This window comes from Sesamum indicum, linkage group LG6 (genome assembly GCF_026168435.1).
Source record: "Sesamum indicum cultivar Baizhima isolate 11 linkage group LG6, ASM2616843v1, whole genome shotgun sequence".
Lineage (NCBI taxonomy): Eukaryota > Viridiplantae > Streptophyta > Magnoliopsida > Lamiales > Pedaliaceae > Sesamum > Sesamum indicum.
Window position 1 is genome coordinate 25167530 of NC_142662.1, and position 135425 is coordinate 25302954.

The 135425-nt window shown below is 35.4% G+C and overlaps 22 protein-coding genes and 1 long non-coding RNA gene across 48 annotated transcripts; 13 read left to right on the forward strand and 10 right to left on the reverse strand.

Moving 5' to 3' along the window:
• Positions 1-3076: 3076 nt before the first annotated feature.
• On the forward strand, positions 3077-5396 carry SDD1 (Subtilase family protein). The gene has a single exon (XM_011081820.3). It carries the CDS (start codon positions 3077-3079, stop codon positions 5384-5386), a length of 2310 nt encoding a protein of 769 aa, XP_011080122.1. The 3' UTR covers positions 5387-5396.
• A 243-nt stretch (positions 5397-5639) lies between these two features.
• On the reverse strand, positions 5640-7391 carry PSB28 (photosystem II reaction center PSB28 protein). Its single transcript, XM_011081819.3, has 2 exons — positions 7228-7391; positions 5640-6269 (listed from the first exon to the last, which is right to left on the reverse strand). The coding sequence occupies exons 1-2, from the start codon at positions 7307-7309 to the stop codon at positions 5800-5802; spliced, it is 552 nt and encodes a 183-aa protein (XP_011080121.1). The 5' UTR covers positions 7310-7391; the 3' UTR covers positions 5640-5799.
• Positions 7392-12319: 4928 nt separating this feature from the next.
• Positions 12320-16383, forward strand: LOC105163466 (Leucine-rich repeat transmembrane protein kinase family protein). Its single transcript, XM_011081817.3, has 2 exons — positions 12320-15441; positions 15734-16383. The coding sequence occupies exons 1-2, from the start codon at positions 12786-12788 to the stop codon at positions 16144-16146; spliced, it is 3069 nt and encodes a 1022-aa protein (XP_011080119.1). The 5' UTR covers positions 12320-12785; the 3' UTR covers positions 16147-16383.
• Positions 16384-16601: 218 nt separating this feature from the next.
• On the reverse strand, positions 16602-20205 carry LOC105163465 (auxin-responsive protein IAA12). 2 transcript variants are annotated; one of them, XM_011081816.3, is made up of 5 exons: positions 19616-20205; positions 18207-18535; positions 17572-17707; positions 17094-17155; positions 16602-17011 (listed from the first exon to the last, which is right to left on the reverse strand). In XM_011081816.3, the coding sequence occupies exons 1-5, from the start codon at positions 20011-20013 to the stop codon at positions 16962-16964; spliced, it is 975 nt and encodes a 324-aa protein (XP_011080118.1). In that variant the 5' UTR covers positions 20014-20205; the 3' UTR covers positions 16602-16961. The 2 variants fall into 2 exon arrangements, with proteins under 2 accessions (XP_011080118.1, XP_088737940.1); XM_088881814.1 differs by having other exon boundaries at positions 18207-18538; positions 19616-20203.
• Positions 20206-23331: 3126 nt separating this feature from the next.
• Positions 23332-26975, reverse strand: LOC105163463 (hypothetical protein At1g04090). The gene is made up of 2 exons (XM_011081815.3): positions 26680-26975; positions 23332-25457 (listed from the first exon to the last, which is right to left on the reverse strand). Exons 1-2 carry the CDS (start codon positions 26891-26893, stop codon positions 23857-23859), a joined length of 1815 nt encoding a protein of 604 aa, XP_011080117.1. The 5' UTR covers positions 26894-26975; the 3' UTR covers positions 23332-23856.
• Positions 26976-27898: 923 nt separating this feature from the next.
• On the forward strand, positions 27899-30100 carry LOC105163461 (uncharacterized). 2 transcript variants are annotated; one of them, XM_011081813.3, is made up of 4 exons: positions 27899-28054; positions 28549-29389; positions 29484-29656; positions 29790-30100. In XM_011081813.3, the coding sequence occupies exons 2-4, from the start codon at positions 28595-28597 to the stop codon at positions 29914-29916; spliced, it is 1095 nt and encodes a 364-aa protein (XP_011080115.1). In that variant the 5' UTR covers positions 27899-28054; positions 28549-28594; the 3' UTR covers positions 29917-30100. The 2 variants fall into 2 exon arrangements, with proteins under 2 accessions (XP_011080115.1, XP_011080114.1); XM_011081812.3 differs by lacking the exon at positions 27899-28054 and adding an exon at positions 28061-28207.
• A 437-nt stretch (positions 30101-30537) lies between these two features.
• On the forward strand, positions 30538-31841 carry LOC148787954 (uncharacterized). Its single transcript, XR_016066021.1, has 3 exons — positions 30538-30689; positions 30995-31077; positions 31457-31841. It is a non-coding gene; the product is annotated as an uncharacterized LOC148787954 (long non-coding RNA).
• LOC105163462 (nuclear transport factor 2) lies at positions 30648-37467 on the reverse strand. Of its 3 annotated transcripts, none has more exons than XM_020694761.2 (9): positions 37070-37467; positions 36798-36932; positions 34414-34717; positions 33367-33665; positions 32628-32802; positions 32251-32372; positions 32108-32173; positions 31484-31562; positions 30648-31036 (listed from the first exon to the last, which is right to left on the reverse strand). In XM_020694761.2, the coding sequence occupies exons 1-9, from the start codon at positions 37106-37108 to the stop codon at positions 30939-30941; spliced, it is 1317 nt and encodes a 438-aa protein (XP_020550420.1). In that variant the 5' UTR covers positions 37109-37467; the 3' UTR covers positions 30648-30938. The 3 variants fall into 3 exon arrangements, with proteins under 3 accessions (XP_020550420.1, XP_088738071.1, XP_011080116.1); XM_088881945.1 differs by having other exon boundaries at positions 31433-31562; positions 33367-33668; XM_011081814.3 differs by having other exon boundaries at positions 33367-33668; positions 37070-37466.
• Positions 37468-38177: 710 nt separating this feature from the next.
• On the reverse strand, positions 38178-48052 carry PRP39 (Tetratricopeptide repeat (TPR)-like superfamily protein). 3 transcript variants are annotated; one of them, XM_088881589.1, is made up of 15 exons: positions 47843-48052; positions 46322-46810; positions 45613-45716; positions 45102-45331; positions 44332-44499; positions 43484-43847; positions 42849-42992; positions 41701-41853; positions 41500-41616; positions 40944-41024; positions 40632-40781; positions 39864-40160; positions 39475-39591; positions 39007-39162; positions 38178-38536 (listed from the first exon to the last, which is right to left on the reverse strand). In XM_088881589.1, exons 2-14 carry the CDS (start codon positions 46782-46784, stop codon positions 39055-39057), a joined length of 2496 nt encoding a protein of 831 aa, XP_088737715.1. In that variant the 5' UTR covers positions 46785-46810; positions 47843-48052; the 3' UTR covers positions 38178-38536; positions 39007-39054. The 3 variants fall into 3 exon arrangements, with proteins under 3 accessions (XP_088737715.1, XP_011080112.1, XP_020550231.1); XM_011081810.3 differs by lacking the exon at positions 38178-38536 and having other exon boundaries at positions 38804-39162; XM_020694572.2 differs by lacking the exons at positions 38178-38536; positions 47843-48052 and having other exon boundaries at positions 38804-39162; positions 46322-46612; positions 46683-46810.
• A 2682-nt stretch (positions 48053-50734) lies between these two features.
• Positions 50735-51352, forward strand: LOC105163459 (mitochondrial import receptor subunit TOM9-2). The gene has a single exon (XM_011081809.3). It carries the CDS (start codon positions 50878-50880, stop codon positions 51154-51156), a length of 279 nt encoding a protein of 92 aa, XP_011080111.2. The 5' UTR covers positions 50735-50877; the 3' UTR covers positions 51157-51352.
• Positions 51353-52341: 989 nt separating this feature from the next.
• Positions 52342-54261, reverse strand: LOC105163458 (plasmodesmata-located protein 2). The gene is made up of 3 exons (XM_011081808.3): positions 53245-54261; positions 52784-52922; positions 52342-52656 (listed from the first exon to the last, which is right to left on the reverse strand). The coding sequence occupies exons 1-2, from the start codon at positions 54008-54010 to the stop codon at positions 52786-52788; spliced, it is 903 nt and encodes a 300-aa protein (XP_011080110.1). The 5' UTR covers positions 54011-54261; the 3' UTR covers positions 52342-52656; positions 52784-52785.
• A 3083-nt stretch (positions 54262-57344) lies between these two features.
• Positions 57345-66794, forward strand: LOC105163457 (putative inactive histone-lysine N-methyltransferase SUVR2). 9 transcript variants are annotated; one of them, XM_020694658.2, is made up of 12 exons: positions 57345-57500; positions 59481-59646; positions 60185-60406; positions 60604-60639; positions 60787-60825; positions 60970-61630; positions 62220-63451; positions 63563-63828; positions 64110-64176; positions 65091-65141; positions 66285-66378; positions 66458-66794. In XM_020694658.2, the coding sequence occupies exons 3-12, from the start codon at positions 60215-60217 to the stop codon at positions 66475-66477; spliced, it is 2658 nt and encodes an 885-aa protein (XP_020550317.1). In that variant the 5' UTR covers positions 57345-57500; positions 59481-59646; positions 60185-60214; the 3' UTR covers positions 66478-66794. The 9 variants fall into 9 exon arrangements, with proteins under 9 accessions (XP_020550317.1, XP_020550318.1, XP_020550319.1 ...); XM_020694659.2 differs by having other exon boundaries at positions 60193-60406; XM_020694660.2 differs by having other exon boundaries at positions 59560-59646.
• A 1560-nt stretch (positions 66795-68354) lies between these two features.
• On the forward strand, positions 68355-69940 carry LOC105163456 (large ribosomal subunit protein uL14x/uL14z/uL14y). The gene is made up of 4 exons (XM_011081805.3): positions 68355-68514; positions 68631-68915; positions 69570-69611; positions 69712-69940. Exons 1-4 carry the CDS (start codon positions 68502-68504, stop codon positions 69792-69794), a joined length of 423 nt encoding a protein of 140 aa, XP_011080107.1. The 5' UTR covers positions 68355-68501; the 3' UTR covers positions 69795-69940.
• A 1433-nt stretch (positions 69941-71373) lies between these two features.
• LOC105163454 (fanconi anemia group F protein (FANCF)) lies at positions 71374-78624 on the forward strand. 8 transcript variants are annotated; one of them, XM_088881540.1, is made up of 14 exons: positions 71376-71679; positions 71883-71981; positions 72071-72546; positions 73417-73612; positions 73944-74114; positions 74244-74344; positions 74505-74573; positions 74647-74687; positions 74787-74891; positions 75091-75148; positions 75285-75536; positions 75720-75805; positions 76518-76556; positions 77175-78624. In XM_088881540.1, the coding sequence occupies exons 1-9, from the start codon at positions 71512-71514 to the stop codon at positions 74864-74866; spliced, it is 1401 nt and encodes a 466-aa protein (XP_088737666.1). In that variant the 5' UTR covers positions 71376-71511; the 3' UTR covers positions 74867-74891; positions 75091-75148; positions 75285-75536; positions 75720-75805; positions 76518-76556; positions 77175-78624. The 8 variants fall into 8 exon arrangements, with proteins under 8 accessions (XP_011080106.1, XP_088737666.1, XP_088737665.1 ...); XM_088881539.1 differs by having other exon boundaries at positions 75729-75805; XM_011081802.3 differs by lacking the exon at positions 76518-76556.
• A 143-nt stretch (positions 78625-78767) lies between these two features.
• LOC105163453 (acid phosphatase 1) lies at positions 78768-80835 on the forward strand. The gene is made up of 3 exons (XM_011081799.3): positions 78768-79505; positions 79987-80196; positions 80357-80835. The coding sequence occupies exons 1-3, from the start codon at positions 79093-79095 to the stop codon at positions 80532-80534; spliced, it is 801 nt and encodes a 266-aa protein (XP_011080101.1). The 5' UTR covers positions 78768-79092; the 3' UTR covers positions 80535-80835.
• Positions 80836-82904: 2069 nt separating this feature from the next.
• On the forward strand, positions 82905-88504 carry LOC105163452 (protein PHOSPHATE STARVATION RESPONSE 1). Of its 3 annotated transcripts, none has more exons than XM_088882073.1 (8): positions 82905-83185; positions 84691-85417; positions 85520-85730; positions 85823-85899; positions 85990-86029; positions 86886-86943; positions 87464-87533; positions 87817-88038. In XM_088882073.1, exons 2-8 carry the CDS (start codon positions 84761-84763, stop codon positions 87892-87894), a joined length of 1191 nt encoding a protein of 396 aa, XP_088738199.1. In that variant the 5' UTR covers positions 82905-83185; positions 84691-84760; the 3' UTR covers positions 87895-88038. The 3 variants fall into 3 exon arrangements, with proteins under 3 accessions (XP_088738199.1, XP_011080098.1, XP_088738200.1); XM_011081796.3 differs by having other exon boundaries at positions 82908-83185; positions 87833-88504; XM_088882074.1 differs by lacking the exon at positions 82905-83185 and having other exon boundaries at positions 84966-85105; positions 85197-85417; positions 87833-88504.
• Positions 88505-89602: 1098 nt separating this feature from the next.
• On the forward strand, positions 89603-95259 carry CESA4 (cellulose synthase A4). The gene is made up of 12 exons (XM_011081795.3): positions 89603-89763; positions 89880-90078; positions 90297-90406; positions 91164-91233; positions 91315-91465; positions 91561-92173; positions 92264-92401; positions 92524-92649; positions 92751-92963; positions 93166-93684; positions 93832-94182; positions 94416-95259. Exons 1-12 carry the CDS (start codon positions 89698-89700, stop codon positions 94995-94997), a joined length of 3138 nt encoding a protein of 1045 aa, XP_011080097.1. The 5' UTR covers positions 89603-89697; the 3' UTR covers positions 94998-95259.
• A 152-nt stretch (positions 95260-95411) lies between these two features.
• Positions 95412-98026, reverse strand: LOC105163450 (uncharacterized). Its single transcript, XM_011081793.3, has 4 exons — positions 97742-98026; positions 97112-97206; positions 95775-96873; positions 95412-95697 (listed from the first exon to the last, which is right to left on the reverse strand). Exons 1-4 carry the CDS (start codon positions 97826-97828, stop codon positions 95617-95619), a joined length of 1362 nt encoding a protein of 453 aa, XP_011080095.1. The 5' UTR covers positions 97829-98026; the 3' UTR covers positions 95412-95616.
• Positions 98027-99602: 1576 nt separating this feature from the next.
• Positions 99603-104772, reverse strand: BARD1 (breast cancer associated RING 1). Its single transcript, XM_011081792.3, has 13 exons — positions 104511-104772; positions 104336-104389; positions 104196-104254; positions 103962-104057; positions 103642-103871; positions 102813-103136; positions 102585-102685; positions 101940-102126; positions 101738-101847; positions 101102-101192; positions 100779-100944; positions 100526-100644; positions 99603-100166 (listed from the first exon to the last, which is right to left on the reverse strand). Exons 1-13 carry the CDS (start codon positions 104597-104599, stop codon positions 99825-99827), a joined length of 1968 nt encoding a protein of 655 aa, XP_011080094.1. The 5' UTR covers positions 104600-104772; the 3' UTR covers positions 99603-99824.
• Positions 104773-106237: 1465 nt separating this feature from the next.
• Positions 106238-108759, forward strand: LOC105163448 (multiple organellar RNA editing factor 2, chloroplastic). Its single transcript, XM_011081791.3, has 4 exons — positions 106238-106795; positions 107097-107194; positions 107311-107376; positions 108277-108759. Exons 1-4 carry the CDS (start codon positions 106371-106373, stop codon positions 108417-108419), a joined length of 732 nt encoding a protein of 243 aa, XP_011080093.1. The 5' UTR covers positions 106238-106370; the 3' UTR covers positions 108420-108759.
• Positions 108760-110145: 1386 nt separating this feature from the next.
• LOC105163446 (exocyst complex component EXO84B) lies at positions 110146-113748 on the reverse strand. The gene is made up of 7 exons (XM_011081789.3): positions 113490-113748; positions 113289-113386; positions 112167-113214; positions 111606-112058; positions 111218-111400; positions 110915-111051; positions 110146-110825 (listed from the first exon to the last, which is right to left on the reverse strand). Exons 1-7 carry the CDS (start codon positions 113643-113645, stop codon positions 110477-110479), a joined length of 2424 nt encoding a protein of 807 aa, XP_011080091.1. The 5' UTR covers positions 113646-113748; the 3' UTR covers positions 110146-110476.
• Positions 113749-115328: 1580 nt separating this feature from the next.
• PSAT1 (phospholipid sterol acyl transferase 1) lies at positions 115329-123333 on the forward strand. 2 transcript variants are annotated; one of them, XM_011081787.3, is made up of 17 exons: positions 115339-115633; positions 116233-116368; positions 116663-116807; positions 117284-117453; positions 117543-117619; positions 118135-118348; positions 118455-118629; positions 119099-119198; positions 119314-119408; positions 119975-120026; positions 120122-120193; positions 120581-120749; positions 121983-122087; positions 122173-122257; positions 122383-122486; positions 122722-122772; positions 123006-123333. In XM_011081787.3, the coding sequence occupies exons 1-15, from the start codon at positions 115403-115405 to the stop codon at positions 122462-122464; spliced, it is 1908 nt and encodes a 635-aa protein (XP_011080089.1). In that variant the 5' UTR covers positions 115339-115402; the 3' UTR covers positions 122465-122486; positions 122722-122772; positions 123006-123333. The 2 variants fall into 2 exon arrangements, with proteins under 2 accessions (XP_011080090.1, XP_011080089.1); XM_011081788.3 differs by lacking the exons at positions 122383-122486; positions 122722-122772; positions 123006-123333 and adding an exon at positions 121163-121235 and having other exon boundaries at positions 115329-115633; positions 122173-122216.
• Positions 123334-123826: 493 nt separating this feature from the next.
• NPGR2 (no pollen germination related 2) lies at positions 123827-129912 on the reverse strand. Of its 2 annotated transcripts, none has more exons than XM_088881572.1 (6): positions 129451-129912; positions 128742-129013; positions 128263-128515; positions 126360-127573; positions 124528-124681; positions 123827-124244 (listed from the first exon to the last, which is right to left on the reverse strand). In XM_088881572.1, exons 2-6 carry the CDS (start codon positions 128997-128999, stop codon positions 123928-123930), a joined length of 2196 nt encoding a protein of 731 aa, XP_088737698.1. In that variant the 5' UTR covers positions 129000-129013; positions 129451-129912; the 3' UTR covers positions 123827-123927. The 2 variants fall into 2 exon arrangements, with proteins under 2 accessions (XP_088737698.1, XP_011080086.1); XM_011081784.3 differs by having other exon boundaries at positions 129523-129911.
• Positions 129913-135425: the final 5513 nt, after the last annotated feature.

Below are 135425 nucleotides of genomic sequence, written 5' to 3' on the forward strand. Positions count from 1 at the left end.
ATTGTGGTTAATTTTCCACAAAAGAGTAAATTCAAATAAGACCATCATTGAAACATTCAGAAAATACAACTGAGTCTGAATATTAGAGGGATCCAAATCAAAAGATATTCGAGAATGGTATGATTTTGGAGCTTTGGCTTCAATTCATATTATGTCACCAATTTTTTGGAAATCTCAAAGCTTTCAGAATAGATTAGGGGGTAGTTTACGACTCTTGGTAAAACAACACCCACTTGAAAGAGGAGATATCTGGAATTAAAATTCGTATCAGTAGCTCCAGGGGTCTTATCCAGCCTTTCGTTTCATCACGTTGCAGAGATCAGATATGGTAGCCTTTAACAACATTAAAGCTGCCTCAGAAGAAGCTCCCTTGGTATCAGCTATTAGTGAAGTCGATATCTCTACTAGAAGAGCTTAAGGATTATGGGTTTGTCTCACTAAGATGGACAAAGTCAAGTATTCATTTAAAAAAATTTCAAATAAAGTGAATGGATCATTCCTGTTAAACTCCATGATGGGAAAAAATACTGAGTTCGCAAAAAACTTATTTGCAAAGAAGAGGATGTTGATATGAGAAAATAAGCTACCAACGACTGAAGCAACAAGGATGAAGACGTGCAACATGTTGCGTGTTGGATTATGCCATAACCATATATGTCCTTACTGCGAGAAACAAGAGAAACCTCTGTTTGGAATAAATATTCGGGTTACCCAATAGAAATCCAAACCAAATCAGGATAAGGGTAAAAGAAAGAAATTTTATAAAACGAAGTAAAAATTATAGAATATAAAAAGAATAAGACTGTTGGCAAAAAACAACAAAGACTAATAGTCAGCAAAATAGGAAAGTCAGCTAGCAATCACATGGCCGACAAAACATTATGACCAAAAGCTGAAAATGACGCGATGATGACGAATGTAGTGACATCATCCGAAAGAGACAAGATGATGACGAACGCAATGACGTCATCAAAAAAAGTTTGGAGTCCGAGTTTGAAGTTCGCAGACACCTATAAATAAGGAAGCAATGAAGCAGATGGAGATCATAAAATTTTTTTCTAGTCTTCAAAGTATAATATTTGAGTGTCCAAATCTTTGTAAATTTTTGAATTCTTAGTTTATGGAGGTTTACCCAACAAGTTAAGTTCACTATCATATGAGAGCCTAAATAGTTGTATCCTCCAACGGAGGTAATAATATCTGTGTAATATTCCATATATCTCTTCAATAAAAGCTTAGTTTTTGTCTGATTTATTGTTCAAATTTCTACTAAGTCTCTATATTGAAGTGTCTTTTACGCCCTAAGGTAGGAAATGAAATAAGTTGTGTTTGTTGCTGAAGGAACCAAGTACCTGCAAACCATCTGTTGCGGTAGTGTGGTTGGAGGAAGTCCGTAAAATCGAGGACTTAGAATACCCAAAAATAAGGTGGTTGAAAAAAAGTACGCATTTATGAGGACTTAATTTATTTCGAAAGCATGTTAAGCCTAACTTGAAGCCTATAGTGGACTATGGTTAATTTTTAGCTAATGGCAAAATGTTCATAAAATGGGCTGAATGACCAAAATCGCGAACATTTAAAAGTTATATGACCAAAATTACCAACTCCAAAGTTAGAGGATAAAATTGCCAACCCCTTATAAATAATGGACGAAAATTGCAATAACACCCATCAAAATGTGATCAAAGATTTATACTAATATCAGATGCAATGAAAGTGAAGCAAGAGAGGGAGGTGAAAGAAGCTAAAGATAACATCTTTTCAAACAAATATAAAGGAATTACAAGTCAAATATTTAACCAGATTTTGAATTTGAAGACATGAAACTGACAAGGTCATAGAGCACAAGCAGCACGTGGTAATGGTCTGAGGAGCCACTGCAAGAGCCTGCTCATAAATCTGAACTCATTTATTATTATTATTATTATTACTATTATTGTTATTTCCTATGTTTTTAATTTTACTACTGTAATATAAAGAATGAAGCAATTGGGTTCAAGACAATTTCTTACATCTAACCACAACATGGTCACGTTATTACACTTCGTTCCCTTCTCTTGAATTATACATCCTATAATAGCGTATTATTCATTTTTTTTATATAATTTATTCGAAATGTGAACTTTAATTTGTTTTTAAGTAATTATTTTAAATTTTTATTAGAGGGCTATATAAGTCCTTTTGCATTTTTTCTGGTACTTTCTCGATTGATATGAATGATTTATGTAATTATGAATGTAATGTTGATTTCTATAATGACACCCAACGTGAGGAACGGTAAATCTAATGAAACCAACTATATAATTCATTTTTCATATAGTTTATTTGAATGTGATTAATGCAACTCAAATTAGAACTTTTAGCAATTTTCAACATTATAAGTGAGTTCTTTAGGTAGCAACATGGGCTAAGGAATTTTCTTGTGAACAGAAAGAATTTGTTGTTGTAAATCTTATTTTAATTTTTATTCAATTTAAGTTGTACATATCACATATATAAAATTATTCTCTAAATAAAGTATATAATACTAATTTAATACACATAACATGTATATATTAAAAAGAATAAAAAATAAAACAAAATTTGTAATGAAAAATCCAATTCGCCTTACGAACGGGGGCAACTTAGGGTATCCTATTTCCATGGACAAAACATTATGGGGATCATAGTACCCTTTGTTTTCAGCTACTCAAGATTCGAAAATCCCCATGTACTAGACAAAGATTTGTGGGGAATATTTTTTGACTTCAGCACTGCAATAATGATTTGAAAAAACAAACCTACGTACCCCCACAACATAGTATTAAAATTCAGCCAAAACTTCTCGTGAAAATCCACACACACTAAAAGCTCCCCAATACACATCAAACCACAAACCGTCTACTCCCTCTCTCTCTCTCTCACCCTCAAGGAAACTCGTGAGGAAGAGCTCTTAAATTTCACGAGCTTCTTCACCTTCTGTCTCAGACATCTCAATGCCCCGTCTCCACTGCTCTCCCACCCCTTCAAATACCCTTTCATTCCGTCTCAGAAACATGCACCAATCACACAACAGACTTGTATATTTTCTTGATCAATGGGAGAAGCAAAAATTCCACTCTTTTTCTCCATCTTTTTGCTCTACTTGCTTTCTTTACATGCAGAGAGTTTGCAGACCTACATTGTGCAGCTCCACCCTGACGGGCCATCGCGTTCTTGGTTCGGTTCTAGGCTTCACTGGCACCTTTCTTTCATTGATAAGTCCATTTCAACTGAAGAAGATTCTTCTTCACGGCTTCTGTATTCTTACAGCTCTGCCATGGAAGGTTTTGCAGCTCAACTCTCTGCATTTGAGGTTGAGATGTTGAAGAAGTCACATGAAGTTGTAGCAGTGAGGCCTGACAGGAGGTTTGACATTCACACTACTTACTCTTACAAGTTCTTGGGGCTAAGTCCCACAAGAGAAGGTGGTGCCTGGATGGAATCTGGATTCGGTCGGGGATCGATCATTGGTTTGCTCGACACTGGAGTTTGGCCTGAGAGCCCGAGCTTCGATGATCGAGGGATGCCTCCAGTTCCTCGGAAATGGAAAGGGATATGCCAAGAAGGACAGGACTTCAATGCTTCAAGTTGTAACAGGAAACTCATTGGTGCCAGATACTTCAGCAAAGGTCATCGTGTGGCGTCGTTGATGTCTTCACCTGATACTGTGGTGGAATACGTGTCGCCTCGCGATTCCCATGGACATGGCACCCACACAGCTTCCACTGCCGGAGGAGCTCCTGTTCCAATGGCGGGCGTGCTCGGATATGGAGACGGTGAGGCTCGAGGAATGGCCCCTGGTGCGCATATTGCCATATATAAAGTCTGCTGGTTCAGTGGTTGCTATAGTTCAGACATTCTAGCAGCAATGGACGTAGCAATCAGAGATGGAGTTGACGTTCTTTCACTCTCACTAGGTGGATTCCCGGTGCCCCTTTACGAGGACACTATCGCCATTGGCAGTTTCCGAGCCATGGAGCATGGAATATCAGTGATCTGTGCTGCAGGAAACAATGGTCCAATCCAAAACTCAGTTGCAAATGAGGCTCCTTGGATTGCTACCATTGGTGCAAGCACACTTGACAGAAGGTTCCCAACAATAGTTCGACTGAGGAACGGGAAATTTCTATACGGAGAGTCCATGTACCCTGGAAAGGGACATGCAGCTGCTGAGAAAGAGCTTGAGCTGGTTTATATCACAGGTGGCAATAAGGGAAGTGAATTTTGCTTGCGAGGGTCTCTTCCAAAAGCTAAAGTTAGGGGCAAGATGGTGGTTTGTGACCGCGGTGTAAACGGGAGGGCTGAGAAGGGCCAGATAGTGAAGGAAGCTGGGGGTGCTGCAATGATCCTAGCCAACACAGAGATAAACTTGGAGGAAGATTCAGTGGATGTCCATGTCCTGCCAGCAACACTGATAGGTTCCGACGAATCAAATCGGCTGAAGATTTACATCAACTCAACGACAAGACCTAAAGCACAAATCATCTTTGGAGGAACTGTCATTGGAAAATCAAGAGCACCTGCAGTAGCGCAGTTTTCATCGAGAGGGCCAAGTTTCACTGACCCTTCAATTCTCAAGCCGGACATGATCGCTCCAGGGGTGAACATCATCGCTGCATGGCCGCAAAATCTTGGCCCCAGCGCCCTCCCGGAGGACTCTAGAAGAGTAAACTTCACAGTGATGTCGGGGACTTCCATGGCATGTCCACACGTCAGCGGTCTGGCGGCTCTGATCCACTCGGCTCATCCAAAATGGAGCCCCGCAGCCATCAAATCCGCACTTATGACAACTGCAGAAATGACTGATCATCTAGGAAAGCCGATATTGGATGGAGACAAACCTGCTGGGCTCTTTGCAATTGGAGCTGGGCATGTAAATCCTGAAAGAGCCATAAATCCAGGATTGATATATGACATCCAACCAGATGATCATATTACTCATCTATGCACTCTTGGATACAGCAGACCAGACATATTTAGCATTACTCACAGGAATGTGAGTTGTCATGCGATTTTGCAGAAGAACAGGGGATTCAGCCTCAATTACCCCTCATTTTCTGTGATTTTCAAGAAAGGAGAGACAAGAAAGATGGTAAGAAGACGCTTAACGAATGTGGGGAAGCCTAATTCCATTTACTCGCTGGAAATGAAGGCACCCGAGGGAGTCAGCATGAGAGTTAGACCACGCCGCCTTATATTCAAACATATAAATCAAACTTTGAGTTATAGAGTTTGGTTTATATCCAAGAAAAGAATGGATATCAAGAATTCTGGGTTTGGACAAGGGCGTTTGACTTGGGTGAGTATGAGCGGTTCTTACAGGGTTCAGAGTCCAATTTCAGTGACATGGTCATCAACAAAGTGAGAGTATAGTATTGTTCTAGTGGCGCAATTAATAGCATCAGCTCTGATTTCACCTTGGAATTTGAGATTTAAGATTGAATGTAAGAAATATGTCCAGCCTTGCACTCTGAAACTAAAAGCTTCTTTTTCTATTATGACATGAGAAAGTTCCTGATTCATTGGCTTTCCCTGCTACACAAATTTGCTGAAACAGCTTAGTCAATCACAGTTCACCTGCAACTCTATTTTAAAGCAACTGTTTGAGATGCCAGACAGAAAATCAAGGCAGTCAAATCTTCATATGTGTAGGATCAAGAATCAAATTGAATCACCATCCAATTATCTTTTTAAGTTATTGCATTCCACCTAATTGTAGCAACATGAATTGCATCACGATAAAAAAGGAAAAATGCACGAGCAAAAAGGATATGTGCCTCATTTTTTAACAAATGATAATCCGTTGGCATTGGCATATCGCTCCATAAATCTCATGAACCTATCCCAGTCTCGTGGTGTTCGCATGACATATTTGGCCTCGACTCCTGCAGGTTTCCCATTCACAAACTTTGCATTCACGTCAACTGACTGGAGCACCCCTTCCTCGTCAATCATGTAGAAACCAGTAATGTCACCAACTACGCTGGAAGAGTCAAAAACAGATGGTTCAGTAAATGTGAATATGGCCATTCCATTAGTTCCATCCCTCGATTTGGTTAGCTTCACATCCGGGATCGTCCGTTCATCAATCCCCTGGATGAACTGAATTGTCGGTTTGACCATCATTATACTAAGCCTAGAGAGGTTCTGCATCTGGCTTTTTCTAGGCATACTTGAGCGTGGTAGGTGTAAAGATTGGCCATTGAAGGATGAGCTTGCACTAGAGTGAATAGCTCCTATTGACAAGCCTAACACAATGAGAGACGATATCAGCAACTCGATTATTTGAACAAAGATGATCATAAGATTCTGAGAAGATCACATAAGGTTGCAACACGTCACGTGCAATGTAATCCACAAAATAAGATTGTTCTATCTATGATTAGATTCTACCATGAGTTTCATGGTAGGAGTTGGTTTGATTGCAAAATCATGATAAGTTTTTGCCTACTTAAAGCAATTTGTCGTTCTAGAATCATACTTGGGATAAATTCTAACTGTAGGTTTCAACATAAAATCATATGTGAGGCATAGAATGTCAAACCTATTCAATCGTTACAACATCATTGTTGCACCACACGAAAACAAATTGAATTCAGAGTTCATCCGTCTTTCTTGTATGCGAATCGACAAACATCTTCCTATATTTATGAAATGTTCTTGAATCCAAAATGTTGAACCAGATCACTTCTGATATACCACTAAGCACAGAAAATCTCACAAAAACAATAAGGAGCAGGGAGGACAATTAACATCAAATTTAAAGCTTTAGACTAGTCATAAAGCAGGAAAATCAAAGATTACGAATCATACTGATTATCAATTTTCATCAAATGATTGCAAAAGTTCATATACAGTCCATACAAAAAATTGGTGAAAACAGTCCTTCACATAATCTTTTTTGCCCGCTAAATGATCCAAACAACTGTAATTAATTATTTTTATTCTTCTAAACAACATTCCAAATTCCAACTGCCACATACATTTCCAGATTGATACGACTATACACTACTATTACGTATGAAAGCACATCAAATACAGTACATTTCAACTCAATTCACTAAACACCACTCCACACCACATTTACCAAACTAGACAAGTATGCAATTCTTCCAATAGTCAATAAAACAACAAAAATAAGAAATCCTGAAAACAAAAAAAGAACAAAGGGTATAAATTTGGAGTTAAACTGAACGAAAAGAGTACCTGAAAAAGATCGCGGCTGGTGCGAACAACGAGAGATTGGAGAAGAGAAAACCAGGGACTGCACTGCTGCTGCTGCTGCCATCCTGCACGTATCCTAGAGAGAGAGGTGAATAATGTAGTGAGAGAAAGATATATAAGGCAGATGATAATGTGGGTTGAGAGAGCGAAGGTGCGGTGTGTAATAACGACAGCCATTCACTCTGCAAACACTCAAATCAAAGGATTTTTCTGCTATCATCCAAAAGCCCGCCAAACTCCCTTTACATGTTAAGCGCGTGGCCCTTTTTATAGGCTTCTTCCGTATTGGGCCGCATAAGATGGGCTGGGCTGGATGCCTCCTGGATTCAATTTCGGATCGTGGCCGGCCCATCACTCGATTTGTTGGAGAAATTAAATGCACACAATACAATTACAACCACCTCCCATAATATTTGTCATAATTATAAAGATTTAATTAATTTTTAAAAAATTATAAATATTCTTCTTATTTTAACATCTATTTAACAACGAGTCAATTATGTTAGTCTTCGTTATATTTTCATTTATTTTTTATGGTAAACTGACCAAAATACTCTTTAGAATATGAATTATAATTTTATATATTTTTACAAACTAATATAAACACTATGGAGTTTCTCAAATTTCTCAGATTTTTTTATATTTTCTCAAATATTTTTTAATTAAAAAAAAAAAGATTCCAACAAGGGTAAAATAGTAAATTTTACCACACCGTTTAAGGACTATATAATTATTTTCGAACTGAGTGGGGTAATTATAATTTTTTAAATAATAAAAAATTATTTATACTTATATCAAATTTCAAATGAAATAACTGTAATTTATTCTATATATATATATACAAAGAAATGCCCAAGAGAAATAAATAACAAATCGATACGTTACGTTTGAATTGATGAATCCGAAGGTAAGAATTTGGAATCTCTGATACCAATTTGTTAGAAATTATTTGGATAATTTCATATTCCGAATAACTTGAAATCATTTTATACAGTCATTTGAAATTCTCAAATCAAATTTAATTTCTTTAATTAAGATCCAACCCTCGAAGATTAAAGCAGTGGGGCCCGCCACGCATGTGCCACATGTGCAGTCAGGGCATAAATGACTCTCTCTTCATCTTAATTTTACTATTACTATACTAAATCGTAATTAGATAGTATAATACTATTTTTAATTGAATTAATTAAGGTAATAATAATGATTAAAAAATAATTATGGAAATTAAAAACTTTAAATAGTACTGGCCGTGTTATGTATTTGCAGAGTCCCACATGAAGCCACGTCATCTTCCCATTTATCATTTATGCTCCATATTTAGTACCTAAATCCTATTTTTTTAATTTTTTTCGTTTAATTTTGTATAAATATTAATTAATTAGATGATATTTTAAAATGAGAATTAATTAGAAAAAAAAATTGAGATTAGTGTAGTGAGTATATCCACAATTATGTGCACGCATTAATATTTAACTAATAAGAGGAGTAAAATAATAATATTTAACAATAAAGATAATAGATAGAGTATTTAACTTTATTCAGGCAAATATATGGGAAAAATTAAACATTTATTTAATTTTTTTTCAATTTAGTATTGATTAAGTTCATAATAATCGTACCAAAAATTTGGCTGAAAATAAGAAAGACTATGTTAATAAAGCTTACCTTAAGGCCCCGTTTACTTTGATGTATAAATCTATATAAGAATATCAGTGTAGATTAATACAATATTTACTTTATTGTATAGGGGCCGGTATAAAGCCAAAGCCCTGTACTAATTAATGTTCTACCTGAATAATCCAAGGTGATATAAAGTTAGTCCCAAAGGTGCACCAAATGTGAATGACCATTGTACCCTTAAAATTTGACTTAATAATAATAATGATAAATGATATATTATTGATTATTTTTAATAATAATAATATATTATTTATTACTATTTCTTCTTCTTATTATTATTAATTTGTTGCTATTAAATTTTGTAAACAAGGGCTCAAAGGTAATTTTTTTATCAAAAGCATGTGGATACATCAAAGTAAATACTTGATATAATATTTTTTATTTCGGTAATACATATAAGTAAACACCTGACTAATTATATAGAATTTTTTTATCATTCATTTAGTAAAAAATAACCATATCATTCATTTAATACGATTTTCGAAGTAAATCGGGCCTAAGTGATGAAAATGTGGCCCTGTGTCTATAAAATTACAAGTACGGAGCGCATTGATATATGGGTATTAATTTATTTTGAAAGCAGTTGTTAATTAATTATAACGTAAAAAACATTATACCCCTTGAGGTAATCATATATAATTATATAAGCATATTACATTTTTTAAAAAATTACAAACACACCCCTAAAGGTTATAATGGTAATTTTCATCATGCTCTAGGAAAGTTTACATAAATACCCTTTGAGAAAACATTATGCCAACACTCCCTCAAGTGACGTACTTGTAATTTTGCAAAAGACAAAAATATTTGTGGAATTAGATCTAATTTCAAGAATGTAGATATAATTTATCCTTAATTATAAATATTACATATTAAAAAGTAATATATTAACTAATATTTGTAATATTTATATATATAATCAATTCATTAAAAAAAAATATATTGAAAACCACAATAGTTCACTTAAATTCCAAAGAAGTGAAAGAGTTATGAGAATGGTATATAAAATAAATAGACATGCACACCCATACTCTTGTGTATAGGGACACAAAGAAAAGAAAATAATTTTATTTTCTCTCTCAAATAATAGGGGAAGAGAGGAATATTAATTAATTAATTAATTAATTAATAATGAGCATGGAATTAAGATGTGGGCTCACATGCCATCCATCCACTTTAGCACCCCATACATAGTGATGCCCCACTATGCTTCTTATTTAAACACTCCCCTCACATGTTTGCATGTGAACTATTTACACCCCAACCCCAACAAATATTGTTTGCATGTCCATTTTGGAAGGTTATTTTATTTTGGTTGGAATAATTATATTCACACCCCTAATTTATTATTTATTTACACAAGACAATCATATCTTTTGAAAAATCACACGTACACCAACTAAAAATATTAAAATTATTTACACAAATTGTCCTAATTTTCAAAAAAATTACACATATACCTCAGAAGACGTTAATATCATTACACAAACTATCCCTTTTTAGCTACCAAGGATAGTTTCTCTGATTATGTAAACAATAAGTGTAATATGTGTAAATAGACTATAGATCAGAAACATAAATGTAACTATTACTTATTTAAAAAAATAAAAAATTTAAATTAGGATATTTCTGGAGACAAATGGTTGCTTCCATTTCTTTCCAGGCATGTTTTCCTTTGAGCTCACTCATCCTCACATCTAATATATATACCATTTTTTCGTAAGTAATATATAGTATTTATTGATTTGTGAAATAATAAATATTTTTATTGTAGGGTTATAATCATAATACCATATTTCGATATCTGTATTTTTATTATTAATGATGACTTTTAGTATTTTAATTAATATCAGAATTATTTATTAATTTGTGCGAGACGGATTTCAAAATTTTGAATTACACAATATGTAATAATATTTTGACTTTTCATCCTACGTACTATAAGAAAAAATTGAAAAAAAAAAATTAAAAAAGTCAACTGTCCTGAATAATGGCGTATTTTTCTCAAAAAAAAAAATAAAAATAAAAACGAACAGAATCCTAGAAATTAATGGAGTTGTGGACAAAAGGGAAAGTTGGGGGCAATAGGACACAGACACCTTCTTAACATGGAAAGATTCTTTCTTGTTTCCACTCAATAAATCACTTCCTATATAAGTTCTTAATTATCTCAAAATCAATACTTAACCAGCTTCATTAACTTTAAAGGTAAATTGCAACGGGTTCTCTTGAATTTCCCGTAATTACAAATATCTCTTATTTATTTAATGATTGTATACTAAATATCCCTCGTGACAACCTATTGTAAGAAGATATTTGCTTTATAGACGTTAATCCATGAAATATTTATAATTTTTTAAATAATAAAGAAATATTTATAATTATGATAAATTTCAAAAGAACCCTTTATAATATATTCAAATTTTAATTTTTTTTTTCTTTTTTGTTTGGAGGTGAAAAGGGGTGGCTGGATCCCTTAACACACCTTGATGTCACAAATTGTTTCCGATATTGGAAATCAAACAAATCTTCTCATGGACACGAATTAACTCGCATATCACTAAATCAACAATTTATTGGTACATGTTGGTATTACATTAACGTGTTGTTGATATATTTTCTTCTTTTTTTAAAAAAGAAATATATAATTAAATTAAGCTGTAATTTTAAAAGTTGGGACGCATACCATATACATATTGGTGTGATATTATTATTTTGGAAAATTTCTAACTCAAATCGGATTAGATTGAATTTGAACCAATTATGGCAAGTGCAATATATTTGTCCTGTGGTTGGTTTACAGTTCATAAAAAATGACCAATCATATGACAAGTGTATTTTACTTACTTTGTGATTGATTTAATTCAGTCAAATCTAATTTGAGTAAGAATTTTTTAGCAGTGTTGTATTATATTTATTAATGTGGGGCCAATAGTTAAGTAGGGCTCATATGATCTTTGTCATTCTTGGAAGCTGCCTTTCATCATAAGATAACTCAACTAATCCAAATCATTGAGCATTATTATATTATTAATTCCCTTCCCAGTACACCATCAGCACTGCATAAAGCATCTTTCCACACCACAACTCTGTGCAAATCAACTCTTAATTAATATATATATATATATATATATATGAACCAAACATCTGAAATTACACTCACATGATTTCTAGTTTCAAAAGCAGGGGATCAAAACTGCATTTCCGAGAAAAAGTTAGCAAAAAAAGCTACCAAAAGGTCATGATCTCAACTATCATAGAGCAGCAAACACTTTAATTACAAAATTTTCGATACTGACATCTACTAAGTTTATTTTTAACATAAAATCTAACATTTTAAAAGTGGGTGGTACATCTTATAATAAATGCCGACGGAATAAACCAACTCTCCGTAAACTGTACACGAATTACATGGCAAGTGTAATGTGTTGACGGGAATTTCACGGGCAGCATGAGTTTGTCTTGGGCTCAAGTTTGACGGCCAAAGAACAGAAGAGAAGATTAACTGAAGTAACAGCAATGGCAACACATTCTCTCCATGTGTCTTGTCAGATGATATGTAAAAAAAAGCCAAGTTCCGGTCATTTTTATGTGCATTAACAGCTGTTGGAGAGCCCAAGATCTCACGAGTTGTTCTAGTGATGAAACATGAAAAAGGAAAACACTAATCCCCATATGAACTGTTTGGTATTATATAGGTCAGAGACTACCTAATCATTTGATCTTCTTCTAACCTTCAGTTTCATACTGCTCTTACTGTCTTTCGCTCTCCACTGCTACCCCACTGGCCCCATCACTGATCGTGTGAAAAGATGGTGGAGAAGTAAGAAAGATAACAAGCCAGGATAAAGAAAAGCATTATGAAGTTGAAAAATGAATTCTTCCTCCTCTTGTTCTTCTATTGTTCTTCTGTTTTCTGCTACTCTAAGGAGGTTGAGAGCATTGGATTGAGCAGTGAAGTGTCGATCCTGTTGTCGGTAAAGGCAAGCCTGATCGATCCGTTTGATCATCTCAAAGATTGGGAATTGCCGGAGAATGCAGCAAACAGCTCAGCACACTGTGGCTGGACTGGAGTGGTATGCAACTCCAATGGTGCTGTTGAAAAGCTTGATCTTTCCCACATGAATCTCACTGGCAGGGTTGCCGATGAAATCCAGGGATTAAAGAGTCTGAGTTCTCTTAATTTATGCTGCAACGGGTTCTCCTCTCCGTTGCCTAAGTCTTTAACTAATCTTACTGCACTTGAGAGCATTGATCTGAGCCAAAACTTGTTTATCGATCGGTTGCCTGTTGGTTTTGGAACGGCAGCAGGATTGGTAGCATTCAATGCTTCTGGGAATAACTTTTCGGGTTACCTCCCTGAGGATCTTGGCAATGCGACATTGCTGGAGAGCCTGGATCTCAGGGGAAACTTCTTTGGAGGCCCCATTCCAAGAACTTACAAGAATTTGGGGAGATTGAAGTATCTTGGCCTGTCGGGGAATAACCTGACGGGCAGTATACCAGCAGAGCTAGGAGAATTATCAGCACTCGAGACGATGGTTCTTGGATACAATGAGTTTGAAGGTGGGATTCCTGCAGAGTTTGGAAATCTTACAAATCTCAAGTATCTTGACCTTGCCATAGGCAATCTTGGTGGGTCGATTCCAGCTGAACTGGGAAAACTCAAGCAGCTGAGTACAGTCTTCTTGTACCGAAACAATTTTGAGGGCAAGATTCCACCAGAGATTGGCAACGTGACTTCTTTGCAGTTTCTGGACCTTTCTGATAACTTATTATCAGGAGAAATTCCGGCCCCAGTAGCTGATCTCAAGAATCTGCAGCTATTGAATCTAATGTGCAATCAGCTATCTGGTTCAGTTCCTGCTGGCATTGGGAAATTGACTCAACTGCAGGTACTTGAGCTTTGGAACAACACATTGTCAGGCCCTTTGCCGAGTGATCTTGGCCAGAATTCACCTCTTCAACGGTTGGATATCTCATCCAATTCATTCTCTGGCCCAATCCCGACAAGTTTGTGTAATAAAGGTAACCTTACTAAGCTCATCCTGTTCAACAATGCCTTCTCTGGTCCGGTTCCAGCCAGTTTATCGACATGTCAATCGCTAGTTCGAGTTAGGATGCAAAATAATCTCCTTTCCGGCACAATCCCTGTTGGTTTTGGCAAACTTGGCAAACTTCAAAGGCTGGAACTGGCAAATAACAGCCTCACAGGCCAAATCCCAAGTGATCTTTCTGCTTCCACTTCTCTTTCATCCATTGATGTATCAAGAAACCACCTTCAATCTTCTCTTCCGTCCTCTGTTCTTTCCATTCCAAATCTGCAAAACTTCATAGCCTCAGGCAATAACTTGGTGGGAGAAATCCCGGATCAGTTCCAGGATTGTCCTGCTCTTGCTTGGCTGGACCTCTCCTCAAACCATTTCACTGGAAGCATTCCAGCAAGCATTGCTTCATGCGAGAAGCTTGTGATTCTAAATCTTCGCGACAACCAGTTGATCGGGGGGATTCCTAAACCTATTGCGCTGATGCCCGCATTGGCTGTCTTGGATCTGGCAAACAACTCTCTGACTGGAGGGATTCCTGAGAATTTTGGGAACTCTCCAGCCTTAGAGATGCTCAATGTTTCTTATAACAGGCTAGAGGGTCCTGTCCCTTTCAATGGCATGCTCAGGACTATTAATCCTGATGATCTCATTGGCAATGCAGGCCTATGTGATGGCGTGCTTCCACCGTGCTCTCAAAATGCAGCATACGCATCAAGACAGCATGGCTTACACGCAAAACACATTATTGGAGGATGGATAATTGGGATTTTGACTCTGGCTGCTGTTGTTATAGCAGTTCTTGGAGCTCGATCTCTGTACCAGAAATGGCAGGATGGGAATTGCTTCGAGGAAAGATTCGAAGCAGGCAATGGGGAGTGGCCTTGGAGATTGATGGCATTCCAGAGGCTAGTTTTCAATAGTAATGACATTCTTGCTTGCATCAAGGAATCCAATGTGATAGGGATGGGGGCAACTGGGACAGTTTACAAGGCTGAAATACAAAGACTGAACACAACCGTTGCGGTAAAGAAACTATGGAGATCGACAAGTGATCTTGAGATGGGAGGCAGTGATGATCTAGTGGGAGAGGTGAATTTGTTAGGGAGGTTAAGGCACCGGAACATTGTGAGGTTGTTGGGATTTCTTCACAATGACTCTGATGCAATGATTGTCTATGAGTATATGCAGAATGGTAGCCTTGGAGAGGCTTTACATGGCAAAAAAGCAGGAAGTTTGCTGGTGGATTGGGTTTCAAGGTATAACATAGCAGTTGGGGTTGCGCAGGGGCTGGCTTATCTCCATCACGATTGTCATCCACCCGTGATCCATCGAGATGTGAAGTCAAATAACATATTGCTTGATGCCAATCTTGAGGCAAGGATTGCTGATTTCGGGTTGGCAAAAATGATGCTCAAGAAGAATGAGACAGTTTCAATGGTAGCAGGATCTTACGGATATATAGCCCCCGGTGAGTTTCTATCAGCTTCAGTCCTTGTAACTTTTATCATTCCACAGTTATATTGCTTCTAAACTCAGTCAACAGATACATTTCTTGATTAGGGATCTGCCTCCTCAAGATTAGAACTAGTCAAACAGAACCAGCAATGACTAGCAGCAACATAGATTTGTTACATAGTATTAAATTTCTTGACAACATTATCATTCTAGTAGATCAATAGGCAAACAACTTAATAAAGGGTTTCTGTTGAAGTTATAAATATTAACATAACCACTCTGCATCTTTGATAATCGCTTGACAGAGTATGGTTACACGCTGAAAGTTGATGAGAAGAGCGACATCTACAGCTATGGAGTAGTTCTCATGGAATTGCTAACTGGGAAGAGACCATTAGACCCCGATTTTGGAGATTCTGTTGATATTGTAGAATGGATACGCAGAAAGATTCGTGAAAACAGGCCTTTGGAAGAAGCTCTAGACCCTTCTGTAGGGAACACCAAACATGTTCAAGAAGAGATGCTCTTAGTTCTCAGATTCGCGATTCTTTGCACTGCCAAGCTCCCCAAAGACAGACCCTCAATGAGAGACGTTCTGTCGATGCTTGGAGAAGCAAAGCCTCGGAGAAAAAGCAGCAGCAGCAGCAGTGGAGGTAATGCTAATACCAACAAAGACAGGCCATTATTCAACAATTCACCTGTGAATGGCCTTGTGTGAGTATAACATTGCATGCTTCTTCCAGGCCAAGATTATTTTTTGGTTTTCAATATGTACCTAGATTTATATTCATTTTTTTTTTAGTTATTTGTAAGTTTTTATAACTTGTGTCTAGAATTAGAGGGCTATGCCTATGGGAAATGATCATGCAAATGATTTTGTAGCTCTCTTCATGTTACATAGTCAGAAAACTTCAACAGGAGTGCACAGTTTTATTGCACCCAGAATTAAAGGAAACTGCATTTAGTTTTTGACATCAGTACATGATACTGATTTAGTTCAAGTCGAAGATGGAAGAATTGAAAGATTTGTCAGTGAAGTAAAATATTCGACTTCCGCGTAAAATATTCGACTTCCGCTCCAAATTCCACACACCCGTCAAAGAAAACTAAGTACAAGAAGATGAACAAGAGATTCTAAAGCCAAAAAGACAAACAAAAGCATCAACAACCTCATACAAAGACAACAAATACTTTTCTTTCATTAGGAGTTTGCGAGTGCAACAAAACCCAAAACTGAACAATTTGCCACTCTCATACTTACAGTGTATCAAATGGCAACTCTCAGTATGCTTACCTATAAGACAGAAGAAAAGAAAGGGCATTCATCATGTGCAGACATAAGTGCACTGCCCAAGACGGTATATATGATCGTGTCGAAATAGTATTAGTAATAAAATGTAAAAGGTGACCAAAACCTAGCACGCAAAAGGAGGCAGAGCCAGGACGGTGGTTGCTTCAATGGAATTCTTTGGTGATGTATAGCAGTCTACTCTTTTTTCTTTCTAGAAGGATCTTTTTGGGTCAGAAGATTCTCTATATTGGGCCCGTCGACTGTTTCCTGTTCCTTTCATGAGTTCCTGGGCCTGCACGAATAAAGAAAAATGAATATAATGGTGTTTACGCAAAATAAGAGCATACAAAACTGCAATAACAACACGCACATACCTAGTCCATTAACATCAGCTGTCCTCATGATTCGAAGTCTCCGCACAGAATTCAAAAACATTCTGACAAAAGAATGAAATCCATGAGACTGGCAATGTAAACTTAATGAAATTCATTAACACATCAGCTAAACTGGCATACACCTTGGGACCTGTCAAACTTCTGAACTTGGTGCGAACAGAATGAATATCGAAACTAAGCATCATCTATTGTCTGCAGTTGTTGAAAAGTTGCTTAAGACCCGAATTCTTTTATGTTAGATAGAAATAAGATGTTTATTGCAGCCACATTTGGATTCCGCTATAATCTTATGTATTTACTTTACTACATCTTAGGATGTGAGCAGACTCAGAACAAGCAATCAAATGAGAGTTGGAGAATTATAACTATAGCAGTGAAAGTGTTTAGCTATGGGATAGAATAAGAGGAATGCAATTAGAAATCTACTATATAAAAGATGCAATGTGAAAGGACATACTCCCAAGGAACATCCCCAACAAGCATCCAGTCTCCTTCTTTGTCTTCATAGGTGAGCACAAAATCAGATGAACCATCCAATGATTTCAGAGGCTGTCTGGTGGCAGCTACAACAACTTGCTCCTCCACATTTGATCCTAAAACAGCAACATAGCCAGTTAGTGATCAAATTAGCATTGAAGAGCTAATTAAGCTAGTCAAGATTCCGAACTAAGACTTTCATAGAGCTTGTAACTAAGGTAATGCTTTCCACCTCAATTTATTCAGAATGAGGAAAACCAAGAATCTATCATTCCTTATACCAAGATATTAGTATTTAGAATATCACTACAGATATAAGGAGAAAGCAGAGATTTTTACAACCCCTGTCCGAACAATTATATACTTGACATTGGTTGTCATTAACCAACTTCTAGAATTTACTTTTCATTTTTTACTGTCATTGGTTTTCGGTCTGCCAAGTTTCACGGTACTGGAAAATCAGTAGCTAGCAACTAAATACTAAGTTTTGGGTACTATTGGACCACAGGTCTATTAAACACAACATCTTAGAAAGATCTTCACCTACTGAGAGAAATGAAAATGATTGAAGATTTAGTTCTTTAATGAGATTGAATAAGAGGACAGAAAAATTACGTTTTGTCCCAACTGCTGCACAGGGTCTAAACATGTCATCAAGCGCATGAGCTAAGGCCTTGTAGCAGCTATAAGCATTCAGATCTACCTTTCTTCCAATTGGGATCCCGTCCATGTTCACCTTGACAAACAAAGACGCTTTCAGACATCTCTTTTCCTTGGCAACATTATTATTCACATTGCCACCATGGTTGGACTTATCCATGATAATATTCTTGCTTTCACATTTATCAGCAGTAGAGAAAAAGTCTTCAGTGACTGGAGACTTCGCATGGTTTACCAAGCTGTTCATTCTGTAAGTTCTGATTGGAGGCCATCCAACAACCTGACTGCTTCATGAATTGAATAACAAAACATTTAATCCCACTGGATATATATCATGTGAGTCATCATTGAGCATCCATAGTAGTTGCTTAAATTTTTATAAAGAATGTAAGTAAACAAATTGTTCTTCATGATGGAACAGAAAAAACGAACATAATTAAGAAAGAACCATAAAACATTAAAATATGTGGGCACATGGCATGCAAATAACCAGTTCTGGAAAGCAGTCGTCTTTGACTTAAGCAGTATTAAGATCTATGATGTTAGGAATGACTAGTGGTTATCCTGGATGAAGAGGAATATTGAGAGTAAAAGTACTTTAACCAAATAGCTATGTGAGATTCTCAATCACTGTTAGTCGATTGCAACTCCTCATGTTGTTAGCATCAATGATTAAAAATCCATCCGACCTTCTTTTAATTTTATTTGGAATTCCCAATTGGTTGCTTCAATTGAAAGAGTCATTGAAATACACATAGAACAAGTACATATTCTTCAAGAATGTGTACTTTAGTAATTATCCTGAGATGGAGAAAGTCGAAGGTTCTGTGCAGATCTTGCTAATGCGATTGTGATTGACATTTTACAAGGATATGATCAAAAATAAATGCTTTAAAGATGGTAAAAGAAAAACAAAAGAAAGAAAAGACGAAGAATGTCACAGTTTCTCTCAGGTACCGGATGCCCGAGAATCAAACACAAAACCAATAGTGTAAAACCAACTGCAGCTGGATTGACATTAAATATAACCAAATTAGGAAAAGAATAAAGAGCCCAAAATGAAAAATATAAACGGCCTCTAATTCCCAACTTCTTCAAAGTTCATACCAATTCTCAACAACCAAGAAAAATACAAAGAACAGATAACAGCACTGATCAAGACAAGATATGATATGGACTATAATGATCCAATCTTACAAAGCTTAAACTTAACAACTAAGAGGAGATGATTGAAATTTGAATCCCATCAACCACAGGAATATATGCAACTACAAACAAGTTGATTACAAATGTGGTACGAAAGTCACAATATGTAACAAGGAAAATCAAAGGAGCAAGGGTGTGAGACTAGAAATTGATAGTACCTAACCGCAGAACGGCCGGGAGGCGAAGAGGGTGGTTCAGCAGTCCTTTTAGTGCCACAAGAGCCATTGTTGGTGGCTTTGGTGACAGAAGAAGAGGATGATGATGATGATGAAGAAGCCTTAGTAGAAACCACAGATGGAAAGTCCTTGGCAGTCAAGATTCTTGCATACTGATCCCAAGAACCTCCGGTGGCAGCCGGCGGCGGCGGCTGCTTATTCTTGGCCTTTCCACCACCACCACCAAGGCTCAGTCCAAGGCCCAATTCCAAGTCAGACTCATCTGGGTAGGAGGAAGACTCCTCAGATGACATCACCATGTTATTCTCCTCTCTTGACAAAGTTGACATTGACCCACCTGAAATCACACCGCCGCCGCTCCCTCCGCCCCTATTGTGCATCAAGATTAAATTTTTAGAGGAGAAGAAGGAGTAAAATTCTGGTGGCAGAAGGAAGAAGAAGAAGAAGAGAGAAAAGAAAGAAGGGAGTTTGGTTTGGTTTCTTGCTTTCTTTTGGGTTTGGGTAAAGAGAAAGGAAGTGGAAGGCAAAAGTGGGAAGTGGGAAGGGGTTGGTGTTGATGGGGAGGGGGAGGGGCCCTTCTGTCGGCTTTGTGCGCCTCAACAGCATTATAGATTTCTCTCTCAGGTGGGACCCACAAAAAATGTACAACTACTGCCTCTCCCCTGCTTCCTGTTATTGTACCAACCACCCCGGGAACCATCGAACCTCTGCCTTTTGCTTCTGACTGAAACCTGACATGATCGCCCTCTCTCTCTCTCGGGAAATTTATGCAGCACATAAGTGAAAAACACGTTTTTAGTTGGAGCGGAGGCAGAAATGAAGAAATCCAACTTAATTGTCATATTTGATATTTTATTTTCAAGAATTTGTTTTTCAAATAAATTAAGAACTTTATGTGTTAATAATTTATACTGATAACAAAATATCAGGTTATATTTTTTATGTACCAATATAAAATTATTATAAAAAATTACTTCGACAATGTAAGTTATCGTTCGTATTTTATATAGTGACTGCCACATAATATCCTACAATTATTCTAACATTTTAACTTCAATTTAATATTTAAGCAAGAAAAATCGATAGCTAAACGTTTCAAAATTTTAGTTTCTAATTAATTTTTTTTATTGTAATTATAGCCAAAAATATAGTATATTCTTTAAGGATAACTGCGCCGATTTTTTTAAAATATTATATAATTACACGTAAATTCTTATGAGTGGAGAGATTACATCTAATATAACTCTAATGTTTGATCCATTGAACAAATGAATTCGTTTGTTAGTTAAAATACATCAAAAATTATTAATATTAATTAGAAAATTAAATAAAATTAATACTTATTAATAATTGACTATATTTATTAGTTCATTACAGATTAAATAATTTTCTTATAGTAAAAAAATATTTTTATGAATAACACTATTTAATTTTTATGAGTAGTGATAGACAGAAAGTAAAAGTTATATTGCGAGGGTGCAATCCAAAGAGGCGGGTGGCGATAAATTGAAGATGGGGAGAAATTGACGATTCTTTTAATGGCGTCCTAAAATGGGGGGATTTTCCTGGGCAAGTGGGGACAAACACGACTTTACGCCAAAAGACAACCCGACAACATGTGGGGGCCCGAAATTCACACGGCTCAACACCTTACCCCCGAAACGTGGGGACCACTTTTAAAAGCCAAGGTTGTTGCTAACTTCACCCACCACTCCACTCATATTTATTCAACCAACAATATGGCTTCTTTTTTTTTTCACATATATATTTTATTTATAATCAATTTTCTTGAAATTTAATATATTTTTTTTATTATTTAAAAAATTATAATTAACGCTCGTCTAATAAATACACTATAAAATTAACAATCATCTAATGAATAATTCCTCATGACAACTAATGTTAAATGTTCGTTAATCTCCGGACTATTTGTAAGTTTTTAAATAATGATAGAATATTTGTAATTATGATAAATTACAAAATTCATTGTAATTTACTTTTTTTTAAAGTACAAATAAGTAATTGTAAACATATTTTATATAATTCTTTTATATTATTTATAAGATTAAGATATCATTTTTGTTTATATGACAAAATAAACTTATCGAGTATTAATTAATTAAACTCAACTTATTACTCTTTTATAGGCATGAAACTTATAATCAACAAAATATTATTTATTTATTTTCAAGAAATAGAACAAAAAAAAAGAGTTAGTGTTTTAAAATATTACATCATCTAAAAAAGAGAAAAAGGGCTGATTTGTTTGATTATGATTAAAGAAATAGAATGATTGGCATGCTCAAATCATTACTTATACTTAATTAATTGGTGGTGGAATTAATTTTATTCAATTCAAATATGATATGAATATCGTTGATTTCGTTCATTTTTTATTTTTTTTTTTGTGTAAAATGCAGAACTAATCAAAACACGTTCAAAATACTTTAATTTAAGTAATAGATACACGATCGAATCAAGACTTCTTTTATATACTCTATACCAATCATTAAAATGCTATATTTTCTCTTAATATTACTTTGATATTTTTGGTGAACTCAAAAATTAAATTCTAATTTTTTGGAAAAAAAAAATCCCAGAGTAGCATATGATGAATGGATCTGAAGAGTGGAGGGAGCAGCAATGCATGATGTGAAGAGTGGGGGGCGGTGTAATGCGCCGAGGGGTCAGAGTAGCCGTTGGATGTCCCCTTCAATTATTAAAAAGGAAAAAAGAAGAGCAATCAGCAATCAAATCCGTTGGTCTGCTGCTCATCACTCATAATTACTTGACTGATTAATGCATTTTCACGCCAACTATAAAACTGTTCTTTTTGGACTCAGTCACTGACACAACACTTATTAATGTTCCATCTACTCTGTCCCCAAACCAAATTGCACAAAAAAAGGTTCTATTAATTATTTTACTTTTTATTTTTTTAAAAAAATTAAAGATACTATTTATAAGTATCTGATAAGTTATTATTGTGTTAAAAGTATAAATTATTTTATACATATATACATTAAATAAATTAAATATATTAAAAGATATGTTCTGTAGGGGGTCTTGGGAAAGATTGGAGACTCGGACCGGACCGGACCCAACCAGTTCCGTAAAATAAACTTCGTCCATGAACCTGAACTTCATAATTTGGACCCCAACAGGGTGGGGGCTCACAGCTACCACTATCCATTCCATTTGCCATCCCTAATTGAGCATAGTAAGAATTATCCATCGATAGGTCCAATGTGTAATTCATCGGATGTGGCTGGTGGCAGGCACCCCTCCTTGATTCAACAGACAAAGATTCAACAACTACACGTCCTCCCCCGTGGTTGCTGGTTTTTTTGCTATCTTGTCTGTACCATCGCTAAGATTGTGTGGCCGAACAAATGAACTACACATGCACATCATCAAGAAGTAGCTATTTGACAAGATTGTAGTTGGTGATCACCAGTGAAGAAAATAACATCCTTTTCACAAGCAATTTGAAGTATAGTAATAACCATAAAGAACGTCCATTACCTCAAAGAACGATGATGGGAGATGAGTTTTAGTTCCCAACAGCAATGAGATGATGAGGACGTTTTCCCCGCATCAGGCCTCTTGCAGTTGCCCCTGTTATCTACAATCAATGAACAATTATCAAACATCTTGACACGCAAACACAATATCATGTGAAAGAGGAACTGCCGCCATAGACATGTAAGGTTGAGTTCATTTTGTTTTCAGAAATCTTTCTTATATAGACATGCACATACATACAACTTAGGAGCTCAAATTGTTTACAACAAATCCAGCCTTCCATCTCTTCGTCATGGAGGACATCTTCCAACAACCTAAAAGAATCAGAAGATAATTTACAGCTCCATGGTAGAGGAGTTTGAATGCAAGTCTATACTCTAATGTTCTCAAACATTCTACACTTGTTAGCGAGTCCCCGTATCTGGTACAAGAGGCCAAGAATCTCATTCTCATGAACTACACTATGAATTCTATTTACATCAGGGACTATGTTCACATGGAAGCAGTTGTGAATATTGTTTCTCAAGTCTTGTCCTTCCCTGTATCCAGGATATCTTGGCCCCCTGTTGCTCCTGATGGGGGTTTACTCTGTCGGATTTTACACAAGTTACAACACATTCTCGTTTGTTTTCAACTTTTGTTCATGTCGTGAAAAAACAGTTGCAGAAAGAGCAGGAGGTCAAGGAGCTTCATAAGGGCTACCATCTTTCATCCCCAATCCAGTTGTTCTTCTCCTTTGGCCCACTAGGACCTTCTTCTCCATACAACTCCAGTGGCAACTTGTTACAAATATTCTCCATTGAATATTTAACCGGTGGAGGGAAAACTTTTATGATTTTGTCCAACTCCTTCCTTGAATCGTAGATGATTTTCGGGCCCCACTCTCTCATATACTGTAACCAACCGGGTTCTTTGACAACTCCATCTCCAAGGTATTCTGCCGCAACAATTTCATACTGCCTGCTTGAATCAACAATATGATCACTGCGTGCAGCATCATTCCTCACTCCAATCCCAAGCTTTGAAGAACCCTGAATGTAGGTTCCAGGATGAGGAAAGCTAGCATGACCATTCTTTGACGAATAAATTACAGCTTTGTTTCCCTCGATAAACTCCAAATCAAAAGCATCGACCCATTCACCTCCACTGTGCTGCGAAAAGTATATGCTCCAAAGCTCTCCAGTGAAGTTACTTATCCGAAGAGTGAAGTGCTCCCAGTCACCAACATGCTGACCAACCTTGCTAAGAGCAATGTTCATCATCCCGACCTTCAGCGTGCCTGGCCCATTGAAAGGGCAAAAGACCCACATCGCAATATCTGTAAAGGTCCCACCTAAAGCTGGTTTAATATGAAGGTAAAGTTTTGCACTTTCTAAGTTTCCGTGCTTAACATTCTCCCTCGCACTATCACAGGGCAAATCTATCCAATATTCTCTGTCGTTTGTGCCTCCACTGGGGAGATTGGAACCTTCAGCATCAATGGCCTGTCCAACAGAGTTACTTCTACTATACAACAGTGCACCATTTCTAAAGAACCATGAAACAGAAGATGGCAGATAAACCTCATCAGGATGGAAGAAGACAGTAGGTCCATAATGCCTTACAAGTGCATGAATTTGATCCATGTTGGGCATTGCACGTAAATTAAGATCCAAATTCTGCAAGCATGCAATATTGACCTCTTCCCGTGTATTCCAGTAGCTGCTGCAATAAAAAGTACCCACGGAAACACCTCTCCCATAAATGCCACGATGAAGAGGCCTCGTACCCCAAATTAAAAGTGGTATGTTAGACGACTTAGAATGTGTGTCTGCTATCAGTCCACAAGCTTCACATGTACAAGTTAGGTCAGCACGGACACATTTAACCTCCTCCAAATCTGGTTTCTCCGATTTGTTGGTAACCAAAAATCCTAAAGCTTTATAACCCTCTGGTGGTTGGGGTAACCAGAAGTAACCGCATCCATCAAAGCTTTCATCAATGCCGTCATGTGAACTCCACACTAATGAATAATCCACAGGATTCTGGAGAGCAGGCATATTTTCGGACTTGAGGGTGCAGCAGTCTTGTTGCTTAGCAGCTTCACGAGCAACAAGAACAAATCCCCGTAAAGGCTTTTCATTAGATTGACAGTAGTGACCAAGACAGAAAAACCCGTCTGGGATTCCGATTGGCTTATAAAAGCTAACACCTTGTTTCCCATCCTTAGACAGATTGCAACCCCAAATATACTGAAACTTAGTTATTTGGCAAACCTCTAATTCTCCTAATGTAATTCTCGAGGTAGCAAATCCTGAACCTGTATGTGCACAAGCAGAAGTAGAAATAATAAGATATATATTACTGATGCACTTCAAAGACAAAACTATATTTCTACTAAATGAAGCAGCATACACAAAGATTATTACTCAACTCTCTAAACAGAGTCTGTGATCAAGAAAAGAAGCCTCGAACTTCTCCATATCAAACGAAACATGTTATGGTCTCAAAATGGACAAAGTGAAAAGTGCAAATCCTGAGTGATCATACATCATGCATCCGCTAGATGATATCATGAAAAAACATTAAGGAATGGAGTTGTTTGGACACATGAAAGCTCAAAGATCAACGCACAGTACATGAAGATTGAAAGTATAATGAAAAATACTGAACCACATGAAAATCATTTATAGGACATAGGAGTATTGAATCAGATAAACTATACACACTAACTCCTCATAATGAAGCTATAATTTGTCAACAAAAATTTTGAAGATAGGGGGCAAGAACATAAAAGGAAATTATCTTTGATTTCCCATAACGAAAAGGCAGGTTAAGATAGATTCTGATAATCATTGTCTTAAGCACCATCTCCACTACTACATCAAGAAAAGCACGAAATTGTGTCATATTTAATTGAATCTAATTTACTACCGAGGAAGAACTCAATTATTTAAAAGAACGGATAAAGGTCCCACCGGAGTACCTTCAAGCATTCGTATGTAGCTCAGCAAACGAAACAATCTCTTTCCGTGCTCAGAAAGTAAAAAGTTGTGCTTTTAAATAAGTTCAAGGAATGAACAAACATCACTGCCCCAACCCTCAACAGAACTTCTTTCTTTGGGTAAAAAAAAACGGAGCAAGTTCCAACAGTAAAAAACCAATTCAAGGGCAGTTTCACGGATCGACAACAGAGACATGAGAAAATGTCCACAGTACAAGAATCAAACAGATGAGATAGACAGAAGAATAAACAATTGAAATCCACAACCCTTCAGCAAGAACTGAATTTTTTTAACTAAATGATCAAATATCAATCATATAACATCCAACTAAGCTCAAAATTTCCCAGAAAAAGCTCCATTTAAAAAAAACAATCCTCTCAAAATCTTCATGCTTTTAAGTCTATGAAATATAAACGTACGGGATTATTACCAAGACACATAAAAACATTAAAAAAATCTTAAACCACATGCATTAATCATCTCTTCCTATCCAAATGATCAAACCTCAGACGAAAGCAGAAGGGCACCATTGCATACCTGGTGGCCATTGCGGAATTGGATCGGGCAGAGAGAAATATTCGGACTCGGGTTGCATGAGATCGGAGACTCTGCTCCAAGAGAAACATCCACATCCCAACATCTTCTCACCCCGCAAAAAAATTCTCCGCCCAACAATGTAATCGAAAATGAAACGAAAGCCCAGTTGAAAAATCGCCAAGATTTTGATGATTGCGTTTACGGAACTCCGCATAACAAACGAATTCGATGACAATTTGGAATGTCTTACGCGGGTAGTTTAGTGATATTCGTCTCTGTATCTCTATAAAAAACGCCCTCTGTTACTCAAAAGTAAAGGCAGTGTAGTTAATTTTAGGATAAATTACAATAAACTGCCCTCACATCTCATAGAATTATGTCGTTTGGAAAATTATAAATACCTTCTAATATTTAATAAATTTTTTAATCATGATAATAATAATTTTTAAAATAATAAGGGAGTATTTTTAATTATGCCAAATTTCATAAGAGATTGGTTTAATTTACCCTTAATTTTAATATGGTCCAAAATCCGAACCTACTCTCTTTTGATTTTATTATTCGGGTCAGATTAGATTGAATCCCATTTTTAGTATCTTAAAATATTGGAGCGTCGAAGCAAATACATTATTGTCCAAATTTTATTTGAATTATTATTGAATTTGAAGATTTGTGTTCGACTGTTAATTTCATTGAGTTTAAACTATTAGTTTTTAATTTTTTTTTGTGATAAACTGACCAACAAATATTTTTGTGGACTATAAATTATAATATTATTTATTTTTTAAAATTTTTTATTTTTTTTTGGACTAAATGGATAATTTTTTATAACTTTCAAATCATCCATCTTGTCTATTTTTTATCAATTTTGTTATTTTTAGTTTTTTAAAAAAATACAATAAGAGCAAAGCTAATAATTTCAAACCTCTATTTAAGAATTACATAATTTTTTATCAAATATTAAAAAATATTTATAATTTTTTAAATAAAATAAATTATTTATAATTATACCAAACTTTTAAAAAATTTAATGTAATTTATCCTTAAAAAAGAAAACCAAAAAGAGGACACGGTAGACACGTTTACAGCTGTAAGGAAGGAGTAGAAGAAGAATACTAGGGAAACAAGAAGAATATCCTAAAGTAAAGTCCATAAACGTGTTTCAACGTTGGTAGTCTGTATTATTCCTACAATTTGCACCTTCCATATAGAACAAAAACTAAATAGTTTTCCACCTACACAATTTTAAGAGGCCCAACATGAATCACAAGCTCATAAAAATGTTTGTCCCAACAACGAACAGTTGGATTCATCAATCCTCCACCATACAATCTCGTACATGGACACAACTTGTCAAGAATTTCGTATGTTTCAGGTAATTCCTATATTTTATTCTATTTTCTCTTCTTTGTTTTTTTCCTTTATGTATAAAAGGGTATCTCCCATAACATTTTTGAACAACCCTCCACCTGCAAATTGGCTTTCATTTCTTCAACTCGGAGGGTTCTTGAATACAACAAAATTTAAGGTAAGTTTGTTTCTTAAATGCATGGAACTACGTACCTGAGTTGTAATGATTTTAACTTGGATGTTTGTAGAAAACTATAAAGAAAGAAAAAGAATTAGATACTTGCAGGTTCGTAGAGATGTGGTATTAGTGCATGAATTCTCATGTTCATGTCCATGTTATGTTCCTTTCTCAACTCTCCTCATCACAATCTCAACTGCTTTTACAAGTGAAAAGGCAATGAATTATGTCCACTTGCTCAAGCTATTATTTATTGCTATAGATAACCTTTTTTAAGAAGATCAGCGACCCTTTTTTTCTCTTCCACACAATTGTATCTCATCTTATTGATAAACAAACAGGGGATATTGAACATCATATCTGCCAATCAAGAGGGAAAGAGTAGTCATGATGCTAAGAAGCTCCTCTACGCCAGTTCTTGGATCTCTTCTTCCGTCGTTTGCAGAGAGCCCCAACAGCAGCAGCCATCACCTGTGTGAGCTGCATGGCTCCACGCAGAAACATACACCAAACACCATTCATGGCAAGCTTTCTTGTACCAATGGAGGGTCTCAGAATTTGAGCAAATCCCTCTTTCATTCTCCTTCAGTGGCTGAAATCAAGGGCACAAGTAGGAGTTCTGGCAATGAGTTTCGAAGGGCTCAATCTGAAGGGAACTTGCAAGAGCTGGTTGATGCTTCATACAATGTTGATGAGTTCAGTCTTTCCAAAAAATCTGCCAGAAAGAGTAACAGCTGCACTCTGGAGGCAATTCCTTCTTTCTCGGTTCACCATCCGGGAGCTCGTTTCGAAGACGGTGATAGTGATGATGAGGAGGAGGCGATTGAGGAAGAAGGTGAAGTGAATGATGAAGAATTAGAGGTGGAAGATAGTGTCAGTCCATTCAGAATGGAGAACTTGCTTTTGGAACAAATGGGGACTAATGTGAATGGTTATGGTAGTAGTTTGAGACTAGAAGGTGAAGGGAAAATGTATCTTGCAGCAGGGCTTGGTATCTCAGGAATCAGTTTTATTGACGGCGGCGGCAGTAATGGTGGTGGAGGAAGCTATAGGCCGGTCGCTTTCGACCGCGATGGTGGCGACAGCCATGGCCTTAGCATGGAAGAGCATTACAAGAACATGGTGGAGGGAGATCCTGGAAATCCATTGGTCCTGAGAAACTATGCCCAGTTCTTGTATCAGGCAAGTTTCCCTATAGCCCAAAACTTGTCAATTGTGCCAATCATGATTCTGTTCTCTGTTTATAAAAATTTTCGGATGCAATTGTTATGGACAGAAAAAGGGTGATCTTCAGAGGGCTGAAGAATATTACTCCAGGGCAATTCTGGCAGATCCAGAAGATGGTGAAATTCTGTCACAGTATGCTAAACTGATATGGGAGCTCCACCATGACAAAGAGAGGGCTGCTATCTATTTTGAACGAGCACTGCAAGCTTCATCAGATGACAGGTTTGAGAAAACACACACAAACTCTCAGGTCTACATTTGCACACACAAACACAAAGATGTAGGCAACATTTTCCGCTTTCATGTCTAAACTTTCATCATACTTAGACTTACTGACAACTATCTGTCTTACCAGCCACATACATGCTGCCTATGCTAGTTTCCTGTGGGATACAGAAGAGGATGAAGAAAATGCTACAGAAAATTCCCGAGTAGGGCAGCTACTCTTCCACCGTGAACTCATGGCTTCTGCAACTGCTTAGTGTAAATGCAAGTTCAGACAATTTATAGGAAAACAAGATTTATAAAAGCATATAGAAGATTATATGTCCTTGTTTCCATAATATGAAGTTGGGGTAATATATCCACAAGATGCAAATGTTACAGGGTGTATATTCAGGAAGAATACACTGCTACAAATAATAATAGCTAGTTTGGATTCTTAAACATCATCCTTGTCATCAAATACTACTAAGTTTGGACTTTGGTTTTCAGTGAGGAGAGCAAAATGTCTAAAGCTGGAAATGTAAAGTTACCAATTTGAAGCAAGGAAATCGTTTTTCCTTAATGTCTAAAATTCAGGATCCAAACACAGAACAGCGCCACAGTGCCATAAAAGGAACTGTGCAAGAAGCCTAACTAGACAGTACATTGTCATGTGATACAGGCAGCCTTAGTTCCATATTCTGGAAAGAGTTCTCGCCAGCAACGAGGCAACTTGTAAACCTCCAACAGTGCTAAATATGTTCAGGGAAACCGAGTAAAATGTTAATCTTGCCAAGAGATGACATGCACATGTCGAAATGACTAATGACTAACAAAGTGGTAAACAAGGCTAGTATGCATGGATCCAGAACTGTTGCTCACACAATTAGGATGACCAATTCCCAGATGTAATTGGAACAGAATCACAGTAGAGGCACTAGAGAAAGAAGATGGCGTCCGGGATATAACATGAACAGAGAAATATTTCATGTATTCATAAAGCCAGAGATGCAGGCCAAAGGTGTTATCATGTTCACCATTGAATTACTAGGTAAAAATACTTTCACAAGAACCCCTCTCGAACACCAAGATATGCTCCCCTCAAATTGGAAGGTAAAAGCACAAACAAGAAAAAAGCATTACACTTTTAGCAAGAAAAATTGGAATCAAAATTGTTCTTCTATATGAAGTTTCCATTTGAAAAAAACAATAAAACAAGCATCATTTGCTTCTACTTTAAAAACTGAAGTTATGGTAGCATAAGCAGGCCATTCAAAATTTTTTGGTGATGATAATTGCATCAAGTACCACGGAGACTGTTGGATCTGATGCCATTTCTGTCACTTCCCCTTCCAGATGACCTTCCACCACGCCCTCCACTGCCTCTTCCCCCACTTCCTGATCAAGGCAATTCAAATGCAGCAATAAGTCAACAAATGGTAAGACTATATCTAGCATTCATTTTCTGAGAAAGACCAAAAAGATCATAAACGTGTGTAATTTTCTAGCCTGCATTTTATCATTAAAAACTGTCACAATCATGATAAGGCCTTGATTTAATCATTAAAACCATCAAAATCATGATATCTAGGCTGTTCTCAAAGTGCTTTGAAGATTTCAACTACCCATCCTTAAAACTTTGGAAATCCAGAAGGTCCTTCAATTTTTCTTAGAAGATGACACACCCTCATCTAGGAGTAGTATAGATAGATAGCATGAAACAGTGAAGTCCAGTGCAAAAAATGAACTGCTGGAATATCAAATAGCTTAACAGAAAGAATCGCAAAAGCTAACATGGGGCTGGCCCAATTTCTGCAGGAAAGTAGAAGCATTTGAAGCACATACTTCCACCACGAGAAGCAACAGGGTTTGGTTTTCTCTGCTCAATGTAGACTCTCCTTCCAGCGAATTGAATTGGAGAAGCCTACAAAAGAAAAGCAAAATATAACTACATTCAAAACCAGATACACAGTCAACATCAAATCAAGACGAGCATAAAGTACAATTTGATTATTTTCCTACAGCTCTTGATTATTCTTAGGAATTGAGTATAAGGTGGTCACAATACGCAAATAGGAAGACAGAGTACCAAACTAACATGTAATTCAGTAAAAACGGAAGCACGGAGCACGCTCTCCTAGAACAATTAGTATACAAAGATATTCCTAGACCAGACAGATGACCGTATTACTCAAGTCACATATTTAGGCACAACATGGAATATGGATTCCAAAGTTCCTTTGATATGTATGCAGTCTATTACAGACACAATATGGAATAACTTATATATTTGCTGCAAAATATAGCGATAACCAAACAGAGATTCCCTAAACATGGAGAACAGCTGCGATAAAATATCCTGAAAACACAACACAGTGAAACAGCTCGAATCTGGAAACTAGCACTCACTAAAACTTTTGGGAAAACCAAGAAAGGACAGAATAGTGTCCAAATGGAAAGGATTCAAACCTTGATTGCACTCTGAGCAGACAGAACATCTTCAAACTCGATAAACGCAAAGCAAATACCAGTATCCTGTCCACCACAAGCAAATTAGAAATTCCACAGATGCATAAAAGATACTCATAAAGATAGTTAGAAAGGAGTTCGACCACTCGATTCCTCAAGAAGACTCCATCAGAATTGATATTCCCGAAACTCTTAAATTCTTGCAGAACATCAAGACTCGTCACTGTAGAAGGCAAGTTCCTCACATAGACAGATTTCAAGTCCCCTGTGAGAATAAAACAGAATCTTGTCAAAGCAAATTATAATTAGGAGAAAGTAGTAATCCTGAGGTAAGAATCTAAAACTCCATGCAAGATGCAACATTAATTGCAATGTCTTGCTAATCATCAATCATTTTGCCCTTTCATAGAGAACAAGAGCGTGATAACAAACAAAGGTTAACAGCAAAAACAGACATATCCATTGATGATAAACTTACGCACTACAATCTAATCAATTTAAAAAGTAACAAACCCTTTACCTTCCTTTAATGGCAGAGCTCCTTCCCCGGCATACCCACGAGAATTTGGTGAAGTTGGGGCTGACTGCTGCCTTGAAGGCTGTGAAATGTGGTTTCTATCTGCAGCTGGTGGTGCAGTCCGAGTGATAGCTGGTGGAGAAATGAATGATGATGGAGGTTTCCCTTTAGCCCGCAACTTTGAATTTTCAAAGCAACAGGAGAGGAAAATAAAACCAGTTAGAAAATCTAATGAACACATAAGCAGCATATCACAACATTGTGCAAAGAAAAAAGATGAAAAAAACCAATTCCAATAGAACTGCCAGGATATATGTGACAGACTGGAAAACTTAATTCCATAATTGAAATTATACTGCTCAGATACTGAAAGAAGATTCAAAAAAAAAGGACCAGAACCCCACCCTCCTTATATAACCAGGCTACATTACCGTAATAAGTATTCTCTACTTGCACCAAACTTGACCTGTCACCTTCTTTTTTGATTACTCCCCTCACTCCCCCCAAATGTGATTTCCTTTCTTCTGGATTTATGGATTATTGTCTTTTTCTCTTTTGTCTCCCATGGTGATGGATTATATGGGAGGTTTCAAGTCCATAATTTTTTAAGAATTGAGCTGACATAGTTCACGCACTTGACATGCTAATAACAATCTTCTTTCTAACTGAAGTTCATTTGATTGTTATGCAGCAGTCATAAGAACATCTTATTGCACATTTCTGTGCTAGAAATGATGCTTACTATAGAAGCATAAGTCAGTTTTCCAGGCTCTGCAATGGGTTCCTGTGCGGAAGGCTGAGGTCCTTGCGGGGTAGTCACTGCACTTTGAGGAAAGGGGCTTGATTCTTCAATAGGAGTTTCCTCCGTTAATCTGCCGACCACAGCCTCAGGCACGGGCTCAATCTCAGGCTCAGGGTCCAGCTGATCTGTCTCATTCTCAGGCTCAGACTCCTGATAACTATATTCTTGGACTGGGTCACCTCCATCAATATGAAAGGAGTTCACATAATTCCTAGCAGCCTCCTCCAATGGATAGTCAGCTACTGTTGCAGAGAAGGACCAATTTAGCCTAATAATGATGCATAGGTAAAAGCAATTTTCCATATTCCAGTACATTTAAGGCACATGGAACAATAAACTCAACATTCTACACATCTCAGCATGAAAATGATCAGGGTTTTTGAAAATTCAACAGTCCGGTTCCAATAACTGAATTTCACACCTATCTCAGTCTGCGTCATGAAATCTAAATGTTCACCTTAAACAACAGAATGAGCCAGAAATAACAAGCGACCAGACATCGGAGCTTGATAATAATTCATTAAAAGAACTGATACCTGATTTATCCAGACACCTTTGAGATCTAGAATCTAAAATTTCCAGAAATACTCATGCTGTAGGTTAAAATAGGTGGAAAGATGTAAATTTTCTATGACAAATCTGTGATAATTTTCTATGTGATCAGCCACCTGCTTTATTAGAGAAATTGGCCATCTTGAATTCAAAAACGTTATAGGCATCATGCACTTAAAATCGGTCTAAAGATGCAAATGTATTTGTGTGATATCACAATCTGACAATTTCTGATCTACATGATATCCATCAGTCATAAACCTGACCCAATAGAAATTTCCTATTGACACAGTACCACCTAAAACTATGGACGAAGAGATACAGAATAAAGAGCTTTCTGCAAAAGAATGTGCTTACAAGTATTACATTGAGCTCTAGAAGAAAGGTATTGAGTTCAAAATACATGCGAAGTATCACGAGATCAGTCAACTGTACCTGGTGGATCAGGAAGATGACTAGAAATAGTAGGCTGACAATCAACATTCTGTTCTTGAGCTACAGAAGATTGATGTGGTACCTCCTCATCAGCAAAATGAAACATATCATTCAGAACAAAATAGCCTTTCTCTTGGGGAGCAAGGAAAAAGGTCTGAACAAATTTCCTCCCCCCACTGAAATCTATTGACTTGACAGAACCAGAAACAACTACAAGAACACCTCCACTCCAAGACTCAAGGGCATTTATTGTCTTGATCTCGATTCCAGTAAAATCTAGTGACATGATTAGTTGATGGATTTTCTGAAGGAAAACAAATATGTGAAAGCATTAATTGATGATAAAACATGATTTAATACATTCAATCTCCAGACATTTTTTGTGCAGAATCAACAGGTAGAAAGTTGGATAACAAAGTTTAGATATCTGCAATGAGCCAGTGACATTTGTAAAACAACCTGATATATCAGAAGCTAATTGCTGAGGAGAGGAAAACAAAATTTTCATCTGGTTTGCACAAAGAATTCCACTGTTTGCTGCTTAAATGCAGGAGCACACAGATCCATGCTTTTTACTTGTATCTATTTTTTCTGATGTTATCTAACATGTATTTGATCTGATTCATGGAAAGTTGTTCGTATCACAATTTACTACCTAGAGAAAAATGCAAATTCCCTATGGCTAGGCTTCTCTAGATTACCTCAATATTGATTTTCAATTTTCCTCAATGAGACTGCTGGATGTTTCTAATAATGATATACTTCTAGAAATATTTATATGGATAAACATTGTAATTTGGATCCTTTGAAAGACTTTCTCATTGTTTTACAATTAGATTACTACATAGAAATTTTTCATCAATATCAAGGAGGCTATGCAATAAAATTGAGGATTCCTAATTTCTGTTTTCCAAACCAAAATTGCAGATTATCACCAAACTCACACCAAATTGAAGTTTCCTGGCGTTCAATTTTCTTCAATAACTCTCGTTTTCCTTCTGGGGATAATACATTTATTGTATGTAATAAAGCTCAAAAGAAAAGGATTTCCATTAATTGCATGCTAGACCTTTGTATCAGTAATTGCAATGCCCAAGATGCATCGCCCAAAGCACTGTATTTGACCTCACTTCTGTCGGTTAAGAAGGCATTTGCTAAGAAAAAGTATAAAAGGACTATCCTTGACTTCCAATCAAGTGAATGCCCATTTATTGAATTGAATAGGACATGGGAAAATCCATTTTCATCTTAATATGATTGAAGCTAAAGCAGAAAGTCCTTTGAATGACTTCTCACATGCCACTTCGACTTATGAGAAGAGTGGAATAGCTAAAGGGTAAGAAGAAAGACCAGCTCACAAATCGTCTTTCAAAAGGGTGATTGCTCTTGTTGAATCAACTGTGAATTCATGCCTATATTCTAAGGCTAAGGTAGAGGATGTGGATCTAGTTAGGGGTCTTTCACTTATCAACCGTAGACATGAAGTAACAATCATTCAGTAGTTCATCCATACAACACAGTAGCATACTTAAAGAACATTTCTGTTCAATACTCTGACATTCTAGGCACAGGAACTTTATATCAGACCTTATCAAGGACCGTGTATCAATACAGAAAATGAAACTATCACTTTCTTGGCATACAGAATTCTTGAAAAACCATCCTAAAGAGGCCAGATCATCTTCAAACTCTAAGAAAATAAGTCATACAGAGAAAATATTTTTGAAGAGCATGTTTGCCAGTATACTCAGTTTTAATACCAATCACATAACGTAAATGCATGACTTCATGCACTTTAGCTAATTTACTAAAATAACCCTGATGAGGAGAAACACTCTACTCCAGCCAAAACTTGCATCTAAATACTTGATACACAAGGCATAGAACACGAATCATTCGAATGGGCTACTTGGTAGTTTAAGAACTCTAAGTCACATGTACGACATAAACAAAAGAAACATATGAGCAGCAATGAAGGATGTAGCCAAATCATACTAAAATACAAATGTAAGTCATTATCCGAATAAAATAAATATAAAAACAAATCTAAGTCAAACAACTTATCAGAGGCATTAAAACCTGAGATATAAAATCGGAAGGACAATTTTGATGTTCAATTATTTGTTCTTTCTTCATAACTGATCTGGAAACAGCTTATTTATGTGATCCATATAAACATGTTCATAAATATTTAAGGCAAAAGAATTACCCAAATCAAAGAAAGCTAGAAATTAGGTAGGGCTATATCAGAGGTATATCATACATGCAACAATTTTATTCAAATAATCACATTATTTCTTATCATAGAATAATATATAAATCTAATCCCACGTCAAAAATAAAAAATCCAAATGTAATAATGGTGTTGAGAAAAATGCCATTACCACCATATCAGAGGCAGAAGCGCTGATTTCTCCATCAACTCGAATCATAGAGCTGGAATCAGTGTAAAACTGGTGCACATAATCCCGTTGCTGTTGGAACACCTGATAATACTGCTGAACGAAATACGAGCCAACCTAATACCAAACAAAAGTTCACAATTCAATCAATCTCAATAACGTACAGTCTTTCCACTAAAAATACAAAAAACAGAACAAAAGAAACAACAATACAGGCCATGCAGATGCAAGAAACATGAAAAATCATATTATACTTGAGCTGCGGTCACTGGAGCAGCGTGCTGATTCGCCATCTTCCCCGCTAATATCAATCTCTTCACAAACAGTAACAGCAAAAACTTAAAACCCTAGATGATGAATAGCTCTAGGGTTGGAAAAGACATAATAAGTACTCCAGAGTGGAGCTTCCCTCTTATTTCTTTCTCTATGTTCTTGACTAATAAATACATATTACAACGCCATTGAAGCGACAAAACCACTCATCGATCACTCTTCAACGGGTGAAAGACCCGTGTGTCAGCCGATGCGTTTGCGATAGAGAGAGAGGTAGCGAAGTTTCAAAGAGATGGCAAGCAGGAACAGTGAAACGGATCACAGACAGAGAGAGAGTGTGCGTTTTGAAAACTGAGGAGAAACTGGAATTGTATAATGATTGCTTACGTATATTGGGTTTCTTTTATATTTTTTCTGAAAGAACAGGATCTTGACCGTTTACCTGGTAACCAGAGATGTGGGTTTCAAGGGCTAGGATGGACTCCGTTGATTGTACTGTCGGAACGAGTAAACCGCGGGTGAATGTTTGGATACCAAATTTGGTTAACTCTATCTAAACGGGGGAGATGCAGAATTACCATCTCAAAATAGCCATTTCTGTTTAACTAAATCTAACATCACAAAAGCATGCAACTCTATCATGAAATCAACTTAATTATATTCTTACCAGACAATTAATTATACTTACGTTTGTTACATAAAAATTAAGTTTAACTACATTGTAATTCCTCCACTAATTATATTTATTTGACATTTTAATCCTTTACATTATAAGAATCGGCAAAATAGCTTTGTATACTTTTGATTTTTCCAAGTTTAGGACATATTTGGCCAAAAATAACTTCAAATCGACCGCCGACCGTCCACAGACACATGCAAGCCACATAAAACTTTCGAGTGATCTTAGATTTTTTGACCAAATGAGTCATGAATTCACAAAGTTAAAATATGCAGGATTATTTTGAGATTCACTATACTTTGATTCATGCCCTTTCATCTCCTGAAGAGTTAATGCCATCCTTCTGAGTTATTTCTTCTGAATGATTGAATCATTGAACTTGATTCACTGAGGCTGTAATTCTAATAATATGAAGGACTAAAATATCAAATTGACATAATCCAAGGACAAAAATACAGTTAAACCCAAAAAGGATTAAATACAATAGCATCCATCCCCTAAAGTTAGAATTTCTTGAAATCAATTCATAATTTTACCAAATATCTAGCGACAGTGTTTTACAATGTAACTGCTATTCATGTTGTACCTCAAGTCATCACATATCTAACTTTTCAGGTATGAACTGAAAAGTCTTTCACTTGTTTCTCGATGTATTAGAATTGACAGATTTCATGTTCCGACTTCCGTTACTAAATTGTAGAAGGTGGATGGAAGTAACTGTTTGAAGTGGTTGAGCCTGAACTGAAATCATGCATACCCTCTTAAAGTTCTGTAGAGGAAAAGAAAGAAAAAAAATCAACATAACATTGAAGAAGACCAAGAAGACTATTGAAATAAAGTCTTAAAACACAACAGCACCTAGAACGTAGTCCACATTCCCCATTTTAACCCCCCCCCCCCCCCCAATTAACGACACCACAAATCCAAATTAGATTACATCTTCCATGATTCTTTTTTTTATGTCAAGTTGTTAACTAATAACGAACATGACTTTAAAACCAAAACATAATCTAACCCGCCATCACATCCATCCATCTTCTATAAGCCATCTATCCTTGATAAGAAACAGTAAGAAAAATAATTTGGGAACAAAATGATTCGGAAAAATACAATGGGGGCTTGTTAAAATGTAGACCACAACACTACATCTACCATCCTGCCTACTATCCCGAACAACGTGAACCACTTCCATGCACATAAAAACTCATGGTATTGGTCTATATCATACAGCCGACCTACAGATCAGAGTACAGACAGCAAAACTGATTGCAATTAGCCTTCTCCCTCTCAGTAGTAACTGGAGTAATATGTAGCAGGAGGAGCTGCAGCAGGCTGCTGGGCTGGGGTCAAAGTTGCAGCTGCTGTTGGCTGTGCATACGCCTGCTGGGGAAAAGCCTGAATAAGAGGACCAATCAACTTCATGAGAAAACAGAATAGTGTAAATTTGACAGAAATGGGCTAAACTATAACCATAAATAGATTTGATATTGTTGTATGTCTCCAAAATCTTGTATGAAACGATGAAATGGGAGAACTAAGATAGAAACCTCCAGTAGGAGGGAGTAATCACATTTTGTAAGGTCTCAGGAACTGATAAAATTTTCAAACACAGAAAAAAAAGGGAGAATAATGCAATTTCTCAAGCACAAGAAAAGAAAGTAGCTGAAAAATAACTAGAGAATAATAGATCAATAAAGTTTTAGTTACCTGTGCTGGATAAGTCGGAGGATAAGTTCCATATGCAGCAGCAGTTTGGGGCACAGATGTGGGTACTTGTGGATGAGTGTAACCCGTTCCATAACTACCATATGCACCATATGCAGCCTAGAAAAACAAGGCGGCAATCCAAAATCACAATTTCTAGGTTCTAGACACCAACTTCATAACAAAAAAAAATTATTTCAAGTTAACCCCACCTACAACCTTGCTTTAGGTCCTTAGGCAGGTAGCCCAAAATTAATTTAACGTGAGAAAAACTGATCTCTCAGTCAGTAATATTACGTATATGAGTTTCAGAAAAATGTCTATGTTTTTGCTCCCCCCCAACCCCCACACACCAACAAAAAGGAAAAAGAAAAAAGAACAAGAAGAACCACCTGTTGTGCATAGCCTGGGGTCCATTGTTGTGCCTGAGCCTGCGAGGCCTGAGGCCAAGCTTGAGGTTGTACACCATAACCTGCCGCCCACTGATTTTGAGTACTGGGATATGCACCCATCACCGAAGGAGCAGATGTTGAACTAAGTGATTTTGCAAGTTTCGTTCTGTCTGAGACTAAATAATCCTCTGAATGACGCTTCCTTGACTCTGCTGTGCTTTTGTGGTGCAAGAACAGTTTTGCATGTCGATCATCAGCCTTTTTTATGGATTGTGCATTTCCAAAGAGATCCAAGAACTGCAAAATCCATTGTCAAACCATAAGCCAAACATTTTGTTTGCCAGCAAAACAACATAAGTGCTAACAACTACAGTAGCAGATTAGCATCTCATGGGCACAATACCGGTGGAAAAACAGGATAAAACTTAAGTGCTGGAAGTTGCAAAAAGTCAAACTGTCCACAGAGATGATGAAACCAATAAAGCCACTACGCGAACTCAGGTACCAACATTTTCAACAAACACTCCCATTACAAGACAAGGAGCTCAAGAAAAATATATTACAACACAACTCAATTGCAGCACATATTAAGAGATACCATACATATACACAAAAAAATATATAGGACGCTGATTGCAACCATGTAAAAGCGACAAATGAGGACAACCCAGACATAGGCAAGTTAATAATTTTAAAGTTCTGCAAGCACAATATTGTTAGTTCGACTTCAAGTTCAAACAAGTTGTGGATGGCTAGGTGCTTTATTACCTCCAAGAAAATGCTTGATAGTTCCTCTCTTTCTTCAACACTTGCGATACTAGGGTTTTCGGGATTAGGAACGATGAATTTTTCAACCAAGGAATCTAAATATTCTATTTGCTTCGGAAGCGACTGAATTGACTCTAAGTGGATCATTGCCTGCAACATATAAAAATGAAACCAAGTGGAAATGTCATGAGGAAACAGAGGCAAATGTATCTTCCTATACACAAAACTACGAGCCATTTTTCTTTCCAGTTTCCACAGGTTTTTTTATCTTAATTTGGGTGAGGGGAAAAGGAGAAGGAGCGGGTGGACAACCTCCAATAGGGGCTTTGACATTTGCGCACTCTCCGCACCTTGAACAAGAATCTCCCTTGCCTTATCAGCATTGCCAGAAACCTTCCAACAAAAGTTTAAATACATGAGATGTCACACACAACACAGGAAAAAAGCTCCTAACATGTACTTGGAACAACATAAGTCATGAAAGAAATGAGTGCTTTCAGTTGCCACCAAGGTCGCACCTCCACATGCAAATAGGAATATAACAAATTCATATCAACAAGTTCCCATGAGGGTTTCATATTATCAAACAAATAACAGATGCCATAAAACACATGCTAAACCTAGGAGGCAACTCATCCACGTCTATTAGTAGCCATCCAAACGCAAATGTATTGCACCTTTTACAAATTCAAAATCATGTCTGGTATTCCAGAAATTAACTTAATACCTTGAATGCAAGAAACAGGCATAACAGAAAGCAGAGCACAGTGCACAGCTTTATTCATTAAACATAGGCCCTAGACATCAGAAAATGGAATAAACTACCGAGAAACAGCATCAAACGACGGTTAGAAATATAAGAACACACCAAGAACACAAAACGTGAGTATTGAGCGAACAACAAAGGCAAAGTCTGTGACTGCTCCTTTCCTTTTTCAATTGAAATTGCCTGCTCATATAAGGAACATGCATCATCCAGGTTTCCCTGTGAAACAGAAGAGAAACTGCAGTTAGAAATCTGTAGAAACAGTGTTAGCCTGAATCAGAACAGCTTATCGTGCAAACTTACAAGTCGGTTTTCCATGTTCGCATGCTTGATGATTGCTTCGAGAAGACCAGGTGAAATACCAGTGTGCACAAGTTGATAAGCAGCTCGGGCTCCAGAAATGTCACCATGCTGCTCCTTAAATCGAGCAGCAAAAAGATGGATCTCTGGTTGCCTCTGTTCAGACAGATCATAACTTAACCACCAGAAAGCAATGTTTACTCTGACAAGCACATGTGGACTCTCACTCAACAAATACCATTTCATCAATAGCAATTGATTACAGGGGTATAGACACATTAAAAATTCCAAGCTATAAGCAAGTAAATAGCAGAGAATACAGCACTAAAAAAAACAAATCTCTAGAACTGTAATACATTTGAGATCCATAATCACTACGTAAAGCTAATATCTTCCTTGTTTTGCAGGCTACCTTTGGATGAATTCAAAGAAACAATCTCCAGTCAAATTTTGGTTTCTGTTTTAACCCTAAGCAGTATCTTTGCCTCTTCTATCATACATATCCGAAACTAAATTTAACATCAAACAAAACAGAAAAAACTTATTCAATCTCAAGGTTCCTCTCTGCCATTGACAATTTGGGTTTAATTCCACATTTCCAAAAAGCCTCACTGATACTCTCCTATACAAATTTTACTTAATAACAAAAGAATATTGCATGGCATGACTAGTAAACCAAACATGTACATGAAGGAAATAAAAGTGACACATGACAACACCAAATAAATGGTAAAATTAGGAGAAAAGATCCGGAACAGTTTCAATCTGATTAACAAGTCAAATGCAGCTAAAATAAAGTTAAGATTCATAACTAACATATTTAGACCCTAGAGACAAAGGTATATGCAATTAAGGGCACTGATAAATAAATCATTCCAGCATGCCCTAGCATCAATCATATATTCACAATGGAAAAAAGCTAAAATGTTAAATGCATACTTGTCCACGTGCTAAAATCAAAGGTTTGACTTGGGGAAATGTATGGTGACAAAGATCTCTATTATCTTCTTATCTGTTGCCAATAAAACATCTTTCTTTTTCTTGCATAACAAACATGTACTACTAGCAACATATCATATACGAGTTCCCTCAGCCGATGTACTAGGACACTTGGATGATAGATTAAAACACACCATAACAAAACTCCGTACCTTCACAAAGACTTGAGTAGCTCTAGCAAGTGCATTTTCAGCGAGCTCCATGCTGCCACTAGCTTCCATGCACAAAATATATCGTATCCAGTATTCAGGGTAATTGGCGCAAGCTACTAGACATCTTTCATAGACGTTAACAACCTGAGGACACAGATAAAGTTACAGATCAACAATTCCAAATGCAATATTGTGTGAATGGAAGAAATAACATGAAAGGACCAAGGAGAAATGCACAAGAAATACTCCGCTGGCGGAACAGGGAGGCCCCTCAAATACCAGAGGAGGGACCCTCCTTGCCTGACAGATAGATGTTTAGGAAGATAAGAACAACCTGCATGCATAACATTGGAACTTTAAAAACAAATATATTGACATACTGCACTATCATGAACCCAGAATTTCGACTCACAAATGAGAGTTTGAAGTACTTAGCCTTATAGAAAGCAAATGGATGGCCCATGCTTTAGTCCAAGTTCAATATCCCGTTTTAAAAGATGCTTCTCCAACGGTTTAGCCAATAAAGCAAATGACGCGGCAGATATACTTAACTGTAAGTCAATGTATAACAAGGACAACTAAAGCTACATGGCAAGTTAAATTAAAAAATGTCTGAAACCAATGAACTTGGTTACCTTATTGAAGTCACCACCACCTTCAATAAAATCAAGATAGTTATGCCAATTTTCAAGTTCTGCAGCATTGAGGGGCCGCACATGAAAGTATGGCCTCCTAATAGCTGTTTCAAAACCAATGATCTTAGAATCGAAGTCTTTAGCTTTCTTATATATCTCTTCTCTAATGGCGATATACTTCTCCAACTCCTCAGCATCTTTTAAGCTTGCACTTACAGCCTTAGAAGATTGTTCCGGACCAGTAGGAGGAACCTCTCCCTCATTTTCTTGACCAGCAGCTTCAGTATTTGCACCAGCTGCAACAGCAGCTTCTTCAGCTGTTCGCAACTCAGACAGAGGCCTACTAGCAACCAATTCTTTAAATCTGTACAACATGCCAAACCGCTAAAATAATTAACTCATGACAAGAAAACTAGCATGCATATGCGTATAACTTAATACCAATACAAACAAATCGTCAAGAGTCGAGATTAAATGGAATGACAGGTGCTGCTTCTCTCAACCAATGTAAAGGAAGAAAAAATGAAAGCAAAGGAAATACTGAAGGCAAATGGAGACCAGGAAATTTTCTTCATAACAATTGCAAATGGTGTGATGGTCTATAATTTTGTTTGCAACTACTAAACAACTGAAGCAACAGAGAGATTGACATGATCTGATACTGGAATGGAGATACACACTCCTATAGTCCTCAAGCCACCCAGTTATAGATCACTGAACCACAGACAAGGAACCAGGCAAAAGAAGCAGGGGCAGAAGAGTAGGCTATAGATACAGTCAAGAATGAGTTAACTGTAATATCCAAAAAAACTATAGAAGCAGCAAGCCCTAATGTATGAAAAGCTTACCCTTCGAAATAACGATCCAGCTGCTGATTTGGAATTTCCAATACCCTTGTGTAAATTGTGGCAACACGAGGCCAATCTTGTTGCGAAATTTCATACTCAATGTATTTGTCCCAAAGTGGAAAGCATAAGTAATCAGTCCCAACATACGCTAATGCTCTTTCAAATAACCTGGAACAACAGTAAAATACAATTGTAACATTCAGTAAGACGGAAAGTGATTCCACAGTTAACCATAAAAGCCTACAGAGGATTCATGTTGGAAAGGGACAAAATTTCACTCAAAGAGCACTTGTGAATTCTGAACTAACAAATTGCTGCATTTACCTTCCTGAAAAGAATCTTACACAGCTCGTCAAGGGAGGAGGCATACAGGCCATCTTAACCTTACTGTGCGACATCTTCAGGCAGCAATTGTGTATTGAAGCACCTCATGTGCCATGGTAAAAAGCAGCAAAAGTTTCATGAAGAATTAATTACTAACCTAAGGAGAAGTATAACTGAAGGGGTGACTAGGCCGTGTTACAAATGGAACGAAGCAAACTCGGCTACCATATAAAGTAGCCGAGAAAGCAAGGGTTTACACATCAGAGAAAACTTTATCTAATGTGCATTCCCTACAAACCTTTATACCTTATACTTCAGTAATCGCTGTTGCAGATAGCTGAAATCATGTTAGAGAGCAATAAAAGATCACTTCGACACGATAACATCTAGAAATTCATGGAGACCTCAGAGGTTAAAAGTAAGTAAAGTAATACTTAGCAAATTACCTTCTGATGGTGTCAGGATCTCCATATGTTCCAATAGCAAAAACACAATAATGCAACCACATGTCCACAGAGTAGGTAACTCCTTGAACAGCTCGTTCATAAACCTCTGCAACTTTATCCACTGAGCTGAGGCGCGCCTCATGATCAGCATACTTCTTCCAGTAACCATAGCATAGAGGAAATTCGGCTAAAAAGGTATCATAGACTTTTTGAATTTTTGAAATGTTACCCTAGAAATGGAAAAAAAATAAATAAATGAATAAGCAAGCTATTTCAAATTGATAGCCATCAAAGGGACAAAGAATAACTAGGAGAGTCCCCCACAACCAATTCGAAGAAGGCACTTTATAAAAGACAAGTTTTATGTCAATAGAGTAGTTTTTTCACCTCAGTTTTAACTCAAATCGGAAAGCATTGCAACAAGATACAAGCTCCATATTTGTAACATCAGAAACAAAACCAATACGAGTAGAACACCAAGACAAGCCTAATTTGATTCCACCAGGCATACCTCTGACATTCTCTCTGTTTCTTCAATTAATGCAGTCCAGGCATTGAAATCCAAAGAATTAGCCGTCACTATACTCCACAATCTTTCTTCTTCTGCGCTAAGGCCTGTAGAAAAATGCTTTGATACGTGAATTGTTATTCAATGAAACAAGCGTTGGCTTCCATAGTATAGTGCATCAGAAGGAAATTAGTACCAAATTGCATGTAATTTTCTTGTCCATATGTGCATCTTAAAGCTGTGCCATGAAGTAATCACAAAAGTCACAACAAAATGCATTGCAGAGGACCAACATATGACTTAGCACAAAATAGTTGCATACTCTTATAGACGATTTTCAAAGAAACTACATACGCGATAACGCATTCAAATGTAATACCATTTGCAAAAATAAACAAGGTTTTAAATTATTTAATTCTTACTACAGCATTGATGTCCGAGTAGAACAGCACATTTTTCAAACTTTTCAGAGTCATTCCAAATGGTACATAATTTTTTGAGAAGCGTTTTGCTGGATTTCAAAATTGTCCCTTCCATATGAACAAACAACTAATGAGACCTTATTGAAACTGTCAAAAGGCAGGGAAGAGCAAGCTCTAGCACCTTTAACGTGTTCATTCACATTCAACAGCCTGTCCCACATACAATAGAATTATTGAAATGGAAAAAATTACGCTCAACAAAAGATTGTGCGAGCATCACGAATCAATACCAGATCCATCCACAGGTTGATGCAGACCAGATCCAATACCATCAGCTGGAGTGACCCCATTTTCACTAATACCAGCTGTTGCTCCGGCCCCTGCTTCACTAACACCATTACCATTCAATGAAGAATCATAACCAGCAACTTGAGCTGAATCCAGAGAAGAGTTTGCAGGACCAGCAGGATTTTCATTAGCATCATATGCCATTACAATAGGGTTTTCATGCTGGACGGAATTTACTGCTGTGCCGTAGGCATTTCCAGCACCAATATCAGAACCATGAGCCGCCGAATCATCTGTATTCATACTTCCATCAGAAGAAACTACCACTCCTGTACTAGATACAGTGGCAGAAACAGGACCAACCGTATTAGTGGCCTGAGCAGCAGACCCACCAGCATCAGAAGCAGCGGTTACACTCGCATTGCTGTAAGGTGTTTGTTCCATCACGGTCTCACTGTCACCCATATTACCAATCAGGTGTCCACCAAGAACTGCATAAATTGCAAGCAGATTTGGCCAAAGCATCAGTAAAGTTAGCATTAATATACATGCATGACTAAGTAATAAATCAATTCCAAATTTCTCTGTTGATTTCCAACGGCATGAATCAATCTGATACAACTAAACAGTAACTAATTTTATAACTTAAAACATTATGCCACAAGGCTGTTTACTTTGTCAGAGTAAATTCAAGACACCACATGCTAAATTCATATTTCATCACTTAAAATTGAGATATCCATATTCCATACAGCACATGAATGCCCATCATTCAGAGGACTGCCATGAAATAATTGAGCTCTAGATCGTTTTCTTAAGACAGCAGCAGAGAAATGTTTAATCTTAGCAACTTATATGCAAATCAAATGAAAAACATTGCTCTGTTCATCAGAAAATGACAGGTATGACCAACCAAATCCCCAACTCTCAGTATATGTTTCATATAATTGCATAATTTTGCAAGTAATTATAGAAAAAACACAAAGAGTCATAACTAGGCTATGCATTCAGTGATTAACTGCTCACTACTGCTATTACAGTACCGCTCAAGAGATCTCTTACAGTCTTACTGGCAGACCAGGCAACTAAGAAATGCTACACTAAACTTCTATTTTTATACTAGCACCGGTCGAAGAAGCAAATATCCTAATGACACTCATAACTTAACTAATTGCCTGAATCAACAAAACCCCAAGGGAAAGTAGCCGAATAGTCAACTCAATTCATTTGCAAAAAAAACCATGTAGAACCTGACAGAACCAATAATCTACAAACAAGCTACAATTAGGGTTTCGCGGAATAAACCCTAGACCATACCACTGCCACAACGGAAACACAAATGCCCAAGGAAAACAAAGCTGAATTCACAGAACAATTACAATAACTAAAAAGAAAAACATAAAAACGGAAAAAGATAACCGACACTGTTTACCCCCACATAACTGCAGTAAGGAACCACACATAAACGAGTGAATTACGGATAAAAATGAGCAGCGAAGATACGAGAAAAAATTTCATATAACCTGTAAGCGAGAGAGGAGACGACGAGGAAATCGCGAACTTTCCAGAGGCAAACTGTGATGTCTCCCTCTTTTTCTCACTCTCTCTTTCAACGAGAAGAGGTTTTCGTGTTTGAGGTTTTTGGTCGAGGGAAAGGGGAAAAGAGGGAATTTGGAAATTAGGGCTTTATTTTGTAATCGGAAACGGCAACGCGGAGCACCTAAGGTTTGTTATGGACTCGTGGGGAGCACGGTGTACTTGATGGGCTCTATCCACTCATCCGTCCACACGGCCCACTCTAACTCCTTGAATAAACCGCCCCTTTGCACTGTTTTCAAATATTGGAAGCACTACTATGAAATTTGGGGGTATTGGACACTAGTTGATAATACACGCACATTTAAAAAAATTGTCCTCACATAATATTGGATATAGCTGGAACATGCTTCGGACACAATGCCGTGTCCAAAAATTAAAAAAAAAAAAAAAGAGAGAGAGACAGGACACGCCAACACATTTTGGACATATTTTGATTTTTTGTTAATATAATTTCAAAAAAATTAGGTTGTCTTTAAGAAAAAATGAACTTTTAAGCTTAATAAAAAAAATAATAATAATTCACACCTCTTAAACTAAAAACATTATGATGAAATTACTAAAAATTGGAGAGGTGTTGATGATAAACTGATTATGTATATATTTTTGAAGTCATGTTCGATTAATGTAGATTTAACCATATTTATTTTGTATTTTATCTTAATATTTTTTATATTATATATTTTAATTTTAATAAAAAAATAAAAAATATATATAATAAAAATATATTATGTATAGCAGCTTCAATGTCGTGTCCTGTCCTGTCCAAATTTTTTAACATTTTTCGTGTCTCCATATCGTATCGATGTGTCCGTGTCTTCATATCGTGTCGCTGTGTCCGTGTTCATATATCATAGACACTAGTATGTTTTTTAATTAATTATTGTTTTTTTATTGAAATTTGGGCTCAAACTTAGCCTAGATAAACGAACAATTCTTCTTTTTTCAAGTTTTTGTTAAATTATTAGTATAGAATTTTAACTAGTAATTAATACTTAATTGATATATAGTTAATATTTAATACTAATTGATTATTATTTTTAATTTTAAAAATTATAATTTTATAATTATTTATTCAATAATATATTAATTATTTTTAATAAATAAAAAATTATTTTTAATAACCAATAAATATATTTATTAATTAAATATGACCTAGAATATTACTCTGGGTACCAAAATAAATAAATAATATCATAAAATTAGTGATAGTTTTAAATTTTAATAATGAGCATTAGTCCCATATAAGAATTTAATTTAATTTTTGAATAAACTGCACCAAGCTCTCTTAAGGTTTAATGCAACTAAAAATACTCTCTTATTATTTAAAAAATTACTAATAAATAATATTCCTGATGTGTAACATAATTATGTAATAGACGAGCGTTATTATAAAAAAAAACTATAAAAAATTGATGTTGAGAGGACACTATTGTAAAAAAGGTATATAATCTTTTTTAAAAAGTATTTAGAATTATCATTTAAGCTCCAAATACAACACAAAATTTAAATAAAACCCTGATGAACAGATCAATTGTTGGATATGCGTTATTATCAAGAGGGTGACTTTCAAAAATATTCAATGTAATTTATTAAAAAAAATAAATAAATTATTATTTTTTTAAATTTACTATAAAGATTCGTATTGAATTAAAATCTTCTTTTTGGTTTTTATAAGTTTGAAAATTAAAAACTAAAGACTTTTCAATGTACTATATTTTTTCTTATTTTACATTTTTAAAATAATTTTACCATCATTGTCGGATTCTAATACAATTAGGCCACATTTACTTTAATGTATAAGCCTATGTAAAAAAATTAATATAAGTTAATACAGTGTTGTATGGGACTCGGTATAAAATTAAAATTTTGTACTAATGACTGTTACATTTGAATGGGTATTAAATTAGTCCAAAGTTGCACTAAATGTGAACGACCAATGTACTCTTGAAATTTGATTTAATAATAATAATAATAATGATAATACCAATAATAATAATAACAATAATTATGATAATGACAATAAAATAATATTATCAATAACAATACTTACAATAATGACAATAAAATGATATTATCAATAACAATAATTACAATAATGACAATAAAATAATAATAATATATTATTATTATTATTACATTGTCTATTAAATTTCATAATCAATGGCTCAAAAGTAATTTTTATACCAAAAGCATGTAGATTTATCGAAATAAACACTTGATATAATATATCCCATTTTGATAATACACATAAGTAAACGCATGACTAATTATATAGGATTTTTTTTATTATTTATTTAGTAAATGATAATCCTATCTTCATTCAATACGATTATCGAAGTAAACAGGGCCTTAAAACTTAAAGAAGTTGCTCTAGAATTCAATATAATTATAAATGTTTTTTATTATTTAAAAATTATCAATATTTATTAATATAAAAGTCGTCCAACAACTAGTTTAATCCACTAAGTTTTTATCTATTTTTACAATAAACAGACCAAATACTATAAGTTACAATTTTATTTTTTTCTTAATTTTTTTGAAATTTTGTTAAATTAAGTGTATAGTTTTTTATTTTATAGCTTTTCAGAATTTTCCATCCATTTTGATTATTTTACAAGTTTTTATTTAAAAAAGTGTAGTAGGGTAAAATAAACAATTATACGCCTCTATTCAGGGATTGCATTAAATACAAAAAAAAATATTTTAATAATTTTAAATATTAAAAAAAATATTTATAATAATTAAATTTTAAAAAAAAAATTGGATGAGTTTACCTCACAATTTATTATATAATTGTTTGAATATCGGCACAGCTAATTTGGAATGGTAGAATATTCCATCAATTTATTTCCTCTTTTATCTTCTCTTCCTTTTGAGGCTTCCAAAAACTCAAAAACATTATCATCAAAATTAAAACCCTAAAAGCTGCCGTCTTCTCGTGCCGTAGAATTTCACCAGAATGTCTACTAGAGGAGGCGGAGCGTCGTCGGACGACGGAATCCTGTCCCGTGTTTCCACCTCCGTTTCCCAGTCACCCATCGTGTACCGCGGCAAGAAAGCGGCTTTTGATACCGCCTACGTCGCAAAGAAGCTCCTGAAGGGCACCGGAAAAGCCGCGTGGATTGCCGGCACCACCTTCCTCGTGCTCGTCGTGCCTCTGATTATAGAGATGGACCGCGAGCAGCAGCTCAACGAGCTTGAGTTGCAGCAGGCTAGCTTGCTCGGCGCGTCCAAGTAATTCGACGCCCTAAATAATTTGGTTCCGGATTTTCAGGTCAGATGGATTTGATTACAGGAACCGATTGTCTTCTTTCTTTTTTCGGCAAACTCTGAGTATGGATTTCAGTATTTAGGGATTCTTAAACCTCTGTACCGTGGTTGTAATACGGAAGTCATAGTTATCTTCTATAGAATTTGATTGCTATGGTTTTTAAGTTTAATGTTTTTAAATTTGGATTTGAAATCCATGCCGTGAGCTTGTTCTTTTTTTTCTAAGTCGTTTTGATATATCGGGATTAGAATTAACTGGAGGAGTGCTTATACTGTGAATATTAGTGCCTCTCCTTCTCTATGCTTTTTGTGTTCTCTCCCTGGACTATTTTGCTGAAAGTAAATTCGTTTTGTAGACCGATTATAAGTCATAAGGAGTTAATTTGTTTTGGATTGAGTGCGGCTGGTGCCGAAGGCAAAAACAAAATTAACATAAATTTTAAGTTTTTCTCCAATCGGAGTTGCAATGTTAAAGGGGGAATAATCTGTCATTCGCATTGTGTTCGGACACAGACCCAGTTGTAAGAGGTGCTAAAATGACTTTCTGCCACCCTCCTAAGGGATGTTGTTTGCACAATTTTTTTGGTGTAAATTTTTTATGTGGACGCCCCAATCCAGTTTTTGATGAATATAAAAGTTTATAATTGGGTTGTCCGTTCCGGTTATCTCAACTCAACTAGGGAACTTAAAGAGGTCGGTTGATCAACGTACTTTCATTAATACATTAGATATATACGATAACCTCAGTCTTCATTAGATCAAGGATTATGGGTTAACTACCATCGAATCATAAACTAGAACACGGTGTCGTAGATTAATATAAATTGACCTAGCTGATTGGTAGTTTATGAAGGAGATAAGACTGTGATCACTTGGGAGGAAATGTTGTGCTTCCACCAAGACTAGCCGGCATCCATTCTTAACCTTGTTTTGGAGAAAGGAGAATTCAATTGCTGTTGAGTATGCAAAAAGGAGTTGACATGATCTTTTACCTAAAAGGATGAAGGAAACTGGAAAAGTGTAATGCAGCTGGATGGAAGGCAAGACTGGTCAAGTTAGAACAACTTAGCTAAATCTCCCTATGCATGGAGTTAAGCCACATGAGGAGACAAAAGTTACTTGCTTTTCATGGTGTAAAGTGAAATTCAAGTACTTTTAATAAAGCAACTGCACAATGATACATTTCATATATGCATTGTTAAATCGTGGATATACATTCACTTTTTCACTAACATAAAGGAGCAATTTGCAACACTAGTGCCTACTATCTTTCTTCTGAAATAGACAGCTCTTAAGTGTTAAACCCAGAAAAGGAGAAAAGCAAAAAGAACTACTACAATAACAAAACTTGGAGATGAAGATAACTTTACATCTTTTCACAAAGTGAAGCAAATCTTCCCTCTTTACAGCCCCCAATTTAATTTTGTTATACCTTGTTTTAATCTAAAGCAACCTCTGCAGATATGTCCTGGAAAGCAAAAACAATTATCAGTCTATCAAATGCAACAAAATTTTCCCACGTACAATTATACTATAATTCAGAGAAAAACTGCATTTCCAAGATTGAATTCCCATTTAGCTAAGATGGCACTAACCTTTATCCACCATACTTGTAAGTATAAGTCTTTTTCTTGAAAGCTGATCTTGTGAACAATAAACAAGCCATTACCAACCCCACACCCACCACTCCTCCCAGCACAATGGCAACTGTCTTCTGTGTATTCCTCCCTGTCCCTACAACCAATCAAAACACCCCAGTCAGAAAATTAATTTCTTTACAGCAATATCGTGTGCATATTTGGGAAGAGTAAATCACAATGTGTTTCCTAAGATGTCTAACAAATATCCTTAAGATGGACTATCACAACGGGTATTGGTTAGACAATAGTTAATTATAGATAAATGTTTATAATTTTTTAAAAAATAAAAGCGAATTTATAAGAAGAACACGTTGCAATTTATACTATTCGTAAATACAAGCAACCCAAGCCCTTTACATGCACATTTAACTAATGTTTAATTTACATAAATCATATGTATATATATTTGCTTTTACCTGATGGCGAAAATGATTGCTGGTCGGTGGGAACACCACTGGGATAGTATTTGTAGCTGATATAGCATTCTTGAAGATAAATCTGTGCTGAAATTGAGCTGCCACATTCAGACTTAGCTCTATCAACCGCAGTTTTTACACAGTTCACACAGTCCCCACCGCTTAAATCGCCTTCACACTGACCCAACACATACACCGACTCATACGCCCCCGCATAGAACCCACTGTTCCCACTCCCCACACCCTTCACTATTTCCCCCAACGCCATCTCCAATCTGTCACCGAACCCTGCCCCGCTCGCCCGTGTCGACCCGCAAACCTTGTACAGTAACTCAGACCCGCTCACCTGCCTGAACCCCGCGATCTCGTACCTCAAATAACACCCATTTAGCTGAACCCTCGCAGCAATCGCTTCCCCACATAGCTTCTGTGCTAATCCCGGAGTCCTCTTCACACAACTGTTGCACTCGCCGGTTGAGAGATCCCCTCTGCATTGGAACAGCCCGTTAATGGCGGACGACGACGATCCCTCGCCGGAAGTCGTCTTGTAGAACTTAGCGGCGGAAGACTGAGAAACTAAGCCATCGAGCAGACCTCTCAATGCCTGCTTGTAAATCCCGTTGAAATCCTGGAAGTTCTGGTCGGCGCATCCTTTAAACACCAAGTTTGAGTCGTCGGAGGAGGAGGAGCAGCAGCAGAGAATGGAGAAGAGACAAAGAATGAGGAGGAGGAAGAAGAAGAGGGATTGAGATCGAGACGAACCCATTTCCAGATTTGGTGAATATTTTCTTCTTGTTACATGGATGAAAATGAAATCACGCGAAATTGGTGAGGAATTCGTGGAAATCTTGTTGTGGGTGGTTTCTAGAGTTTGGGAGTTTGATTTGGGTAAGAAGGAGATGAAATTTTTGGGTGTGTGAAATTTGTGGGTGGCAGCAGGCTTTTTAAGTGCCTAGTAGCTCTGGCTGTGTCAACTTTCACAGTTGGCTGTGTCCTCTGCGTGTATGTGCGTGTGACACTACAGATTGTAGTAATCATGTTGAAAAATGATTAATGAGATGATAAGCAAGAATTAAGATGAGCATAATTGTACTAATTTTTCTTTCGAAAACGAATGGACATGTTTTTTCTTTTCAAATTTTTTTGGCCCTCAAAGTGAGAAATTATGACAACATGGCTGAGACAAAAGTAGGTATTTGACAGACTTTGTTAACTGAAATAATGTTTGAACAATGTACAAGGTTGGTGCCTGTCGCGTGGCTTTGTCTAGAGTCAATCAACCTATGAATTATTAACTTTTACACTTATTAAAATGGGTTAGTTATATTTAGATTTTTTTAAAAATACAAAATTATATTTTTCTCTAAAAAATTTTGGAATTACATTTACACTCTTTTAAAAATTTTCCATTTACACATGACCCCATTTCATTAAGATTTGGATAAAAAATGCTAATATAAGCAAAAAAATTACATAAATTTTCAATTTGATCCCTCATTTTTAATATTATTATATTATATATATGTTTATATTTATAAAAGAAAAAATATAATAAATAAATAAATTACAACCACATCCCATAAGGTTTGGCATAATTATAAATACATTCTCATTGTTTGAAAAATTACAAATATTCTTATGATTTTAATGTCCATGTAACAACGAACCCAATCCGTTAGATTTTTATTCAATTTTTGTGATAAACTATCCAAAATACACTTTCGAATTATAAATTATAATTTCATATACTTTTTAAAATTTTATAAAATATTCTTATGAATTAATATTCTCAATTGATATTTACTCTATCCACCCTTAATATATTATTTTTCAAATGTTTTCTTGTTTTTTAAGAACTACATAATTGCTTTTTATTTGAGGGAGGTATTTGTGATTTTTCAAATAATGAAAGAGTGTTCGTAATTATACAAAATCTCAAGGGATATAGTTGTAATTTATCATTAAAAGATGGGTAAAATTTACCAAGAGGAATCATTAAAAGATGGGTAAAATTAAAATTTTATGTTTTTTTTTTCCCGCTAACATCATCATTTTTTGTTTAATCATAACGAAACGAGTTTTAGTGTAAACAATGAATTTTTTTAGGAATGTAAGTACAATTTTTGGGTCAAAATAATTAAAAGTTCGGGAAAATCGTTATCCATATCGGATTTGACTGAATTTGAACCAATTATATGAAAATTGCAGTATACTTATGATATGATCGATATATAATCTAAAGAAAAGACTAATCATTTAACAAATATACGTACGGCACTTACTGAGTGATTGATTTAATTCAAATAAATATATTTTAAATAATAATTTACCTAAAAAAATCCTTACATATGTGGAGTTTTGCCCAATTATCAGTCAATAGCCCCAATTGAGTAGCGTTTGGTGAGAATATGCGCGTGATTTTTGACTATTACTTATAATTAATATATAAATATATACATAAAAGTATGAGCTGTATAAATAGAGAATAATAGAATAGAGTATGGTAGTACATATATGCTGGTGCGGGCGGTGGGAGTTGTAGTTTTTTATTTTAAAATTTGATATAATTATAAATATTTTATCATTATTTAAAAAATTATAAATATTTTCTTATTTTAATATCCGTCTTACAACGAACTCATTTCGTTGATTTTTTCATACAAATTTTGTAATGAACTAACAAAAATGTCTTTTTGATTTATAATTATAATTTTATATATATTATATAAATTTTTAAAATATTTTTATTAACTAATATTCCCTATGAATTATTTATTTTACCCATCCGTCAATTTTTTTTTTATTTTATTAAAATACTTTTTTTATTTAAAAAAAAAGATAAAATAGTATATCTACTTCACCATTTATGGACTGTTTAATTATATTTAGCACATTGTCCTCATATAAAAAAAATATTGTAATTTAGAATGCTTGCATCGATATATGTTTATTGTTCACGTTAACATATACATATGCACTGCATCCTAAACAGTCAATCCACGTTTAATTGATTTTATCAATCATTCATTATGTGTTATTTATATTATTAAGTGGTTATTTTCATGAATTAAATAATGTATACAAATATTATGTAAAGCAATGTTGTCACTTTGTATGACAACTTTTTAGATAAATAAGTGCATATTTGACATCAATATTTTTTTAGACTAAGTTATTAATCAAATCCCACAACACAATTTGGTTGACAATCGAGTTTTAAATTAAAATTCATAATAAATTTTGACTCTACATACTTACAAGATAATAAGCTCGCAATAACTCCATATTAAGTTTGAGTCTCGTGTATTTCGATTTGATTGATCGGATGTAAAATCAAGTTATTCTTTTACTTTCGATTAAATAATTGAGTAGATTTGTGCTTAATTTGACCCGATTATTAGTCTACCAAGACACATACGGTGTTCAAGCCAATATAAGTGAGATGCAAACCAAAATCGTAACTCATTCCTCCAAACGCAAGCCTTTGGAGTACAGTATTATATGTAGACTCCTTATAGTTTGAAAACTTACATCAAGATTTGTTTACTTCTAACAAATAAGTTATTTGTTGGTCAAAATTCACCGAATTTAATGATATTGACAAAAAAATCAGATACAAATCAATTCCTACCCCCGTATTAGTGACTTATTACAGGTCAAATAAATATACGCTTGTACGTCTTTACACGTTAATGCATGTGAGGATGTTTATTTTTATTGTTATAAAGTAGTTTTAACAAATTATTTGAGGGTAAATATTGATTTTTATTAATTTTAATAGATTCAGTGAATTTTGACTAATAAAAAAAATTATTTATTAGATGAAAATAAATTTAGAGAATTGATGATAAATATTAATATTTATTTATTTATTAATTATAATAAATTTAGTGAATTTTGAATAATAAAAAAATTTATTATTGGATAAAAATAAAATTTAAAAATACTAAATATAATTTTTTAACTTATATGAGATTATATATAATTATATCGAATTTGAGGGGGGAGATTGTAATTATTCCTTTAGTGTTTTTTGTTAAAATTTTCAGCCCGTACATCGCTAGTCATCAATTGCGCGCCTATATAGACTCCTTTCGCCACGCTCCTTGCCGCACGTGGAGTATACCTCCACTTCCACTCATGTATTCAACACTCCTGACTCAGTGCGAAAAGGTTCCCCCCCCGTTCCCCACTGTAAGCTTCAGTGCCCTATTTCCCTCTCACATACACACCGGAGAAGCGGCTTCCGAATGCTGGTAAGATTTTTTGTCTGTATTATTCTTGTGCATCAATCATCCATGCGCTACAAATTCTTGCAACAGATTCGCAACTTCAATTTTTTGCCTTATTCTTTACTGCACGAATTTTCAGTATTTTTCTTTTCACTTGTTCGAAGGGTTTTTTTACTGCTCCGGTGTGTGCATTCTTGGAACTCTTTACGCCGTACATTTCGCAGAAACAAATTATTTACGTTTTTTTGGGGTTTTTTTAGGGTTATCGTTTCTGAGATGAGTGCTTTTTTTTTTCTTTTTCCCCCTTGGTTTGGAAGACTTTTTCCTCCGTCCTTTCTAGTTAGCGTGAGAATGTTTGTTGACTTTATGTTGTATTGGCGAAGCAATTCGTTTGATTCACCAGTGATTAATTCCACCATTAACCAACCGTTATCTCTCAATGATGAATTAATTCCGTGTACTAGTGCTAGTAGCTGTATTTTTTTTGTTGTACTGATAAAAGTTTGGAATCGCCCCATTGAATTCTATAAAAAAATTGGATGTAAATAAATATAAATGTAATGTGCGTTTGTTATATCTTTTACAGTGTCAAGTTGGGTTCTAGTTCCGTGAAAAGTTTTTAATGTCATAAGTGAAATAGAAGGCTCCTATACGTAAGAAAGGTCTTCCATCCAGAGCTTGAGAAATGCAGTTTAAGTCTTTAAGACATTGAACCTGGGACAAGAAAACCCTGTCAATGAAGTCTTCATGTTTTAATTTACACGGGGACTTAACAACAAGGTTTTATGCTTCTTAAACTTCTGCTCAAGAGAAGCTTTATCTGTCTGTGGGCTTCTTTATTGTTTTTTCCAGTCTATCTATGAGCTTTGCTCAGGCTAAATCCTAGTTGAGCGTCAAAGATAGATTCTAATTGGTGAATTTTGAGTTCAAAGAGTTTTAGTTGGTTCTAGATATCTATATTTTAGTGCTCCAGAAACATGACTTTGAGGCTAACTTGAGGCTTTGCCAGGACAAACTTCACATTTTGTTGTGTGATTTACTGGTGTTTACATAATGATGGTACGAATTTAGTGGCCCAATCTTGTTATCAGAATTTTGTTGCAATCATATTAGTTAACAGAATGGGTTTAAAGGAGTTAAACCTAACCTATCTTTCCAGCCCTACATTTCTAGTTCTTTCCACTCTTGAGTTCTTAGTTGAAGCTAGAGGTTAGAGGTAAGGGCCACTCTTTAGTTCTATAAAATAAGGCGCATCACTTCATGCTCTTTATATGAATATAAAAGGATTCAAGTTTTTCATGTATTTTCTGTCCCTGTTGAGCTATTATATCTGCTGATACAGGTGAGACTTCCTGCTACTGTTATTTCTTATAGGTTAGTTTTCTTTCCCTGGAATGGAATGTAGTAAGTTAAAAAATAAGTGGGGATTCTCAAATCACTACATTATTAACTAATTCTTTCAAGCAGCCTATGATTTTAGCCTTTATCATATTCCATTTAGAGTTTATTTCATCTTTCATTGTGAAGTTTGCTCTAGAGTGATCTTTTCGGATAGGTGCCAACCTATTTTGTCATAAAACTCAGTATTTGATGAGTTTTTTGGGTTGAGTAAATCAAATTCAAATATGAGTGCTAAAAGCTGTTAATTTTTTACTTTGATAGCCAAGAGATCATTTAATTTGGACTGTGAGTAAAAGTGCCTTTTTTTTGGGGGGGGGGGGGGGGAATGTACAGGCTCGAGATGTAGCATTGCTCAATTAATTTGAATCACATTGTGGAAAACATTCGGATGATTTTTCTGCTCTTTCCTGTTTGTGACGAGGCATCGAGGTGTTCTATTAATTAGAGTATTTCATTCAGATTTTTTCTAGCCTGATTATGTAAATTTATATATACTGTATACAAGGAGCTGCATATTATATTTGATTATTGACAAAAATCCATGTGTAGATCTATCTATTCTTTGTCAGTCATTGTAAATATAAGGGATGTATAAATATGCAGGACATTATGATTATGCCATCCTTTCTTGGTGCTGTTTCCTTGCCCATATGATTTTGTTGTTTTGTGGAGCACATGGTAGGTGATTGGTGGTTCCTATCTACTCTTGGCGAGAGACTGAAGCATTGGTTTTGATATTATCACCCCCCAACTTTTGTTTCTTCCTGAGGTGCGTCCTCTTTACTTAAATGTTAAAATTCAGAGTTTTAGTTAATGGATGCTTTACATTATCTATAACTATAGAATTTCAACAACTGTCTACAAGAGTCCGATGGAAGATACATGTTCATTGCACTTTAAGTCTGCAATGTATGTGCCCATCTTTTGAATTAATGATTGAAGTTGGATCAGTATTTAAGTCAGATGCTCTACTTGATAGTTTGGAACAGTTGCTTTTGGTTTTTGATTGCTTGGCAGTCACATTGCATGGTGTCCTTATTATTGTCATAAGGTTTAACCTCATGTTAAATGTTTTTATCAAGCCTTGCGGGGATTGCTGATGGAAAGGTAAGCTTTGTCATCCTGCTTGGAGTACTTATGGTCACCCGTTGTATTTCTCTTGCTTTTGCTCTGCTGTACATTACTAGGGCCATCAATGATTTTTAGATCTGTTCAGAGTCTGCAGATCTATTGTTTTTGGTTTTATTGCTATCAGTATTCACTTTTCTGCTTGCTGACAAAGTTAAGAATTTTTGGTTTACTGGAAGGTTCACAGTCTGCGACATAAAATATTTAAAATGAACAAGAAGGAAACAAAAATGAGGGTTGCAAGTGCCTTTCATGCTATGAAGGCTATTGGGATCTCTGAAGCTAAGGTGAAGCCAGTATTGAAGAGTTTGCTGATACTGTATGATAAAAACTGGGCGCTTATAGAAGAGGAAAATTATAGAGCCCTTGCTGATGCTATATTTGAGAGGGATGAATTAGAAGTAAGTATTGCAGACTGAAAATATGGATGCTCTCTCTTTATTTCCAAGTTTCCTTCTCATTTCACCCCTATATTGTTATCTTTTGCATATTTGGTTCATTCTTGTATTTGTTGGTACCTCTGCTTCTGTTCCTATTTATTACTTTTAAGTAATTTTGATTAAAGTGAGGGGTTGATTCATGGAGTACTATCTTTCAGGCAGAAGACCTTTCAATGAAGAGTGTGAGTAATGAAGTATGTGATCTGCACCATAATTGTTTTTAGTAAACCTTTTAGTACTAGTTGTGGGTTTGTGATCAATCTCCTTTCCCCCTGCACTTATCCAATTATACAGAAAGATGATTTAAGTGCTAACCATTTTGACTAATGTGATATTTTCAGGCAGCAGAGCAGTCAAAAAAGAAGATTGTGAATAGTCAAGTAGGTGATTCATCAAATTGATCATGCTTTATGCAGTGTAGTCGCTATTGGATTATAGATTTAAACTTATATCCAATTATCTTCCTACATTCATATGTGGTTCAATCTTTTGACATTTTGTAATTGCTTAATTCTCCTGAATAGACAGATGACCATCCGGAAGAAGAAGCCCAGGCAACTGAAGAGGCTGAGCGGCCTTTAAAAAGGTTACGCCTTAGATACAGAAATGGTCAGACTTCCTCGTCAATTACACCTGATACCAGTGTGCCTAGAACTCCACTTATCAGGCCTAAAGAAGAACCAGGTGAACTACGTGAAACCCGTCTCCCAGAGGTAAATGGGTCACAGGCCATAGTGGAGTCACCTCAGCCCAATGTGGAAAACATAAAGAGTAAGCCACAGTCTGTCACTCGCCAATCGATTGGTAAGAATAAAGGAAAGCAGCCTGTTTCACCTGAGTCATTGATTGTCCATGAAAGAAGTGATCCCCGCCAGCCTAGTAGCATCAGCAGAAGTCAGGAAAATACCCAGTTAATAATTGAATCCAGATCGCATTCTCATCCAATGAGGCTCAGAGACAGAGGGACCAGAGCAGTCTCCCCTCAAATTCCATCCAGAGAGAAGAGGCCAGTTCCTGATAGTTCTTCCAATGCTTTACGTCTTAAGGAGCCTAAGGTTGAGCCTGGTGTCATTTTGTCACCAAAAAGAAGGAGCAATGCAAGTCAGGCGTTATTAAAGCCTAAAGATGAACCAGTCACTGAGGACATGGCATGTTTGGAGGTTTCTGGTGTTATCACTCATCCAGGTAAGCTTTCCCTTCTCCTGGCCGCACACTGTTGGGATGTCCACACATTTTCTTTGTTGCTTTATTGTACTTCATTAATTATCTTGGTCCGTGATTGTTTTTGCTTTATTATACTTTCAATAATTATCTTGGTCCGTGATTCAAGGATTTGCTCTTAACTGTGTATACTCGATATTATATCCACGTAGTTGATCCCTCTTAGTCAAGACTTGGGTCATGGAGATCTTGTCTTTTATCCTAAGAAGTTCCTGGTTTTTCTTTTATGCCTGAAGTCTCAATGAATTGAAAAGTTTATTTGTGAATTTCAATGAATGAATATTTATTTCTGATCAATGTATAGTGAGTGGGAATAGTTACGGAAAACATGCTGATAAGATTTACTAGTTGCATATTTTAATTTTGATTTACTAGTCAAATGATTGATGTGGTTATTGGTGAATCTCATTCATGCGATGGAGGTCCTAGATTTTGGTCTTTCTTGAGATGTCCAGTTATAATTGTAAAAGTTATTGCCATCAAGCATAATAACGACACATTTCTTCTACAAGTTACAATATTCATTCTCAGACTCATAGTTCAAGATTCACAGATGTATCAAATGGAGGAGACGCGTTGAGTGGGCATGGTATGCTTACAGAAAATTATAATCCTGAACCCCCATCGGCATTGCAATCTGTGACTGAAAAAGAAACACCTCATGGCACTGCTACACTAAATAAACCAAGAAATAATGGTGAGCTGGCAGTGATATCAGTTGAATGCTCTTCCAACCTAGAGATTGCTTCCTCGCCTTCTGGGGAGGTGAAAATCTCTTTGAGTTACAACTTGGGTCCTGGAAGGCCTGATTTCCGTACGCCTAGTCTTGAGGCTGTTCTAAAATCGGTTGAGGATAAATTTCTCAGATCACCTAAAACTTTGGACCTGAATGTTTCAGTGATGACACTTATGACAGAAATGTGCCAATGCTTTCTGAAGTTAGGAACCGGTTCCAATAGTCAGTTGACAGAAACCATGGATGTGATTCCAACCATTGATTCAGTGAGTAAATCTTCTGCAGCAGATACCCTAGGTGCTGCTGGCTTGCACTTTAGTTCTTTGAACGGTTTGGTTGACTCACAGTCAGGTGCTGAGGTACCTCAGCCCAAAACACCAGTAATTCCTCCACCTAGCGACGGTGTAAATGATGGGCCACATCTGAACAAGATAGATGGTGGAAATGAAATATTGACAAATAGAGAAAGCAAAGAGAATTATGCTGAAGAAGGGAACGGACTGAGCTTGGAGGTTGTTCATCAGCCCCAGGTGGCTCCTGAAATTATCAGGACGCTCCATGATGTTGTTGACATTGCCAAGGGGCAAGAAAAAGTTGTAATTACACTGGTGAATGAAGTGAATGATGAGCGTCCTCCATCTTTCTACTACATACCAAAAAATGTAGCATTCCAAAATGCATATGTGAATTTCTCTCTGGCTCGTATTGGAGATAACAATTGCTGTGCCAATTGTTCTGGTGATTGCCTATTGTTATCCACGCCTTGTGCATGTGCGAATGAAACTGGAGGTGAGTTTGCATACACCACAGATGGCCTTGTTAGGGAGGAACTTCTTAAAGAGTGTATTTCCATGAATCGTGATCCAAAGAAACATTGTCAGTTTTTCTGTAAGGAATGTCCTTTGGAAAGATCAAAATGCGAGGATATCATTGAACCTTGCAAAGGGCATTTAGTAAGGAAGTTCATAAAAGAATGTTGGTGGAAATGTGGCTGTAATAAACAGTGTGGCAATCGAGTGGTACAGAGAGGAATAAGTCGCAATTTACAGGTAGAATTAGTTGAGATCTTTAGCTCTTTACCCCCAACCTGTTGCGCATATTTCATGGAGTAAGTGACTTAGTAATATTTGCTCTTTCTTTTCCTTATCATGTGCCATTAGGTCTATATGACTCCTGAAGGAAAAGGTTGGGGTTTACGTACTCTGGAGGACCTCCCAAAAGGTGCGTTTGTTTGTGAGTATGTTGGAGAAGTTTTAACCAACGCGGAGCTATTTGAACGTGTATTGCGGAGTCCTAAGGGGGAGAAACATTCATATCCTGTGCTGCTTGATGCCGATTGGTGTGCGGAAGGAGTGCTGAAAGATGAGGAAGCTCTTTGTTTAGATGCTACATATTATGGGAATGTAGCAAGGTTTATTAATCACAGGTAAGTATATCTGTAATGCGAATTATGCATTTTGCTGAGTTTTTGTTGTTTTTTCTTGAAATTGATAGTTGGATCATCCATATCTTTGTATCTGGTGTGCGTATTTTGTTGTTGATAATCTTGCATTTGCTCAATCACTAAGCTACCTTCTACAATGATTATTGACCATCTTACTCCTCAACCAGTGCAGGAAAATTAACTTTGCAGTTTCAAACTCTTGTAATAACTTCAATTGCACGATTTCGTAATATTCTTTTTCCTCTGTCTGCAAACCTTGTTAGGTGCTATGACTCAAACTTAGTAGAGATACCAGTGGAAGTCGAGACTCCTGATCACCACTATTATCATGTATGAAATTACATGCACTCTTAGGGGTAAATTAAATTTTTGGTCCCATAAGTGGACCTCTTTCCAATTTTTGTCCCATACTCTGGCTAATTCACACATTGAGTCTCATATGTGGCTTTCTGTCAATTTCACAACGGCATTTGCTATCTCCGTCAGTGGTTGTTAAGTGTGGAGGGAAAATGTATACATTTGGAGGGAAAACACAGCAACTTAGTGGGAAAAGCTATTACACCTTCTTCCTACTATTTAAAGTGGATTTCTTCATTTCTCTCTTGCATTTAGTAGGAAAAATGTCACAAAATATGGCTGCTAGTGGAGAAGTTTTTTGTCACTGTGGAAGGCTTGCGATTTTGAGAACCTCATGGACCGACGACAACCCAGGTAGGAGATTTTTTGACTGTACGAAAAAAAGAAGCGGGTGTGATTTTTTTGTTTGGGAAGACCCGTCGATTTTTGTCGGTCCATGAGGTTCTCAGAATCGCCCTTCCACAGTGACAAAACTTCTCTACTAGCAGCCATATTTTGTGACATTTTTCCTGCTAAATGCAAGAGAGAAATGAAGAAATCCACCTTAAATAGTAGGAAGAAGGTGTAATAGCTTTTCCCATCAAGTTGCTTTTTCCCTCCAAATGTCTACATTTTCCCTCCACACTTAACAGCCACTGACGTAGATAGCAGTTGCCATTATGAAATTGACGGAAAGCCCTCGTTGGTCCTCAAATTGGAAAAAAGAAGCCACATATGGGACTCAATGTGCAAATTGACCAGAGTATGGGACCAAAATTGGAAACACGTCCACTTATGGGACCAAAATGTAATTTACCCCACTTTTAGCACACGCTACACCTTGTTTTATTTTCTGAGTTGGTTGGGTTCAAGTTTCTGCACAAGTCTCATTGGATCTTGCTTCTCAGCTCGCCTTCTTCACTACAAGAAAAGTGAAAGCCATGGAAGAACTCACTTGGGTAAGTTTTGGATTAAGTTCAGTGCTATGCTTTAGTATAGATTTGCTTAAAGTGTCATTTGTTATTGAAGAGATCTGGGAATTACAAACACATTGATGATTGTTCCTGAGGAGTAATAGTTTTACCAAAAGCCGCCTAAACATCGAATAGTTCTGATACATGACGATAAAGAAGTTATATTGCTTAGCAACTTATCAACAACAACAAAAAAAAAAAGGTTATATTAATTAGTACTGTTATTTTTTACCAAGTATAAGACACTATAGTAAGTGCAAGTACTATGTTATATACTAGGATACTATTTCAAACAATTGATAGTCAAATAATTGATTGGGAACTGAACCACATCCTTCTGACAGTGTATGACTTTGGTTAAAGATTAATAAATATATAATGGAATCAACAATTAATTGTAAGTTTTATCCAAATATGAAAATATAGGGTTAGTTACATCGACATTCATGAGATTTGACACAATTACAAATACTTCCTCCTTGTTTGAGAAATTATGGATACTTTGATTTGACATAATTATGTAACCCTTGGAAGATAAAATGGAAATGTCAACCTTACCCTTGAAGAATTTTCATTTGTTCAATTTTTGAAAAAAAATGTTAGAAAGTCCGATGGTGTGCAGTGTCCCATTTGCTCCTCTATGTTGATACCTCGTATATTTTTAAAGAGATCATTTAAATATTTTAAATACATTAGGGTTTAAAAGGTAATTTTGGCAGTTCAATACAAAATCCTTTTGTAACCCCAATGGAATGGGTCCATTGTCGGATGGATGTTAGTTTCATTGGATATTGGTAATTTCTCAAACAATGAATGGTATTTACAATTGTATCAAATTTTAGGGGAGCACAATGTAATTTAATCCGAAAATAATGAAGTGTTTTATTGTGTGCTACTGTGCTTGCAGAAAAACAAGTTGTGTGTGTCTATGTGTCTGTGTGGGGGGGTGGGGGTGGTGTTGCTTAAACCTTCTTAATCGTCCCTTGAAGCTGTTCAAGATTTGCTTACGGTTGTTTGTTTTCTTGATGCTGCCACATTCACAAGGTGACCACAATATAATTGTTGTGCGTCCACATGAAGCGCTAGTCAGGAATTCATCTTTTTGGCTGAGAAGTTTATTGCTTGCAGGATTATGGCATCGACTTTGATGACCATGAACACCCGATTAAGGCGTTTCGTTGTCAATGTGGCAGCAAATACTGCCGCAACATAAAGCGTTCCAGTAAGTACAATTACATAGCATGTCAATCTTTATTTTAGAAACCATCAGTGCTCCTGACCAGCCGGTTTCTGTGCTTCAGGATCTAGAGCTAGGAGATGAGCATGCTGCTGCTGATTTTCTCTATTTTCCCCTGTCGGCAAATGCAAATCAGCGAACAATGACATAAGCGGCGGTGTAGCTTTTAAGGACAAGCTCTAATATTTTCCAGTTTGGTCAGGCCAAAGTAGTCATCGTTCAGGCTTTTAATTGTACTTTCGTGTTGTATGTTGTGTATTATATGAGCCATGGATGGCAAACAATGTTTAGAGAACTGATAACATCTGATCCTAGCTATTATTTGTAATCAACACTCATTTTGTTTTAAGGAACTGTTGCTCGGCTGGATCCCTACTTCTGGGGATGTTAAAGTCCTTTTATACATGACTATGCTAGTATTTTTTTTAGGTTGCATTTGGATTTTCAAATTTTTTAATTTGTTTGGATAATTTTAAATATTTTAATTATATTTTGTCGAATATTGATGAATTTTATTTTATTTTTAAATGGAGTAGTTTGAAATTTATTTTTCAATTATTTGTCCAGATTTTGATGTACCGTTAAATTCTTATTGACTGTATACACACCTAATCATTCACACATTTGATTATCATAAACACATTTCAAATTCTTTATTTAATGTATAGTTAATATTTCGAAGTCATAGGGTTAGCCTCTAATTACATTGATAATCTTTTGTTACAATAAGGGCTTTGTTGAAATTCTTGCAACTACATACCTCAATTTTTTCTTGCAGGAGGGAGTGCGAATGGAATTTACTTTACTAGATTAAGTATGACATTTTTCTTTGGTATAATTAATAAAAAAAATAAATATAAAATAGTCTTATTTCTAACAAGATAAATAAAGTTAGAAGGGATTATTTTAGTTTTTTAAAATTTATCGATTTACCCCTTTTATTATTTGTTTTATGTATAATTTATACTATATAAAAAAAACAAATTCATTTTCACTCACAAATGATGGTAATTTATATCGTCACACTAATTTTTTAAATTACTTTAAATTATCAAAAATGTCTTTATGTATTTTCGACCACTCTTACTCAAATGCTTCTTCTCATCTATATAATTTATACCATCTATATATATTAATATGAAAATTTCACTTACACCAGTTTTTTTTTTATGTCAATAATATTTATAAATTAGTTTTATTTTATTTATTTCTTTTGCTTAAAATATGATATGTTGGTTTATATATCTTATTTTGATTTATAATATTTTAAATTAAATAAAATTACTTATTATATGAATGCAAAAACAACTATTATACTAAACAAACAGAGTGTAAGGTTTCGGGTGAATTTGTTTTACTTGGATAGGAGTGTGCACTATTCAGTAACACTGTGAGACTCGAGGTGTGTACTATTCAATTTACAAATCGAATCAAAATTTCAATTGATATTCAGTTATTGTTTTTCAAATTCAATAATTCAGCTGGTTTCGATTTTTTGCTCGATTTATCGAAACAGACTAAGTACCAAACTTCTTTTAAACAGTAAATAAATAGATATATTATATTATAATGTTATATATACAATTATATTATATATGTAAATATAATAAATTTAATTTTATATATACTTAAATTAATTTGAAAATTACTAATTTCATTCAGTTTTAAATTTAATTAATACTACAAATTTAAATTTCATTCATAATTTGTTCAATTTAAGTAGAATTTATTCAATTTTAAACTTATTATTTTTAAAAATTCAATTATCTCAATACAACATTAAATTAAATTAAAATAAATTTAATTTTTACCCAACCAAATTTCGACGAACCAAAATTTGAATTAACCAAACATTTGATTGGATTGGTTAATCAAAATGAACACCTGTAAAAACTTCATATATCATTTCCTCTCTATTTATATTCTGAAATACTAAGCAAAGATAATTGGGCCTATATCCCCAAGGCCCATAGAATATATGTTTTGTGTAAAAACCCTAGCCCACTTCAACATTCACTTTTAACGGCACAAATAAAACCCTAGCGCCTCCTCACCCTTCACTTCGATCAGGGGGAGAGAAGCAGAGCGGAGGAGAAAATCCAGCCAAAATGTCGAAGCGAGGTACGATGGATCAGTGATCCTAACATAGTCCATTCTTTCCTCTTGCTAAGCTGAATTTTCCTTCTCTTGTTCAAATATATATATATAGTTTTTACCATGATTCTGTTTGCGCGCAGGACGCGGTGGAACGGCGGGGAACAAGTTCAGGATGTCGCTGGGTCTGCCTGTTGCGGCGACCGTGAATTGCGCCGACAACACGGGCGCGAAGAACCTCTACATCATATCGGTGAAGGGGATCAAGGGCCGACTTAACAGGCTTCCCTCCGCTTGTGTCGGTGACATGGTCATGGCCACCGTCAAGAAGGGTAAGCCCGATTTGCGTAAGAAGGTCATGCCTGCCGTCATCGTCCGCCAGCGCAAGCCGTGGCGCAGAAAGGACGGAGTCTACATGTACTTCGAAGGTAACATCATTTTACACTGGAACTGACTTGCATTGCTGGTCTTTGTGTGTTTTGTTCATCTCAATGTATACCGATGTTGTAGTATGAGTTATTTTGCTGGATGTTTTCTTTGAGTTGTGTTGACTCGGGCATTCTTAGATTTGATTGTTGTTATGCTTATCTATTTCAATCTTTTATGATGCAATATTTCTTTAATTCAGTTGTTATATAATAGTGTTTTATTCTCTGCATATTATCTTGTTCGTTGAATTTTCCTATTTTTGTAAATTCATGAGCCGGAGCATTAATTCTAATCTACATGTTGCCACTTATTGTTTTTGAATTAGCATTTGGTAGAATTTGAGTCATATAAATGTTTTATTGTTCAATGGAGATATTTGTTTCTCTAGGGTTAAAGCTGCGGTGCTTTTGTTTGTATAAGTAACATGCAAATTGGCTGTTAGGATAATTTAACTCCTGAATAATTGGGTTTACTGCAACTCTTCTTGTCTAATTTATGCTTTGCTTTTCTTTTCCTATGCAATTGTGTTTTTTGTTGCCCCTTTTGAGGATGGTCTGAAATATGCTTCTTGCCATCTAAGAGTGCTGTTTGAATTATTTGAAATAGTGATGTTCACTCGGAAAGTTTCTTTATTCGTGTTTTCTGAAATGCAGATAATGCTGGGGTCATTGTGAATCCAAAGGGTGAAATGAAAGGTATCAATTATCCTCCGTACTTGCATTACGGGAAACTTCTTGGGCAAATTTGTTTAGAATTGAATGTCATCTTATACCTGTGCTGTTTTGGTGTTTGAAGGATCTGCTATCACTGGCCCAATTGGAAAGGAGTGTGCTGACTTATGGCCCAGGATTGCCAGTGCTGCCAATGCCATCGTCTAGATTTTTGTGCTTTTTTCTTCATTCGGACCCTTTAAACTGTTCTTTTTCAGTAAGATGAAAGATGTCATTTTTCCATGGTATTTTTGTAAGAGCTAAAGGTGGATTCATTTAAGTATTGCATATCTAGGATGGTAAGTTTGATATCATATTGGATGATCTTTAAACTGATTGCAACATTTTTTTGGACTTAATTAGCATATCGTATTTCCATCCTGATTGTGTTTGGCAGTCAAGTGGCTATGTTATGTAAATTTTGTAAAAAAATTACCCTGGCAGATTACGTGGGGATTAGGTTGAAGATCTGGTGGCCTTTGTTTCATAAGTTGATGCCTCTGTACACCAGAAGAAAGATGTGATTCCCCTTGTTTTATCACTTCCAAGTGCCCGTTGAGTGTTGGATAGTTTGTTGTCTACGGGGATGTTGGTAAATTATTACTGTCTTGTGGTAATGGCAAAAGGCCAAAATCTAGTGGAAGTTGCATGAACTAATGATGCTCTTTGGGGCTTTACAAAATGAGCATGAATATGGTGTTATGTTGTATTCTAATATAATAGGCGAGGTTGCTTACGATAGTTTAGTGCATGGAAAATATCAAATATTGATCACATGTATAAACATCAGTTTCATACGATATGTGGTCAATTAACAATTACTTTGTGAGAGTATGAAACTGATTTTGATATTGGTGCGCACTATTCTGTTTACCGATACACCCGTCTCAGTTATTTCCTTTTCAAGGATCCACTCATTCTTGTTATTTGTTTCGGTAAATTAGGATCGACTGAATACTGTCTTTTTGGAATAAATAAATAAATTTTATTATTATTTTATAATTGCATAAAAATTATATCATAAATATATAGAAATATATAGATTTAAATTAATTTAGTTGTGAAATTAATTATTTTTTTTTTAATTTTTTGAACTTCATTTTGTAATTTAAATTCTTCACTTATTAAAATAAGTTAATTAGAAAATAATTTGTAGTCCAAAAACGTTAGGGGAACAGGCATAGGAGAAGGAAAGGGCCTTCTCTCCCAAGATGATGTTAAGTGCAAAATAGAATAAAATTGAGAATAATATAATTATTTAATGTATGAGAGGCATTTTTGTCCAATTAATGGGTATTATATTTGTTAATTTAGAGGGACAAATGTATATTAAGATTAATTTAGGGGATAAAGTGTAATTTACCCTAACCTATTTGGTAATTTTTAACGACAAAGAGGACTTTAGTTATATGCCTAACTTAGAAGAGAGAGAAAAAGATGATTTGAAATCCAATTTTAAATAACATGTTTTGATTATTCTAACAACTAAATAATTTTTAACTATTAATTAAGCCGGTTGCTTGTGAAAATTAATGTGTTAATGTTGTCGGAGATGTTCATCAACATTGAAAACTAAGATAAATTTATAATTATAACTATATAATATTGGGAAATAAACAGCCTCTCGAATTATATCTTTTAACGAATTTTGCTCTTATTTCATTCTTTTATTAGAGCATAAATAATGATTTTGGGTTATGGTTTTATAATAGTGTTGTTCATGGGCTTTGTCCTAATAAAATTAATTTGTTCTGGGCCTTCCCATTGTGGCTCGGATACTGGGAGCCTTTCAGCGCGGGAAAATTATAGCTATTCGTCTGAGTTTCATTTATCGAAGAGCCGGCGCGGGGTCGGGTGAAGTTTCTGCTCTTGTACAATCAGAAGGATGGGCTGGTCGTATCCTGAGATATCGCTGCAAGATTTGATGAAATTGATTCAGAATTTCGTCAATATGGTGATTTTGGCTTCTGGGTATCAATTAACAGGCCGTCTGGCGCACTGGGACTCCCACAACATCAAGAAATCTTTTCGGTGGGCGAACTTCCTCGAGAATGTAAGTGGACTGCTCCCGTTATCTTTCTGTCTGACTGTTTCGTGGTATTGGGTTTTTTAGAGTAGTCTGGAGTTCGAGGTTGGGACGCTTTTTGAATTTGAATTGAAAGAAATTGATTGTAATTTGAGCAATAGTTATCTGGATGTCCAATATTAAGCTGGTTATCAAAGTTTGCTTGATTGATGTATCCTCAATCATGTCAGTTGGCCAGGGGCTTGACAAGTTCTGGTGATTATCAAGACTCAGTTAAAGAGCTTGATGCTGCTTTAATTGGATTGACATCCAATCCTCATTTCCCTCAGGTCGGGAGCTTTTAATTCCTTTATTACTTGTAATTTCTTGATTTGTTTGTTCTGTAGTCAGTTAGATGTGGTTTACCTGTTTTAAGCAGGGTCTTGCCCACTTGTCATGCACTACCCTTTGTAGAGCGAGAGAGTTTCTGTTGGAGCACCTGATTCATACGTTACCCCTGAGGGAGTCCCATCTAAAAGCTATAATGACAGCATCCGTTGAGATGGACTTCAGCAACCTTCAGAGGATAGACAATGATTATGTTGATGTCTACTCGGAACAATTACGGCGAATCCCCTCAAAAGGTCTGAATTTAAGTGAGAGCAGAAATTTCATGGAGGGTTCCAAGATTTCATCTCCCAGTGCTGTTCCAAGTGGGAAACAATATAATGTGGTTGACTGTGACTTTACTGTGACCGCTGTTCAGCAACTTGGAAGAAGGCAGCTGGCTGTGTCTTGCTGTTCAGCAGTGGAGACTGGTTTGGAGAATATGTGGAGAACTATAGGACAAAGCATGCATGCTGAGCTTGGGTGTACCTCAAACTCAGAACTAATAGAGCACTCGGCGTGTTCGATGTAAGTGACTCTACTTTCTTGACTATTGAAGTATGTGTTTTGGTTAGTTGAAGTTATTTCCTATTTTTCTGAAACATGCACCCTTTTATCTTAAGAAAAGTGAAGCGAACAACCATACTCTTTTTACACACCACAGGACTTGATGATTCTGTGCTACTGTCTGTACTATCTCTTTCGTTCAGTTTTCTGTTTGTATCTATTAATCACACAAAAAAGAAGATGTGCTTAGAAGGAGAGAGCTCTGTTCATGTTCTCGGCTAGCTAATATATGGTCTGAGAAAATTTTTTTTTAGTTATTTGTTTTGCTTGGTGTTTAAATAGTCTAGTATTCTGTTTCCACAACACTAGAAGTACTGTTTTAGAAACTTCACTGAGGAATTTTCAGCAAAACATACAGATATAGCAGGACCTATTTATTTTTTTGGTAATTCCTTATTGGAATTATAAATCTGTTTTTGAACATTTACGTCCTCCAAAATCAAATTTTTGCATATATATTGGAGCAACCTCTTTCTTTCCCGAGCTTTCCTTAGTGTGCTAATAGGCTAAACTGTGAAAATATCTGAATAGAGGCTAAACTGTGAAAATATCTGAATAGTAGTTGGAAGTGCGTATAGAGCATGTTCAAATTCATGAGGTGGGGTGCTTTTTCAAGGCCCTTGGTAGGTTATGAGCTTGAGCTGCACACTTCTTAGTTTAGAGCCGTAAATTACCATTCAAGCAAACAGCTGCTTATGTTTGTCCCACTGCTACTTGCCACATGCATTTTCTTTTGAATACCTAGGTATCTACAGTTTCTTGCCAACCTAAGATGTGGAAATCCTTCTCTTTAATCTGGTTTTAATGTTTCTTTTTGCTATTGCCCTAAAGCGCAGAGGAACTGCCAGTTGAAGCAATTGTTTGGAATCGCTGGAGATCAAGAAGCCTATCATATATGCTTGACAATCGGACTATAAGGCTGGTATCTGGTGCCAGTTTGATTTTTACTGCGCCTGAAGGCCAATGGACCAAAATATTTGGACAACTAAATATTTTGTCTGACAGTGAGGATTTGTGTGAAACAATTGTAAGCCATACTTTTACTTTAGAAACTGCAAGTTCTGCTCATATCCTATTGCAAGTACAATACCTGTATGAATAATTGGAATATTGGATCAATGCAATGGATACACAAAGGATGCTAACTTGTGAAATTGAAACAGCATGTATTTGTTATACAAAGAACTTCATGAATTGGGTGTCCCTTTCTGGTAAAAATAATGTTAAGAACGTAGTTTATTGTGAGGTACATCAATAAGCATGTTCTTTATACTGAAAACTTCCATCAATTAACACAGGCTAGCATTTACTGTTGGTTTTGTAGATTCTTTCTCAAACCTTATGTCTTTGGCCTGCAGGAGCTCTTGTTATTAGGATGTATTGCAGATAGATGGAGCCCACTCATTGAACATTTGATGTCAGTTTCATACAAGCCCCTTACACTCTCAAGGATTTACCATGAAGTTTTCAAATTGTCACTGGGAAAGTCTCTTCACCTTTTCCTGAAAGAGAGCTTGGTTAATTGTAAGGTATATTTTTATCGTTGCGGGCCTTTCATCTTGATACATGGTGACTAAGAAGTTTGTGGTTATCTACACAATCATCAACGTCATTGCACTTTAACTGTTTTCTACATCTTGATTACCTGATTGAACCAGGAAAAATGTGTTGTAGACTATCTTGAAGTGTTATTTAAGAGTCAACTCAAACAACTGTGGGCACTACCACCAGTCTTGGCAGCAGTTGCAATTCCTTCATGGTACATTTTCATTCTCAACTTATTTCACAGCAGTCAAATGTTTTCTGACCAAATTCATATAAACTCTTACTGTTTCTTGAATCTTTATAGATGCCTAGGCTGTGGAAGCCTTTTACTAAATGAAGTGTATTCTTTCCATGGCACCTGTTTTTTATTATAGGTCACAGTTGTTCAGATCCTATCTCTGTGAGCTAGAGGGTCAGGTCAGAGGAAATTTTTTGGCAACCAGGTTGGTGGTTGCAACCTTCTCTTTGGGTTGTCTATAGATTGATCATAATTGTTAATGTTTAATTCTTGTGCAGGCGCTGCAGTTGCGTTGGTGGTGCTATGGAGCATAGGGAGTGTGAGTCCCTTATTTTTTTATACATCTCTTTTCATCTTTCCTGTTAATCTCTAACTAACTTGCAAGCATGTTTATTCTTCCAATTTTTGGGAATTCTAGGTGAGGTGGCTGAGAGAATTTGGTGCCTTTATATATTTCATATCCACAGATCCCATGCTGCATTGGAAAGCACTGCATGACTATGCTGGCCCCTTGCTATAATTGGTGAGATTTCCATTTGTAGAATGAACTTTTCCTATTCAATTACTGTAATTCTGGGAATAGCTCAGGCATTTAGTTTCCAATTATGAGCTACATGCATGCATTTTTAGTTTGCAGTTTCTTATTTGAAAGGTGTATGTTCTCTGTGTCCATGGGAAACACTAAAGTGTCCTCATTTTTCCTCTGTCTTCATTTTCATCAGTGGGTCACACTCAGAGAAATCAAGAGGGAGAGGAGAGAAGCATCCAAACTGCGAAGAGGTATGATTTTCTGATCCTTTAAATGATACTAAATCTTTTCTTAATTGTGGTTGATTTTAACTTATTTCCACCAACTTTATTCTCCAACCTATGTTTATTCATGATTTTGTAACTCAATTTTGTATACCAAATTCAGAGAAATGGTTGTGAAGGAATCTACGACGTTGCTGCAATTGCTGATGTCTGCAATCATTGGCGAGTGGGAAAAGTACATTGGTAGTATATTTTAAAGGTGACCAATTGATCAACAGGTACTGCCTGCAGCTGCAACATGGCTATGCAATCGTCAAGAAGGGTAATCCAATTCTCAACTATAAGGTCAAACCAGCTATTCTGGTCCATCAGTGAAAGCCCTGGTGCCAAGACAGCTTGGATATGTACTTCAAAGGTATCTCACTTGCATATATATACACACACACACACACACATATATATGGGCCTTTCTGCAGTTTTCTCTTTTGTTCTTATTGGAAGAAAACTCATACTTCTGTTATCTTCATGTTTTGTTATTTGCTTTAAGCTTCCTGGCTTGGTTGCTTAGATTATATTCATTTGCCTCATTGAATTATAGTTGGTGCAGAATTGTTGCTTAAATGAAAGGCATGATGTAATGTGCTTCGGTCAATGTTTGACCACTCTCTCTTCATGTAGTTTCTGGTAAATATATCTCTCTTACATGATACTTTCCAAAATCTTTTCTTTCAAGCATGTGATGCAATTTGATGCGGCGATGTCCCTTCTAGTGCACTGAATAAATAAGCATATCCTGTTATCGGTTGGTTGTGCTGTTTTATGAAATAGGCACATGTTAAGAAAACCTGCTGTCAGGGTTCATTTAACTTTCAATTATTTATGAACTTCATGCAATAAGTGGTACTTTTTTCTGCTGTATGATTGTTTCTTCTCATTCGTCATTTTTTGTGTCTGGAAGCATCGATTAAGAAAACATTGAACAGTTTCTGATATCATAATGCTGGAACTCTTATTGCATGGGTTGTTTGGCAAGCCTGCCGAGCCAGGTGTTGGGTCTGCATTTGCTGAAAAGCACTTTGGCTCTGGTGTCATGATGTTACATTTTTCACATTCAACCTGTTCTTTTTACTCCTCTACAAGCTCATAATAACTTGTACAGGATAGTGGGAGCTCCTTGATGAATACTCTAACAGCATATTTGATTACATATATTTTCCTGTTGCTAGTTGTACAACAAAGGAAAATAAAAGAACAATGATTCATCACAAACTTGTGGTTATAGCTCTCAGGGTCCTTTGGTTCACTACTCTTTTTCTTTAAAAGAATTTATTTCAATTATTTTCTGAATCTGATCTGGAACATTTAAAGGTAATAGTGACTAAACATCTGGATGTAGGTGGTTTCCTGCATGTTCCAAATACATGACCTTTGGCAGGTGAGAATGATAACTAATTGAGCCAGTTAGGTGACTGAATTAAGGTAGAAGTAAGTTCTATTTGGTTATTTCCATCCTTTATTTTTTGAGTAAACGATAGTATAGCAGTCATGACTCACCAATAAACAATGCTCAGCAATGAACTACTAAGAATTATGAGTAGACAAATGCTCACACTTATTTAGATGGAGTTAACCCAAACTTCACAACCTTGGAGCTAACTACCGCAACAAAGGCCTCGTAGGCTTTTTGTCCGTATTGTTGAGTAACTTGAGATTATGACTTGTTTGTCAGTTACTTGTGCACCTAAGAATTGGAAACGAGAGGATAACAAAGGAAAGAAGATAAGAGAAGAATAAGGATTAAAGATGGAGAAATAGAAGATAAAAAGTCCTCTCATTTGACCCTATTTCTCCATAGGATATGAGTATCTAACTATCGTGCAATTCTTTTATTGTTCGGGTAACACCTCAATCTTCTCTTTACAAAAGCTATCTTGTGGACGCCAATATGCTATTAAGAAAACATTAGTAATTTCCACATAAAATTCTGTAAATGGTGAAGGAGTTAAGGCAAGCCAATTGGTGTTATCTCACTACATTTATGTCTTGTTTTCAGATGGGGACCATCAGAACCTACAGGTATCAATGCTAAAGTTGACTGATTCTTCGTGATCAGAACACTTACACCTCCTGCAAATGCGAAAAAGACACCATGCAAGCTTTTCAAGATGCCTCCCAATGGAATATCAACACTTTTTAGCAGGTAACCACGACATCCACCACTATATTACCTTACTGAGTTAATAGTCCCTGAAGCTCAACCTATGAAAATATCAAAATCATGAGCTTGAAAAAGATCCATATGTTGAAACGGGGAAAGGCATTTTTACCCCGTGGCTCCGCAGCCACTCTTGTTAACAGTGTCCAGCGAGAAACAACTGAAACTTGTCGGCATGGATCATATGCTGCATGGCTATTGCTCTGGAGGTTCAGATCGCAATGGAAACGACTTCTAAGCAAGCAAAGCAACAAAACACGGTACAACTATGACGCACAGAGCTACTCCCGGAACTTTGACAACGGTTGCTCAGACGATAACCCCTCACCATTGGCTCCTCGAACATCTTTTGGAATACATATTACTTAACATTTATGTGGTGCTGTATGAGGCATTTCCAGAGTAGTCACACAATACATGGCTTTAAACATTTTGATATCTCCATTTCTCTAATGTGTTTATGGGTATTGCTTCTAGCATGCATACATACAGCTTTCCTCAGTTGTTATCTTGTTATGTGTTTGCATGTATTTTTGTCAAATTACAACAAAACTGATAACTTTCAGCAACTTCTCTTCTCTAGTGAGATGTGAAACTGTCAGCAGCCAATATTTACAGGATTTTTAATTGCCCAATTTCTTTTGTTTTCTTTTCTTGTTCCTTCTCTACTATATATAAATAGTTGTTGAAAATGATAAATGAATATTCAATGATATACATATTTTTATTTATATATATATATATATATATAAACTATGTATAAAGAGAGAACACCTTTTTGGTGTCTCTTCTTTTTTTGGTATGATTCTTTTATTTAATTTATTTTTTTTAAGATTTTCATCTAACTTTCAATCCCTATTATCTTTCGAGAGTTAATTTATTTTAAAAATTTTCTTTCATCTTCTTTTTGTCATAATTTTTTTTATAAATTTAATATTAACTATTATTTTTGTATATATTTTATTAAAATAATAAATATTTTATTTTAAATAATATTTATAAAAATTACACACACATGGAGTGAGCCACAAATTACTAATATATATATATATATATATATATTACTTTTGTGTGTAGTGGAGGCATGGTATGATGATGTCTTGGAATTAGTGGCGTGGAAAAAAAATGCTAATATTTCATCATCACCCTTATTTTTTTGTTAATTAATTATTAAAGAAAAAAACTATACCTAATGTAATCCAGTTGTACCCATTTCCATTTAATTTTTATATAGGTTGTGGAATGTCAACAGATACATAATATGTCAATAAATTATTAATTAATTTTATGATTATTTCTTGTAGTATACTATACACATGATTGTTATTGCCCACACACAATTTTTTTCTGAAATATTTAATTATTCCAGGTTCTCACCCCTATGCCAATAAATTGGCTAACCAAACCTATTAGTTTTGAAATAATTATAAATATTTATTATTGTCTAGGAAATTATCAAAACTTCTTGATTTTAGTGAGTGTTTAATAATTAGTCTAATTTATTAGTAATTTTAAAATTTTTATATATTTTTTTATGATGAACTGATACAATATCGGTGTGTATTATGAATTATAAATCATAGGATAATTACAGTCTAGAATCAAATCATTAGCATAAATTCCAATAATTCCCACCTAAACCATTTTCAAGATAGGACGTGACAACCACACCCCACATCACCATTCCCCCATGTGACAATCAATCAATTAAATCCCCACTCAGTCCCCTCCAAATTCCTCAACAGTAGTGCCGGAAATGGCAAGAAACTGGCTGTTGTTCCTCTGTGGTTTTGCAGTGACGATCATGATGATCTGCCCAGCATCCTCATCAGCCGACTGGAACATTCTGAACCAGTTAAGGAAGAGATCAGAAGGCGCAGTTTCTGCAGGTAGGAGCTTGAAGAACTACTGCGAGAGCTGGAGGTTTAATGTGGAGCTCAACAACGTACGGGGGTTTGAGGTTGTCCCCCAAGAGTGCACTGACTACATTGCCAAGTACATGACTTCTACCCAGTACAAATCTGATTGTCAGAGGGCTGTCGAGGAGTGTCAGCTCTATCTCACCACCTGCTGCTGCGCCCTCAAAGGGGATGGGAAAGATGCATGGATCTTTGATGTGGATGACACCTTGATTTCCACCCTTCCTTACTTCAAGAAACATGGCTTCGGGTGAGTTTATTTATTAAGCTACCTACTTCTTACATCTTAACATGGTCGAATTTGGTAATAATTAGCTGTTAGAGTACAACAGTTGACTGTGTCTTAGATTGGTCTGAAAATTTAAAATTACATTCATGCTCCAGTCAAAAATTGTAAACGAACAATATTCGGAGATGTAAGTGTAATTTCAAAAATTATTTTGTAATTTAAGTGTAATTAACCCTTAAAAGAAATATCTAATTATCATGGCTTAACAGTAAAAAACTCTTGACGAAAACTAACTAAATATGGTTGTGCATTGATTATTAGTCGAGATCAAAACATTATTCAAAACTAAGTATGAGTTACATAAACACCCAAGAATCATAGAGTGTTGGTCAAATAGTGTATAAACGAAAGCATTTGCAAGTCCGAAAGCAATTTGCGGCAATATTCTAGCCGGATGTTAGTGTAATGTTTTTCACAACAACGTAGATTTGTATTATTGTAGAGGAAACAAGCTGAACCTTACATCCCTAGAAGGATGGATGGAGAAGAGCAAAGCACCAGCTCTTGAACATACGCTCCGGCTGTTCCATGAGATCAAGAAAAAGGGCTTTAAGGTCTTTTTTATCTCGACACGGAGGGAGTCTCTGAGAGATGCCACCGTTGACAACCTAATCAAGGAGGGGTACCACGGCTGGTCCGGTCTTGTACTAAGGTAAGCGTATATGTTAGCATATGACATCGATATATTATAAGATTCATCGTCGTTTTTGACATTTATCTTCTCTTACAAATTGTTTGGATGTAATAATTAAAGGATTTTCACATATGTAGAACTATTTCATCCGATTATATCATACGTTTGCTCCATTCAGGGATCTTGAAGACGAAAACAAACACGTGAAGAACTACAAGGCCGAAGCAAGGAAGAGGTTGGTTAACGAGGGGTACCGTATATGGGGCATCGTCGGTGACCAATGGAGCAGCTTCGACGGGACCCCGGGCGCCAAGAGAACATTCAAGCTCCCAAATTCCTTGTACTACATATCCTGAAGCTGCTCAGGCCTCCTGCAAGATGAGCATACGTAACCTAATATCCTTCACATAAAGTGTTGCTTGTGAGTTTCCCTGGCAAAACTGTATCCACCTTTTTGTGATATGTTCTGCGCCAGGGATTGTGATCTCACAGGCACAGGGCATGCCCTGAAATTGTGCAATGACTCCATTCTGCAACTTGTGTTGAGATATTTTGACTCGATGTATTTAAAAGATCTTATAAGCTCATATGTATTATAAGATGTCGAATCTTATTTTAAAATATTTGAATGAAATAAGATGACGTTGTTTGTGATGACGATAGATCTGTTATTGATTTGAAGGAGTTTAATTAAAATAAGTCCGAAACTCCTTCTCTTGCTAAAAGACTTTACAGGCTTATGACAGTTTATTTTTTTGAACTTACGAACTCATTCTCTAAAAAAAAGTACCAAATAGTTTAGAGAATTTTATAAATTCTCAAACATATTATAAAATATTTTGAAAAGCTTATAAACTTATCCAATCACACGTCGACATCTTGTTACCTAACAACTCGAAAAAAGGGTGAGGGGCGACCAAGAGCCCAGTGGTGTCAACCTGTTCTTGTAAAAGATATGCCATGAGTTCAAGTTCAGTGGAAGTTGGTCAATCAATTTTGATCGTTGAATTTAAAAAAAAAAAAAAGAACTGGTGAAATCTAGGGCCTGGATTTGTAGTAGTAGTAGTAATAAAATCATAGTTTTGTGGGATAGTGAGAAAAATTCGACTCAAAATAAAATATATTAAAAACAAAATATAAAATACATCATTTGGCATAAGAATTTTATTTTCTAATTTATTCACTAAAATTGGAGAAACCACATAAATAATAAGACCAAAAAATGGAAAATTAATTTCTGCATTAATAGTTGCAATTTAAATGATGAGAAATTTAATCCTAATTCAAATCCAACTCGATCGAATTTGAAATAGTCATGTAGCAAATATAATATACTTGTTATATAATTAATGTATAATTAAAAATAATAATTAATAACATAATAAATAATAAATTTATTTTATAATTAATTTAATTGGACTAAGATTCCAACAAAAATTTTATACAACCAGAAATTCCAAAAGTTATAAACGGACCACTTTCACTTGTTTGTGTCCCAGACCCACGGGAATCAAATCAAATACAACCAATAAATACGGGTCCATTGAACCACAGCCAATGGCTTCACACTTGCCCTTTACCCCCACTCAAAGAACAACGTCTTGTGTACTATTATTATTATTATAATAATAACAAACCAATTGAAATTGCAAATCATCATCTGCCACCACGCATCTTGCCACGTACCCTCACCGCCCAATCAGAATCCATTATTTAAGACCGTGCAACCCACACATACATTATAGTGCTTTGAGTTCACTTTCCTTTTACTTTTATTAGTTTAATTATATTTATATTCCTAAAAAAATTCACTATTTACACATAATTTTATTTTGATAAATCTGAATAAAAAATATTAATATTATAAAAAAAATTACATAAATTTACAAGTTCACTATTTATTTTTTATTTATAAAAAATAAAACTCAAAATTAAAAATTAATTTTAAAATACCTAAAATTTACTACTGACGTGATTAAAAAATGAGACGTGAGATAGAATAAGCCGTATTTTCCACACAATCAGTAGTTCAGTGTTGAATTAATTTTAAATATAATTAAAAGTGAATAATATTAGTATTTTTTTTGTTCAATTTATATATATATATATTTCTGTCTTCATTTATTTTACTATAATTAATAAATCGAGTAATAAAAAATGTAAAAAATTTTTTATTTATGAATAGTTGATTCTAAATGCGTTTGAAAAATTCTATGGCGAAAGTTAATAAATATTAAAGCAGATTGGGGACTAAATCGTAAAATATGATAATTTTAAGGGTGAATTACAACAGACTCTTCTGAAATTTGCTGTAATTATAAATACTCTTATTGTTTAAAAAATTATAAATACTCTCTAAATTAATGATTGTCTATCAAATATTTTCTCGTGAGCTCATTTTGTGAGAATTTGTTAGACAGTAGTAAATTGTAGGGGGTATTTTGTAATTTTTTAAATAATGAGGGTGTATTTATAATTATGATAAATATAGGAGGATTGTTATAATTTATCCTAAATTTTAATTTAAAAATGAGGTATGTTATATATTTATTCCAAGAAATAAATTCAATATTTGAAGATTGATATTTTATTAGAATTAATTAAAGAGGAAAATTAGTTTTAAATAGTATATAAAACTTTGTACCAAGTGTACGGAAAAAGAGGACAGGACACGCTCCAGAGGACGCGCGTGGGATAGATATATGCGGGGGTATAAAATAATTGGAAGAGGCCAAACTCAAATAGAAGACAGCAAAGAAAGGCGGCTTTCGTCATCGTAGGATTCTGTTTGGCCAATCGCCGGCGAAGGAACCTCCCGCAAACAGTCCGCGCGTGTCAGTCCTACCTACTTGTATACGCGGCACGCAAGTCTACGTATACGTACATGTATCGTATACGTTATGCTCAGCAATCACGGGATTCTGGATTAGATTTTTTATTGTGCTCAATAATTGGAGATGGAGCTCTCGTCCGTTCTCAATCCCCCCGTTGCTCTTGTGATTTTTAGGTAAGAATTTCCGGTGCTTGTTTGCCATTACGCAAAATTTGCGGTTTTATGTTTCGTTGAATTCGCTCAATCTGTATCTTTGATAGAATCTCAATTTACGACCCATGTCAACTTTGAGTTTATTTTGGATCTTATTTAGATGCAAGTTCAGGAGTTATGTGAATTTCTGATTTTTGGTTGTGTGCAAGTGGTCTTCATGGGCTGTTCTACATGGTTTGAATATAGGATTTTCTTCTTATTCATTTTTAAGAATTTATATGCTGATTTACTGCCTCGAATACTGGGTTTTCTGGGATTGGTGTTAACTTTATGTCATGTTTTTGGGTTCACGGGATTTGAGCTCAACAAGGCAAACACCGGTTATGGTAAAAAAATGATTGATGGTCGTGGTGTGGTATCGATGCTGGTTACTATCAGGTGCCAATGCACAGCACTCGTAGGTTGTTAGCATATTAGTACTATAACAGCATGTTATAAAACAGATAGTACTTTATGTATAGCTTGTAGTGCAAAATGCAAATGAACTTATTTTATTTATTTATTATTTAGATAGATATTGTTATTGTTATCTTTGGTATGGTTCCGTTCCGCATTCAACTTTCTTTTTTGATGAGTATTAGATTAGATGATATATAAGGATTATGATGAATATTGGTCTGTTGGCGAGCAGGCCTTCTAGCAGATGGCTAGCTTGTTCTTAGAGCTTAGCTGGTTGTGTATGGTTCAGGTTTTCCTGGTCAAGATTAGTGGACGGATTTCCATTATAAAAATCTAGTTTAACTGTTAAGGAGCCAAAAGTACATTAAGAATTAAGGGCAATGCACTTCATAGATAATTGTCACTGCTTTCACTTGGCGAGGATGTGGAACTGAAAATGATTTTAGAGCAGAACAGAATCAGATGAGACAGTGATACTTGAATAAGAAACTATTTTTCACTTTATAGCTAATTGTCAGTACTTTCACTTGGCGAGGATATGGAATTGAAAATGATTTTAGAGCAGAACAGAATCAGATGAAACAGTGATACTTGAATAAGAAACTATTTGACATTGCAAATTTGAATGTTTTCCAACTTTCCATGGTCTAGGACCTTGTTCCTTTGGTTGAATGGAGTTATTGACCTATAGTTTAACAGTTTTGTCCATACCATCCAGGTTACTACTGTGCCTGCCGTCCCTTCTTTGGAGAGCTTATTTGACAATAGAAAGTTAGGTTTTATGTTCTTGTTGGTAGGATTTTATCCAACCTCATGAGGCAGGAAACTCCAAGCTCTATATTAGTACCACATATTTTATATGCATCCCTTTGCTTGGCTGGCCTGCACAGAGGAAGATCTCTTAGTCACAGTGCTGGAAATATTCTAATGTTTTAGCTGATTCACAATTTTCTCTGAATTTTCTTTTAGTAAATAGTATATATATGTCATTGTACCTTACTATTTATGTCATTTTACCTCTTTGAGACATAAGTTTGATGTGTGCTCTTGTGGCTTATGTTGAATAGGTGACTGAAGAAGCTGAGTGGTTTCTAATACCTTACATTGAAGTAGCTATTATTTACGTGCAAACCGACCATGGAAGCCAAACCAGCTTTAGCCATTCAAAGATCTGGTGCAAGTCAAATTAGTAACTTTGGTACCTCGGAGGCTCTATCTTCTTCGTTTCCTGTTCTTCCACCTCCTCTGGAAGATATATATCCAAAAACTTCTGATTCACAACACATTCCCTTAGAGAGGGATCTCACACGTCGCCCTTCAGCTGTTGTTTCATCATTTTCTTCCAACAGTGGGGTTGTTGGACATATATTTTCCGCATCTTCAGGATACTCTACCGATCTTCATTTTTCGTCTGGCCAACAACAAGAAAAGCATCCAAGACAATCTCCTTTTATCTCTCAATCAACAAATAGTGGAAAATCAGTTACGTTACCTCAATCTGTTGATTCTCGAGTTCTTCAATCCACTGCATCAAGCCATTTTAACAAAGAAAATAATAATTCCTGGTGTACAGATCCATTGCCTGATTTTCTTGATTTTCCAATGACAACGATAATCCAGAACAATCAACTAGATGGTAGTAATAGGGGTGGCATTGCAATTCCTTCAGAGGAACTCAGTAAATCAAGCGATTGGCAAGATTGGGCTGATCAGCTTATTAGTGATAATGATGATTTGGCCACTGATTGGAATGGGCTTTTTGCTGATCCAAGTGTTTCAGATCCAGGACCAAAGGTTGAGGTTATTCCTCTGAAAATGAGTTTTAGCATGCATTTTTACTTTTCTCAGTTCAAAAGACAGTGGAAAGTATGTGACTTTTGTCTTCTATTACCGTAGGCATCATATCAGATTTCTCTACAGTCAACAGATATCTCCACGCAGCAGCCTCATATATCCCAACAGCTCCCAGGTACACCTGCAGAAATTTGCACTGGTGCTGGTCAATCATCATCTGCAAATGCTGCTCCAGCAAAGCAGCGGATGCGTTGGACACCAGAACTTCATGAGTCCTTTGTTGAAGCAGTCAACAAGCTTGGTGGCAGTGAAAGTAGTTTTTCTTTTCTTGCTTCACTGCTTCAAAGTGACCTGGTGTAAAATCATTGGCATGCTGTTGACATCAATCATTATATTTTGATACAGGAGCTACCCCCAAGGGTGTCTTGAAACTAATGAAAGTGGAAGGGTTGACCATCTATCATGTAAAAAGCCACCTACAGGTATGTATTATGCTATAACAATGGCCTTTTACTAAAACCTGCACCAATTGGACTACCCACTCATTTTAATATCTGTTTCCTGAACTGCAGAAGTACCGAACAGCTAGATACAAACCAGAGACAACAGAAGGTTTTTTTGCCAACTTTTTGGCTATAACTTGCATGTTCGTCATGATTTTCGAACACATTTATTCATCATTCCCTTTACAAAACGTGAACTCACAATGAAGCTGCAGCTCTGGCATCTTATGCCAAATTCCATGACATGAGAGTGAAATTGCTATGCTCTGTTTTCTCTCTTTTTCTAATGGCTATGTCACAAGTGATTGGAGTTTCTTTCTTTTTCAGTTTTCTCTCTTTTTCCAGTATGTATAGCTAGTTTACTCGGATGTCAGTTGATTGTTCTTTAGTTTATTTATTTATTTCATTTGGTTCACTAATGCTACCAATTAAGACTTGCAGTACGGAATCCATCTGTTTTTTTTTTCTCTTTGGCATAATGAATTTCAAGAGCTTTTTCTCTGTTAATTGCTAGTAGCCTCCTAGATAACATATGATAATGTTTAATCATTTTCATTAACTTACTATTGGAGATGCACTTTTGCTTTCTTGCCTGGCCCAACTTTACCTCTTTGAATGCTATTTTTCTGGCTGAACTCCTAAGGTTCCTCCTTGTGTCTAATAGAACACAATTTTATTTGAAGCTTTTTAAAACTTTCAAAATCAACAATGACTTAGTCTTTTGAAACAGAAGTATTTTTAATACGGTTGCTTGGTATATTGCTTGGGTCGAGTAGTAAAAGAAACAAATATGCTTTACATATATCAACTCACTTGGTAATGACCTTCAAACCTAGGTACTACTCTTAACTCAAGCTTATGAAAGGTTGATAGACTCTTGGCTTCTCAAATAGGCTCTAAATTTTAATGTGCATATATGATAGTAATATTCTCATAGCTCAAGAGAAACCATGATATCTTTGCAGAATCTTCAGAGACAAAACTTGCCTCCATTGAAGACTTGTCATCCCTGGACTTAAAAACGTGAGTTGTGGACTCTGTGTTAATATCTGGACTTCAAATACTGTTTCTTTTGTTAAATGCCTTGTGATAGATGTATTCTCTGTAGTTGAAAACTGATTTATTGTGTAAAAATAACTCCGATACATATATATATATATATATATATATATATATTCTTTTGAAGGAGTAAATAGTTGGGATTGTGTGAAAAGAATAACTTGCATCAGGGGAAGAGGACAAAGACAACTTAAGTCTTGCAAGCGAATGAAGATATGCAGGAGGGTGGCACCCTCATGGCTAATATGAAGAAATCTTCAGAAACATGTTAGGAATTTAGACTTTTAGTGTCACAACACGTGGAGGCAAAATCTCAAACAAGCATACTTAGTCAATACCAAGGGGGAAAATAATGTGATACTTATTCAAATGTGTAAAATTTTGAAAAATGCAAAGTTCGGTAATTTTTTTTCTAATGTTGTTAGCTGCTCCTATTCCGTATGTTTCTCTTGCTGATTGTAATGTATATCTGGTTTTAAAACAGAGGTATTGACATCACTGAAGCACTGCGGTTGCAGATGGAAGTCCAAAAGCGGCTTCATGAACAACTTGAGGTATGAATTTGGCTTTATAAACATGAAGAGTTCTATAAGAGTCGGTTAGCCAGTAAATGACATGCTATACAGATTTGAATGAATATATTAGCTTTTAATTTAATGAAGCAAATAGCTAATAAGTCTAATGTGTTTTGCTATATTAATACATGATAATTAGCGACCTTTTAATATGTACATATTCAAAAGGTGAAACAGGAAATTCATTTCTCAAATGGCTTTTAGCCTTCTCCCATAAACAGTTCAAGTAATGCATGCTAGGCTGCTCACATACTGAATGCAGAATTATGTATCTCCAGATTCAAAGAAATCTGCAACTTCGAATAGAAGAACAAGGGAGATATCTTCAGATGATGTTTGAGAAGCAGTGCAAGTCGGGCATGGGCGTGCTTAAGGGGGGTTCATCCACCAGCGAGAACCCTCAAGAACCGATAGATACGGTGCAAAATTCCTCTGCCAAAGAAACATTAAGAGCAGAACTTGGAAAGAAGGAAACAGATGGTGAGCCAGCCGATATAGCCAAAACATCAGGTGAAACTTCTCAGCGGGTGGGAGAGAAGCAGAAAACGCTTGAGGCTGAAGTACCTGAAAATACCGAGGCATGTGCTGGCTGCACATCCGAGTTATCACCGAAAAAACGTGTGAAAGTGCATGCATAGGCCTGTTTGTGTTGTCTTTAGATCCTACCATGACTGAATGGCTAAACGGTTCACCAGCTCTTGAGTAGGGTTTGCGTAAGCTCGTAAGGAGCTGGGATATTTAGGTCTATTTGTTAGATGAAACTCTTAGGGGCGCCCCCTTCTGTTCTCCTCAGAAATTTAGTTCATAAACAATCTTTGACTCTTGAGACTTAAATTTTCTTTTGCATGTAGTCCTCAGAGAGTTGACGTATATGGTGGAATTTTGATAAAATTTCAGAACCCATGATTTAATAATTTGGGTTCTGTAGATGAGTAACCTTACTCTGTAAATCATCTGCTCTCTATTAGCTACCTACAGGATTGACAATTTCATTTCACAGAATTTTGTATACAGTAATGATTAGCATTCATATCCTAATTGATCACACGCAGGCTATAATGGGTCCTTTTGGAACAAATTGGATCTTAACATACAACTCCCCACCCCCACCCCAACCAAAATTAAATAAATAGAAGGGATAATCACACTGTTCTCCCTCAAAATTTGGTGTAATTATATGTATATTCTCTGTAATTTAAAAAATTATATTTAATAGTCATGATGTATGTTTTTGTCTAACACATTAATTCGTTCATTAGTCAAAATTCATCGAATTTATTGATATTAGCAAAATAAATTGAATGAAAATTCATATTTACCCCCAATTAACTAATGTTGACTTATTGTAGGTCATATAAATATTTTTTTTAACCAAATTACCCTTATACATTTTCACACGCTAATGCATGTGAGGAGGTAAAACTTCACTCTTTATAAGGTTAGTTTGGTCAGAAAAAAAAAATGTTTGACTTGCAATAAATTAGTAATAAATCAATTAAGATAAATATATTTTTTCATTTAATTTTTTTTTTATAAATATCATCAATTTGGTGAATTTTGATGAATTGAGGGGTTCATTGTTAGATGAAAACAAGCTAAAAGAGCACTACATATAATTTCCTAAATCACAAAAAATTTGCATATAATTACACTAAATTTTAGGGACGGATGATAAAATAAAAATAAAGGAATTTAGACTCCCATGAAGGATAAATAAAATAAAGAAACAAGCACAAAAAGGGGGGGAAAGGGAAAAGGAAAAGATGGAAACCAAAAATGGATAAAAGATATGGGAAAGGTGAGATCAGAAGAGTTGGGTGACAATGGCAGTGCATCTGTTGAAAGGGAAGTTTGGTATTAGGTTGTAAACACCTTTGAGTGGAAGCTACAAAGACATGTCCACATACACATTACTCTGTATTTTTCTAACATGTTATAATTTCAGTGGCAAAAAGAAGAAGCAATCCCAAAACTCTCTCTCTTCTCACCAATCTAACTTCTCTTCCAATCAAACCTTCAATTTGACCCCTCACCTATGACCTGTTGTTACCACACACACAACACACACTAATTCTTATAAACTCTCTTAACCAGCCACTTCTCCCCCCACCACATTCATTCTTCCTCTCTCCATTTTCCTGCCATGGCTGGTCTCTTCACTGGCTCTCATGGCCGCAACGATCTCCACGTCCTGCATGCTGCCGATGAGGTAATAACTTTGTGCTGCATCGGAATTGCATGTTACTAATATGTATCTTGTTAATGATCTCCTTGTGTGTATCCCTGCATCATAGCTTACGTGCATGTTTTTCATCATCATGACAGCACCGGCCTCCAACACGCGGATCCACAACCAAAACATGTCGGGTTTGTGGGGACGAGATTGGACTGAACGAGGACGGAAGGGTTTTCGTGGCTTGCCACGAGTGTGGATTCCCAGTCTGTCGACCTTGCTACGACTACGAGAGGAGCGAAGGCCACCAGACCTGCCCTCAATGCAACACGCGCTACAAGCGTCATAAAGGTTTATAATTGCCTCCTTATCTCCTTAATCGTATGAGAATCTTGAAAACATATACACATATATGATAATATTATCATCATCATTATATATGATCCAACAACTTACCACCCTACTTTGTATTCTCCACTAGATGGCTTTTACATGTCAAAGGATACATGAAATGTCTGGTAATTTGTTGTTGGTGCATGTGGGACTAATGTATGGTACATGTTTTTAAGGTTGTGCTAGGGTTGAAGGAGATGATGAAGACAATCATGATGATGATGACTTTGAAGATGAATTTCAGCTCAAGAATCGCCATCATCACACTCTTGATCCTCACCATGTGGTACTAACTCATTTCTATGATCATACTAATATAAATTCATCAGTTTCTTTCTATCAATTTTCTTTCAATTGAAATATAAATTTATTGCATTCATACCATTGTAACACTTTCTTAAACAATTATTATTCTTGTTAATGTTCGGTAAGATGTTAGAATAATATATTTTTACTTTAATAAATAAGGATAGCTTTTGTATCTAAACTATTTATTAAGGTTGAATAAATATATATATATATATAAATTTATTTTATTTTACTTGACACATCAAATGTGTTTCCAACACAAGTTATCTATCTATATTATTTATTTAAATGTGAGGGCCTTCGAGTAACGAACATTGGTTGGCAAAATTTGTATTGACTAAAATACCTCACGCTATATTTGGATTGATCAAATTCTTAGTAACAAATCCTTTAACTTATGTAGATAATTCTACATTTAAAATATTTCAAAATCTTTGACTCTAAATTTGAATTATGTTCTGAATGGAATTCAAAATTTTTTAATTAATATATGATTTGAAATCCTTTGTCCGAATCATCCTCTTAAATTCAAATAAGTCGATCAAATTATAATCTTAAACTTATTTATATTTTTCATAAAATAATAGTTTCTTTAATCACTTGATTTTATCAATAAAATTTAATCATGCACATTTATAATTAGAATATTTCAATAGTTTTGATAAGTTATTCATTTTTATCTTATTTTTCTTTGATTGGATTAAATAAAATATACTAAAAATTTATATGCGCAGGAACTTGGAGACCACAGTCAGCATCAAGTTCATATGAATGGAGCAACCGTTCGTTCTGTTGCTGGAAGTGGTAATGAAAATATTCATTGCCCTTTACAAACAGTGTGATTGCCGCAATCTTTGTTGACATGTACTGTGCCACTGTGTACAGTTGCAGGTAAAGATTTTGAAGCTGAAAAAGAAGCTTACAACACTGAGGAATGGAAGGAAAGAGTGGAGAAATGGAAAACCAGACAAGAAAAGAGAGGTCTTATTACCAAAGCAGATGATGGTGGACATGATGAAGATGATGATGACTTCCTGTAAGACTTCTGTTTCTCTTAACGTTTCTTGGTTGAAGTCAATACTGTCTTGTTCTGTTTCCCAGTTCTTCTTATTGTGGTGTTTCTTTCTTCAGTATTGCTGAAGCCCGGCAACCACTCTGGCGAAAAGTCCCGATTCCTTCGCGCTTGATCAGCCCTTATCGCATAGTCATTGTCATTCGGTTCATCATTCTGTGTTTCTTCTTCCATTTTAGAATCTTGACACCAGCAAAAGATGCTTATCCCTTATGGATTATCTCTGTGATATGTGAGATATGGTTTGGTTTGTCCTGGATTCTTGATCAGTTCCCAAAATGGTTACCCATTAACCGTGAAACTTATCTTGATCGCCTCTCGTTGAGGTTTGAACGTGAGGGTGAGCCCAATCAGCTGTCCGCGGTTGATTTCTTTGTGAGCACAGTGGACCCTCTTAAGGAACCTCCCATTATTACAGCAAACACGGTGCTGTCAATCTTGTCTGTTGATTATCCAGTGGAGAAGGTGAGTTGCTATGTGTCGGATGATGGTGCCTCCATGCTTCTATTTGATACATTGTCTGAAACTGCTGAGTTCGCGAGGAGGTGGGTGCCGTTCTGCAAGAAGTATAACGTTGAACCGAGGGCACCTGAGTTCTACTTCTCTGAGAAAATTGACTACCTGAAAGATAAGGTTCAGCCTACTTTTGTAAAGGATCGCAGGGCCATGAAGGTAAAGTCATGCAATTCAACTTATTCTGTAAGTCCATTGCTGATTTCTGATGGAACTGGATCATTCTTAAAGACTGTCTGTTTATTGCAGAGAGAATACGAAGAGTTCAAAGTGAGAATCAATGCATTGGTGGCTAAAGCTCAGAAGAAACCAGAAGAAGGATGGGTTATGCAAGATGGGACTCCATGGCCAGGGAACAACACTCGTGATCACCCTGGCATGATTCAGGTTAAAATTTAGTTATAGAGAAGAAATCTATCCTCAAAACAATACTCAACTACTTTATCAACTTGGTGAAATGAAATGCTGATAGGCATAGCATAACAAACAAGAAGTTTCATGTATTACAGGTATATTTGGGAAGTGAAGGTGCACTTGATATTGAAGGTAAGGAGCTACCACGGTTAGTGTACGTCTCACGTGAGAAACGACCAGGCTACCAGCACCATAAGAAAGCTGGTGCAATGAATGCTCTGGTAAGTAGCTGCTATGTCAAAAATGGCTACTTCTTTTTATGGAACTTAAGATTTATTTAGTGCTTCTGACACTTGGTATCTGATCTGTGTGCACACGATAGGTCCGAGTTTCTGCAGTGCTCACTAATGCACCATTCATATTGAACCTGGATTGTGATCATTACCTCAATAACAGCAAAGCTGTAAGGGAAGCCATGTGCTTTTTGATGGATCCGCAAATAGGGAAGAAGCTCTGTTATGTTCAGTTCCCACAGAGATTTGATGGTATTGATAGACACGATAGATATGCCAATCGGAACGTCGTATTCTTTGATGTAAGTTACTGATCACCATTTTCATTCATTTTGGTTATCGATATTACACCCCTAGAAATAATATAATCAGACTGTTCCAAACTGAAATTTTCTTAAGTCCACTCTGTAGTGAACTAGATGGGCAGAGTTCACTTTGAGTTGAACCTGATCTTGATTACAATCTCTAGAACGAGTTATAACAGGAAAATTATTCATTTACCAGATCAACATGAAAGGTCTGGATGGCATCCAAGGGCCTGTATATGTTGGCACTGGATGTGTCTTTAACAGGCAGGCATTATACGGCTACGATCCCCCTGCATCTGAGAAGCGTCCCAAGATGACATGCGACTGCTGGCCCAAGTGGTGCTGCTGTTGTTGTGGTGGATCAAGGAAGTCTAAGGATAAGAAGAAAGGACTTAAGTCTTTACTTGGGCTTGGAGGACTATATAGCAAGAAGAAGAAAATGATGGGCAAGCAGTACACTCGTAGATCATCTGGACCAGCTTTTGATCTTGAGGAAATTGAAGAAGGGCTGGAAGGATATGATGAATTGGAAAAATCATCACTCATGTCCCAAAAGAATTTCGAAAAACGGTTTGGAATGTCGCCAGTTTTCATTGCTTCTACTCTCATGGAAGATGGTGGTCTTCCTGAGGGGACCAGCCAGACATCATTAATCAAAGAAGCCATTCATGTTATTAGCTGTGGCTATGAAGAAAAAACCGAATGGGGGAAGGAGGTTAGTACAAACAATTTATCCCATTACCATCATGTCTGTGGAAACTTATTTATACTGACAGTGACTCCATAGCATTCAACCTTAATTTTACCATCTCTTTAAACTTCCAGGTGACTGAACCTCTCTTTAACTTTGTTGTATCTGCAGATTGGATGGATTTACGGTTCAGTTACAGAAGATATTCTGACAGGTTTCAAGATGCATTGTAGAGGATGGAGGTCTGTTTACTGTTCACCAAAGAGACCTGCTTTCAAGGGATCAGCTCCCATCAATCTGTCTGATAGATTACACCAAGTTCTGAGATGGGCTCTTGGTTCGGTTGAAATCTTCCTTAGTCGTCATTGTCCACTTTGGTATGGCTATGGAGGAAAACTTAAATGGCTTGAAAGACTTGCTTATATTAACACCATTGTGTACCCGTTCACTTCCATTGCTCTGCTAGCCTATTGCGTACTGCCGGCTGTGTGTCTTCTTACTGGAAAATTTATTGTTCCAACTGTAAGTATCATTGATTCTGACTATTATTAAGGTAAACTTGGATATGATCAAGTTACAAAAACAACTCTTACTTGTCAATATGTATATGCACACCCCTTGGTGGTGTAATAAAAACATCACTAACAAGAGACGGTATATTATTTCAACAGTAACAGTGGTTTCTATAACTTGATCATAACTTGTAATTAACCCTAAGTTCAGTGATACTGACTTAAATCTCATTTCTTATGCAGTTGAATAACCTAGCAAGCATATGGTTTATCGCGCTTTTCCTCTCCATCATAGTAACCGGCGTGCTTGAGCTCCGATGGAGTGGAGTTAGCATAGAGGATTGGTGGCGCAATGAGCAATTCTGGGTCATTGGTGGTGTATCGGCACATCTTTTTGCAGTTTTCCAAGGTCTTCTCAAGGTCCTTGCTGGAGTAGATACAAATTTCACCGTCACAGCAAAAGCAGCCGATGATGCTGAGTTTGGGGAGCTCTACCTCTTCAAATGGACAACGCTTCTCATTCCTCCAACAACATTGATAATCATTAATATGGTCGGTGTGGTGGCTGGAGTTTCTGATGCCATCAACAATGGATATGGCTCTTGGGGTCCTCTATTCGGGAAACTATTCTTTGCCTTTTGGGTCATTGTTCATCTCTATCCATTCCTTAAGGGGTTGATGGGAAGGCAAAACAGGACTCCTACAATTGTGGTTCTCTGGTCAATTCTTCTGGCTTCAATCTTCTCACTTGTTTGGGTTAGAATTGATCCTTTCTTGCCCAAGCAAACTGGCCCTATACTCAAACAATGTGGTGTGGAGTGCTGATGTCCTACAAATTGCACCTTTTGATTGTTCACAATCTCTTTGCCATTTTTGCCTTGCAGTTTGGTTTGGAAGTATTGTTATAGTGCATATGTGATCACAGCAGAAGCTTTCTAAGCATCTTGCTTGCAATAGGGAAACTAAACTGCTTCCATCTGCACTCTCAAGGGTTCCCATTTGTGCCTTACCTTTCACTATATTTTTCTACAAATGTAAGCCCTGGGTAAAAAAGCTTTTTGAGTATACATCATTTTTTCTCATTTCATTTTCATTCTTGAGGTTACAACTCATTTTTAAAATTATTCCTGGAGTTTTAGAAGATCGACGTCGGTCCCCTTGGGACTAGAATTTTTGGGAAAAAAATGCAGGACATTCCTGGCATATATAACAAACCAAATATTTCACCTCAAAAAACAATTCAATCCAATCAACCAATTCATTTCATATGCAATATATTACAATGTCTAATGATACAGAAAAATACAACAAATCAATTAAATATGCATACAAGACAAAGTAGAATTCACAAACAGTAGAAAACTTCTCATAAATTGGAAATACAGACATGAAGAAATAGCCAAAGAACATCTCACAAACTTCTCCGAAATGCTCTCAAATAGAATCAAGCTTCAGACGCACCTCGGTTGAGAGCTCTATCCAATCTTGTCTCAAAAGGAGTAGAGTGCCAATTAACTCTCTTATCCTGCATATTACATAAAGTTTTAGTAACAAAAGTTATGATTGCTAAGTCATTTTACCACTTTCTCATTTCATAAGTACCTCTCTGTACTTGCTGGTTGTGTTTGGTATGCCCTTAAAAGAAGAAGCTGAATTGGAGCGCTTTGCCGAACCTGAATGATTCCAATAGGTCCCAACTGTGCCTATAATGGGCATATCATCAGGGCTTCGGCTAGGAGACTTTCTTGGGGAGGGAGACGGTGAAATTTGCCTTAGCTCCTCAACTGTCAGTGCTCCTAAAATTGGTCGGTCCTCAAAGCTCCTCACAGAAGGACACCCTTCTGACATGGTCCGTCCAGATGTAATCGTCTCAAGGGCACTGAAACTAGTCTTCTTGGGGGGCGTGATTTCAGGAGAAACCAACCAATTAGAGAGACTTGCATCAACCGGTATTTCTTGATTTGAATTTTTCAGTTGTGTTTTGAAACTGAATGGTGCCTGGACCAATGGTGGATCTGAGCTAAAAGATATACGAGGTGCCTCAAAGTTTGCAGTCAAGTTCTCCTTCTGTGGCTTCAATACATGTGTCCCTTTTGACTTTGCGGCTTTCCACTGAGTAATATTCTCCACAGGGTTCAGCACTGAATTAATATAATCACTTCTGTCTCTGGCATTAGGTTTTGATCCAAATGCCTTGACATCCTCATCAGGCAGCTGAGGTTTCACAATTGGGCTCTCCACTTCCTCATCAATGGCATGTGATGAAGGATTTCCTGTCCTAGACTCCATTGATGCAGTCAAAACTGATTCAGACCACACTTCTTGGCCAGCAATCCTAACATCAATATCTTCATCATCATAATCGCCTTCATCATCCGAATCATCCAAATCATCAAAGTCACTATCTTCATACTCTGCAGCTTCATCATCACTGTCTCTGGCATTATGGTACCTATGATTGGGAGGATATGATCCAACACTGGATGTGACTGAATTGTCATCTTCAGATATTGGTTGAGATGAATGAGATTGACTTGATGCTTTCAAACCCTCCTCTTCTTTCTCAACATTTTCCATACACTCTGGCAGAGAATCAATACTTTCATGGACTGGAACATGCTCGTACGTTGTGACATTTGAGTTAAATGTAACTCTTTTTTTGGGGCTTGGACTCAGTTGCTCCACTCCCTCAGGTTTATTTCTACACCAAATTGAGTTAAATTTTATTAGCAGAGAGAAAAGACAGAAAAATCTAAACAACATTTCAAGGAGATGTTGTTCACAATCCAGAGGCTTAAAAGAGTTTAGAAAAGGTTAAAGCAAAGAGAAGAAAAACATCATCATATATAACATGTATATTTGTAAGATAAATTTAACTTTGTTAAGAGTAGATCGCTAAGTTTTAATTAACAAAGGGTTTAAGAGAATCAATTGCTCACCGCAACTCTGAAACCAAGTTGGTGGGAGTTGTTTCTGCGACAGTCTGCTCCGCAGTGATTACACTCTCCTGTTGAACATTCTGAACTCGACTTCCCTGTATCAAGAAATTTATCACTTGATCCGGCTCACAATAAAATACAACAGCATGAACAATATGAAAAGGAGAAAAGAAAAGGATCATTAACATCACTGACGTCAATGACAAAGCAAAAACAGAGAGCCAAATCACCAGCTTATTTGACCAGATAAAACGACAATGCAGGAGAGTGAATCCTAGTCCTGGATTTTACCAAATCAAAAAGATCAAGAAAATATTGTCTTAAAAAATTAAGACTGATGTAAAACCTCTGCTCGACCAAATAGACCAGGAAACAAGCAAGAGAAGCCATTGAAATTCTGATCAAACTAGAAAATTACTAAAGCTCTGTCTAATCGCGTAAGTCGTTAGAAGGAATGCATCAAGAGAACCAACAGATAAAAGCTACTTCAAGAAGCCATAAACCAAGAAAGAAAACTCAAATAAGAATCAAGAACTCCGTCGCTCTTCTCCAACATTCCCCTGCATGATCAAACAAAAAACAAACAATAGGACCCGAAAATCGAATCAAGCCAAGAAAATGGATCTGCACCTGGCGTTGAGGGCTGGCCCGATTAACCCTCTGCTTCCGGCGCCTGCGATCCTTTGCACCACCAAAGCATCCAAGAAAACAACCCATATCGGAAAAGAAAATCCAAGAAGAACCCTAAGAATGTTTCTTTTCTTTAGTTGATTTCAGAGACCTTATTGGCTCAGATGATCAGAGGAGGAGTTCATAGCAAAGGGCCTCCATCTTTTTTCCGCAGAGAAAAAGAGAGAGAGGAGAGCGTGGAGAGGGGAAAACGGTCGAGTTGTGGTGGGGTTAGGGTTTATCTGCATGTGTTTTTTAAAAAGGTAAGTGACCGTTAGAGTTTGACAAGATGGACAACAGCCTGTATTATACACTTTTTTCCTTTTTATCTTTTTATCCTAATCAAGATTTAATTAATTAATTAAGAAAGAAAGTATTCATTTAGCAAATATCATAAATGTGAGTAAACAAATTTCAATTTTTTTCGATCTTAAAATACTCTTATCTTCCAACGATATTGTACTCTAGTTATTAAAATCGAAATTTCATGAATAAGTTCGAGATTTAGATTTTTATTTCACTTAAATATAAATTTATTATAACGAATATTTATCTCATTTAATGTGAATTTACTATAATTAATTTATTATAATGTGAATGTATACATAGATATAATATAAATATTTAGGTGAGGGGACTCTTCTCTTACTGCAAATTAGTATAATTTTTCATTGAAATATTTTTTTTTGGCCCTATTATTTAGATTTAATAAGATAAAATAAAACTTTTTTTACCATATTTTATTCACCATATACACAAAAAAATCAATTAGTCAATCATTATAAATTAAATTTTATTTAATCAATTTAGTATCTTTATTAAATAGAATATTTTTATATTAATAAGTAAATTGAGACTCGTTGGTTTCCTGTCCTGCCAATGTATATATGGGTGTTGATTTATTTTAATAATAATTATTTTTATGTTATAATAATAGTTGTTGATTGGTTATAATTAAAATAAGCATACATAAAATGAGATAAATATTCACTCGAACCACATGATTTTAAATTTATTTACAATATTTTCTTTTATTTGAGTCAAATTGTTTAAATTTATAGTTGTAGAAGTGGATGGTGAACGATTTTCTATACCACTTTGATGAAGGCCCTTTTCTTAGCATGATCAATTTTAAAATTATAATTTAATTTATAGATCATATTGTTTAATTTATACAATGTAACTTAATTATATACTTTTTATTTTTTTATTAAAAAAACATGTGTAATTGACTAAAATGTGTGATAAAAGACCCCACTAAATTTGAACATTATTATACCCAATAATAATAATAATAATAAATAAATAAGTAATTTCATATGTGAAAAGCAATAATGATGGGAACCCACTACTTAATACAAACTAATTTGAATTCTAAACCTATTTAGAACTTTTGATGCATTCCCATTCTCTTGTAGGTTTAAATAATGGCATCAGGGATTGAAGTAATATATAGTAATTGACAATATCTTGATTTTGCAGTTTGGTGGGTAATACATTTATTAGATTTGAATTTTTGGTTTGACCCTTGCAATAAGTTGTGAATGATAAAAGCATAATAATAGAGTAGTATCTCCATGAGATTGGCTCGCATGACTACATCTACATCATGATTATTATCTACATTATTACAAGATTTTTTAATTATTAGACAACTGAATAATTAATCAATATTAGTTATCAATAAATAGTAATTAAGTGACTGCTAGTATTTAGGTAAACAAGTAATTAATTCCCAGATTGTGTTTTCCCACATTACCTAAGACAATAAAATTGAGAGAAGCAAGCAACATTAAGGCATTTCAATTTAATGTCTAACACATCAATCCAAGTATATCAATATATTAAAAATAATAAATAATAAATTACAAATAACCCTCAATTCTACTAACTCAAGTCCAAGTTGAGAGAGCAACTTCTTTTTATTATTATTATTTTAGAAGTATACTACCTAAAATGAAGCACGAGACTTAAATCTAGTAATTAAAGGTCTGACTATTACTATCCATAAGTTAAATATATATGAGTAGCAGCATGATTAAGATTAGGGACAAGGCAACACCCTGCATGCAGCTATTGACTCCAAGATCCATGTGTGTGGAATGACCTGCGCATCCATGTCTTTTGCCACAAGCTCCGCCTCTGCTAATCTTTTCAAGACAAAAGAACTCGATTCTGTTGCTAGACATCCCTGAGGGTGATCGTGACTATAAACAACAAAAGTTGTAGAAACCATTTGTGGATTGGGTTCTTGTGCAACTGTCTGCTCCGTGCTCTCAATAATGGTTCCTCCACCAACTCTAACTAACTCTAAGAGATCATCCTTGTAAGATGGGACGAAGTCCCCATTGAAATAAAAGCTCAGACCATCGAAAAGCTTGGGAGCCTGTGCAACAAGGGATAAAGATGGAAGGTCAGACCAATGAAATGAGATTTTCATGAAAGTTACTGTGAATGGTTAACTTGCTATTTGTAGAGCATTGATTACAAAGCTGATCATCAGTTAATGGTTAACTTGCTATTTTACAGTACTGATTACAAAAGTGATTATGCTGCCACTGACTACACCGTACTACAAGTCGATTTTTGTTAGATATGCCAAACAATCGAAGTATATAGTCTCTTGATGCAATGCTATGAATATACATCACAAGGACCTTTCTGGTGTCCAGACATATATGTAAATATGAAACTATATTTCAAGTGTATAAACAATAAAAAGATGCCATCAATTAAGTTCCTTACATTATTTGACGCCCTTAATCTGCCATTTCTGGGACCATTACGGCAACCATGATTATCCAGATTAACTTCATAAGGTTCTTCATCCACAGGACCATTTGCTTCAACACAAGCTTTTATCCCTGAAAGGAGTGATACATTGCAAAGCATTAGGTAGATTGCAAACACAATGTAAGTTTCTGATCCCACCAAAGCAATTACTGAAGGTGGTATAAAGCTAGTTAAACCATGAAAACAGAGGGTATATAGAGCTTACAATCCATAGTGAGGATCCATCTTCCATTCAGAATTGCCATGAGAACCTTTAGAGTCCTGCTGCACGCACCAATTGAATCTGTGGCAGCAATCACATGGGTAACATTTGGATTCCAGAACTTGAACACAGTAGCACCACAGATTCCAGCAAACTCGACCATCAAACACTGAGTGCAAGAATTCAAGACTGGAAATTAATTGCTTGAATACAGCTTATTCAGAAAAATGTATCTAAAAAAAAAAGGAACATAAAATGAATTGGAAGTCCAAAAATTTCTTTTATATGCATAAAGATTTTAACTAATATTTCAAACAGAAACCAACCTTCTCTTCAGAAGACAGGGCAGATCCACACAAAACCCATTTTTGAGGTCCACTAGGGGAGGTCACCCAAAAGTTCAACCGTTCAGATGCTCTGCGTTCAAGACAACAATAATGGTTCATAAATGTGCACGTTGGTTACCGTTTCATACCAGTCTATTACACAATTTCATGTACCATCAAAAGAGTAATACTAATCCAAATACCCTATAATTGGCATCTACAAGAGCATCAATCTTCAGAAACATTACCAAAAAGTTTCAACAGGATTTTGCTAATATTTTCATGAGGCCAATAATATTGCATTCAGTACTGCAGTAAGATTTAGCAAGTACATATTTGAATAACATACAGAAAATTGGCAATGAAGATTTTCCATATAGCATTTTAACAGCACCATCTCTTAAATAAATATTTCAGGGGAAGACATCTTTTATTATATCACACTGCTAGAGTGGAACAATAAAAGATAATCAATTCCAGAAGTAAATCTAGTTAATGAAAAGTTAAGGAGCTCATTAGCAAGTGATTAAAAGTATTTTGTCAAGAGCAAGCTACTGTTCTAGTCAAGTAGATATCTTTTGTACCATCTGAGGAAAGAGAAATACAAAGCAAATGATAATCATAAAACCTCCATACATTTGACTGGACAGAGAACACTTTTCTCCACTGTGACGCTTCCTAGAGCTGGACTTTTCACTTGGAAATTTAATTGTTTTGTGAATAGGACATAGCATTAAAAAGTCATCCTGCAATCAAGTATATGATTAAAAGTTGGTTTAGATGACGGTTTGAAAGCAAGCACAAAAACAAATGATTATGAATGGTATAGGAATCTTACACAATCCCATCTGCACTCTGGGATTTCCAAAGCACAAGGCACATGATAACTCCTCCTGCAGGACTTGGCAAAGCAACCAAGTGCTGCTCCCTTTAACCCACAGCTGCTACACTTGAGCTTAGAAGATCTCACCAGTTCAGCTTCCAAATTCTTAATTGTTTCTCCAACAAAGTAAACTTGAGGACTCCTGCAATCAAGAATTTAACTTATATTAATTTACAATCACCTATTTGTAAAGCATTTTGGCACATTAATCTGCAGATAATGTTAAAATGTAGCAGCATCTGAAAGCATTTTGAGACATTAAGCATTGCAAATCTTTGAAATCTACGATCTTAAATAAGGAATAAAGTAAAAGGGCAGAGCCAACCAGAGTTCAGAAAGACCCTCAAAAACCAGTTAGACCTCCAAGGAGTATACTGGCATAATTAAGCAACAAGATACTTTTCAAAAATGCAAAACAAGTTTAATTTTGGTACAAGTGAGAATATTTAAGCACTTACAGAAATGAAATGATTACTTCAAACCAGAAATATCAGGACTTAAGTGCCAATTTCACATATTTATGTATTTTATCATAGAGGCAACAAAACCTACATAAGTATTTTTACTCAAATATATGGCTGATAAACACAAAACTCATACCATTCTATGCATTTACTGTGGACAGGAATGGCCTTGGAAAAATCAGGTTCACCTCTTGCTACCTCCTTTCCAGCTGCATAATGCAGCAGTAATCCAGTCCCCTACAAGACCAATGAATATATGGAAGAAACAATTATGCCTAGATCCAGAGACCAGTCTCTCAGAAAACAAAAATAACAAAACATATAACTTAAAAGATGAGGCATATATACTTAGGCAGAAAATTACTTCTGTTATCTTGGAAGAGTGGCAAAATGCACAAACACTTCCATTCGCATATAATTCTTCACAAGTTGCAAGGGAAGAAATGACAGAAGTGTCTTCCTTAAATTTGCATTCTGCACTGAAGTTGGAAACTGCAGCTTGATCAGAATGACAAATAGTTTGTTGCCTGTATCCATGGCTTCCCAAAGCTGCCTCAGGTGATCCATAATTCAGCTTCTTCTGTCTCTTAGGTTCTCTTGCATGAAATGTGTCATTAGAATCTACTCCACCAGTGGCAGCACCTAAATTATCGCCAAAAGATTTCTTGACTCTATGATTTTCTGTACTCTGCAGAGATGAGCTACAGAATATTAGAGAAAGAGATGTGCATTATAGAACCAAGTCAATTTGACAAATATTTGCAGGTGTAAAATTCAATATTGTAATGAATATCTAAACATCTGGAAGTTAAATTATATGGCCCAAAATGCCAACAAAAATGAAAAAGTCATCAACTGTTATATTGAACAGGCCAATTTCTAAAACATTTTCAAGATGAAATACCTGCAGATAAACTGGCTTTGAGATTGTATTGCAATCAAATAACATTTTAAATATTTTCACAAACAGGTTGAATGCAAGATTACTTAACTTTTTACTTCAACATAGAGTAGAAAACAAGTATCTTAACAACAGAGAATGAAGAACTCAACAAATAATGGAGTTGATCAATTATGAGTGGCTACTGAATCCAAGTCAGTCTAGACCTCAGCTTGACTAATAATCAACCACCACCAAGAAAAAAGTACTACTTCAGTAACATTCTCAATGAAAATGAAACCTTGAATCTTACCCCATGTCTGGAGTTCAGATCATTGGTATGATCTTCTATATTTTTGGCATCAGCAGATGAAGGAGAGCTGCCCGGCGACATTTCCAGAGCATGATTCACATCTAATTCTTCTGATACTGAGCACTTAGTTAAAGCATTACTGTAATCATTCTTCCCCCTCGTTGCTGTTTCACTGGGTTTCTTTCTCAATTGGTCAATGGAAGTTGAGATTGAGATCGGGGCACTAGAATCTAGGGTAACCATATACTTGTGTCAAAATAACTACATTCACAACAAATAATTTCCAAATCACATACACATATATAACATTTTTCTTTTACCAGAAGATAAAAGTGGCAAGATAGTCGAGTTGAAAGTAGCATCCAGACTTTTGTAAATGGTGACAATGTTGTCCAGAAAGGAAGCATATCTGATATCTGCAGCATACATCATTTTTTTTCCCAATCAATACTTTTACTTGAGAATCAAAAACCCTAAACAACTAGTTGGATGTCAACTTTGTAAGCAGAAACTACTGGAAATATTTCAAAACAAGTAATCTGATCAGCTTATACCTTGATCGGTGTAGTGTTGCTGGCATGCAGGACACTGGCACGATTTTGGTACGCAAAAACTGCAGAACGAACACACACATAAAATCCCAAAAAGGAAAAGCCAAACAACTGCAAGGGAAAAACCAAATACACACACTTACTTGCAGAAGATGTGGTTGCAAGGAAGCAGGACAGGTTTATTCAGCAAGTCCAAACTGAAAGAAACAACATTACCACATAGCTAAAAATTAAGATACACTTAATGCATTTCGCTTACATGAACAAACAACTGTTACACGCAGAGAGAGAGTCAAAAATGGTAAACCAATATAATACCAGATAGGACATTTGAGCTCGAGTCCAAGCTTCTGGAGATGAAAAACCCATGGATTCAGCAACCTCGTAGCGCTCTGGGCCTCCGACATTCCGATTTTCCCAAACTCTTTTTCCTCCCACAGATTATTCCCTAGGGTTCTGAAGCTCTAATGGTGGAGATTGGAGATATGAGACAGCTACTACATCTCATTTTATGTGCAGTTGATTTGGCGTGGTGTTGGATTTGGAGAAGGCGCCGGGATTTTGAAACTGGCGCGAGCTTTCGCGGGGTTTCCCCGAATTCCTTTTTACCTCCCGCCATCATTAAATCAAATTCATATACACTACAATTTTATGGGATTTAGAAACTCTATTTTAGTGAATCATATTCTTTCTTTAAAATACATTCATATTTTAGATAAATTACAATTACCTCTTATAAGATTTTGTATAATTATAAATACTCCTTGTTGTTTGAAAAATTATCAATACCCCCTAATTTTAACGGTCATCTAACAATTAACTCAATCTGTTAGGTTTCCATCAATTTTTATACTGAACTGATCAAAATGTCCTTATAAATTAAAAATAATATTTTTTATTATTTTTAAACTTTCATTCATTTCTTTGATTTTTTTTATAAATTTTTAATATTTAAAAACAAAAAAAATACAATAAGGGCAAAGTTGACAATTTCATACCTCCATCCGAAAATTAAATAATTTCATCAAACAACAAGAGAGTATTCATAATTATGTCAAACCTCATGGGAAGTTGTTTTAATTTATTGTAATATTCTTAAATCATCATTCAATATGTAATACATCAATATTTTTAAATCAATTAATAGATTCAAAATAAGCATAATACGAGATACTGTTATTAAAAATACACTAAATACTTACATTCAATAATTTGGACTCACGTCTTGATTATAAAATCTCAACCTCTCCGCCAAATGAATTATTGGTAATCAATATAAGTCTCAATCATCAACAAATTATCAATATTAAATATATATATATATATAACTAATAACTATTTTTAAAATTGATTAATACCCATTCATTGACGAAACTCGAGGTCACCAAACACTAGCTTAGCTAACAAAACTAATAAGTTTTTTCTCAAATAATATTAATACTCAAATATATATTAAATTAATACATATGTTTATTGTATAATATTTTTATTAAGATGAATATACTTTTTTAACCCCTTTTTTATTTTTGAACCAGTCAAAGTAATTATAAATATCCATTTACTTTATCATTTTATATTCGTATGATTGAATAAATTAATTTATTTTCAAGATATAAATACTAAATATTAGTAACAAATAACTGTTGGTGGTTAATGAGTATTTGGTAATTAAAAATAATATAAAGTATACTTGAATGGATACTGCTATTTTTCAAATTAAAATTTATGAGATTTCAAAAATAAAAAATTATTAGATAATATTTTGAGTTTAATTTCGAAAATAACAATAATAGTATATGATATTTTCCATTTGCATTTTCTATTTCAAATCAGGGGAAATTGCATTTTATTGATTTTTTTAGGGTAAAAAACATCACATACAATATGTGGTATTTTACCAATATTTTCTATTTACATTTAACAATTATATGTATATAAAGTTGGACATCAGTTTAAGTTTTCTCCAATTCCGCCAAGAGTCGTTCGACGCAATAGCGACTTGAATCCAACAAAACTGAAAAGTCCACAAGTTACTTGCAAGTGTGTTGGCACTGCACGCACTTGATATTTCAAGCAACCTCCAATCACACTCCCCATTGCACTCAACTTATCTAAACCCCTCGGAGCTCACTCCCAAAACCCTCATCCGTTTTCCCGATTCTCGGTTTACCCGTAAAAATGGCTGCCTCAATCGCCCGATCGATCCTAACCGTTCGATCAACCGGAGCCACCGCCTCCCTCCTCCTCCACAGAAGGTTTTTCTCTTCCACTGTCTCCAAACCTCCGTCGCTCCCTGGGCTCGCTCGACTCCGGATTTCTACAACTCGCTCTGTTACACCCGCATTGTCCCACACGATCCGCTTCAGTTCTCCTACCAGAATCAACCAGGTCCGATGCCGAGTCAACAGGTCGGGCTCCGCATACTCGCCGCTGAATTCCGGGTCGAACTTCAGTGACCGTCCGCCCACCGAGATGGCGCCTCTCTTCCCGGGATGCGATTATGAGCACTGGCTTATAGTGATGGATAAGCCTGGTGGTGAAGGGGCCACGAAACAGCAGATGATCGATTGTTATATTCAAACCCTAGCTAAAGTCGTCGGAAGGTTGATGTTATGATATTTCCTCTGCATTTGAAAAATTAGTTTATTAATATGCACAAATATGTTTTTATAAAGCCGAGACGCAATCCTTTCAGCAAAACTAGCATTGGAACAGTATATACGGGTGCTGAAATGAAAAGTGCGCAGGTCTATTGTTAACTGAAACGTGTTGGTATAAAGCATGGTGCTAGATAACAATGTTATTGGAAATGGCGAATACTGTGCTAATTTCTTGTTGCGCGATACATTTTCCCCCCTTGTGTATTTGCTATAGTTTTAATGTGTGAGCTTGTGTTTTTTATAGTGAGGAGGAGGCGAAGAAGAGGATATACAATGTGTCTTGTGAGAGGTACTTTGGGTTCGGGTGTGAGATTGATGAAGAGACTTCAAACAAGCTTGAAGGTTGGTTTTGGATAGTTTCATAACGAGGACTTGCTTCTTTCACTGCTAACTAAACATCTATGCCTGATTGGGTTCTGTTTGTTTTTTGTTTCATATTGACCCTTCGTTGTATGCAGGTCTGCCTGGTGTTCTGTTTGTTCTTCCAGATTCTTATGTTGATCCTGAGAACAAGGACTATGGAGGTAAATCTTCTTACGCAGTACAAATATCTAATCAGTTGAATTTCATTGTGGTTTGATGTGCTGTCTGTGGATTGTCATGGGCTTGCTCCTTATAGTTAAAACATATGCCCATATTCTGGAATCTTGATGTAACTAGGAATCTTAGACCTCTACTCAGTTGAGAATGTGAAGTTTAATATTCTTGCATTAACTTGAAGCAAAAATAAATGCATAAATAAACAGTAAATGTGGTGTTCCCCCATCAGATTGTTATTGTAAGGAATGCTTAAATAATGGGGGGATTATAAGTTATCTCACTCTAGCGCTAAAAACTCTTCAGCATGATTTCATTGACAAGCACTTTTCTGTATTGGTTTGAATTTTTTCAAGACAACTCTGTAGCAAGGCGACTCTGAGGCTGACCTTTGTTTATTAGAACATTCCTAAAATGGCATACAGCAGGCTCATAACTAATATAGAACAATAGATATTGTGGTGTCAAATTTAATATTTAGAATTATGAAAATGGATGTTTAATAGGATTATGCTTGGTTTCGTTGAAATCATCTTGGATTTATTGCCACAGTCAGAGGCTTTCTATTTCAGCAGATGTCTTTTGGACATGGTTTGTGGGTTTCAAGGTGTTTCATGATGGCTATTTGTCTTCTCTCTTGTCTATATGCATGTCAATTCTTCATTTTCTTTTCTGTGAATAATTGCATCAAATATTGATAGAAAAAGTTTGAAATGATTTTTTCAAGCATTTACTCCATATTTCTAAAGAAATTTAACAACTTTTTGTTCTTCATTTTATTGAATACTAATCAGTGTCAACTTGAAGTTGTTAGATGTGAAGCATTATATTACCAATATTGACTGTAGATTTCTGATCTATTCTTCACCTTTTTCATGGTTTGGCAGCTGAGTTGTTTGTAAATGGAGAAATAGTTCAGCGGTCACCAGAGAGACAAAGAAGAGTGGAGCCAGTGCCTCAGAGAGCTCAAGACAGACCAAGATACAATGACCGAACTCGTTATGTCAGGCGTCGTGACAATTCACGGTGAACAGTAATCGTTGCTCGGTGGGAGGTCTGATTGTATGATATTTGGATGAATGTGTAGGGTTTTTGACATGATTAGAGACTCTCTGGATGTAATGGACCGATAAACTATGTCTACCCCTTATATATCAGTACATTGATGAGTCAGATCAATACTCTTGGAACTCAAAGTCAATGGTATACCAGAAAATGTAGAGATAATTGGTCTATGCTATGATGAAATGATGTAGCTTTATCCACCTCTCCAAAAACTTGGAGATGAACTGGAATCTTGACCTTCAATAGCTCAACTATTTGGCGAAATGTCAGCATGTGATTTTTGATGCTAGGCATTTTATCCTTAATTTGACTATGCTTTGATGGTCCTTTCGGTGTGCAGAGTGGTATAATTGATATCATGGCTCACTTGCTAGTGATATTTAATGTGGAATATGGATTGTGTTTCCCCCTGTAAGAGTGTAGTTGTTCAGTAATCATACAACTCCAGTTGGTGGGTGGGTTCATACTGCACTTGTGGAAATATAAATGAACTCCATTATGATGGACTTTGGAGCTGATATATCTCTGGTTTTCCTCTGGCTATGTTTTTAGATTCAGGCCTACGTCTTCAGGAAGTTGTAATAGCCACTTTAAGTAGAATGACTTGCGTTATTTGACAGGCTGGTTTTTTTTACTTGTTTTATTAATGAGAATATTGGCCTGTGCTGGTTGTCAGCTGTGCAGCTGCAGGTTCTTTAGGCAACCAACCAAGTTTGACTACCTAAAACTCAGAACACTTGTCTGCAGAAATGTTGTAATTTATGGATAAAATTCATTTTAGTCCCCGATTTTTTATTATAATTTCAAAATAGTCCCCTTCTTTTAAACATGCTTTAAATTAGTCATTCCAACAAGTGACATTCCTGTATTACCCTTATGAAATTCTTTTTTTTTCTTTACATAAAATCGTTCACTTTTATTTTTAATTACAATTAGGTGCTTATATTTTTAAACTTAGAAAAATATAATTGTTTTAATTGAAATAATTTATTGTTGGCCAATCAGTCAAGTAATAACTTGATTAATGATATGTTATTATAATTATTATGAATTTAATGAGCTTATCGAATTTTTCAAATAAAGCAATATTTGAATTGATAAGTTGGAGGAAATGTTTGAATAAGAACATAGAGCAAAAATATTTAATTTTTTTTTCTAAAATTAGAAAATAAATAAGTAAATAATATGTCAGTTAATATTGAAGAATGGGGTATATAAAACTCTTTATTTATTCGTGCGTTCTTTTATTTAAAAAATTCAATAAATTCGAGACAATTATGTTGATATGTTATTAGTCAAATTATTATCTGTACTTTTATATAAGTGAAGATTACCATTTTGTTGTCTTCAATATTTTTTGCTTGCCATTTTTTTTATTTTTTAAATTGTTTTATTACTTTGTATCTTTCAATTCCTTCTCAACTTTTATTTCTCTTTTTCTTCTCTCCCTCTTTTTCCAACAATTTCTCATAACTTTCATCTACTTTTTTAATACTTTTATTTATTCAATTAACATTTCATATTTTTAAATATAACAAGTAGTTTCTAAAATTTAAAATTAAATATGCACAAACATATGAATAATCATGCAATAATAAACTATTTCAATTAAAATAATAAAATTATTTTCGAAGCTAATGTACGAGGGACCAAATTGCACTAAAAAAATAAAAAGTGAAGCACTAAAATGATTATCTATAGAAAATAAATTTTTTATAGGGGTAATGTAGGAAAATTACACGCTGAAAGGACTATTTCAAATTGAGTTGAAAAGATAGGAACTATTTTAAAGTTGAAGTTAAACGTCGGGGACTAAAATGAATTTTAGCCTGTAATTCATTCATTGTCAGTTTGCAAAACTGGTTTTTCTTGCTTCCCTTGATTTGATATTAGGAACAGAGTAGGACTCTAGTTTATTTCCTAATTACCAGAGCATATGCTTGACACTGGATAAATAGTGATGGGTGCATGTTGTCTGCGAGTATTTCTTCATGCTTGTCGGCGAGTAATTGATAAACACATTCACGCAGACAGCCCTTCTCCTGCTTCCAAATCATTATTGTCAGGTGATTTTTCTCCCTCGGTTCCAAACTCATTTTTGGCTGTTTCGACTTCCCCATACAGTTCCCTGTTGTATAAGGTAGTTGGCACTTGAAGATGAACTTCTTCTTGAGTTGGGGTTGGGGTGTCTTCTGTTCTTGAAACCTCTGTATTTACAATCACTGGGTTGATCCTATCATCCTTCAGGTGCGGTTCTTCTCTTGCAGTAGTTGCTTTCTGATTTTCAAGTGATTCTTTTGCTTGAAGTTCTTGCAACTTGTGAAGGGCTCGAGTTGCTGCGTTTGCAGGCCACTCGTCGTCATTCAGATCTCTGCAAAATATAAAGAGAACTAGGAGATGTGCTTGACAAGCACAAGTCGTAATGTGCTTGAGCAACTTTTATCACGCTACTTTACTTACCTTAGAGGCTTCTGTCCGAACGAAACGAAGGATGCTTCGATACGAGATATAATGTCCGTGGAGACATTTATTGCATTTTCTGATAAGTATCCACCACATCTTGCAATTTCCACCAGGAATTGAGTGTCCAGGACCAACTGTTTTTGGAATTAATAAACTACTTTACTACAGGGAATTTGAGGGAAATTATATACAAATTCTGGATAAGAGCCATATATCAGCTCTGCTTGCCAGAATTAGAACCTAGAAAATTATTAGAAAAAGTAAATCCAGGACAACGTAGATAAGGAGATTGCTTTTAACCTGCATGAACTCTGTCCAATGTTCAGCAAAATTCTGTTGATCAATTTTCCAGATCGTAGATTTACTTGACATCCATTCAAATGTGGCGTTCGTCACCTCCTTCAACAGATTCATTAACCAGTTCACATCAACCAAGTCGTCCTCTGCAAGCTTTTCTAGTTTCTTTAGCTCTAAATACAGTTCCTGATCATGGGAAATTTCCATACTTAGGTTGTGGAATATTAACACAAGATATGATGCACAACTCATTCTTTCAACTAATATGGAAAAAATAAAAAAGTCTGTTAAGTATCTTTTACTGTATCTTACTGAGGTTGTATGATTGAGTATGGCAACACTGGTATTAGTATTTCTTACATGAACCGAAATTGCAAGGGCTTGAGCATACCAGGTAGGGAACAGAAGGAATCAGATCAGAAATTCTAGAATCACCCTCCCAGCTTATGCAAATTTCTGGACCAGATTCATGATCAGCATCAGGGGAGAAAATATTGGATATGAATTGATCAAGGAAGCTTGCTTTAAGCCGACTATAAATGTCTTGAATGAACATCAGATAATTATCAATCTCAAAGTCCATCTGATGGATGCCACCAAAGATGTTTCTGATAATGCAGGAGGAGAATTGCATTAATGTTGACAGATTGGCTAGCATGAAAACTCCTTGAGTAGGGGATTCTGGTGAATTGATGCTCAACCCCTCTTTGTCTACAACGTCTGTTTCACCAGCAATGGTGTGTTCAAGATTAACAATATATGCTGTGAACAGGTCCGTTATTCCTTTCAGAACTGAACTCTCCATTTGAAGGGCAATCAGAGGTGAAACATCCTCTGCAACGGACTTTGAACACAGGAAAATGAAAATGATCAGCTCCCTGTAGTTTTAAGGGTTACTTCCATGAACGGCTTACAGTGACTTTAATCAGAAAGAATGAGGAGCTCAACAAACCTGGAGTAATGTTACAAATTTCCTGCCACTGTTAGTGAGAAAGAAACATTCTGGTTGTTGATCAACGATTGAGTAACTCCTCCCTGTCAGGATCCCTGATACATAGTATCTGCCAAGAACCCAAGTATCAGTTGACGTGAAAATAGTAATAACTTCACTCAAATGGTCTATATGGAGTCGCAAAACCTCTTCCATGCAAGGGCGAACATGCTCTACAAGAGATGGCTGCAAGAAGATCCTTTGAGTTTCTAGCAAAGAGCAATAAGATATTGCCGTCTGCACAGCATCAACAGCTGTTGATAGTCTTCCATTTATCTCAGATATGGATTCTATGTACTTCCTGAAGCATGCAGCAATGATTTTGATTTCTTCAGAGGCCCACTGAGTTAGTTCTGAAGGATAAGGATAAGTTTCTCCATGTAAGACCACAAAACTCCTTACAGCTTGAGAGATCATTGAGCACACAAATTTTGCTAATTCTTGAATATATAACACATCTGGAAACTCTTTCAAGGACTGCAGATTATATATGCCAGATGCAATACGCGAATGATAATACTGAAGCATCAGCTGGATTGCAAGATCACTTTCACCAAGTCGGCACAATCCAATCAGTGCTTTCTGCAACTCGGGAGCAGATATCCGAGGATGTTTAGCCGTTAACGTCAACTGATCAGCAAGCATAGCCCTTTTCTCGGATACAGCAGATCTATAAGACAGCAGCTGATCTGTGGGAACATTTTCTCCTGAAAGCAAATCTTGGACAAACTCACCCTCCATCTCCAGCACAGCTAGAGCATCGTCTAACCTGTGTTCTACCAGAAGAGTATCCAAGATATCTGAAACATTTTCTGTGTGAGTTTCCAATAAGCTTGGAGATGATGGTTGAACATTAAGATCTTCCTCAAGTATGGATTCTATAGTCTCCTCAGAAAAACCACCTATACAAATTCTGTCACTAACATCTTTCACAAGCCTCTTCTGTGAAGAAGCCTGGCCTTTCAATCCCAACAATTCACTTTCCAACCCCTCTATCTCTTTCAGGATTCTGCAAGCAAGAATAACCAAAACTGTAACCTAACTACTATGTAGACTAGAGGGAACCAAAATAGAGGAACTTACGCAACAAAGGCAGAGTAGTTTGAAAAGATGTTCTTCTGGAAATCCTCATCTGATTCTTGCTTGAGCTCAAGAAGTTCGGAACAGAGATACTGAACACCCTACGTACACAAACAAAATCCAGAGCCACAAAAGGCAAAATCTATCAAGAACGGAAAGCAGCAGGATTAGGAAGAATTCAAGAACCAGTGTAGAAAAACTGACCTTGGCAGTCATAGACTGGAACTCGGGCTCTTCATCTTCATTGCTCGAAAGGGAGAGAGAATCGGAGCTAATGTGACCTTCTGGTGATTCATCATCGCCCATTTCTTCATTGTGATCTCTGAACCGAAATCTTGAAGCTGTCGAGGTTGAGTCCATGGAGAACCAATGCTTTGATGAAGGGTTGGTGTTGAAGGTACAAGATGTGAGCTCAAGAGGGAATGCAGTGTTTGGTGAACTGCTTTGTTGTTTTCTGCCGCCATTGTTGTTGAGAGAAGCTTTGGTTTGGCCGTATAAGGATGAAGGAAAGACAAAAGAGAATTGCAGGCCAATGGAATCTCTCAAGGCTGTTGTTTGCCGGTTTTGTCTTTTCCGGGGGCTTATGACTGTAAGTTATCTCGTTGGTTATTATGACAAATTGCCTCATTTTTTTAAAATATAAAAATAAGATTTTACAGTACAACATTGCTGAACTGGTGTTTTCTCCGCCAAGGATACGTCATAATCTATATAATGCACATGATATTTACCCAAAAAAAAAACAAAATTATAAAAAAATCATTCATCTAATTCATAAAAAAATTCATAAAATCTTAATAAATAAATAAAACTAGAATACATAGTCCACAAGTTATTTTAGTCAATTTATCATAAAAAATAAATAAAAACATAAGAGAGACTAATGAATTGAATTAACTGTTAGATAATAGTTAAAATTGGGTAAGGAGTAATGGTTATTTTTTAAATAATATAAAATATTTGTAATTATTTCAAAGATCAATTGAGCATATTGTAACTTTCCTTGATTTAATTATTAAAATAAATTGATTTTGAATAAGTTTAATTTAGTTAAATATTAGTCAACTTAGAGCAGTTCAACGTTTTTATAAATATTTATTACCTTTCTCCTAATAAAATCGAGCTTCAATTGTTGAAATTGAGATTAAGACGAATATGGAATTAGAATAGCTTCGTTTAATCCAATGAGAAAACAATAATTATATCACCCTTTTATGAGATTTGCTGTAATTATACGTAAATTTTATATAATTATGCAAGCAACCTTCTTATAATATTACAAATAAGTAAGTTACTCCCTTATGAAAAAATAAATAGCGATTTACCTCCCTATATTTTTTTTAAAATACAACAATTTACCCCTCTATGATTTTTAAAATGAAGCAATTTACCTCCCTATATAAGGAGGTAAATTGCTTCATTTTAATAAATACAGGGGGGGTAAATTGCTATATTTTTTTCATAAGAGGGTAATGTATTCATTTTCAATATTACAGGGGGATAAATTGCTATTCACCCTTTATTTATATTTAACAAATAGATCCATCTGTTGGAAAAAAATATTGAATTTGCTAAAATATTAATCTAGCTTATGAAGATGTATAAGGATAATTTAATGAAAAATATTTTTATTAACTTTTAGTAGGTCATAATAAGCTAATCGATGATAAATATATATTTTCAAGCTACATTTTTGCTAATATCATTAAATTCGATGAATTTTAACTAACAAAGAAACTTATTTATCAGATACAAACAATGATAAAGGTACTAAATATAATTTATTAAATTATAAAGAATTTACGTGTATGTATACTAAATTTTAAAGGAGGACAATATAATAAAAAAAAAAAAAAGAAAACAAAAGAAGGAAGTGGGTGTTTGTGGTAATAACAGAAACTGCAGTGGAAGCAAGTGATTTTCCTCAGAGTGTGGAGGCCGCTGGCGGAGATCCACCTGATCAGGCCACGTCACAAGCCAAACAACGTTTTTTCAAAAACAGGGGTAGTGCAGTAATTTAACAAACACCAATACCAATTTAAGCTGCAAATCCCAACTGAACAGTGGAAGTAAGTCTTTCCGCCATACAGGTCTTCAGACGCAGCCTCGTCCACCCAATGAGAGGAGGCCACGTAATGATCCTCGCTGCTTCGTTTCTCCTTCTCCTGACACCGGCAGCTCATGGCGGCGGAGGAGGCGGCGGTTTCACCCAAGGACAAGATAGACTCTCTGGAATTATAATCCCAGGCTTCGCGTCCACTCAACTAAGAGCGTGGTCAATTTTAGACTGTCCTTACTCTCCTCTCGATTTCAATCCCCTCGATTTAGTCTGGCTCGACACGACCAAAGTGTGTAGCCATTTCCGTATTTTTTTTACATTTTTGTACTGATTGCAATTCGAGTTTTTGGTTGCGGCATTTTTTTTGGTCAAGTTTGACATGTTTTTTCTCTTAGTTTAAGTTTTCTGCTGCATGATAAGAGAAGCTACGAAGGAATAATTGACCGTAGAAAATTGAATTCAACCTCTTTCACCGTAAATGGATGTGTCTGTGTGTTGTTGCGGTTGAAGCTAATCTGACTATTTTTTAGTGCATTAGCTAACAATTCTTCAATTTATTTGCAGATGATTTGAAATGAAGATTGAAAGTTTTGTAACTAAAACCTGTCTGAGAAATATATTTTTATAAGATTAAACAGCTTGATTGTCAATTGTAGCAGTTATTAGACTCGTAGGTTGAGTCATGAAGCGAATGTTCCAAGATAGATAATTTGATATTAAACTCATATCAACTTCTGGAAGTCACTCGTACTAAAATGATATCATCTATTTATTACCAGTCCTTGTTTAGTGAAAGATTTGTCGTATATGTATGTTCTGGTTCTTATTTGACTTGCATTTGATCCTTTCTTCTTAAACTGGTTGATGTACTGATTGTGCATTTTTCAGCTTCTATCTGCCGTAAATTGCTGGTTGAAGTGTATGTTGCTAGATCCTTACAACCAAACAGATCATCCTGATTGCAAATCACGGCCTGATAGTGGTCTTTCTGCTATTACAGAGCTTGATCCAGGCTACATAACAGGTATGCTTTTAGAGAACTTTTTAAGTGGAATTTTGACTTCTACTTGGAGACACAGTTACGAAGTAATTATGAGAAATTTTTCAATGAAAACCATTGTCCCTATACCTATTTTTTTGGTGTCTTCAATTGCAAAGTTATAAGCCTACGCTGATGTTTCACATTGGAGCTACTAATATACTAAGATGCATATTATGTATCTTTTTTCTCCCTGTACTTTTCTAAATGTCCATGTAATAGTAATTTCAACTGATGCATGGAACTGTTGGCAGCATAACAGTCATTTGATTTCTGCAGGTCCTCTTTCCTCAGTGTGGAAAGAATGGGTTAAGTGGTGCATTGAGTTTGGTATTGAGGCTAATGCTATAATTGCGGTTCCATATGACTGGAGGCTGCCACCATCCAAGCTTGAGGAGCGGGATCTTTATTTTCACAAACTGAAGTATTCACCTTCGACTTTTACTATGTACTTGTTTAAGTATACTTCTTAGTAGCACATGATCTTATTTTTGCAATTTTTCATTACAAATTCTGCAAACAGTCATTTGAAAACCAGCCCTTAGAAAAAAAATAAAGATAATAAAGAGAAAACTTGAAAGGCACCATGAGATATATTTTCAGATGGCAAAATTATCATAAATATACTTGAATTGCTGCCCTTCTGTCCACTAGTGTTCAAGTGATTGCATAATAAAAAAGATATAGGGGACACATGGACCATGTAAATTTTAATGTATTTATGGTTGCCTCTCATCCTCCCGCACCTTCCCCCCTCTTTCTCTCTTAAGATGTGTATCAGCCTTTATCTTATTCTTCTTCCCAACTTTGCCATGTGTTTGATGGTTAGAAGGGATTCGGCTTATCTTTGTCAATATAAACTATGAAATTGTAAACATAGGACATTCCTTGATTTTGCAGGCTTACTTTTGAAACAGCTCTTAAGCTTCGTGGTGGCCCGTCAATAGTTTTTGCTCACTCATTGGGCAACAATGTATTCAGATACTTCTTGGAGTGGTTGAAATTAGAAATTGCCCCAAAACTGTATATGAAATGGCTGGATGAACACATTCATGCCTACTTTGCTGTTGGTATGCCTATGACTTTTTGTGACTAATAGATCAGCATTTAGAACTATATGGCATGCTCTTACTTGGAGTTTTCTTTCGGCTGGCTTCAGGAGCTCCTCTTCTTGGAGCAACTGAGACTGTTAAAGCAACATTATCAGGATTTACATTTGGTCTTCCTGTTTCCGAGGTATTGTATTGTCTCCTCAATTGAAATTACTTCATGTGCAGATACCTTTGTTTGATGCAGACATACTCGATGTATTTTTATCAGCTGTAAATATAACCCACAAACCTAGTATTTTTTTCGCTTCCTTATTTATTGCTGTTGTATGTTCCCAACAGCTGTTACAGGATTTAGGGAATGAATGTGGCATTACAAGTTTAATGAATTTAACTATCTGTTTAATTTTGAATTTCAACAATCTCAAAAAAGATCAGTTGTTTCTTAACAAAGTTAAACTTCTGCATAAATCTCCTGATCTTAATGTATTCTTGGTGCAGTGTGTCTGACAAGTGCTTTTTTATTTTTTGCCCCCCTGGATTCCATAGGAGTTTTACGATGTAGACTATTGTTCTCTGTAGGCTAGGTCGGAAGTCTTGAAACCAGGAGGGGTAGGGGGTGGAGGAGCATGACTTTGACCCGTTTTACTTTTTTGTACCTGCACTAACTCCGGTTTATTAAAATATTTGGCAAGTCATCAGGGGACAGCTCGGTTGATGTTCAACTCATTCGGCTCTTCAGTATGGATGATGCCATTCTCAAAACATTGTAGAACAGACAACGGATACTTAAAGCATTTCTCTGTGAGGAGCAAAAAGGGACATGCTGCTCAACTTTGCGATGATCATGAGTTTCAAGCTAACTACTCTGGATGGCCAACAAACATAGTCAATATTGAAATTCCTTCAACTCGAGGCATAAAAGCAGTCTTGCATGCATTATTAGTTTCAATGGTTAAGTTTATGCTGCTTTGAAATGTATGCTGGAGTATGCTAACATGCTTCATTTACTGCCTTGGCAGGAGATGAGGCTTATCCTTCAATCATAGGAACAGCACAGGTCAATATGTCTGACATGGAATATGGATTTCCAACTCAGTTATCCTTTTCTGCTCGTGAAGTTTCTGATGGAACCTTTGTCAGAGCTATAGCTGATTATGATCCTGACAGTCAGAGACTTTTGTATCAATTGGAAGAGTAAGTTGTCTCTTTGCCGCTAATGTTGTGCATCTCAATCTTATTAATGCAGAATAGTTGTTTAATCATTAAGAAATTTTTATCCTCCTGGTCTGTGGACATACAACATGCATCATTAAGTCATGGACATACAGATCAAGAACATTTGAATACATCTATCATCATACTATGTTTATGCTCTCATGGTACAATGCTTATTTTGGGAATTCCTTCCCCTTGAGCACTTTAGAGTTCCAACTTATTAAATCGTAATTTGGTTAGATTTTTTATCTTATTAACCCAAATATAGATTTAATCATTTCTTCATCAAGTGAGTGAGATGTTTGGTAAAGACAATAAAATGACTCTTTCACTAAACACTCACAAAAAAATTACATCATTTCATTATTGACTATGAAAAAAGTATAGACAGGCCAATAATGGGGGCTTATTGCATACTATTCTATAGCTAATCCTTATTGTATTTCAGGTCATATCACAGAGATCCAGTTCTAAATCCTTTAACACCATGGGATAGGCCTCCTCTAAAGAATATCTTTTGCATTTATGGAGTAGATTTAAAAACTGAGGTATTTTGTCTCTTCCTGGCGTTTTTGTGCAAATTCCTGCAGTTTGTATGGCTTCAAATTATATGCCAAAAATTTTCATTCTGGTGATATCTTGTTTTATTATGCGACAAAACAGGTTGGTTACTATTTTGCACCAAGTGGAAAGCCTTATCCTGATAACTGGATAATAACTGATGTAATATACGAGCTAGAAGGATCTTTATATTCGAGGTGACTGTTATGCATACCAGAGCAACATGCTGTCGATAATATCTTTCACTTCAGTCGGCATTTAAATCCTATTTGTGTTTTAAAATGTTAAAAATGACCGAATCAGTCGATGTATTGCTGTAATATTATCAACCTTTCACAATATTGACAAATAGGAGGATGAAGGATTTCGGCATATAATATGTACTGGAGGAAGTGTCTGGAATGTCATCATTATATAAAAAATCGTTTGTGTCAAAAAACAGACTGAATTGGCATGAGAAAGACAAGGATTAGGAATGCCGTTAGTTAACATTTGGCTATATTTCTTCATGAAGTGAATGTAATTTTATACATTCCATCAATTTGCTTTGCAGGAGCCCCCTTATTTAATAAGTTTGAAATGAGGATGAGATAATATAGGCACAACTCTACCATTATCAGACAGAAACATAAAGTTTGAGAAATTGCCATCTATGCTGCTTGAATTATTTGTCTAATTCACTCATATTGACTTGCATCGGCTGGTAGTTTTTACAGAGACTGATAACTTTAGTTTTTCATTTGATTGTGTATTGTTGATTTAGGTCGGGGAATCTGGTTGAAGGAAACCCTGGTGCTACAAGTGGGGATGAGACGGTATGATGAGCATGGCGTTGAGAGATGTTTTCTTCTATATAGCAGCCTAAGAGTGTTTTAACATTTATTACACTGTGTGCTGCTTCACTTTATAGGTACCGTATCATTCCCTCTCTTGGTGCAAGAACTGGCTGGGATCAAAAGTGAACATTACAAGGGCTCCTCAGGTGTTAATAAGTGAAACTATACTCTAGATTACATCTATCTAATTCTCTTTATTTCTTTATATTTTATCTTGGCTGATTAAAATTATCCAATTAGGACATTAGTTGCTTCACGGCTAAACTTTCTCCAGTTAGCTTCAAACTGTTCTCCCACCAAAATTTTGATTTTTCCTTTTTAAACAGAAGAACAAAGATATCTTCTGGAGGATTTTTCTCTTATTTCTTCTTTTTTTACAATTTAAAGATTAAGAGAATCTTTTCCTTTTAAATTTTAACTGATTCTCTGGTTTCTCTCTGCTGGTTAAGCCAGCTGATAAAGTCGAAATCCTCAAGAAAATTGTGATGTATTTGGTTCCTCAATGATAAGAGTAATCTATTGACAAATTGCAGTCAGAACATGATGGTTCAGATGTCCAAGTGCAGTTAAATGTTGAACATCAGCCTGAAATGGATGTAATTCCCAACATGACAAGATCTCCTAGAGTGAAGTACATAACCTATTATGAAGACTCTGAAAGTCTGCCAGGAAAGAGAACAGCAGTTTGGGAGCTTGATAAAGGTAATACAATCATCTGACTAATCATAACTCTGTTAAGACTTAAGACTGATATGTACTATAGCCCTTCTCTGGATTATAATAGCTTAGATCATGTAAGAATTTGTTGAATGTTGATACACAAACTCTTATCTGACTGTGAGATGCCATCACCAAATAATGTGAATGCTAATAGTGTAATTTTTCTCTTGTGGTATCTTCTCGTCATTGTGGAGTTAATTGCATAAATATTAGCGTTTGATAAATAAACTATTCTCGTTGAGTGTTTATGCGGATAGAGGTGATTGTCTTTGTAGGTTAAGCTTGGATTAATTTATGATACATCTTCAGAAGCAAATGATTTGTTTAATGTGGTGAACTCAAAATAGTGAAGGAACAGATAATAATCCTTTTTCTTTTTTGGATATCTTTCATAGTGTGGCTGGTCAACTGTGGAATGAGAATGACCCTTCAGTTTAACAGTGAAAAATTGCCTTTTCCTTTTCATTGGTATGATTCTTTTTTCTTTTTTTGTGTTTTGTGAATATCACAAATTATCATCCCTGAATATGTTCTCAGTTTATCACGACAAATAATTTACGGTACAAGGGGCCGCGATGCTTTGACAAGCCATCAAGATGCCTCATCTAAAGGATGAGAGCTCACTAGAAGGAAAAGTTCCTAAATTTATTTAACAGTTTGTAGATCCTTGCTGGAATGGGAAACGAGAACTGTGGTCTAATATGAAGATTTATGTCTTTCTCCAATGACCGCCTGTGTTTTATAATCTTTAGTGGATATAAGATTATCTAATCTTCTACATGGAACCTGTGTTTTATAATCTTTAGTGGATATAAGATTATCTAGTCTTCTACACAGAACTGTAATGGCAATCTGGACCTGGGAACTCCCAAGATAACCTAAATGGACTTTTTAATAAGACTAGAGCACAACTGAAGTGCAATGTAGATTTTTCTCCACATATTTTTAACATTACATCAGGGTCACACTGCTTATTTGTTTGATCTTAGAACCATGACAAAATTTAAGCACCACAAAATCGTCAAGATCTATATTTCATTTGTTTGACATTTATCTTATGATACTATTTGTTTCTTGGTTCCGATTTTTCATGCTGCTTTCAAGTGGGATTTTGGATGGAAATGCTCCTCATTTTGAATTTAACTAAAACTATACCCATCTATGTCGATAATTTCTTATACTTTCTTTCAGTTGATCAAATTATCTAATTTGCAGCCAACCATAGGAATATTGTTAGATCTTCAGTGTTAATGCGGGAGCTGTGGCTTGAGATGTGGCATGATATTCACCCTGACAAGAAGTCAAAATTTGTCACAAAAGGTTGAAATCATTTCTTTTGTTACTTCCACCTTCATCAATATTGCCATCTTAGTTTATTTTTTCGCCTGTTGTTTTTCATAAATAGCTACTCGCGGACCTCTGAGGGATGAGGACTGCTATTGGGATTATGGAAAAGCTCGATGTGCATGGCCAGAGCATTGTGAATACAGGTCTAATTCTTTTCCTCTCAGAAATCATTTTCTCCTGACACAGAGTAAGGGGAAGATGAAAAATTCCAATCAGAATATATGTTCCTGTGCTCACTGCTGATTGCGTTATGAACATGATTGTGTAGGTACCTTTTCGGAGACGTTCATCTAGGGCAGAGCTGCAGGCTAAAGAATTCTTCAGCTGATCTATTGTTGCATTATGTGTGAAGTACAAGATATGTGTTCCAAGGTGCGTTTCATCTAAATTTCTGCAAAACTGAAGCAGATTGTAACGGAATGGAACAATGGAACAATTGACCGATACCAATTATGAGTAGGAGTGGACTCATCGAACTTATTCACCAATAATGTTGAAAGCATTAAGCTGGCAGTTTGAATAAGTTTATTAGCAAATTCTTTAGCTGATCATTTGATCAACTTCCACAGTTGATATTATCCTTATGCATTTATTGCCTTTATTTCAGGTGTGCCACGTGAATATGTAATTGGACATACACTCTTACCAGATTCTGGAGGTTAGCTCTCTATACACCTTGCACTCCAGTAAGAATGGCCTTTCATGGTCTATTATGCTCGTCCACTTTGCATACATGTCTCGTGGTTAAAAGCAACTACCTCAGAAAGAGGACACGCGCATCCCCAGACAAATCATTTTTACTGTTTCTTCAATAGCTCTTAAACATTCAACATAAACCAGGGCTGTACTATTTGATAAATACTAAGGCACAACTATCATACTGCGGTGCAGAAGTGTCTTCACACATCAAACTTCAAGCTATGACGAGGACCTCCCTGTTGAAAAACATAAGGAGCACTCGCACAGAATTTTGCCACATGTTCACAGTTGAACACGAAAACTTGAATCAAGATCGCTTAATCAAATACACGGTAGGGTCCTTGAAATTGACCAGGCAACCAATTTTGTAGCGTCCAATGTACCATTCATGTTTCAGAATGCTGTTATCGTATTAGTACGTCGATTATTTGACTGTTAAATAGCATGGAACAGAAAATGTTGCCGTTCTTGATACTTTCATGTGGTTACACTGAAATCCAAGTTTTACATTCCTACTGCACCCAGCGTCACCACGTGTTTGGACTGTACATTCTGAACCAAGTTCAGCCTAACATGTGGGCTCCAAGTTAATGGAACTGGCCGGGTTAAGCCCAACGCAGCTGGTTAGCCGTCTGAGTACCTTGTATGTCTGTAGTTGGCCTGCCAAAATGTTGCTAAAGCCCAAACCTGTGTGCACTCTTCTGTGTTCTATACGTTGTCATCCTTTTATCTTTAGGTTCATTAATCTTTTTTTGCAGGTAAATTTTCATTTTTATCTTTTACACATTTACTTATTATTCAACTTTTCTCAATAATTCCCAACAAATATAGGATGATGAATTTGTTATAACCAAAATTGGAATTAAAATAGCAACAACATAAAAAAATCACCGGCTATGTTGGTTGATAAATCTATAAAAAAGTTGGAGGGAAATTCAAAATCTAAGTTAGGAAAGAGGTCATACTTCATTCAAATTTTCCTAGCCAAATCAAACAATTGCAACAATGAAAAATGAAAAGAGAACAAAATTTTCTACTTTATTTCTTTTCCTCAAACAAATACAAGATCAAAATACTTTTGTGAATAGTACAAGCATTGACAAATAGGAAGCAGTCATCTAAAGGGCTCAATGGGTTCAGTATCTTCAAGAAGAGTAGCAGCTTGGAAACATTCAGCAGCTTCAACAGCTGAAGAACCACCTCCATCCTTGTAAAGCAGGCTGAGGTTGTACCATGCAGAAGCATTCATTCTGTCAAGACGTAAAGCTTCTGTCAGAAAGCTTCGTATGATAGCCAGAGACTGGCAACCCATCTGTCTGAGAACTCTGGCCTTGGAGACAAGACTTGGGACATGTGTCGGATCAATTTCCAGAGCCAGCCCATATGCCTTTAGTGCTTCTTTCCGTTGGTCCCTAGCTTCATGAAGCAAACCTGCATTGATAACACCTCGAATAAGGTACTAACCTGCATTTTTCTAATTTGATTGCCTTTAATTCATGAACTAGATACTGAAACTATTAAGTTGTTCAACAATGGCACCACTCATTAATTGCTAATTGGAAGGGCATCCATATAAACCAGTTAATAAACTTAGCTTGGATCTTTTCATTTCCATCTGTATCGAGTAACTTCTTTCTAGTTTGAAGACTTTTTCTTCCAATGAGAAAGGATGAGAGGGCATTAGGAAATGAATAAAAAAGAAAGCATTAGATACCAGCCGCATGCCATCTAGAAGCAGAAAAGGCACTAATGGCTTCAGATTTTGAAAGACAGAGCTCAGCATCATGCCACCGGCACAATTTTATATAGATGGAAGCCAAATCATGCCATGTTTCGAGCTCTAAATTCTGAATGTGGCTTCTGTCTTCCTGTCATATAGGAAAAAGTTGAAAACATTTTCAGTCAAAAAGACAACTTTGAATACACCAGCTATGAAAGGATAGGACATGCAATGAATGAAAGCAGAAGAGTTGACACGCGCATGTTGGGAAATTTTTGACCCATACCACAAATGAAAATTTGCCAAGCCATCCTGTTGGGGAATAGTGCTAACAAGTATTTCTCCAAGGTTCTAAGATAGAGCAAATTAAGCTTTGAAAACACAACGGAACCTTCCCGATTAGTAACTTAAAACTACATTACCAGAACAGAGGAAAACAGAAGTAGAAAATAAGTGGTGAATTGCAGCCTAAGTAATAATGTATACACAGCTCCTTACTAAAGAAGTTCTACCCAACGAAAATAACAAATCATTAATTGATCAACCACATTTATGTGGAATTTAATAAAATACCTACTTTTTCTGTGGAAAGATGACCTCTGTGTGGGCAGCGATGGGAGGTTAACTAATGGATAAGAGGGAAGTGATGGTTTGCAACATCTAAGGGCGACGAATAACATTATATATTTTGGGAAGGAAATATAATTGTATTATACTGGACAATGATCATCTATCCAGGATACATTTTAGGACAGACATATTGCAAATATATGTTCATGCATGGATGCATCACTCAAGCATGCACGTATCTATTTATTTCACATCAACATAATACTAACGGCATCTGCAATCATGACAACATTCTACAGTTATCAGATAGACCTTACTAGGCATCTGGATCCTGTTTTCAGCAATCATGTGTGTTGCCTATGTCTCTTAGAGCGCATCTAAAAGTTCATGCAAGACGGCAGCAGGATAGATCCATCTCAAGAATAAATGAAGTCTTGAAACTTTCACCATCAAACAGACTGGACATAACTGAAATTTGGTGCATAAACAGGCATTATCTCGGCATCCAACTCAAGTTAGCTAATATCACTAAAATATAACTTAGCCTTAAAAGCAAGGATTCAATGAATAATCCTATGATGCTGTTCAACCACAAGTCAGCACAACTTTTCCATATTGCAGGTGTCCGAACCTTACGGTAAATCATTCTAGAAATTGTTGCATTAGTCTTCTTGCATCCTCAGTGTTTACTTGTAACAGCTATATTTAAAATGCTCTCAAACAGGTTCCTGCACAGTTACCTGCAAACTTCAAAAAACACCTGATTTTCCAGTCCTCCTGTTTTTTCATACTCAATTTTGCTAACTTCTATCCTGGTTATATCTTTATCAGTTGCTTCTACTCTTGAAGGCCTAAAGGTTATATGACGGAAAAATACCAACTCTATGTGATGTTCAATATACATCCAAGCTGAAAGCATGGGGTTCCAAATAGAGGACTAAGTGAAACTATTAATGCTTTAAAAAGGTCAATGCCAATGAACTCCATAATACAGTTGCAAAGATCCTCATTGCAAATGATTAGATGAAGTAAAATTCATGGAGTGATTTATGATGTGTCCTCATATTCTGCTCCATACATGGCAACCATGCCATCATTAGCTTTTGTTAAATGCTCAGATCATAAGGGAGCTTGTGGTAGTAAACATCCTTTTCTACAAACTGGGTATTGGCCCATTTGAGGAATACAAAATCCACAACATAGCATAATCATTCTTAAATATGTTAAGTGTAAGTTAAATATGTAGCACCTCATACCTTAAGCTTCTTGCCTGAACCTAAGCTTTTACGCTGAACCTGAAGGACAGCAAGAAGCTGAGAATAAGTTTCAATGGCCTCCTTCATCAGGCCCTGCACAATTTGGAGCTTAGCTTTAGTTCTCAATAATTCTCCCTGTTCCCATACTCCAGTCTGCGATAGAGCTGCATTAATGATAGTTTCAGCTTCCGGAAAACATTTCTGAGCAGATAATATTCGAGCCAACAAGATCCATCCTCGAATATTAGATCCGCCTTCCAATTTAAGCAAGTGTTTTGCATGATTAAGTGCTGCATCCAACTTTCTCTGCTCAGCATTTTCTAAACAGAGATGGTATATAATAACAGGGTTCAGCATTTTTGTCATTCTTGCGGCATTTTCCAGGGACTTGAGGGCTTCAGTTTGTCTTTCAACCCTCTTACTATCAGACACGGCAGATCCACAATTTGCTGAAAGCGAGATGCCTAACATGCACTGAGCAACACCCAGTAACTGATCACATCCAACATGCGAGTTTTCAACTGCTCTGCGAGCTGAACTAATCCCGTCTTCTACATATGTTGAGCTTGCCCCACAAATCTTTGAAACAAACAATAAAGCTGGTAAGTATGTTGAATCCTCATGAGTTTTCAACAATTTTTTCCATAAATCCAAAGCGGTGAAGTCTTCACCTTCTCCATGATAACAGAGAGCTAAAATATGATACCATTCCTTCCAACCAATAGCTCCAGGAAGAAGCTCTTCGACTTGATTAGCTAAACCCTTGAGTCCACCAGATATTGATAACGCAAAGGAAAGGTGATCCAAAATTGAAGAATCCCACTCAATTCTCTTGAGGGAAACTTTTCTCAAAAGAATAATCAAAAGAAGAATGGCTTCCTCAACATTGTTTTTGGGTACAAATGCATTGCCCATTTGGAATCGCAGGGTTGGGGGAATGGCTTCAGCTCCACTGTACAAAAGAAAAATTGCGAACTCTTTTTGAATCTTTGCTGTAGTTTGTGCATCAAGATTCCATTGATGGAGAAGGGCCCGGCGGTACGACAAGATAGCATCACGAGGAGAATCTGCGAGTTTCCATAATTCTGGAAGCAGTTCGACAGCCTTATTTAGTGTCTCCTGCAATTTACAGTCAGCACCAAAGTTTTCAGGCAAGCCTGCTGGTAATGAAGATTCAGCAATGTCCAGAATAACTGAACATGATTGAGCAGCTTCTGCAAAATTGATTGGAGACATAAATCAGACAACCATTCACAATATGTTGGGGTATAAGTTTGAAAAATTATTTGCTGTCCAGAGCCAAAAACAAGGATGAGGATTAAGTCCCAAGAACATCACCGGCATGAACACCAAAAACAGGTGCGAAAACAAGATATATGAGCCTCCATAAAGCAGCACTAAACTAAACTATAAACAGAAAATACCAAATGGACTAATACAACAATTCACATCTCTAAACTGTGCAAACGTTGCGTATTTCTAAACTAACATAACGACCAGGGAAAAGACAGATATAGGTGTACGCATTTGGTGAAATCTCCTAACACAACTCTGACATGTCAAATGAACCTGGGAAGTGTTTGAGTCAAAACCATTTAAAGATGCACTACAGATAGTTGTTACCTGCATTACCTGCCATAATTATGTCTTGCAGACAAACAGCAATGGCAGCTTAATTTATTGCACTTTTACCATAAACCCACAGTTTGTTACCATTAAAAATAAAGGCATACAGTGAGCCTAAAAAATGCTATAGAAGCCTTTGGAAAAAATATTCCACATTTTAGCGGACAACAGTACATGAGTACAAAAAGTTAATAGAATAACATATTAAAGCAGCTTTCATTTGTAAGATGTTAAGGTAGGTAACAAGACAGGAATAGATCAATTAGCGAAGTAATACCTTTATACCTCCCAAGTGCTTGTAATGATCTCGCTTTTAGAAAGATTGCTTCAAATAGCAAACTAACTGCGTGTATTGACATTGGAGGGGTTGCATAGTTCTGTGACCTTCTCTTATGAGTTTCAACTTTTTTAGAAAGTGTGATTTTCATCTTTGGAGTAACAGCAGCAATATCAATTCCTTCGAACACATGCAAGGCTGCTTGTATGTTCCCTTTTTGATACTCATACCTCCCTAATAATGCTCTTGCTTCCTGGAAAATAATGACTTCTACATCAAGGTTATAAAATAAATAATATATCATCAAGTCACGACCTAAGTTCTTGTTTAAGATAGCAGTACAAAAACCATCTAGGTAATGGTCTAACTTAAAAGCTAAAGATCATATCAAATGAAGTAAACTCCAGCCCATAGACCAACCACAAGAAACATCAAAGTTAAGGGCGAAAGATGCTGCATCAGGATTATTAGAAAACAACCTCATAATTTAAACAACCACTTTCGCGCAGTGATGTTTCAGCTTCTTCAATGTTACCAATGTCAGGCTTCTTTTCAGTTTCTCCCGGTCTAGATGAATGAACACTGGCCGAATAATCCTTGGTTGCAAGAGATTCAGAAGAAGGGACCATTTGATTTCCAAGTGACTGTTCCCCTGAGCAGAGACACTGCATTATATTTAGCAACTTAAAACAAACTGGACCCCTCCGTCTTTCTCTTATCTTATTCTCATTCCACATGCTGTTTCAACCCCCTATATTCACCAAGCAGACAACCAAATGGAAAACACATTAATCCCCGTATATAGTCATAAACACACACCAAGCGAATCAAAAAAGAAAAAAGAATCCCCATCCATTTAAAAGTTTCAGCAATAATCCAATTCTTTAAAATAACTAGAACTCAAACATGCAGAAACCTTATGAGCTACAAGGAATATAGCTACTTGCAATTGATAAGAAACCTTGATTTGAAACTGAAGCAACATAGTCAACTACTCAAAACCCAAATCCCCTTACCCACGAAATAACCCACAAATATTTCTTATAACCCATTTCAGAATTCACAAGCCATACTCAATTTAACTCCCCAGGAGCCTAAAACATCACCCTAACGATCATCAAAATCAACAAGCCTATAACCCATCTACACAATACAGTTAAAAATAAAACACATACTACACAAACTTGCCTCGTCAAAACCCACTAAAGAACAGCAATTACAAGAGAGAGAAGCACGTCGTAGATACATGATATCTCTTACCTATCGCTGTCGAAATTATAACTAATACAGCCGACGTAAGAAGCCCACAGGCCAGCGACACCAGTCCACATCTCACCACTGGAAATTCCTATTATTTTCTTCTTCTTTCTTATTCCCCCAAAAAGCAAAAACAAAATTAGGAATCAAACAAAATTCTGATGAACGATCAACCAAGAATCCAACACAGCAACAGCTTCCACAAGTCTCTCTTTCTCTTCTCACACTCTAATTTTCTCTTCTTCTAAATTCTCCCCAAACCCTTTCTTTCTTTTCGCAATTTCTACATATAAAGACACTGCACCGAATTCTCGGGCGATGAAAACTGAAAACGGGGAACGGAATTTTGAAGGGAAGCGTGAGAATGAAGATTTTGGTAGTTATTATTAAATTAAAAAGATTGAATTTTTAAAAAAATATGTGGTGCATTGGGCTTTGGAGGAATGGAGAGTTCTATTGTGGGGCCAGTTTCGTAATTTTGTCCGGTTCCGGGCCGGGTCAACTATCTGCTACTGTCGTCGATGTTTCCCAAGTGTTAGGCTTAAATTTAAAATTAATTATATTTGAATCCTCTCTCAAAATATAAAATTACAATTTCCTCCAAATAAATTTTAATATTACATTTATACACCTCTTTTTACAAGAATTTGAATGAATATTGCTAACGTTGGCAAAAAAAAAGTACTCCTCATTTAACATTTTCAAATAATAATTTTAAATTTATGAAGAAAAAAATATAATAATGTTAATCTCATTCTATATATATACTATATTTATTTCTTTGTAAGTACGAAAATATACATGAGAATGTTCAATGAGGGACAAAATTAAAAATTTATGTAATTTTTTTTGTTTATATCAGTATTTTTTGTTCAAACCCCAAAAGGAAATGAATTAGGTGTAAATCGAGAATTTTTGAAAATGTGTAAGTGTAATTTCAAATTTTTTAGGCGGAAAAATGTAATTTTACATTTTTGAAGGGGGTCTAAGTATAATTAATCCTAACTATGAATATTATTATATTATTTAAAAAATCTTTAGATATTATTTGAAATGACTCGTCGTTTAACAAATACCCTCTACAATTAATTGTTATGAGGGAACATTTATTACACGATTGTTATAAAGAGTATTTATAATTTTTCAATCAATAATAAAATATTTATAATTATGTCAAATTTCAAAAGAATCCATTGTAATTTAGCCCTTTATTTTAATATATATATGTAAATTTTATTTGAAAATATTAAAATATTTATTTTATAAATATTTTATTAATTTTTTTAAATGGATTTTGTATTCTATAAAATACTAATAGTGATATTTTTCAATATAATTATTACATTTTTTTTATAAATATTATAGTTAAGTATTACTTAATATTCTAACAAACATAAGTTGCATATTTTCATAAGTTTGTCTTATAAATCTCTAATATTTTATTTTAAAATTATATAAAATCACATATTTACGTGCACTCTAAAAAATCAATAGAACGTATAAAATTTTTGTACTGACATTTTATATAGTTTTAATAACTTATTTTTGTCATTGTATCTGAAAGTCGATGTGGATTTTGATCGATCATTTATTTTGAAAATTATTTATAATTTAAAATTAATTTAAAATCATGAAAGAATAGTTATCTGGAATTTGTTATATATATATATATATAAGAGAAGTTTTCAATCAATTTAATAAATTATTTATTTATGTTTTGTTGCTTTTATTTAATATTAAAGTTGATGTTATACATATTATTTTATTACTTGTTTAAGGTAAAGTTTTGTTATGACCAGTTTGTTTTGTTAAAGAGAAAAACAAGAGAAGTAGAAAGAAAGGGTCCACAAGAGTGCCAAACAAGTCACAAGGCTCCAAATTTGAGTTTATCTGTTGCTGGTTGGATTCATGAAAGCACAAGGCCCAATTCCACGTGGCCCAAAAGCAACTGTCCTTGTCACCACCAATCGCATTATCTCCTCACACGCACACACACTCCTCGAAGTATGTAGAGCTGGTTGAAGAAATGCGACAAGCTGTGACTATAGCACAAAAACAAATCAAATAAAACAGAAACCGTTGAGATCACGTTCAAATTGATGAATTTGAATTCCAGAAAATTAATTATAGAAATAATTTTAAATAATTAGGGATTTAAAGTATTTCAAAATTATCAATATCTAATAAAATATAGAATAAATGTAGGAAAAATTTTAGTTCGAACTTGATTTGGTCGAATCTAAACCAATTATATAGCAACTGCAACACACTTGTCGTGCGATTGGTGTACAATTCAAGAGACCAATCACATAGTAATTTCTTTCAATTTTATCTTGTCAGGTAAGAGACGGTGCTTTTTTAAAAAAATTGGTCCGTAACTATTTATATTTATCAAAATATTCATTGTTTTTAATTTTATATTTAAATACAAATTTAGATAAATATATTTGAGATAATTTAGTTAGTAATACAATTTAAATTTATTTTTACCAATTACTCATTTTTCTAGCTTATAGTATAAAGTTTTAATTATTATTTACATACGATTGCCTCGTGCCTTGATATGGAGTATTAAATAATGATGGAAAAGGGTAAATTGCACAACACGCCCCTGTATTTTGGTAAAATAGCGCGACAACCCCCGTGCTAACTTTATAAACGAAAAACTTCTTTTGTTATTTAATAAAAACCCCTATTTGTTAGAAACTATAGGAGACTGTTTTGACACTCGGGAATTGTTCGAGTGGGCTTCATTTTTTATATGTTTGAAAGTTACTCTAAAGTGTACAAAATGTCCATTACACCCCTTTTTTGTAATATTAATAGATCATATATTATTAATTAATTTAAAATATTATTTAATTAAAACACCAATAATATACAATTTTTAAAAAATTGAAATTTAAGTTGAAAATTCATAATACAAAAAATGTAAATATACTAAAATTCACTTTTCTAAATTTAAATCTTTATATAAATATAACTATAACTTAATTGTTTTAATTATATATTATTAATTAGATTAAATATATAATATAATTATATAAATTAATTATATATTATTAATTTATAATAATATATTTTATCATTTTATTTCTACTTTATTTTAAAAAATTAAAATAATTTTTTTGCCTCCTTCTTGCCTTCCCTCGTCACCCACCATTGATGGCGGTCATCCGTCGCCCACTTTGCTCGGGTGGCAATCGGTCGCCTAAATGAGTAAATTGGGGGGCGACGCCTTTGAAGGGTGTCGGTTGCTTCCTCTCGCCTCTCATAAGATTTTGACAGCGATGCGTCGACTCCCTAATTTTGGGCAGTGATGTATCGCAGCCCATAGAGCTTTGGGGCAATGCATCGCCACCACATAGCATCGTCGCCTTTATGTGTACATATATTGTATAACTGTATCTATATAAATAAAAAAATATATGTATAGTATATTTATATACTTATATGTATAATTGTATATTAATAAATAAAAACTATATATTTAGGTTATTTTAAAATTAAACCATTTATTTTTTACTATTAAGATCAAGGGCTATCATTACAAGGGTATAACGGGTAATTCGATAAAAAAATTAACGTCGTTAAACCCTAAATAATGAAAGGGGAGAGTATGCACAATTTGTAAAAACATAGGGGATTTTTTGCCTATGTTTTTAACATAAAGGAATTTTCAATTGAATTTTTAAAACAGGGGAGGGGTTTATGCAATTTATCCAAAATGCCAAAACAATTAACTGATTTTATTGAAAACAATAGTAAATTATATAAAATTTATCATCATATGTTTAAAATTAAATGTAAAAATCATTTACTTTATTAGAAAAAAATACAATACCCATGTCAGTTATTTTGTTGCAAAATCAAGTACTCCATTAAAGATTCCAATATGATGGTTGAAGATCAAAACACTGCAATTTTACAAATAACTTCATTTTTTATACACATATATAATAAATGAAAATTTTAATTTTGATATGAATTTTAATAATACCTTATAATATGGTTAATTCTCCTATACTCGAAATAAATGCATGGGACGTAACCTACTCTTGGCACTTCCGTCCAAGTTGTAAATTAAAAGTTAGGATTAATTATATTTAAATCCTCTCTAAAAATATAAAATTATATTTTATTTTAAAATTTTTTTGAAATTATATTTACACCTCTTTCAAGAAACTTGCTTTTACGCCTGAGACCCTTCCGTTAGAGTTTAGACGAAAAATGCTAATGCTAACAAAAAGAATTTACATATATTTTAATTTTGCCCATCTTTTAATATTTCTATATATATTTTTGTAATTATAAAGGGATAAATGCATATATTTATATGAGGTGAGGTTAATATCATTATATTTTTTCTCTTATAAATACAAAAGTACCACATGAGAATGTTAAATGAATGATTATATTTACAAGTTATTTATTTATTTTTGTTAATATCAATATTGTTCGTCCAAACTCTAACAAAAAATGGGTCAGGTATAAACATGAATTTTTTAAGGGGGTGTAAGTGTAATTTTTTTTTTTTAAGAAAAATATAATTTTACATCTTTTTAGAGGGGATTTAAATTAATTAACCTAAAAATTAGGAATGATTACATATAATTTCACATTAATTGTCTCACATATAGGAACGGTCAACTCAAGACCATCCCTAATTCTAATAATGTGTTCCAAATAGAGTTCCAACCATTTACCGTTACTATATTGGAACGGTTGTAGGAGCGGACATTGCAACTGTTATTTTGGAACACATGTTGGCACGGTTTGGTCATTCCAAAAAGATGACCCATAAAAAATGGGAATCATGAAGTCATTTGCCAAGTTCAGTTCCTAATGTGTTTCAAAATTCGTTCTAATATGGAATGAGATTTGGAACGGTCGGCTGATCCGTATCGAATTCTGCCTTTTATTGTAGCGGGCCATATCCTCGCATTAGAAAAAATATATGACTTTTCGATATAATTAATTATTATGAATGAAAATTAAAAATCATAGAAAATACTAATTAAATCATGGGTGCGCAACGGTCATTAGCTGTTGTATTCACAAGCTTGACCGATACATTATCTACAGCTAAAAATAATGGCAGATATTTTAGTCATAGATAAAATAATAATAAATATTAATTGGACATGGTCAATACTTAATGGAGTTTTCTGATTTTATTTCCAAAAGTCATTTTCCAATTTTACACTATTTCAATATTTTGAAAATTTATCTTTTAGCTCAATCTCATCGAAAATGGCCCATTTCCAATGAAAATTTGGAACATAGATTACTGAAAACACATTTTTCCAACCATCTCTTGAGACCTGATCATTTCTTATGTCTTTAGCTATACATACGGCATGACCTGACATACTGTCATGTCATGTTTATTTTTTAAAAAATAAATTTAATATTACATTATATATTCAAAATATAATATTTACAAAATAATAATATAGCAAATCAAATGCACATAGATTCTCGTTTCTCACATCAATAAATCTAGATTTGAAAACATAAAATTCAAACATATTTTCATTTATGGCATAAAAACTAATAAAGCATTTTCAAACATTAAAAAATATTGAAAATTGAAAGTAAAAATGAAAATAAAGTTAATAGTTACATGAAAAATGGCAATGGATTGAGACGTGAGTGTATGACGAATTTGGTAAAAACCGAGATCCAAACCCGTCAATGCTTCCTTAGATCTGAGATCCGAAATTTGGCAAGATGGATTCGGAAACCCGAGAACTCAAAACGGGTCTCGGGACCCGTATACATATTCAAGATCCACACCAACAGAGCGGGTTCGGGGTATATACTGTGTGGAGTTGGTGTGCTTTAAAGACGCTTATAAGTTTGGTATAGAATAAATTTGTTAACGTCACAAAATTAATAAATAA

Bases quoted from the DNA above. Each gene is read 5' to 3' on its own strand.
- SDD1 (XM_011081820.3), top strand. From the start codon at position 3,077: ATGGGAGAAGCAAAAATTCCACTCTTTTTCTCCATCTTTTTGCTCTAC.
- PSB28 (XM_011081819.3), bottom strand. From the start codon at position 7,309: ATGGCAGCAGCAGCAGCAGTGCAGTCCCTGGTTTTCTCTTCTCCAATC. The intron at 6,270-7,227 runs GTACTCTTTTCG...TCATTGTGTTAG, and splicing joins CCAGCCGCGATCTTTTTCAG to GCTTGTCAATAGGAGCTATT.
- LOC105163466 (XM_011081817.3), top strand. From the start codon at position 12,786: ATGAAGTTGAAAAATGAATTCTTCCTCCTCTTGTTCTTCTATTGTTCT. The intron at 15,442-15,733 runs GTGAGTTTCTAT...ATCGCTTGACAG, and splicing joins TTACGGATATATAGCCCCCG to AGTATGGTTACACGCTGAAA.
- LOC105163465 (XM_088881814.1), bottom strand. From the start codon at position 20,013: ATGCACAATAGGGGCGGAGGGAGCGGCGGCGGTGTGATTTCAGGTGGG. The intron at 17,156-17,571 runs GTATGTCCTTTC...TTCTTTTGTCAG, and splicing joins GTTGGGGATGTTCCTTGGGA to AATGTTTTTGAATTCTGTGC. The intron at 17,012-17,093 runs GTATGTGCGTGT...TTATTCGTGCAG, and splicing joins AGCTGATGTTAATGGACTAG to GCCCAGGAACTCATGAAAGG.
- LOC105163463 (XM_011081815.3), bottom strand. From the start codon at position 26,893: ATGCGGAGTTCCGTAAACGCAATCATCAAAATCTTGGCGATTTTTCAA. The intron at 25,458-26,679 runs GTATGCAATGGT...GTGCACATACAG, and splicing joins AATTCCGCAATGGCCACCAG to GTTCAGGATTTGCTACCTCG.
- LOC105163461 (XM_011081813.3), top strand. From the start codon at position 28,595: ATGATGCTAAGAAGCTCCTCTACGCCAGTTCTTGGATCTCTTCTTCCG. The intron at 29,390-29,483 runs GCAAGTTTCCCT...TGTTATGGACAG, and splicing joins ATGCCCAGTTCTTGTATCAG to AAAAAGGGTGATCTTCAGAG. The intron at 29,657-29,789 runs GTTTGAGAAAAC...CTGTCTTACCAG, and splicing joins CAAGCTTCATCAGATGACAG to CCACATACATGCTGCCTATG.
- LOC105163462 (XM_011081814.3), bottom strand. From the start codon at position 37,108: ATGGCGAATCAGCACGCTGCTCCAGTGACCGCAGCTCAA. The intron at 31,563-32,107 runs GTTTGAATCCTT...TTTCTTTTGTAG, and splicing joins CTGCTCAGAGTGCAATCAAG to GCTTCTCCAATTCAATTCGC. The intron at 31,037-31,483 runs GTATGTGCTTCA...TGCCTTGATCAG, and splicing joins TGTTGCTTCTCGTGGTGGAA to GAAGTGGGGGAAGAGGCAGT.
- PRP39 (XM_088881589.1), bottom strand. From the start codon at position 46,784: ATGGGTGACAGTGAGACCGTGATGGAACAAACACCTTACAGCAATGCG. The intron at 42,993-43,483 runs GTAACCAAGTTC...CTGTGTCCTCAG, and splicing joins GTGGTGGTGACTTCAATAAG to GTTGTTAACGTCTATGAAAG. The intron at 40,161-40,631 runs GTAATAAAGCAC...TGGATTTTGCAG, and splicing joins TATCAAGCATTTTCTTGGAG to TTCTTGGATCTCTTTGGAAA.
- LOC105163459 (XM_011081809.3), top strand. From the start codon at position 50,878: ATGTCTACTAGAGGAGGCGGAGCGTCGTCGGACGACGGAATCCTGTCC.
- LOC105163458 (XM_011081808.3), bottom strand. From the start codon at position 54,010: ATGGGTTCGTCTCGATCTCAATCCCTCTTCTTCTTCCTCCTCCTCATT. The intron at 52,923-53,244 runs GTAAAAGCAAAT...GATTGGTTGTAG, and splicing joins GCAATCATTTTCGCCATCAG to GGACAGGGAGGAATACACAG.
- LOC105163457 (XM_020694658.2), top strand. From the start codon at position 60,215: ATGAACAAGAAGGAAACAAAAATGAGGGTTGCAAGTGCCTTTCATGCT. The intron at 60,826-60,969 runs GTAGGTGATTCA...TCTCCTGAATAG, and splicing joins AGAAGATTGTGAATAGTCAA to ACAGATGACCATCCGGAAGA. The intron at 64,177-65,090 runs GTATGAAATTAC...CTTGCTTCTCAG, and splicing joins CTGATCACCACTATTATCAT to CTCGCCTTCTTCACTACAAG.
- LOC105163456 (XM_011081805.3), top strand. The intron at 68,916-69,569 runs GTAACATCATTT...TCTGAAATGCAG, and splicing joins AGTCTACATGTACTTCGAAG to ATAATGCTGGGGTCATTGTG. The intron at 69,612-69,711 runs GTATCAATTATC...TGGTGTTTGAAG, and splicing joins TCCAAAGGGTGAAATGAAAG to GATCTGCTATCACTGGCCCA.
- LOC105163454 (XM_088881540.1), top strand. From the start codon at position 71,512: ATGGGCTGGTCGTATCCTGAGATATCGCTGCAAGATTTGATGAAATTG. The intron at 74,345-74,504 runs GTACATTTTCAT...TTTTTATTATAG, and splicing joins GCAGTTGCAATTCCTTCATG to GTCACAGTTGTTCAGATCCT. The intron at 74,688-74,786 runs GTGAGTCCCTTA...TGGGAATTCTAG, and splicing joins TGCTATGGAGCATAGGGAGT to GTGAGGTGGCTGAGAGAATT.
- LOC105163453 (XM_011081799.3), top strand. From the start codon at position 79,093: ATGGCAAGAAACTGGCTGTTGTTCCTCTGTGGTTTTGCAGTGACGATC. The intron at 79,506-79,986 runs GTGAGTTTATTT...GTATTATTGTAG, and splicing joins TTCAAGAAACATGGCTTCGG to AGGAAACAAGCTGAACCTTA. The intron at 80,197-80,356 runs GTAAGCGTATAT...TGCTCCATTCAG, and splicing joins TGGTCCGGTCTTGTACTAAG to GGATCTTGAAGACGAAAACA.
- LOC105163452 (XM_011081796.3), top strand. From the start codon at position 84,761: ATGGAAGCCAAACCAGCTTTAGCCATTCAAAGATCTGGTGCAAGTCAA. The intron at 85,418-85,519 runs GTTGAGGTTATT...CTATTACCGTAG, and splicing joins TTTCAGATCCAGGACCAAAG to GCATCATATCAGATTTCTCT. The intron at 86,944-87,463 runs GTGAGTTGTGGA...GTTTTAAAACAG, and splicing joins TCATCCCTGGACTTAAAAAC to AGGTATTGACATCACTGAAG.
- CESA4 (XM_011081795.3), top strand. From the start codon at position 89,698: ATGGCTGGTCTCTTCACTGGCTCTCATGGCCGCAACGATCTCCACGTC. The intron at 92,964-93,165 runs GTAAGTTACTGA...TTCATTTACCAG, and splicing joins GGAACGTCGTATTCTTTGAT to ATCAACATGAAAGGTCTGGA. The intron at 93,685-93,831 runs GTTAGTACAAAC...TTGTATCTGCAG, and splicing joins AAACCGAATGGGGGAAGGAG to ATTGGATGGATTTACGGTTC.
- LOC105163450 (XM_011081793.3), bottom strand. From the start codon at position 97,828: ATGGGTTGTTTTCTTGGATGCTTTGGTGGTGCAAAGGATCGCAGGCGC. The intron at 96,874-97,111 runs GTGAGCAATTGA...AATTTGGTGTAG, and splicing joins AACTTGGTTTCAGAGTTGCG to AAATAAACCTGAGGGAGTGG. The intron at 95,698-95,774 runs GTACTTATGAAA...TGTAATATGCAG, and splicing joins CAACCAGCAAGTACAGAGAG to GATAAGAGAGTTAATTGGCA.
- BARD1 (XM_011081792.3), bottom strand. From the start codon at position 104,599: ATGTCGGAGGCCCAGAGCGCTACGAGGTTGCTGAATCCATGGGTTTTT. The intron at 102,127-102,584 runs GTATGAGTTTTG...TCTTGATTGCAG, and splicing joins CACAGTAAATGCATAGAATG to GAGTCCTCAAGTTTACTTTG. The intron at 100,945-101,101 runs GTTGGTTTCTGT...TCTTGCACTCAG, and splicing joins CCCTGTCTTCTGAAGAGAAG to TGTTTGATGGTCGAGTTTGC.
- LOC105163448 (XM_011081791.3), top strand. From the start codon at position 106,371: ATGGCTGCCTCAATCGCCCGATCGATCCTAACCGTTCGATCAACCGGA. The intron at 106,796-107,096 runs GTTGATGTTATG...TGTTTTTTATAG, and splicing joins CTAGCTAAAGTCGTCGGAAG to TGAGGAGGAGGCGAAGAAGA. The intron at 107,195-107,310 runs GTTGGTTTTGGA...CGTTGTATGCAG, and splicing joins GACTTCAAACAAGCTTGAAG to GTCTGCCTGGTGTTCTGTTT.
- LOC105163446 (XM_011081789.3), bottom strand. From the start codon at position 113,645: ATGGACTCAACCTCGACAGCTTCAAGATTTCGGTTCAGAGATCACAAT. The intron at 113,387-113,489 runs GTCAGTTTTTCT...TTGTGTACGTAG, and splicing joins TCCAGTCTATGACTGCCAAG to GGTGTTCAGTATCTCTGTTC. The intron at 111,052-111,217 runs GTTAAAAGCAAT...TTCCAAAAACAG, and splicing joins ATTGGACAGAGTTCATGCAG to TTGGTCCTGGACACTCAATT.
- PSAT1 (XM_011081787.3), top strand. From the start codon at position 115,403: ATGAGAGGAGGCCACGTAATGATCCTCGCTGCTTCGTTTCTCCTTCTC. The intron at 117,454-117,542 runs GTATGCCTATGA...GGCTGGCTTCAG, and splicing joins TCATGCCTACTTTGCTGTTG to GAGCTCCTCTTCTTGGAGCA. The intron at 117,620-118,134 runs GTATTGTATTGT...GCAAGTCATCAG, and splicing joins TTGGTCTTCCTGTTTCCGAG to GGGACAGCTCGGTTGATGTT.
- NPGR2 (XM_088881572.1), bottom strand. From the start codon at position 128,999: ATGTGGAATGAGAATAAGATAAGAGAAAGACGGAGGGGTCCAGTTTGT. The intron at 128,516-128,741 runs GTTGTTTTCTAA...ATTATTTTCCAG, and splicing joins GTGGTTGTTTAAATTATGAG to GAAGCAAGAGCATTATTAGG. The intron at 124,682-126,359 runs GTATGAGGTGCT...CCTATATGACAG, and splicing joins GTTCAGGCAAGAAGCTTAAG to GAAGACAGAAGCCACATTCA.